Raw genomic sequence first — 144,179 nt, 5'->3', positions numbered from 1 at the left:
TGTACCGTGATAGCTTTTTAAGAAAACTTGAGAAACTTCCTGGTACGCTCTCCGAACGAGGCCTAGCTAACCGAGTAAGGGGGGCTAACAAGGGGGAACAAAACACGAGCAAAAAGACAAAAAGCGAAACAAAAACAAGAAAAAAGTATAGAAAAAGGAACAAAAACCATAAAGCCAAAAGACAGTGACTTTGATACCGGATCATTTGGATCAAACCTTTATATTAATTAAATAGTATACCCATACTGTTTTATAAGACCGATCGTTTCGATCAATCTAGCAATTTAAACCAGTGACTCTGAAAAGGTGCCCGAGTGGGGGCGTTGTTAAGGGTTTTCAGATAGATTGCAACCGGACCACTAGGAGACTTGACTGGAAATGGTGATCAGTCGAGGGGGAAAGTGGTTCACAAGGATCGAACCGGACCACTAGGAGACTTGACTGGAAAGGGTGATCAGTCGAGTGGGAAAGTGGCTCACAAGGATCGAACCGGACCACTAGGAGACTTGACTGGAAAAGGTGACCAGCCAAGTGGGAAAGTGGTGATGCTGTCAAGTGCAGAACAGAGACAACCAGCACAAGATCACTACAGGAGGACGCACAGGGGTGTTCTCAAGTTGGGCAACGGGTATCGTTAGAATCCACATTACATTATAGGAGATAAGTGTAAAATTGGATAAGCGGAGCCCCATTGTTTTGAGGAAGTTTTTGCACAAGCAGGCCTGGAAACAGGTCTACGGTTTTCTCTCGAGAGGTTTAGCACCCGGCGCTTAAGGGATTTTTCAGCTTAAGAGGGGGGCTAAAGAGGGGGGAGGTTAGAAGGGGGGCTGGTTAAGTTAGAGGTTAGCGGTTATAAATTGTAAAAAGGGGGGACATTAGAGTAACTAATTGCTCGGCATCGTCGACTTAGTTACATTAGATATTTACACGCGTTGGTTATAAGAAGCGGATATCCAAAATTAGAATCAGGTTAAGGTAGGTATCCTGGTCGGATCGGTAGGTGGGGAACGGACATAGACAGTTTTTGTGATACCCCATAAGATCGCTACCAGAGGGGAGGAAAACGCGTGGCAATCGGGTACCAGACATTTTTTCGGACAAGATTGACATCAGTCAACCTTGAATTTCAGGAGAATTCAACAATCTGGTTTTGAAATTTTTTCTAGTTTAAAATTTTACGTTTTGATGAAAATTTGTTGTTGGTATTTTAACGAACAGGTGATCACAAGATACCTGCGGAGAATTTAGAGTTTCAAATACAGGGGGGTCAGCATTTGGGTTTTGACCGGTAAGATAGGGATTTTGGGAAAATTTTTACAAGAGCTCAAGTGGTGGTAAAAGGTACAGTGGTTCGATAGTCCCTACAACAAAGAACAAGAGACCCGATATCCAGGCACTCAGTGACGAGTCTTGGGACAATACCGAAGAAGTCTTGGGACATTGCAGTCTGGGGACAGTCTTGGGGCAACACATTCTTGGGATAGTCTTGGGACAGTGCAGCATTGGGACAGTCTTGGACCAGAGCAGTCTTGGTACGAAACAGTCTTGGGACATCAGTCTTGGGACATTGGTCTTGGGACATTGGTCTTGGGACATTGGTCTTGGGACAGTGGTCTTGGGACAGTGGTCTTGGGACAGTAGTCTTGGGACATTGGTCTTGGGCCATTGGTCTTGAGACAGCGGTCTTGGGACAGTGGTCTTGGGACAGTGGTCTTGGGACAGTGGTCTTGGGACAGTGGTCTTGGGACAGTGGTCTTGGGACATTGGTCTTGGGACAGTGGTCTTGGGACATTAGTCTTGGGACAGTAGTCTTGGGCCATTGGTCTTGGGACATTAGTCTTGGGACACTAGTCTTGGGCCATTGGTCTTGGGACATTAGTCTTGTCTTGGGACACTAGTCTTGGGACGTTGGTATTGGGACGTTAGTCTTGGGACGTTGGTCTTGGGACACTAGTCTGGGGATACTAACAAGAAGCACTGGGACAACACTGAATAATAGGAAGGGGGCACTAAAAGAGTACTAAGTCAGGTTGAAATAACCAATTGTAAGATCATATTCCCTATCCTATCCTAAAACATAAAATTTTCAAGAGCTTAAGAAAAGTTGTTTTCAGCAAATCGTCGATTTCTTTTTAGAAAAATCTTTTTTTCAAAAGAGGTTTTAACTTTAGAGTAGAATTTTGTAGATAGTAATACTGTAAATAGTAACAATAAAAATAATGAGGCGAAGCAGGGTACCGGTAGCGGAAAAGAGGTCTACCGATGCGAAGACAAAGTACAACTCGTCGCTACGTAAAACAACATCAATGGGTCCGAAAGTAACAAAGAAGAATTTTTCAGTTAGTATGGTCAGCACGAGGTGTACCACGGAGAACAAAGCAAAAGAGGACACAGAAGAGGAACGAGTAGAACCCACCATCGAGATTGATCTAGAGACACCTGATCAAAGTGTGGATGAAGCAGGAAAGAAGACGACAGAGTCAACTCCAATGCCTAATGCGGAAGTACCTAACCCGAATCCCATAGAGTTCTCACCGATAGACAACGCAGAAGACACAACAGGCAACACGCAAGAAACAGTGAAGGATGAGTCTCAAAAGAGAACGTCTTTTACTGAAAGATTAGCAATGATGGTCGGAATGAGATCGAAGGATGCAGCAGTGGAGGAGACGAAAGTTGAGAAAAGCAAAACATTCGGAACAGTATCCACGAGAACGACAGAGACCGATCAGAACGAGGGTCACAGAAAAATGGGACCAGCGATCAACTACAGGACAACAACGGACCATGGAACGACAACTCTTGAGTTAAGCGACTTGATGGCGAAACTAGATCAGATAGATGAGAAACTGAAGCACAGCGAAGAGGATAGAAATGTGATAAAGAAGGAAATGAGACACAACAAACATGAGTACTTGGACAACTATTTCCATCTAGCGAGAGCGACGGAGGAAAAGCTTCAGAAGATGTCTGACAAAGTAGAAACCACTGATGAAGAGCGAGGGAAGAACATCAGAAAGGACATGCAGGAAATGAAGTAGCGATATGACGCAGTGAATTGCCAGTTAGGGAGTTTGGAAACGAGAATGAATTCGATGAGTAGGGAACAGGCTGAGAGCTCAAGTGCAATACAGACAAAGCTAGACTCTATTCTTAGGAATTCAACACAACCAGACAGGCCAGCTGCAGAGAGGACACAAGGTAATAGAGTGGACTTCGTGGAGCCACAAAGGAACAAACGACAGTCAACACCGTTACCAGCAACCCGGGAGGCCGCGATTACGGCACCGGTGGGGGCCAGGGCCATTATAAAGAATGGAACAGTGAATACAACCAGTGGTCCAGGGGATTCCACGACTCAAAACAACGTGGGACCGGATGCCATGACTTGGGCAAGCACCTGGGAAACGATGAACAGGACGCTAGAAGCCTTCGCCACGAGGAACACCGACTCGAGTGACAGAGGAGGCAACAAATCCAGGAAAACCTTCAAGAAACCGAAGGAGTTCAAAGATGATTCAGATGGATGCATTGACACTTGGGTAGAAGTCATGAGGTTGCACTTAGAACAAGACAACTTGAACGATGAGAGGCAAGCATGCTCAGCGATACTGAGCAATCTGGAAGGCACGGCATTGAAATGCGTGGTAGCGAAGAAAGAAGAGGAACTCGACACAGCGGACAAAATTTTTGAAATATTGTTAAATAGATTCGGCTCAGGCATGAAGGGTCATCAAGCGATGATGCGATTTGAGAAGATGAGACAAAGGGACGATGAATCGATTGACAGGTTCCTAGATGATCTTGAGAGCTTGAGAAGAAGGAGTGACCCGGAAGAATCTACCAATCGAAGGAACTTTAGTATCGCCTCAAAGTTCATTGATGGAGTGAAGAGTGATGACTTGAGAACGATGTTAGCAACGTACTACACATTGTCGAAAGACAGTGCACCAACTCCAGAAGAGATGAGGCAGAAGTCAAGAGAGTACATGCTGATGAAACCCAAGAAATACTCGTACTCAGACAACAGGAACACACAAGGGGGAAGTCAACCACAGAGGTCGTCGTGGTACAAGCCCAGAGACGACATGGACAAACGCAGGTCATGTGCTAACTGCGGGTCGGCGGATCATCATGTGGCGGATTGCACGACATAAAAACAGGGCATGAAGAGTTTGGGATATGCACCCGATGAAGAAGTTATGAGCCAGATGGAAGAACACGAGTTCTATAGTGGCTTGATCATCAAAATAGGTGCAAGATGCTTGTTCTGCAACCAGGAGGGGCACTTCAGGATGGACTGTCCGTTGTTTTGGGAAGCAGTCAAGAACCAGAGTCATCCAAAACACAAGTTGAGAAACTGTGCAGAACCAAAGAAACAGACAAGGTGAATTTGAGACGAAAAACCTAGAAAGACCAAATGCGGAGCTACCGACGAAAACAGTAAAAGCTGTAACACAATGTAAGAGTGCAGTAGAGGCCACGGCGAAGAGATTATGAGAAGGCGGCAGCGGAGGCCATCAACAAAGTGAAACAAGACCTAGCAGCGAAAGACATAGAACAACGAATGAAGAAAGAAATCCAAAGACAGAAGATGAACGAAGCATTAAGTTGCACACAGACAATACCAGAAGCTGCTGAGGGGTCGAAAAAAAATGGAAATTGCAACACGGTAAAAATGGTTACAGGAAAGCCATTTGGCATAACAAAGATTGGGGCAAGAATAATGTCAATAATCACTGTGGGTGGCCACGAACTAACGAGAAACTTGAGCGAACCAAGTGACCAGACAATAATGCACATTGATGTGTACGCAGATTACTTGAGTTGTATAAGCCCACAGACGACTTCGAGAGCGTTCAGAGCACTACTCAAGAGAGGGGGTAGCAAGTCGGTACGTGTTGATAACAGGTACACAGAAGCTTATGGTCCACATGAAGTGATGCTAAATATAGATGGAATCAACATCTATACCAAAACAATGATAACATGTGATGAAGACCTAATTGGGCAAATCTACGTGGGAAGAGAAGAGTTGAAAGTGAGATCGATCGGACACTGCGCCATGCTTGAAGAAGATGCGATGCACATCGGGACAGAGGCAGATGTGACAGGACACGTGCTAGACATAAGTGGTAAAAAGACTCAGTTACGTGGGCTACTTGATACGGGAGCAGTCTTGAGTGTCATACCAATCGAAACTTGGGAACGAATGGGCTTCAATAAAGATGATTTGATAGATTCGAGAATACGGTTGTCAGCTGCGAACAAAGGGGCCCTGCAGGTGTTGGGCAGAACGCCGATAATAGCCCTCAATCTGGGGGAACGTAACCTGTGGATGAGCTTCCTTGTGGTAGAAAACCTAGATGAGTCTGACCAATTTATTTTAGGCAGAGAGTTCATCAGGAACTTTGATGTAGCGATTGATCTAAACAACGCAATGTTCAGGATACGGAACCCGGATAGGAGGTACGCAATCAAACCGGTAAATTTAATCATGGCAAATGAAACCAAAGCACCGGTATTCTTGAGTAGGAGGGTGAGGCTAAAGGCGAATGAGGCGGTGATTGTAAGCTTACGAATGAAAAATTACAATGAACTAAGTGACAACAAGCAGGTATGCGTAGTCCCAAATCCAAATAGTCAAGTGCTGCTGTTTTAGGAAGATCCTTCTCGATTACGAAGAGCGGCCTCTGCGTGAGTGTCTTGTTGAATACCCTTGACATGCCAATCACGATACAGAGGGGGAGGAAACTGGGATATGCTTTACCTGTTAAAACTTGATATGAAATGACTGAAAACCATAAACAAAATGAAGTTGTTGATTGTCCCAATCATAGGGACAAAATTTGTATCTTGAGACGATTAAACAAAATAAAAGATTCATCAGGTCTTGTGAAGTCACTTAAGTCAAAGACGGACGATGGACTATCGAGCTGTTCGAATTTCCCGGAACGGCCCACATTAGACGAAATAGAGGGCGATAAACCGGTTCTACCGGATAGTGAACACTTAAGAGGCAAGTTCACGGACGAACAGCTCGAAGCCATCAAGGACGTACTAGAGCGGAACGAGGAAGTTTTTTCAAGACATAAGGCAGACATCGGGTGTTGTAATTTTGTTGAGCATGAAATAGAACTTGAGGAAAACGCAATACCGCACAAGGAGGGGGCGAGGCGCATGACCCCACACAAATCGGATGCGTGTAGAAAGGAGATTGAAACGCTACTAGAGTATGACATGATAGAACCATCCAAATCACCGTGGGCGTGTGGAGTAGTGATGGCCAAAGAGAAAGGCGACCAGTTGAGGTTTTGTTGTGACTTTCGATACCTGAACTCCGTCACGGTGAAGGATGCCTATCCCATACCTAGGATTGATGAGAGCCTCTCGAAGTTAGGTGATGCAAAAACTTTTACGACTCTTGATTTAGGCTCGGCTTTTTGGCAGGTACCTCTGAGGAAGCAGGACAGGGACAAGACAGGGTTTGCCTGCGAGTTGGGTCTGTTTCAATGGAAACGGATGCCGTTTGGACTTTGCAATGCCACAGCCACGTTTCAGCGGTTGATGGCACACGCGCTGATAGGCGTGACGAAGAAGTACGGCAATCTGGTAATGTGCTATGTGGATGACGTGGTAATAGCGACACCCACACTAGAGGACCACATTGAGAGACTCGACGAAGTATTTGCGTGTATGAGGAGTTCGGGGCTGAAGTGCAAACCATCAAAGTGCGAGATACTCAAGGACTCGATAAAATACTTGGGCAGGATGGTGGACAAACACGGCATCAGACCAGATCCAGACGCGGTGGAGGCAGTCCTAACTTGGAAATTGCCGAAAACGGAACACCAATTGATGCGCTTTCTGGGTTTTGCAAACTACTATAGGGAATTTGTCAAAGGCTACGCAGACAAGTTTATCCGATGCAACAGTTAATGAGGCACAAGGGTAAGAAGTTCACGTGGAATAACGCAGCAGAAAGTCATTCCAGAGAATAAAGAAAGAGTTGTGCGAGGCACCAGTACTAGGGATGCCAACAGAGAAGGGGATGTACGTACTGGATACGGACGCGTCTGTAGTAGCGATATCTGGAATTCTCCACCAAGAACAAGAGTGGAACGGGAAGACAGTCTTGAGACCGATAGCGTACGGGAGCAAAGTCCTAAGTGACACGGAAATGAAGTACGGAGCACCGAAGGCAGAGATGTTCGCGATGGTTACCTTTGTCGAGAAATATAGGGCATACCTAGGAAGAGAGCCATTCAAGTTGCGAGTCGACAACCGGGCACAAAGCTGGCTGAAAACGTACTCAATGGACCAAAGTTACATTGGGAGGTGGATAGTTCGCCTGGACGGATACAATATGATAATTGAGCACAGAACACGAGACAAACATCAAAATGCTGACAGCTTGAGCAAGAAGACGGAGTTCTACGAGAGACAAGAACAGAGGGAGGCAGATAGACCTGAAATCAAAGATGGCTTCTCCTTCATGGACAAGAAAACGTATGACAGTCTTCCTCTCACGAGATGGTTGGACAAATCAGGCAAACCGATAGAAGACCACCCCGAGTTACCAAAGGAAACCACGAAAAAAACAATCTTAAGAAAGAACCGAGGGATGCCTATAGGAATAATGCTTAAGTCAAAGTTCAAAGCAAAAGGCTACGATCTCAACCAAGTAGAAACGGGGGAAGCACAAATAGACGTGGACTTAAAGGGGTTACTCGAGAGACTAGCAGATGATAAGCCCGTGATTCAAGAAAACTGTAGAGAGGAACCTGAGCTCACGATACTGCGGAAGAACGGGACAGCTAGTGATAAAAATACCTCGAAGGTGACTAATCTAGATGGGAAGGAAGTGGTGCAGTCACTGGTTGAAAAGATCCCAGCTGAATTACTTGAACAGACTAGAGTCAGGAGAAAGAGAGTGGAATTCAAGGAAGAAGCTGAATACCTGGGACCAGGTCAAGAGTCCGGGGAGCGGTCCACGTCCACAGAAGAAGAAAACACTGAAGGAGAGAATTTGTACGGGGAGTGTGAAATGTGGGATGTGGATTCGGAAGCGAGCAGTGACAATCAAGATAGTCTCTGCATGATATTGGCAGAAGAAAAATTAGACACCAGGACAGGGAATTACAAACAGATCCGTCCTCAGGAACCTTCAACTTGGACGTGCAGGAAATACGAGGTGGTGAGGAACTTGAGAGGATTGCAGTTTCAAGGAAGCCATTCAGGGAACTATCATGCAATTCAAATGTGAGAACAAATCTGGTGCCAGAAGATGACGATGTCCACAACCCTGGGGAGATGAATGGGCAGATCATGGCGCTGAAGGAACATGTCAGAGCGAGATATAGGCTGTCGGACCTGGTAAGAGCCCAGAAAAATGACAAGATGACAAGCAATCTCTCCAAATGGATCCGAACGGGGTCTAAGGAGAAAGGGGAACTTGAGGAAGACAGCTACAAGATCCTGAGCCAGTTCTACAAAGAGAGGAAAGAGTTACTCTATCACACGGCTGATGGGGTTGTAGCATGCAAGAGAAAAGAAGAAGACAAGATATTACACAAGCACAACCTCATCATACTACCACAATTATATCAGACAGAGGTGGTGTTCAGATCACATGATCAAATGGGGCACCAGGGGATAGACGAAGTGCAACAAAGAATACTTCACAGGTTCGATTGGCCAGGATTGAGGAAAGCCTGTGAGAGGTGGGTGAATGCATGCCTGGCATGTTTGCAAGTGAAAGACCCTAGGAAGATGAAATTCCCACTCAAGTCGGTGGAAAGCTCGGAATTTAATGCAGTGGTGCAAATAGACCATCAGAAGATCTGTACGACGGACTCAGGGTATAACCAGATACTGGTTATAATTGATCACAAAGCTGGCAGAGGCGGTGCCGTGTCAAACAGCTTCAGCAGAGGAGACTTGTGACCACTTGATAACCCATTGGATATCAAGGTATGGTTGTCCAATGACTTTTCAGTCAGACAACGGCAAAGCCTTCGTGGGGGACTTGACTAAGGAATTAATGAAGAGGTCACACATAACTCAAGCACACTCAACTACCTACCACCCTCAGACAAACGGACTGGTAGAGAGACAGAATAGATTGTTGGTGAACATGCTGAGGGTATACTGCTCTAGATACATGACGGACTGGGATAAGTGTCTGCCTCAGGTCGTAGGGGCATACAACAGTACTCAACACTCAACGACGGGAATCAGCCCATTCATGATGTTGACAGGCAAAGAGAGAGCGATGCCCCTGACGTTCTTTTACCCGGAGTATGAAGGAAAGAGGACGTCGCCTCAAGCTTACGTGAAAGAGGCGATCAGGAGACAGCAGGAAATTAACGAGCTGTGCAGCAGGAACACTGCTCAGGCACAAATGAGACAGCGCAAGAAATATGATGAGAAAATATTACAGGCGAAGCCATATGAAGTGGGCCAGTATGTGTGGGTTTTCCAGAATGTGATACCGCCCAAAGGGACAAAGAAACTACTCAGGAAATGGAGAGGACCATTCATGATAACTGAAGTACATCAACAAGGACGGTTCCACCGCTTGAGTACTGGGCGAGCAGCACGTTATGAGAACCTGAAGCCTCATATCCCATCCCCAGAGGACTGGTGTGTACCAAAAGACATGGAGGGACTAGAGTACCTACTGGTGGAACCAGCATGTGAAGTGAACGAGAAAGGCACCGGAGATAAAAATGATGGCAATGAAAACTTGAGTTTGGATGACAATGAAAAAATAGACGCGGACTCTGAAGCGGAATCTTTTGTGGAGGAAGATTGGAACGATCCAGATCAAGGTGAGGTGCCGAAGTGGACAGAACCAGACTTGTCAATACCAGCAGGGACAAAGAGTGGCAATCGCAAACGCACAGGCATGAGGTACAACAGGTACGGGGACGATTTCCTGATCGACAAGATAAAGCCCGATGACCTAAGCAGAGAACTAACAAGTGTGGGCGAGCTAGCGGCAGATGGTGAATGGGAGATCATCGACGATAATGAACACTACCCACAGGAAGACTACTGGACGCCGGGGCGGGAGACGGATTTAGAACGGAGCGAGATAGAGAGGAGGGAGAATACGAACCTGAGGGTATTAGAATGGATGCGCGATGTCAAGAACGAAGGCGAGGAGGGACAGAGCATACAGCAAGTTGACATATTAGCAGGGAAGTACATGAAAACAGAGGATCCTCTTCTCGGCTGAACGGCAACAGACAGCCCGCTCGACATTCCGCCAGATAATTCAGAACCAGCGTCATCGACTGGGACGTCGATAAACATTTTTGTCCGAGGAGTGGGGGTAGGACTTACCCACACCGAAAATTTGATGATAAAGAAACTCAGAGAAGTGAAAGAAAAGTGCGGACTGGAGCTGGAAGGGGAGGAGGCCGAGCCTACCATAGGACGGAATTTCAAAACGAAGTTTGAAATACTAAACGAATACTCAGAGAATATCCTGATAACGGATAGTGACTTCATTCTGTCAGACAGGACGAGCGCAATCTGTATCACGGCGGACATGAGTTTCAAATCAAGACTGGAAGCAGACTACAAGAAAGAATACCAGAACGTGGAGTTTCTGTTTAGACAGAGACCGGGACTGGGAGGAATGGCCGCGCTTCCACCATCAGTAGCACAAGTCCCGGGCAAATATCTGTGCTTCCTAGTGACGAGGGTCAATGACAGAAACACGATCGACCCTGAACACGTGATGTTGGCACTAACGAGACTACGAGACTTCATGATTGAATGAGGGATAACGGAGGTCTCAATGCCGGTGTATGACCCAAACAGGGGGAAATTGAGCCCAAGGGAATTGTACGCTATCCTACACGTGGTCTTCGCAGAAACTGAGATAATGGTGCATCTTCACAAGAAATACTACTTGATCATCGCCTGAGTCGGGTACGCGGGGGTCTTGAGTGGGGCAGGAGGGGAGAATCTCGAGTTAGGTGTGGGGGTACAAGACAGGTAGAGAATTTTAGAGGTGATTGGCGTGACAATTAACATTTTAAATGATTGATGGTGCTCAAACATAAAATGAATCTGCATGTTATTAGAAAAAATCCAATTGAACTATTTTAAATAGGACGGAAAGGAAGGGGTTTTAACGATAATAGTAAGGGGGTTTTTAGGTTAGGAACACCACCTGCTAGTCTAAAAATGCAGTGTTATTTTCAGATTGATTTGGTAAAGTCAAATTGACTACTCAACTGTATTCAATTGAAGAAAGAGAACACAAGTTGAACGACACCTCAAGAACTAATACTCAAGTTGCTCAGGTTGAACTTAATACTCAAGTTGCTCAGGTAATACTCAAGTTGCTCAGGTAGAACTTAATACTCAAGATCATTTGGAAATTACGGAAATGGCAGATCGATTCTGGAAGTCCATGCCAACGGCTTTGAAAAAACCCACACTTGACGAATTATACAGACGTCTGAGGGACCTGGATTATACTCAAGTGGATGAGAGAATGGCAGTGATGTTGAACGCCATTCTCCAGTTGGAGGATGAGGTTGAGTGTCGGGAGTCCGCGACAGAAGCAGTTTTGATGGTGGGCTACACCACCGATGGGATATCTAACCAAGAACAAGCCAGGTGGCTGTCTTGGAACGTGGATGGAGCAATAAGGGGGTTCGATTTGGCAAGGAACCCTGGCTTGAGTAATAACACTGAGTATGGAGTAGGGGAATTCCCACTACCGGCCAGACCCTCAGCCAGATCCACGGGCCAGAGCACGAGCAAGACACCCTTGATGTCTCGGGCACAGCAGACGGGGGAAGCATATCCGGACGTCAGCATCATGAAGAGAGAGCTTGAGAGGACTCAGCGGGAGAGAAACAAGGCGAACCTCGACCGGGATCAAGCAGTGCTCGAGAGAGACCAGGCAAAAGTTGAGAGGGATCAAGCGCGAAGGGAACTAGACATGATGAGAGCTGAACAGCTACAGGCAGAAAGGGTGCGGGAGAATGCCGCCAATTGCGAGTAGCTGAAGTCAGAGCTTGAGAGGATCCAACAACGACAGCGCGAGCTCGACATGCAGAAGGGGGCTAGGCCCAAAGAGCGGGTGGTGACCAGCTCAAGGCCAGAGTCACGCATGGAGGTGGATGAGGCTCCTAGGTCGAAGGGACGATTCAACCTCGATCGTGCTGCTCAAGAACATATGAACGAAGGGCTGGAAGTGTGGATACCGTCGGAATCGGCGTCCTCCCTGCGTGGTCTAGAGACACAAGCAATATGCCCGTTGATGGAGGTCGCGCTGCCTGGATATACGCCAAGTTCGACCCCGGGTAGTAGTCAGGTGAGTGGTAGCTCGTCACGACTGAAAGAATTGCACGAGCGGCTACAACTAAGGAATCGCGAGAGTCCACCAAGAGTGGACCTGCCATCGACGTGGGGGGAACAACCTGTCAGGAGTGTGGTAATCTCGAGTTACAAAAAGAATACGGAAGGTAGATACCACAGGCACAATAGGTTGGACTGGAGCACGGCGCAGATGGACAGGAGAGATTGCTTCCATAACGCGGCTTGGGTGGAATACTTCACGCAGCCGCGTGTGCCCGAAGGAGCGGTCCACTTGTTCATAGGGGACAGCTTGCTGCGGGTATTGACCCGGATCCAGTCCCATTGGCAAACGGGAATCTTGAGCTTCGCTGGAGCCGCGACGCCGCAGATGTTAGCGACACTTGAGATGCTAGGTATGGCAAGAGTATATACGGTGACACTGATGATCGGGACGATTGACGTGTCTAGGGGGAAAGCAAGAAAGGTGATGAGGCTGCACGACAAGATGAGCTGCATTCTCGAGTAATTGCGAATTCAAATGGATCCGGCCATTCTTACGGTGTGCACCGTCCCTTACAACTTGAAAGCGGATCAACATGCAATGGAAATGAACACAAAGGTGCGGAACCTGGATGAAATAATCAGGCTAAGACACAAGAGAAGCGTCCTCCCCGTTGGGCTGTCGGACTTGGCCGAGCAAATGGAGCTATCCACTTTCACTGACGACGCGTCTGCGGATGGGATTCATTTTGATAGGCCCAGAGGGGTGGAGTGGTTGAATGACGTCTTCCAGAGGCACATAAACGCGTTGGAGACAGAGTTACTGGAGACGGCACAGGTCACGTTCGGACCACCCCCAAATCCACCTTTCTTCAACTCGAGAGCTTTACCCAGACGCTTGGGGGCGATGGCTGATTCTAGAGACAGTTCGAGAGTTAGCCGAACCAGGTGGCCGGGCGCTGCGCCCATAGAGGCTGATGAGGCAACGTCATCAACGCCCCAGGGATCGATAATATCCTCGGTGGTGGTGGCGGAGACGAAGAAGCCGGAGAGACCAGTGGAGACCAGCAGGTTGAAATATAAAGAGAAGGTCAAGGAGCTGGACCTGGGAGACCTCGAGTGCAGGCTAGAGTTAGCGAAAGCTTTGGGTCTTGAGCAGGTGTCGCACGAAGACTTGGGTAGACTCCAGTGTGTGGACTGGCTGAAGGCTCACGAGACACATTTCTCAAGAGCCAAAATAGCAGAGACGGCGGATCTGACTGGGATTCCCACAAAATCGGTGATGGGACCTATTAACTATAGACCTCTCAAGTCATTGGGGAGTCCGGGATTAGTGGTGGAGCCTCCCAAACACCGAACCAGCATTGCCAGGATTAGGGTGGCCACTCCAGCACAATTGAGGGTGGTGGACAAGCTGATGGATCCGAGGGAGATGGAATTACCAGACGCCGCGTATGAAGGCACGAAACTGGCCAACGATCCCAGATACGGGAAACCCTGCGGGAATACGCAGCTGGCCAAAACCATAGCTGTTTATGACAGGGCAGACCCAGCCGCAGCGAGGGTGGTCATCGTGGCGGGATCGGACTTTGAGGGAACGTCTCCCAAATTGTTTTGGCCGAAAACTCTGATATGCTCATTGCCGGGAGAGGAGCTGAACCAGATGTTAACCCTGGTGGTGGCGATAAAATCGGAGATGCCTTGCGTGCCTGAACTGCTGCTGTTTGCAGGGATGAACGATCACTTGCATGCGACGGGGTTTCTAGAACAGCTCAAGGGTGATGAACCTACGCCGAAGAAAATCTGGGAAGCCATCCAGACACTATTCGCAGCCATGAATGAAGTAAAAGGGAATGTTGCCTCACGATTTGGCTCCAAGACGAAAGTGGCGTTCACAACGTCCCCCGGCTACGCGAGCATGCCTCCCGCTCTACAATTTATGTATGCAATCTTGGTCTTGATAGCAGAAGGGAATGGATGGCGCATTTTGATGGCAGCTCCCAATCGGGAACTGGAACCCACAAACTTGAGACTTCGCAGGTCAGAACTCGCGGCGGCGTGGGCGGATGTGTCCCACGCGTTGAGGGGCTTTCACGAGTTGGCCGACATCCTCATCGTGCTGGACGAGGTCCTCTTGCTGGAGATATCTAACTTCGCGAGGCAACTCAAGCTCAGTCCAATTATAGGGAACGATCATCCAGTGGTGACTCACCTGACGGCCAGTCTGGGGTTTCGAAACATGGAAGTGACAATCACAAGCTCCACCAGTAAATCTAGAGGGCCGAGCAACGAGAAGAAGAATGTGGTCGCATCGGAGAAACAGCTGGAGTCGATGGTGTACCGACTGACACAAGAGGGAGGCAGGTGGCCCTTCCTGACACCAAGGCTGGAGAACGCCACGGAGAAAAAAAGAGAAGATGCTCCGCTTCTGGTGAAGCAGATCTGGGATTTTCTTGAGGAGCAGCTGGGAGTGGCTGAAAAGAGGGAAATGACGGTTGGCAGGTTCGTCACAGCAGCCAACGAAGTCACGATTGGAGGATTTTGGAGGGAGCACGCAAGGGGTGAGCTGAGGACGATGAGGGATCACGAAATTCTTGAGTTCTTGAGTCCTTGTTGGGGAAAAGAGTTCCTGGCCGAAGTGTATAGCGTGAAAGATACCATCTTTAAAGCCTTCATACAGGAAGTGTTGAATATGCCCATCAGTCTGTTGCTGGCACTGTTCTTGGTTTACCTAAGGTACCTGTTTAATATGGGCCCAGCCTACATGTTCAGTCGGGGCGTGGACACCCTCCGGACAGATGGATACTTGACATTGGTGCTTCTAACCCACGGGGAACTGGAGTCATTTCACCGACTGATGAAATACGGAGAGCCTCTGTCGATGGGGAGAGCACACTCGAGCATGGACACCTACTCGTATAAGTGTGCTGCCGGGCTAAAGACGCTGCTGGTACAGTACCTGCTGATGCAGAACCGGCACCTAACTGGAGAAGAAAAGAGCCCGAAGACAAGAGAAGAATGGAGGAAAGTGAATGGGGGCATGCCTCCATTGACGGACCTATGCCTGGCCATGAGATCGGACCCCATGGGGATGATCCGGGGGCTAAAGGAAGTCGTAACCTGTATCTATGGACCGGCAGTCACGTTCGCGTTTCCAGATCCTCTGGTGGAAGCTTATCGACACTCCGTGACCCACGTGAGCCTCATAAGCATACTGGATGGAACGACACTTAATTGGTGTCAACAGGAGGTGCTAAGGGCGAAAATGAGCAACACGGTGCTCTTCGGAAAGGTGAAGGATCCGGAATTGGTGGCATACAGTTTTCGAGGACAACTGCAGTGCAGGATGGGAGGCAAGCGCGAAGGCAACATCGAAACTTATCCCAAGTTCTGGAACCTAAACCCCCTGACAGCAAGTGGGCAAGAGATCTTGAGAATTCCCGCATGGAAGAAGAGCTTCGAGCTGGTGAAGAGGGAGTTGGAAGCGATATTGGAGAAGGAAGTACTGCCAGCAAGCATTCCCGAATTCCCGACAGTGAGGAGAATAACCCTGGGGATGAACAGCTCCCTGGTGGTCCCATCCCTTTTTGCAAGAGCAGCAACCGAAGAACAGCAGAAGGAGTTCATCGACGGCTGGGATCCTCTCTTCATCGGCTACACTGCAGCGATTTATTTTCACACCAGTGATGCGAAGATAAATTCATGGACAACTCAAGCCAAGAAAATGAGAGGGTCGATGCCCCCGAAGTTCGAGGTGCGAAATGCCTTTTAGAATACTTGAGCGGGCAGGTCTAGAGAACCAGTTGCCGGTGTGGGATGACGGCTAGATGATAGTGAATGAAGGGCATATCGCACTGAAAGCAGACGAGGTGCTGTTTGCCACAAGGAGATATCGGGCACCTTACGGACTAGAGCAGGTGGAAAGGAATCAGGAAGGAAAAAAGCTGGATGCAGCAGGCCCATTGCATGTGGCCCTGACAGAGTACAAAAAAACGGGTCCAGCTACGCCAGCACCCCTATCAGTGGATACCCCTGGGGATAAAAGGAGTGGTCCCGTAGAGGATCGACTCAGAAGGATTCTCGAGAGAAGAGAAGCAGAATCGGGGGAGGAGAGCATGGATGAGACTCTCAGCGAGGCAGGAGAGTATATGGAAGTGGGAAAAACCCCGGAGCTGAAGCCATCAGAGGAAGAGTTCACCACGCAAGAGCTGTTGAAAGATCTGAGTGGAGAAAATTGGGCAGACACTCCCACGCCACCTTTGACATCATCTCCTCGCAAGAACCTAGAGTTGCCACTGACGGGTGAGAATCCCAACATGGGAATGATCTTCTTGAGTGCGGACAAAAGGGAGAAAAACACCTTCGAGGGAAACAGAGATGCCTTCCTAGGTACCCTGGATGCGGATGCTTGGCGAAAGTTCTTGAGCGATTTTAATCGAGAAGTGGACGACGACACCACATTGGACGATTTCAAGGAGGAGCTGTGAGACACTGTTGTGTAGTTCGGAGAACCTATCCTGGTAGGGACAGGTCTGGAGGAGAAAGCTAGAGAAGAGCTGCTGAGCAAGATGGTCGAGTTGAGGAAGGCACCACGAAAGACCAGAGAAGACAAATGTAAAGACAGCTCTACTCCGAAACAAAAAACTGACGATAAAATAGTTGAATATGTAAGGGGGGATATGGTCGGAACTAGTAATATAATTAAAAGTACTAATATCCTTAAGGCTCGAGCAGGGGGGAGGCAAGAGTTGGAAGGGTTGGAGGGAGACAAGGAAGTCGATTCAGTGATGGTAACGACAACGCCCCCGAGTAAAGACGTGAGGTCTCGCAAGAGGAAGAGAGACGTGGAGGGATTGGGAAGTCCTTCGGCGGATGCGGTTCCGGAGAAGAACTTGAGAGAGACGGCCCCCATGGTTCTGGCACGACGGAAGACAGCAGCCTACAAGAGTAGCTACGAGCCGAGGAAACTGCTCGACGTAGAAAAGGAGATGGAGATCCCCACCAGTTCAGCAACGGAAGAAGACTTCAAACCTCAGAAGATAAAAATGAAGCGAGGTTCAACGAGCGTGCAGACCTGGGAGGTGGACGTCGGTAATGAATGAGTCTCAAATGAACACCAGGCTACCGGGAAGCAAGTGACTAGCGATCCTCTTGAGAAGAATAGAACGAGGAACACCGCCCGACCGTGGTGGGTGGCCCTGGAAACATTGCAGGAATTGGAAGACTGCCTGAAGAAGCTCGACAGTGGAGTATCACGCAAACGACGCAACTGGGCTACCCAGCAGAAGGCTGGTATCAATAAATTAGAATTGGGGAGCCAGCTGAGGAGAACTTGGCAGAGCTTGTTAAAGGATCATTTTGAAGAAGCGATGAGAACACCATCATCGGCATCGCCGTTGATGGCGAATCCCTTTATTAGGACAGCAGGACAACTGATGTTTGCGTGGAGCCTGTTGGGAATACAGTTAGAGACACTAACTTCGTACGACAAGTGGAAGCTGGGAGGCAAGAAACTGGAGGTATATCGAATGCTGATGCAGCACGTTGCTAGGGACAACTCAGGCTTGAGCCTGGCAAGGAGGAAGGATGCTACCTGCTTCTTGAGATGGACAATGTCGATGATGACTGACAGTACCATCCTAGCATGTCACCAGAGAGCAATTGGAAGCAAGACGCTGGAGAGGAGAGTCTCCACAGTAATCTTGAATGTGTACCAGAGTACCAGCTTGGAAGAAGTCGACGTCATACACGAGAAGATGATGGAACTTGAGCCTCTCCTAGAAGCCTCGGGAGAACGCAATCTTAGGAACATCGACCTCACACACGGGGATTGTCCATGCCACTGTCTGGCGCAGACAGTGTGGTACCCAGACCAAGCCAACCTCTGCCTGATCTGGGATGTAGAAGAAATCAGGTCGTTGAGACTACCCGAGCATCAACAAAAAGTGATCATCTTGATGGTAAGCACAATGCTGGCTCTACGATGGATGGAGGAAAACATAGCAAAGTATCGAGAATCGAAGACGCCAACAGCGGAGTCGATTCACGCGATAAATTACAGCAGGAGACTTGAGTTGTTCGAGACAGCACGCAAGGTGTTCGCCATACCAATGGAAGTCAGACACGTGTGGAGCCGCTTGAGATTCTTTCCTTGGTTTCGCGCGACGTTAACATCCTGGTTATATGTAGCAACGAAGGATCACATGAGGAAACACCAAAAGGAATATCGACAATTCCAGGCCGAGATAGGACCAGATGCCTTCAAGAGACCTCTGCTGACCCATCGAAATGCGATCACGACGGGGTGGAAAAGAGTGGGTAGAGTATCCAGAGACAACACTAGAGCGAGGGAGTCAATACTGGAGGAGGACCTGGCGAAGAATGTAAGCCTGAGTCTTCACAATTCCTTCTGCTTGAACCGGGAGTCGAAGGTGAAGAGCTTGCCAAATCAGGCGAAGAGATTGCAAGAGCAAAGGGAGTGGATGCGGTCCTATGAACAGCTGAAGGCTTGGGAGGAGATTGTGATCAGCTCCGATGACGAGGAGGCACTATTAGAACAGATCACAGTGTCAAAAATATCTGGATCGGGTACCTCGAGGGCGAAGAACACAAGGTGAGCCGGTGGCTCAAAAGGAAAACTCTAGAGTCTTGAGTCTTGAGAGGGAGGGGGCTTGAGGGTGAACTAGGATAAAATCTGGGTTCACGAAAAAGAAATTTTAACGAATAAGATATTGTTATTAATATGCTAGATCTATTATATGAATCAAAATGCTGCATGACAATTTCCTGATTGAATAGGACAAAAGAAATTTTAAATCACCAGCTTAAAAAGCGGGAATTCATAAGGTGCAGTTGTGTGCATATTTTGATTGCTGTTTAGCGATAGTGTGAAAATTTTATATGGTGGTAAATTTTGGAAGGTAGATAAACTTAAGTCTGCTGCAAACTTCTGTAAATGACCACTGGCACTGTATCTTGAGTGACACTCGGGCTTCTGGGGATTCACTGACAGAGACAGCACGCGATGAGGACATCGATCTCGAGTCCGCGGAGTATGTGACAGTCGGTCATGTCTGGAAGTTTGACCTTGAGAGACACGAAAATACATAATTTTGGAGTGAAATTTTAATTTTCAAAATTTCGAATGGAGCCTGTCATGCTCAGTTTTCTCGTACCAACTGAAAAAAAAAGTGAAAAATCAGAACATCCGAATTTACAATTGCGGGAAATAACTCAAGAAAAACAGCGGGAAATTGCTATTCGCAATTTCCAGATATAAAATAGGACACGAGTAGAGCTTTCTTATCCCGAAACAGGAGGAGAGACAATAAATAGAAGAAAGAGCGACTATTCGGAACAAACTAGAGTGAACCTTCAATGGAAAGGTGGACAGCTTGAGTGTCCCAATGGTTCATACCAAAACTCAAATTCTAGAGCCAGAACTTACTTCTGTTATAAAAACTGACCAGTATCAAACTTATTTAGTTATATTACCTAATTCTTGAGTTGCCTACCAATTTAGTTACTCCCTGTACTCGAGTACATCAACATGTGAGTCCCCAATTTAAATTTCTCGAGTGTGTTTTATGATTGTTATGTTGAGATAAGGCGAGTTGTAGGTTGATCCATCTGAAATGGATCAAAGTTCCACTGTCCAATAAAAAGTAACTTAACGGATTGTTCCGACCCTGTTTTTAACGGCGTTCGCGTATTTTGGGTATTTTGAGACCTAAGTATGGGGACGTTCTTATTTTCTAGAGTGGGGGGGATATTTTGGTAGTAGCCTTTAAGCTGTAACGGGTTCTAGTCTCATGTCGCAAGCGAACCGAATTGGCTCCGACCGTTCTTGAGGTAGAAAAACACAAGAAATAGTGTCCCTGACTCTTGAGCCAATGGTTATAGGGCCTATTTTACTTAAGCCTCATATGTGACCGAAGTAGGCGACTGTTACATGACTACAGCAGGAGGCTTGTATTGTTTGAGACTGCTTGTAAAGTATTCGCCGTACCCATTGAAGTGAGGCACGTGTGGAGTCGTATACGATTCTTCTCAGGGTTTCGGGCGATACTGACCTCTTGGCTATAAACTTCAACGAAGAATCCCATGGAGAAACACCAGAGGGGACACCGCCAATTCCTGGCCGAGATGGGGCCAGAAGCCTTCAAGAGACCTCTACTTACCACTTGTAATGGGATAACCACATGATGGAAAGATTTTATTTTTTAACCACTTAAGGGTCTTTTATGATGTTTTAACATCTGTAAACCTTTTTATATTAAATTTATAGTTCAGGTTAATTTAATCAAACTGACGATGGACATAGTTCTGAAAACGTTCGAATTCACATTTTACTTATTTTACATTCTTCGTTGTCCACTTTTGTATATTAAGAAATTTCTTCAGGTTGCGTATCGTATCATAGTAGTAGTAGTAGTAGTAGTAGTAGTGTAGGCTTTAGGATTTCTCCATGGGTTTTGAACCCTCGTTTATAAGTTCATAATTTTTCCCGGTGGGTTGCAGTTTCCACACCAGCAAAGAATTCTCCACATACACAAGTTGTTTTCTGCAAAATTTCTGTTGAAGAATTTCCAAAACGTGTTTGTTATAGATATTTTCAGGCTGTCATAATCTTGATTTTCGAAGTCCACAATTTGGCTAAAGTAGTTGTATAGCGTAATAGAACGTATATAATAATTTTCATTTGACTTTTTCAGTCTTGTTGCATGAACAGCAATCTCACCACGTGTTGCTTGTCTCGTTCGTGATTCGTTTTTATGAATAATTGTATTCAAATCAATGTCATGTTTATTTTTTAGTAGTGAAACTAAGTACAATATGTCGTGTAATTCAAAGTACATTGAGAGTGGAAGGAGCTTTAAAAATTTCAGTCTTTCAGTATAACTCATTTTGAAGTTATTTGTAATCCAAGATGTCGCTCGTTTTTGTACTCTTTCTAGTTGTCTTAATTCTGCTTTGTTCGGATACCATGTTTGCGATGCATAGCTTATGATTGGTACGATGTATCCGCAGTATAAGTTTAATTTTGACTTTAAAGATGTTTTTTTCGAGATATTTCGTTTGATTTTGTAAAAAGCTCCCATTGCTTTTGATATGCGATTTTCAGCATTTACTGACCACGAAAGGTTGTGACACATTAAAATACCTAAGTCTTTTTGGGTCTTTGCGGTATCAACATTTGTATTAAATAGTGTAACTTCCATTTTCCCTTTGAGGTTTAACAAATTACATTTATCTTCATTCAGCGGCATTTTATTTTCTTTGCACCATTTTTCAACATTTGCCGTGTCTTTTTGCAGATGAATTTCTTCAGTAGACAAGATCTTCATATCGTCACAATAGCCAAAACAATCTGAATTCTCAATGCATTTGGGAAAGTCGTTAATGAATATGATAAAAAGTAGAGGGCCAAGAATTGAGCCCTGTGGTACACCGCTAGTTACTTCTTTCAGAGTTGATGAACTTTTATTGATTTTCACAAACTGCATTCTATCTGTTAGATAGTCTTGTATTATGTCTTGTATTTGAATGCTTAGACCTATGTTCCGTAGTTTGGCGACTAGGATACTATGAGGAACTTTATCAAAGGCTTTAGAAAAATCTAGATAAAGGACTGAGAGTGTTTGAACATTTTTGTCATCGTAGAGTTCATATACTTTGCTCAAAAATTGTACCATTTGTAGTACTGCTGACCTTTTTTGCCGGAAGCCGTATTGTGCGTTTTCCAGGAAAGGTTGAACTTTGGGGTATATATTATCAAAGATAATTTTTTCGAAGACCTTCGAGGCGGAGCATAAGAGGCTAATTGGGCGGTAGCACTCGACTGACGCCTTGTTCTTTTCTTTAAAAATTGGGGCCACTTGACTTGTTTTCCAGTAGGTCGGGAAGAGCCGCTTGTTAATGAATGTGCGGAAGAGAAGATAGAGCGATTTTGACAGAGTTTCAGAAAGATTTTTTAGGATTATATTACCTATACCATCAAAACCTGACGCTTTATTTGTTAAAAGATTTTTGAGAATGTATTGGATTTTGGTTTCTTCAATGTGTATTTGTGTACAGATTTCTTCTGTAGGAGAACAGTTTGTATTTCGTGCGAGAGGGTTAGGAATTGATTCCTTTTGATATACACTGATGAAAAATTCGTTAAAAAATGTAGCTTTTTGGGTGTCATCTCTTGTGGATTTTTCCTTGTAGAACATTTTTTGGGGATATTTCCTGGAACTACTTATTTTGTTCAAGTATTTTTGCAGGTCACTGAATCGTCTACTGCTTGTTACTGTTTCTTCGTAAATTGCTTGATCTGCAGTCAATGCTATTTGAAGATTTTTTTCCAGTTTTTTGTGTTTTAGGATAATGCTTAAATTAGGTTTGTTTTGCCGATCGATACGCCGTTTTAAGGTTTGTACTCTTTTTAGCATGTGAGACGTACTTGGCTTCACCCATGGGGGGAGAGTTGATCTGTGTGATGTAACCTTGGGTACATTGTTCTTTATTTTGTCCCATAACCATGCATACCACTGACGAAGGAGCTCATTTACATTACTGTAACAATACGGTATGAAAGGTTTGTCTTTTATTTCTTGATTTATTATCTTCCAATCGGCTCTGTTAAACGCCAGACTTTCATCTTTGTTTATTTCTTTGATACTGGCTTCCATGTTAATTGTTGCAGAGTAAGCATAATGATCTGAGCAAGAAACTTTGTCGATGCTGTATGCGTTTGTTGCTGAATGGTCCGTGTGCCAGTTGAGTATTACTCCAGGGTTGTTTGTTAATAAAACATCAAGCTGCTTTTTTTTGGAGTCGAATAATTGTTCATAGTCAAGTTCAATGAGCTTTTTTAACACTGCATTTTCATATTTGTCCTTTGAGTGCATCATTTTCCAATGAGTGTATTCAAAATTTATATCTCCCGTAATCGACACTGCGTTACAGTTGTGTTGTATTTGTAATTTTGTTAGGTTTTCGAACAAACTGATGAAGTTTTGTTGTTTCCATTGGTATTTACTGTTTTTCGGGGGATTATAAACACAGCAGAGTATTTGATGATGCCCAGTTTCACCTGTTAGTTTGGCCACTATGCATTCTTCATTTTCTATTTGAGCATCAATTTCTTCGTAATGCACATTTTCTTTTATCGCCATGAGTACGCCTCCGTGATTGGTTTTTAAAGTGGAGTTTTTTCTATCTTTGCGAATTATATTAAAACCAGCCAAATGCAGAGCTTTATCTGGTATTTCCTTTACCAGCCATGTCTCTGTGAGACATAGTATATCGTAGTCTGTTTGTAAAATGGCATTGAAAGAGCTATTCTTCTGTTGATGTCTAAAATACTTCTGACATTTAGGCATAACATTTTTAAATACTTGGCAGTAGGTAGTCAATTGCTTTCTTCGACTTTTTTCCAATTTCCACTTTCTTCGTCATATTGGTAAAGGACAAGGTCCCTTAGCCTTAGGTTTTTAGCTGATACTCCAGTTTCTATCATTGTTCGTCTTTTCATAAGAAGTTTGTTCTCAATCAGAAATTCACTTGGGCTGAGCTCTTTTGACACAAAGACAGTTTTGTCGTAGTTTTTCAATTTTGCCAAGGACATTAGTATCAGTCGTTTTTGCCATTCATTTGAAACATTTACAACTATTGTGCGTGGCCTTTTTCCTTCTTCGTATTTTCCTAAACGTTTTAAATCTGTGATTTTTGCTTCAACTGTTAAGAACGCAAACAGTTTGTTCACCTCTTCCAAGTCGTGTTCGTGTCTATCTCTTGAAATTTTTGAGCCCAGTTCAAGCAGTCCTCTTATCCGGATTCCGTTATAGCTTGATTCTGGTTTGTTTAAGGCAGGTTGCTTTGGCTCATTTCTGTTTTGTGGTTTTTTGCTTGTTTCATCTATCTTTTGCTTAAGTGAATCTATCTCTTGTTTAAAAGTAGAGAATTGTTCGGCGATTTCATTTAGTTTTGTTTCAGCAATGGATGGACGGGTTTGCATCAAATCGTTGATCATCGACTCTTTCCTATTGTTTCCAACACAACAGTTACAGAGCAGGAGGACGTTCTGGCTGATCTCCGAAATTCCAAGGATGGCAGTTTCAGATATTCCAGTGCATGTTTTTGTCATGTGCATAACATCGCCACAGGCAATGCAATTAAAGATTTGACTTTTGTTTGTGATCGGCTTTTTGCATGTTTTACAAGATTTCTCAGATGCTTGCGAGACGCTAGCATTTCTGCGTCTTTCTTCTGAGCCCATATTGCTCAAAAAAATCTTCTCAGAACTGACACTCCAAGGTATAAAACCTCAGGAGAAAACCAGACTAGAGAAGACTTATTGAGTTTTTTTTGATTCCCTTGGACTGATACTCCAAGGTATAAAAACCTCAGGAGAGAATAGTCTCAAGAAAATCAGACTCACCAGAACTAGTGCGATGAGGATTGGGCTGCTTGTTTTTTCTTTGCTGCTGCTCTCTTTGATTTGGTGGGCCGTACTCTGGATTTTGATCTTTGCTGAAGTACTAGTGAACGAAGGTTGTGACGTTTCGAAAGTACTTTGTTGAGCAACTTCAGCTCAAGAGACGGAGGGGGGTGTAGTTTAGAGAGGGCAACAACTGTATCAATGTCGTTTTGTTTTTGTTTAGGAAGAAGTCGTTTTATCGCGTCGATGATAAGAGGTTTCGTCTTCCGTAACTTTTCAAAAATGTGAGGGGTACCGTCTCGACGAATGTATATGATCGCAGCTATTTGATGCTGAAAATTCGTGATGATTTCAGTTAACTGCTCCGGGGAACACTTCGTATTAAAGTTTTTGGGATGTTTTGTGATACTATTGTTTATCACGTCGTGCCAGAGAATGATTTCTCTGGATTTTAGGGAACCGTTTCTAAGTAACCACTGCAATTTCTTGAGTTTACTCACGTTGTTTGGGTTGAGGCTTAGTCCCGATTTTGCAAAAGTGAATCTTCGATACTTTACCCTTAGATCGTAGGGTAGGTAGTCAAGGGTCCTTCTGAGTGAGCTTGCTCCAACTACAATCATGTGATCCACCAACCTGTGTCCACCCACTAGTGTCCACGAGCGGTAGCAGAGGTAAATAATTTGAAGTAAATGCAGGGGACCACCACGGCTGTCCCAGTATATCAACAATTTATCTGAAACTATTTAATATGATGTTTTATGATGTTTTAACATCTGTAAACCTTTTTATATTAAATTTATAGTTCAGGTTAATTTAATCAAACTGACGATGGACATAGTTCTGAAAACGTTCGAATTCACATTTTACTTATTTTACATTCTTCGTTGTCCACTTTTGTATATTAAGAAATTTCTTCAGGTTGCGTATCGTATCATACGTTTCAGATACAATTTGTTTCATCTAACTGATTTCTGGGCTTTGAAAAAGGTTGTCCTGAAGTTCTTGTCCAAGCAGAGGCTGAACTACTTTTGCCTACTCCGAAGGTATGTGAGAAGTTTTTACTGCAGGAGTTTGTAAAGAGTGTCCGGAGAGGACTGATCCTGGTGACAATGTGAATTAAATTGGGGGAAAAAGGCCAAAGTCGATCGAAATGGGCAATTATACGGACTCTGAGTTTGTACTATCAACCTCAATCTGAAACTTTCTGGTAAAGTTTTGAAGTGTAGCTGGATGCTCTTTTAACGGCTTAAAGCTGATCTACTTGGAGAAATTGATGCAGTTTTGGTTACTCAAAACTGTGGACTCGACTATAAACTTAGTTTGTTGAATTTGCAATGCATATTGTATTCTTTTAACTTAAATATTGTATTTGGTATATAATTGTAATTTATTGTACTTATTGTAATTTTTCTTATAACGCAATGCATTCGAAGCTCACCAATGTACCGTTCTATTAGTGCTAGGTTTTATTGCGTTGGTACGAACCTGATGCCTGCAAGGATTATCGACAGAAAAATCTCTGTTGGTTTTTCTTGGGTTTATAACTCAGCTTGTAGGCATATTTTTGAAAGGGTCACCAAGTCGTATGTTCACCGACTATTTTTCAATTATTGTAAACTCCACCCTCCTCCTGTCCCGGTACTGCTCATGAGTGTTTTTTTTTCTGTTCTATGCAAATCTGGTATCGTTTTTCTGTGTATCTGGCGTCATTGTAAATTTGTTTCTGTTATTTCGTATGTATGGCATTTTATAAGCCCGCGGGTAAACGCCAAGCTCCTGAATTGTATTTTACCCCAGTATTTTACCCAGTTTATACGGCTGATCTCATCAATTTCCACAAATTTCAGTTTAACTACAATTTACTAAGGCTACTAATCTATGCTATATTTAAATCGTGTGACACGTGTCTTGTCTTGTTGAAGCGTTTTTTATGCAACAGTTAAGTGCAAAACGTATCTATGTGTGATTAAGCTATATCATATATTGCAATGCTTGGGAATTTTTTCTCGATTTTCCAGTGAATGAATGCTAGGCCTATTGAAAGACCAGAATGTAAGGCCATAGCTATGATGTCATTATCCACTTGATTAAAACTCAGGAGTTAGGCCAATTGGCATAGGCGAAGTCATCCGCAGAGTAATAAGTAGAATGATCATAAAGTGCTCAAAAAGTGAACTTTTGGTACTCGGATCGAATTACCAACTATGCCTTGGCCAACGAAGTGGCATCGAATATGCAATTCGTACGCATAATATGCAATACGAGAAAACAGATTCCGATGCAATATTACTGATAGTCGCGGAAAATGCATTTAACTCCCTAAACCGGAACCTGGATTTGAAAAAGATTGCAAAGATAAGCCCTTCTATACTAACCGCTATACAGAACTCATACTATAATCCATCCAAATTCTTCTTACATAAAAAAGTTGTCCTATCTAGAGAAGGAACCACACAAAGAGACCCATTTGTAATGGCGATGTACAGGCTAGCCACTTTACCTTTATTAAAACTAGTCAACGATAACAGCTTAACTCAGAAATGGTATGCAGACGATGGGAACGCAGTCGGAAATTTGTAAAGCCTGTGAACAGTTCTTGACAACATATAACACGGAAAATAGTTTGGATATCATATAAAGGCATCGTAATGAAAGCTCATTGTAAAAGATGAAAAACACAATGAGGCGATATAAGTATTCAAAAATACCGAAATCAAGATGAAGAAAGGGGCCACAGTACTTGGTTCTGTCATAGGATCGAAGACTGAATGTAAAACTTTCGAAGAAATTCAGTTGGAAGAACAACAAAATGAAAAAACTCGTCAAGACCGCGCAAACATCACCATATAAAAGTGTACTCCTGTTACACCAAAAGGGTACAAGAAAAATTATCGTTTTTAACTAAAACTACTACAATACCATATATAACATGCAGGCCTGTGAGAAGATACTGCAGGAAACTCTTATTCCAAATTTAATTGTAAAGATAATATTAGCCATCAACTTAGAGACATCGCTTCGTTTGCACTGAAAATGGGTGCGCTAGATATCAAGCTAACTTCTGACTATGAGAAATTTTTAGAATGGTGAATTAAAACATCGTCAGTCTAAGACACATACCACCCATGAACAGCTATATCTGAGCAACAAAAATCTATACAAAAGTTAAAACACTCGAAACTGAAAGATCAAACCAAAAGAGAACTAACATTTTGAACAAAATGAGTGACAGTAAAAAATACTGGTTAAACGCACTGTCACTTAGCAGATATAATTTCAACCTAAATGAATCCGAATTTCGGGTTGGAGTCTGTCCTATCCAGATATGGATGGGAACCAACCAACATTCCACTCACATGTGCTTGTGGTCAATATTTCGACCTTACCCACGCACTTCACTGTGCGAAGGGTGGATGCACCCACACGAGGCACGACGAAATCAGAAATACCTTTGCCAATCTCATGAGCGAGTTTTGCTATGATGTTGAAATCGAGCCGAAACTTCAGTCGTTGCAAGGCGAGAGCTTTGTCAACAATTCAACAACAACTGATGAAGACTCTCGACTAGATGTAAAAGCAATTGGATTGTGGCGCTCAAGGTTTAGCCGAACCTTCTTTGATTTCAAAGTGTTCAACCCGCGCGCAAAAACTTTACGAAGATTACTGAAAGACGCCTATAAAACCACGAATCACTAAAAAACTCAAAATACAAGTCAAGCTTCTGCCCGCTCCTTTTGGGCTGCTCTGGTGGTGCCGCACCAGCAGCTACTCGGACAATGCAGCGCATAGCTGAAAAACGTAGTGAAAAAAGGCATGAAAGCTTCTCAGAAACAATAATCTTTATAAGAACTAAGATAAACTTCGCGCTGCTTGACTTTATTTCTCAATATTGTTTATTGATGTAATTATATAAGTCAGGTAAGGGCCTTATCCAGCTTATGCATGACTGACCTAAACAGAATTCGATGCTTGGCTTCTCTTCTCGTTGCAAAATCATTAGCGGTGCAAGTGATTCAGTTCTAAGGCTTAGGATTTTCTGAGCAATTTTTGTAATTTTTTAAAGAAAAAAGCACAGGTTTATTTCCCGATTTGTCTATTTGTTTTTTTCCCGTTGCTTCAAACTTCGATCTTCTAACTGTCATAGAGCGAAAATTGAACAACTTTTTTTTTGGGTCAACAGGCGTCTTGCAAAGTATTGTCGACTCGGTTGCCGTTTAGTAAAAGGTAAATGACTGCGATTGCATATTTATTGAAGGTGATTGTCTCAAGTTTTTTTTGGTAAGTTGAAGATAATCAAGACCAATGTATGCAATTTTGGTAGATGTAGTTTTCCCAATTTGAAAAAAAAAACGTTTTCTTTGACTTGCGTCATGCGTCTCATTTTATGTATGCTGATTTACAATACCATGTTTGCTTGCTATTGCAAATGAGGCTAAGCTCCGTGTCGCCCGTGTGTAAAAGTGGTTACTCTTGGCTACACTGAAATTTTATTAACAAACTCTTTTTTCGAAGGTTCTTTTAAAGCGGCATCTTGTGTTATCGATTTAATCTTAATTTCATGTGCTCTGCTGATGCCTGAATTTGAAACATTAATCAATATCTGCCGGCATTAGAGGTTTTGAAAGAGTTCTTTGTTAAGAGAACCATGTTTTATACATGAAAAAAATCCAGTTGTTTTTTTGAAACAAAAGTTTCTATCCTTATAGCTGTAGAGATTAGAAACATCTATAGAGCGTTCATTGAAAAAAAAATAGTTCCGAAGTTCAAAAATCCAAGAAAAAGGCGTTAAATGAAATTTCAAGAATGTTGACAAAGCGTAAAAATTATACCAAACATTTTGGATTGACTTGTTAGGAATTGGATATTATAGTTGCGAGTGCAAGTGTTTTGACACCGATTTAAACTTAATTCCAGTAAACCACTTTGTCTCAACCTGAGCTTCTGCAAACTAAGCTTTCTCTTCAGCCTTTTAATGAAGAATGCTATAGGCTGTAGTGGTTTGCTTGTGTTTTTGGCATTTGTTGCGTTACTTATTTTTCAGTGCGAGTTTTTCTTCGCAAAATTCGTCTGTCTCAAGTTTGTCGGCGTTAATGTCGCATTGAAAATTGGGCAAACATGATGTTTTTGAATTTGAATGGATCTTGCTTTTTAAAGTGGAGACGCTTAGAGTGCTTCATAAACAAAGTCATTTTAATTTCAATTACATAGATAACATAGGCTACTGAAATAAAATTGACTTTATTTATGAAACACTCTGTGCGTCTCCACTTCAGAACAAGACTCCTTGCCATTTAAACATCATTCAAGATAAAATCAGCAAATATTTTCGGAACGTTTTTGAAAAATGAATGATTTTAGTTTCTATGTTTTTATCTCCTTTTTTGTCGATTAGTTATTCATGCTAAGTATGGTTTTCTCGCAACTAATTCGATGCATGGCTTCTCTTGTCGTTGCAAAGTTATTAAAGGTGCAAGTAATTCAGTTGTAAGGCTTGGATTTTTTAAGCAATTTTGTAAATTTTAAAAGAAAAAACACAGGTTTTTTTCCCGATTTGTCTTTTAGTTTTTTCCCGTTGCTTCAAACTTGATCTTCAAACTTTCATAAAGTGAAATTTCTGATAACGTTCTTTTCGGGTCAATTTTGGTAGATGTAATTTTCCGACATGCTTTCATCGACATCCGGTATGTTTTCATCGACATGCGTTATGCGTTCCATTTTATGTATGCTGCTTTACAATACCATGTTTGCTTGGTATCACAAGTGGAACTAAGCTCCGTGTCGCCTCTGTGTAATAGTAATTACTCTTGGCTTCACTTAATTACGAAATTTTTAACAGCCTTATTTTTGAAGGTTTTTACTGAGGCGGCATCATGTATTTTCGATTTGATTTTAATTTCGTGTGCTCTGCTGATGCCTGAATTTGAAACATTAATCAATATCTGCCGGCATTAGAGGTTTTGAATTTTGAAAAAGTTTTTTGTTAAGAACACTGTGGATGAAATTTCAATCATGTTGACAAAGCGTAAAAAAAATACCAAACATTTTGGATTGGTTTGTTAGGATACGATTATTAAGGTTGCAAGTGCAAGTGTTTTGAAATCGATTCAAATTTTATTCGCGTTAAACTTTGTCTCAAATTGAGCTTCTGTAAACTGAGCTTTCTCGTCAGCCTTTTAATGAATATTGGTATATGCTGTAGTGGTTTGCTGGACTTTTTGGCATTTATTGTATTACTGCATTTTCCATGTGGTTCTTTCAACGTAAAGTTCGTGTGTCTCAAGTTTGGGGGCAATTGCACACTTTCGGCCAACTGGGTCACGTTCGCGCAAACTTCGGCCTAAATCACATTTTCGGGCAATTGGTCACGTTCGGGTATTTTTCGGCTAATTGCACATTTCGGCCAATTGGGTCGTCCGGGAATATCGTCCGGGTCGGTGGACCAGAATGTCATGCACTTTCTTATCCTCTAAGACTCGGGACCGAAAAACCCTGCTTCAACATCTGTAAGATATCGGCAATTTTAAACAAAAAACATGAAATGAGTAATAGCTGAAGAAATGAGGTAAACCTTTTCCGTTTAACATGATATCAAAACGGTCGTGAGTCATAAATTTTCATTTAGAAATAGTTTGTTTTGAAAATTTATGAAGAGCCTATCATTGAAACGGGCGGAAATTGTAAATCTAGGGTTGACCTAAACATAAAACTTGTTAGAAAACCAATTCGAGATGATCGAGGTATGTTTGTATCTCTCCAGAACCAAGAGAAAGCCAGAAAATTTTACCCATGGAAATTTTACCAATGCAAATCGAGCTTTACCTTATTTGAAAGATGAATGAATTATTTTGAAAGATGAGTGATTTTAGTTTCTATGTCTTTTATCTCCTTTTTTGTCGGTTAGTTTTTCATGCTAAGTATGGTTTTCTCGCAAGTAATTCGATGCTTGGCTTCTTTTCACGTTGCAAAGTTATTAAAGGTGCAAGTAATTCAGTTGTAAGGCTTTGATTTTTTAAGCAATTTTTGTATTTTTTTAAAGAAAAAATACAGGTTTTTTTTCCCGATTTGTCTTTTAGTTTTTTCCCGTTGCTTCAAACTTGATCTTCAAACATTCATAAAATGAAATTTCGGATAACGTTCTTTTCGGGTCAATTTTGGTAGATGTAGTTTTCCGAATCGGAAAAAAAAATGTTTTCATCGACATGCGTTATGCGTTCCATTTTATGTATGCTGCTTTACAATACCATGTTTGCTTGGTATCACAAGTGGAACTAAGCTCCGTGTCGCCTCTGTGTAATAGTAATTACTCTTGGCTTCACTTAAATTACGAAATTTTTAACAGCCGTATTTTTGAAGGTTTTTACTGAGGCGGCATCATGTATTTTCGATTTGATTTTAATTTCGTGTGCTCTGCTGATGCCTGAATTTGAAACATTAATCAATATCTGCCGGCATTAGAGGTTTTGAATTTTGAAAAAGTTTTTTGTTAAGAACACTGTGGATGAAATTTCAATCATGTTGACAAAGCGTAAAAAAAATACCAAACATTTTGGATTGACTTGTTAGGATACGATTAAGGTTGCGAGTGCAAGTGTTTTGAAATCGATTTTCAAATTTTATTCGCGTTAAACTTTGTCCCAAGTTGAGCTTCTGTAAACTGAGCTTTCTCGTCAGCCTTTTAATGAATATTGGTATATGCTGTAGTGGTTTGCTGGACTTTTTGGCATTTATTGTATTACTGCATTTTCCATGTGGTTCTTTCAACGTAAAGATCGTGTCTCAAGTTTGGGGGCAATTGCACACTTTCGGCCAACTGGGTCACGTTCGCGCAAACTTCGGCCTAAATCACATTTTCGGCCAATTAGTCACGTTCGGGTATTTTTCGGCTAATTGCACATTTCGGCCAATTGGGTCGTCCGGGAATATCGTCCGGGTCGGTGGACCAGAATGTCATGCACTTTCTTATCCTCTAAGACTCGGGACCGAAAAACCCTGCTTCAACATCTGTAAGATATCGGCAATTTTAAACAAAAAAAACATGAAATGAGTAATAGCTGAAGAAATGAGGTAAACCTTTTCCGTTTAACATGATATCAAAACGGTCGTGAGTCATAAATTTTCATTTAGAAATAGTTTGTTTTGAAAATTTATGAAGAGCCTATCATTGAAACGGGCGGAAATTGTAAATCTAGGGTTGACCTAAACATTAAACTTGTTAGAAAACCAATTCGAGATGATCGAGGTATGTTTACATCTCTCCAGAACCAAGAGAAAGCCAGAAAATTTTACCCATGGAAATTTTACCAATGCAAATCGAGCTTTACCTTATTTGAAAGATGAATGAATTATTTTGAAAGATGAGTGATTTTAGTTTCTATGTCTTTTATCTCCTTTTTTGTCGGTTAGTTTTTCATGCTAAGTATGGTTTTCTCGCAAGTAATTCGATGCTTGGCTTCTTTTCACGTTGCAAAGTTATTAAAGGTGCAAGTAATTCAGTTGTAAGGCTTTGATTTTTTAAGCAATTTTTGTATTTTTTTAAAGAAAAAATACAGGTTTTTTTCCCGATTTGTCTTTTAGTTTTTTCCCGTTGCTTCAAACTTGATCTTCAAACATTCATAAAATGAATCGGAAAAAAAAATGTTTTCATCGACATGCGTTATGCGTTCCATTTTATGTAGGCTGCTTTACAATACCATGTTTGCTTGGTATCACAAGTGGAACTAAGCTCCGTGTCGCCTCTGTATAATAGTGATTACTCTTGGCTTCACTTGATTACAAAATTTTTAACAGCCTTTTTTTTAAGGTTGTTACTGAGGCGGTATCATGTATTTTCGATTTGATTTTAATTTCGTGTGATCTGCTGATGCCTGAATTTGAAACATTAATCAATATCTGCCGGCATTAGAGGTTTTAATTTTTGAAAGAGTTTTTTTTGTTAAGAGAATTGTGTTTTATACATAGAAAAGTCCAGAAATTTTTTTGAAACAAAAGTTTCTATCCTTATAGCTGTAGAGATTAGAAACCATCTATATAGCGTTCATTGAAAAATGTTACTTCCCAACTTCGAAGTTCCGAGAAATAGGCGTTGAATGAAATTTCAATTATGTTGACAAAGCGTAAAAAGAATACCAAACATTTTGGATTGACTTGTTAGGATACGATTATTAAAAGGTTGCGAGTGCAAGTGTTTTGAAATCGATTTAAATTTTATTCGCGTTAACCTTTGTCTCGAATTGAGCTTCTGTAAACTGAGCTTTCTCGTCAGCCTTTTAATGAAGAATGGTATATGCTGTAGTTGTTTGCTAGAGTTTTTTGGCATTTATTGTATTACTGCATTTTCCATGTGGTTCTTTCATAGCAAACTTCGTGTGTCTCAAATTTGGCGGCTTTATTGCCGCTTTGAAAAATGGGCAATCACGATTTTGTTCAATCTGTCTGAGTCTTGTATTTTTAAAAAGGAGACGCATAGAGTGTTTCATAAATAAAATCTTTTTATTTCAGTTACATATATAACAGATGCAATTGAAATTAAAATGACTTAAATTATGAAACACTGTGCGTCTCCACTTTAAAACAGCAAGACTGCATTCCGATTCAACGATATCCAGTTTGCCCATTTTTCAAAAGATGTTCAATAACATATTCATTTTGTGTTCTATTCGACAATTTCCAGAAAATACCATGTTTCTGATGTTATTAATACATTCCTGTGCGTGTTCGTGCATCTATGTCATGAACAGTTCTGCTTTTTTGAAATTTCTGGTTGCAATTTTTATAAAAAAACGTCGCGTTCTTCGAAAAATTAAATTCTTATTTTTTTTAGCATAATTTCATTTTTCTTTAAAACTCAGTGTGTCTGATATGTATTTTGTGTTCAAGTGCCGTGGTGTATTCCGAAGTGAGAGAACAATCAATTGTTGTGTGCTTTCGATTTTTTAAAAAGAGTTTTTTTAAAGTAATGTTTTTTTTTCAATTCTGAAAAAATAATGAACATCATTCTTAATATATAAGTTGTCCTAACTTCAGTATTTTAAGGTTTACGCTATTACTTCCAAATCTAGAATGAAAATTGAGCCTTCTGAGTTTTTAGCTAATGAAAAATGAATTGTTTTTAAAAGAAAAACCGTATATTTTTAATACCTAAATAGAATGCAAAAACTGTTGTATTCTCTGAAACTATTACCGAGTTTATTGAAGTTGCGAGTTCGAATTGAAGTTCTGGACTCGCAAACCTTGATGTTTCCAGAAATAGGTTTATATAAAAATGATCTCAAAAGATAAGAATAATTCCAAATCTTCTGGTTAATTTTTTTCGCACACTTTGTTGATTTGCATGCAGCAAAAGCTAAAAAAAATTTTCTGAAGTTATTCTAAAAAAATTACCAATAAGCATAAAGTTCCAAAAATAATAATAAGGAAACGGATGTGTATAGCAAGTGTATTGAAATCGGGTACATTCTTGGGACTGCAGTGGCCTGCAGTTAGATTTTAGCCAGGAGCCCAATTATTTGGAAATTGTCAGTTTTTTCTTTAGTATATTTTAGTTATCTGGCTACTTTTTGTCCGCTTATTTTTTTTTCGTCGATTTTTGTTTTTATAGAATAGTTTGAATAGTTTTTATAGAATAGTTTTTATAGAAAAATTTGAAGGTTTTTATAGAATAGTTTGAAATCTTAGTTTTTATAGAATAGTTTGCCTCTGTTTGAAACCTTGCGAGAAAAAATTCTGGTTACTTGGTGCACAAGAATACGTGACGAATAGCCAGGGTACGTTTCCAAACGTAAATTTAAACATGAAATTTTGGATATAGCTCTAGAAGTTTTGCATTTAGTATTGGTCTTCACTATATACCGGAACATATTTTCTTTTCTATTTTTCTTGGTTAATTCCAATTCGACACGTTTTTTTCTTTCTTTTGTTTATTTCAGTTTTTATTTAAGCATATGTTATTTGTTCGTTTTTTTTTGCGCGCGAGTTTTTTCCATTTGTTGGAAATCATTTTACGTTTTTGCAGTGACTGCCTTACACTACCGGTTTGTTTAACTACTGTCTCCTGGCAATAAAAATAAAAAATCTTTTGAAAATGCTTCTTTGTTTTTATTGTGCTTGTTTTAAATAGCCGATTTTGCACTTTCATTCCCATTATTATTTTTCGAATTTATGGCCTATTAAACTATAGATATTCAGAGGTTTCACTGTTTAGCCAATAGAGCTGAAACTGCTCACTTAGACCCGAAAAAAAATATACAAGTTATATTGCATTCTACTCGTTCCAATCAATTGATTCTCTAGCGTTTCTATTCAGTTGAATCATGTTTTAAAAACGGTGATTCAGTGCAATTTCTAGAAAATATCCGTTTTAATAGTTATCGTTGCAAAGTCAATTAATTCGTTTTTGTTTTGTATTCACTCCGATTTTACGAGCTATATAAAACTATTAAAAATTGGTAATAACGTCTGATCATGTTTCTCTTTTTGGTTTTCGCCTCTCCTTTTTTATAGTCATTCAATTCAACGAAGAACTATAGCTACCATAAGTACACAAATGCTCTGAAAAAGAAATGACCACACAGTAAGTAATGGTCAAATAATCACCAAGTTACTGCGAACAACTTTCGAATAGAGCAACAGCACAAAAACTAAGTCAAGCCTGCATTATTATTACATTGCTCACGATTCTGGCTGCTTGAATACTCCTTAAATCTAAATAGTCTACCAGTTTTACATTTTGGCTCGCATTTTGCTGTTTTTTTTTCCTCGTGGTTTTTGAAGATAAACCACGCGATATCTACAATTGTTTTGGAAATGAAGTTGCTGATTACTTCCTTAATTATATCTTCCTTCTTGATTTCCAAGCATGCGTCGACTACAAACCCTGCGATCAGTAAGTTCTTGATTCATTTCAGTTCAACTAACCCAGTTAGTGTCTTGTTTTCTGTTAATGCGAATGGATCTGAAGCAAAGAGCAGCGACCTCAGGCATTTCAATTCAAAAATATCATCTTTCACCGGCTATCTTTTAATGGCCAATTTTAAGGTCGAAGTTTTGCAATGCAACATTCTTCTAAAAATTGAAGTTCCAACAAAATGAACGTCGTCAAAATAGTTTGTCAGATGTTTTTTTAGTTTGATAATTTCATGTTGAATTCGGCCTTCTTAATTTTGCACAAATGCACATAATTCTTAAAAAAATAAAGGATTTCCTGTTATTTTTTCCGTAGAAAGAGCGATTTATTTAGGGTGATCAAAAGCTTTCAGACTGAAACACTAAGCTTTAAAAAATGAACAGAAATTGGCATCCAATTTTAATTCTATTAAAGTTTTGACAATATTTAAACTCTCATTTTCACTCATTCAAGCAGCTTATTTCACCTAATTCAATCGCCCTTACAAGGAAAAAAAAACAAAAAGTTAGTTCAAAAAATAAAAATATGTTCAAGCTTCTGCTCATCCTGTATAATTCAGTGTGAAAACTGAAAATATTCAGACCAGATTTTCTTTCATTTTATTTTCTTAAAATCTGAATCATGACGACCATTAGGGCTTCAAAGTGATATCTCCATACGAGCCTAACTAATCAATATCTATACGCAGGAGTATGAACAGCACAGACGCAGAAAAACACAGCACCCCTTAATGGTGACTATATGGCTACTACAACAATCACAAAATGATAACCAATTTGGCCTCACGTGCTTTTTCGAGGTGGAAAAAAACGGCCGAATTCAAAACATCCTACGTCATAGTTCTTTCCTTTCACTTGGTGAATTGGTCGGAACAAAAATCTTAGGCAGAGATGGACGTCAAAGAATAGTTTTGGAGATTTTCAAGAACATTTTAAGAAAAAACCGACTCTGAACCAGGAGTGCTTTTTGCGAAATTTACTTCCACGCCACTCAAAAGATCCGGCTCAGGATTTTTTTAACAATATAGTCTAAACGCCTCCCTTTGCCTGATAGTGCTCAGTGTTGGCAGAAAACACACTTGTTTTTTTCACGTGTTTTTTCCATTGTTCTTTTTGCGATTGCGATACGCAAGAGTGTTGTTCAAAAGTTCTAGAAAAAACCTGATTTAGAAACAAAACAATGATTTAAAAGTTTTTTGTTCAAAACTTCGTTTCTTTTTTAAAAAAAAAATATTTTTTTTTGTTAATCCTGATAGCGTCAATGTAAACTATTTTGAGGAGGCGAGTGAAGAAAGTGTTCAAAGTTTGGCTTAAGGCAAAAGGTATTCAAGAGTATTTAGTGTCATGAGGAAACTACTTCTCATGCTACTCTTATAAAATTGAAGTCATCCCCACTCGCCCCACAAAAAAACTACTATATTTCTATTTCTAGCTGTGGTGGCTAATTTAGATTTTTTCTTTTTTCAATGGCCCCAGCCCTGCACTCTGCAACATATGCTTTAGCGTAAAAGCGAGAATTTTTATTACTTTTATCGGTGCGGGTTAAAAAACTTAAAACTTTATAGCTCAATATTTTTTTTATATGGTAACAGTTTTGTTTTCGGCCCAATATGGGTCGACTCAAATTTTGTTGCCTTAGTTGCCGCTCGGTTATTGTTTCTCAATGCTTTTGCAGACTGTTAATGAGCATCAACTCCCTCCCCCATTGTGGTACATAGTAAAGAATAACCACTCCTACATAGAACTAATTCAATGGTTAAGCTAAGCATATTGTGATTTTGAAAATCTTCATCTATTTCTAGCCGATTGCATTTGTTTTTACAGAAAAAGATCCCAAATTTGTTCAATTAAGAAAGGACACTTGTCTCTTAAGCTTTTTTGTTTTTAAGCTCTGAATGAGTCAACAGACTCGACTCTGACTCTTACAATAACGGTCGACAGTGGAGATCCAGTTGTGGGTGATATCACAATTAGCCCTACTTCGATCCCAGCTGCGGACATTTCTGAATCAACCACAACCGATAACCAATTCACATTCAGTGGACTGCTACATGGGACATGCTATTCCATCTCTTACTTGACAACAACAACTAAACAAGCATGCACTAGTAAGTTGAGGACTCCACAATTTTAAGGAAAACGTCGTTTCTCGCAAGTTAAAAATATACAATCAACCACAACCATCAGCCACAAAGCATTTAAGCTGCTTTGTGCAGCGTTTAAGCTCGTCTGATGACCTATAAAACAATAGAATGGAAATTGGCAGGAAAACAAATCAGATAAAAATCGAAATGTCTTTAAAATCGCAATGCCTTTCAATAACAATATCATCATCAGCCATTTCTGTCACTGAAAATAATGGAATTTGGCTGTTTTTTTTTTGCTATTTTTCCCTCCACTCAAATAAGCATCAATTTTAAATAAGCATCAATAACGAGTGTGTTTACGAGTTGAATTATGAAGACCAAATATCTTGGGAATAGCTGAAATAGTGGACATGGCCATTTTTTCAGTAATCGGACCCTGTTAGCCATTGTTTTACAGCTGAAATATTGCAGATGGGGCTTTTTGTTTTAATGTATCGAGAGAATTAGCTGCTATTTTGAATGTGTCTATTGTAGAAGTGCAAGTCAGTCCTCAAGATGAAACAACATCCAGTGTGAATTTGAATGTGGATTCCAGTTCCGGTGACGTCACTGCAGCCACTGCTGTCTACACAGACAAAAATGGGACACCTCAAACCGTAGGTGGTACTGTAACAGGATCTGCTGTCTCGATTGCTGTGATTACTCTGGAAGGAGGAACCAAGTATACAGCAGAGATCAATGGAGTTACTGTTACTTATACGGGAGATAATCTTCCGACAAATCATTCGTGGGCTGCGGACAGTGTCGAATTCTGTTCGAGTCAGTATTTTGTTTCATTTAAAATTTCTGTGATAGGAATCGTGAATGAACTATAAATTTATTCCACGACTTTTTTGCGTGCATTACAGCGTAACTTAACTTCCACATCTAGCTATGTTTGTGATCACCAGAGTTGCGTGATGACCATGACACGACAGTAGTTACTGTCTCACATCACTTCTCAACTTATGTCAACTAAAATAATATCAAGGGAATGTAAATAGTAAAATTGAATGTAAATCGAGTAAAATATGAAGTGTTGCATTTCAGTCTTGCAAGACTGCGGAATAAAGACACTATATGTAATCAGTTCCACAAGAATAAGCTAAACAATGCTAAAAAATCAGTAGTGGGTTCAACTGTTTCAGAACCCAAGCCAGTTCAGACTGTGGCTCTAACTGCGGATACAACTCCGTCATTGGATTCGGTCAGTTTGACGGTGACATTGTTGGGTGCCCCTGTCAATGCAGATTCAGTGATGAAGATAAAGCCCACTTGTGGGACAACAGCAGAATCCGAACAAGACTGTTCTGCATCTCCCACCTGTACTGTGTCTCCCTTGAGTGTTGCGGGGTGTGAGTACACGATGGCTGTGCGGATGGTGTGTGAAGTGTCTGGTCACGATGCAGTTGATAGTGAGCTTGTAACCTTCAGCACATGCACAAGTTAGTAATTGCATATCAGAGTTGCCAATTACATTTGCATATGATGAATTACTAGTCTTTATTTCTGTGCATGGTAATTATACGCATTTTGCCTCTCCTCCTTGTGCAAGCTCAATTTATGCATTCAGGAAGAATTTGTTCGGTAGATTGAGGATTAGAATAGGCGCTAAAGAGCTCCGGATTCAACACAGGGCTGGCCCAAATTTAATTCGACCACTTTGGAATGTTTCAGAACCAGTTCCGCCGAACTTGGGTGCGATATCTGCAATAGAGACTGCCGCCTTCTCAATTGCTGGCATCTCTGTTGCGAGTGGATTTGCCTCCAAGTACTCGATTAGCATCAGGTGTAACCAAACAGCTACCCCTGATGCCGAAGTATGGGGAAACTCGAATATTACTGACGGCTCGGCAGCTATAGCTGTGGATAGTTTGGTTCCAGGATGCAAACACGAGATAACAATTGCTTCTTTCTGTGTGGTTGAAGGTGACCCTTCAAAGGATACAAAAAGCGAGGACAAGATCGTCTATCAGTGTACAAGTAAGAGTGTTTACTATTTTCTTAAGAAAAAGAATTATTGAAGAAGATTTAATTTATTGCTAGAACGATTTTGGAGCTTTTTTGTTCTGACCGCTTCACTGAAAGTGATGAAAAGGAGATACGAATTAGCCAGTGTTTTTCCTCAAATTTGACTATCCCGGAAAAACTCGGAGGTGGTCAAGTACAGTATCATATTAAAGCCCTATTGGTCGAGATCTGGATTCTAAAAGAAACCGACGAAATGGTTTTCTCCGTCTCGAGAAAAATTGGTCTTAACTTTGCCTTTGTACAGTATAATTAACATATTTTTGTATTGTTTAATCGGTGAGACAAATAATGGCTTCTTACGCTTACGATAATCAAACGTTATCAAACTGGAGTATAGACTTTTTTTCCAGCTAACAACTAATTTAACAAAGTCAGTTGAATCACTTGCTGACTTCTTTTCCCTTCTCGTAATATCTTCCAGGCTGCTTCCCCCTTGGCCTAGAGGTAAATCAGTTGCCTTTGTACCCTAAAATCTAGGGTTCGAGTCGTGGCCGAACCTTGTTTTTTTTCAGTATGAAGAAAATTGGGAAAAATTCAGAGAAACTTGAATTGTTGGTTTTTATTTTGTCCGCTCAAGTTTTTTCGGCCGAATTGACATAGGATTTTGCGTGTGATGTAGAAAATTTTCATTTTAATTTCAAATGCAAATGTTGTTCATTCTAATTTTAAGGGGGGGGGGGGGGTGCTTGAAAGATTAAAAAAACCATAATTTTTTCCCGGTTTTGTTGGTGTCTGTTCGAAGATTGTCGGCTTAGTTGCCACATCACTGATTTTTTGCTGTGAGCAACTTTTATTGTAGTTACAAGTTCAAGTGCTGTTCATTCTAGTTTCAAGGGGTAGTTGAAAATTTGAAAAAAGTCAAAAAATCTTTTTTTTTTGTTTATTTGGTTTCAGCTTAAAAGTTGTTGGCTTAGTTGCCACATCACTGATTTTTCTTGTGCTGGAAGCAACTTTCATTGTAGTTGCAATTGCAAGTGTTGTACATTGTTGTTTAAGGTGGGACTTAAACTTTTTTTTTCTAAAATCATAGTTTTTCCGGCTCAACTTGTGTAAACTTAAAGATTATCGGCTTTGTTTCGTTTCGTAAATTTTGTTCCGTTGTTCCTGATTGAAATTTCAAGTGTCTAAAGCATTTGTCGGGAATGAATTTCTATCGAGACATATGAAAGTTTATATGACCTAGTTTTTTTGAAAAATATTCATTTTTTTGCCTTTTTTATATTTATGATGTATCGCAAGTGGGGCGAAGATCCGCTCCGCCTCTGTGTATAATTCTACTGCACTTTTAACCTTTTCAGCCGTTATCACCGAAAAATATTGTTTTATTGAACCCACAACGCAACGCTTAAAAATAGTTTTTTTTAAAAAATTTTTTACATTAGTGAGCTAGCGAGCGTAAGCATAGCTTAATAGTATGACTCTTCTTTCTTTATTTCCATACTAACTCGCAAAAAAAAATATTCATATGCTCGCTCCAATTTCAAACTCTGAAAAACCTAAAAAAATCCAACTCAAACAGTTGAATGAACAAGAAATATTTCTCGGCAAGTAACTCCGCTTGAAGGATAATTTCTAAGTCGTTCATAGCATCAACAATTTACAATTTAAAATGTAAAGCAAGCTCTCAAAACACTGGTATTTCTCCTTGAGACAAATTGAGCTGTTTTTGGAGGTCAGACTTAATCATAATCAAGCCTGAACCGAGTTACTGAGAAAAAACGGTAAAAATTGGGGTATCACACCCTATGTCAGTATGTTATAACATGGGTAGGTGGGGGCTCGAACTCACGCAAACCAGTCGACCTTATTTCTAGCATTTGTCTTAGACCGCTTGGATGAACTTTCTTTGTTTCATGCCTTTATACGTTCACGCTCCACCACCAAAGACAGGAACTGGAATGAGGAACTGGAACGGTCGATCGGGTAAATTTGCTGTCTTCGGTCGGCCGGGTAGTTGTCCTAACGAGAACGGAACGTGCGCATCCGTGTCTTCGGAGGGTAAAAATTTCACGAGCAATCGTCTTCAATCGACCATACAAGATCAACCGTCTTGAGAACAACGTCAGATTGGGTGTTCCACCTCGCACGCTTGTTAAGTTAAGGGGCATACTCCCGTAGCCAACGTAACCATATAACGTCAGCGTACGACTGCGCTCCTACGTACATTTTCTTATGATTGAATTATTCCCCAGAAAAGAGCGAAGGAAAGCTTGCGGCGTACTGCCCAAGCAAAAAGTGACTGGGGGCTAAAGCTTCTAAATCACGCGAATCGGTAGTTAACGGAGTGATTGGTCTTGCAATCAAGACCTGCTCAACTAAGTAGAGTGTCGTTCTCAACACTTTTTCTGTTACCCGCCTACTGCCTAGTATATCGTGGAGCACAAGCTTAAAGCTACGACCGAGGAACTACCAAGAACCCCCATGGTGAGGTTCACTGAGTGTGTTAAATTCCAGGCTATACATTTTTGCTCAAAGACGGTTGGAGCCATGTGGTTCCAGTTCTTGATGTAGGCAACTGTTCCTTTTCCGTACCCACAAAGCTGGACCCGCAGCTTCGCCTCTGTGTTGAGCTAATGTTCCGTCTGAGAGATGGGACGGAATGTTGTATTAGGGTGTGTCTTTTTGCTCGAAAAGAGGTACAGTAGTTTTCTTGCAGGATATATTATGCAACTTTGAACTAACTAGTAGTAACCTGCTGGTAACTTCGCCCATGGACATAGGCGGATTCTATGGACAAAAAGAAGAAAACGAGGACCACACTTAGATCAATGAAACCTAGACGAGGCGACAAAATGAGAAGTCAGCTTGCAAAGACTGAAAGAGACCAACAATATGAAGTCAGCTTGCAAAGACACCAACAATATGTTCACACCGATGCCCCAGAAAATGTGATTCAACAAAATGAAAGTCCAGTCGAACTACCTGAGATCATCAATCCCATTACGCTGGTCAAAATTGCAACGCACAGCGAGGCCAGCGAAATTAATAAGAAATATACTGAAGCGCATAAATGGTCTCAACAGCTGGTGTGATTTCCAAATTCAAACCTCCTTCGTAAGCGTGCTACCTTTAGAAGAGGCGCTGACATAAGCACGAAAACCTTATCACTGGAAACGGTGTTTCCTCTTCTACGACTGGTCCACCGCTTAGCAGATGCGATATCACAATGGCTAGAATGTCTATCTATCAAACATCAGTGGTAATCGATCTTTGCAATTCAATCCGAAGCTCAAAACAGAGGTGTAGCTACAGTAAAAACAACCAGTACTATCAAGCAAAAAGAAAAACAACAAGGATAGTGACCATTCATAAAAAAATGGTCCATTCATTCAATTTGAAGCCCTTTTTGCGCGTGTGGCGATGAGAATACGAACATTTGATACGAACAGATCGTGTGAAGAGTCGGTAATTTAGGCATAATCGAGATCAGTTGTTTTCGCGTAAAAATGACAAACCCCGAAACTATGAAAAAAATCAAACTTGTTCAAAAAATATTCTATTTTTTGCAGAATAATTGTTTTGTTTTAAAACCTTTTTATTGCTAAAAAAGCGCTATTTTTTAGCTTCCAAAACAAGTACTCCTGGAAAAACACGAAGTTTTCTGCTGTTTACATTTTTCACTTGTAGTCTAATTCTTGTGATAAATTAATTAAATGGTTTCTTGTTAGATGTATCGACAAACCTGATTATAACTAGGTAGCTCTTGATTACGAGGGAGGGTCTGCTTCGTGAAAACCTATCTCAGCTCGTACAAGCAGAAAGGTAATGCTGACAAATCTCAACAAGTTTATGATTCACTTCGTGAATCTATTGACAACCTTGAAAAACTGTGGCGACACCCAACCACGAGCCCAAAAGAAGTAACCCCAATTTAATCAAAAAAGGTGATGAAACCTTGCATGAGTTAGCAGTGCTAACCATGACGTGAAACAGATCAAGAAACAAAATGAACTTACTAAACTTCTTATTCAGAAGTCAGTCCGAGACACAATCTGTCAGCTAAGGGTTGGCAGCCCACCAAAAGATATACATGGAGCCAACAGCGGTACCAAGGTCAACCAAGAAATTTCAAAGGTCGAAGAAGTGTACTTCTCACTGTTAACAGCGTTAAGGAATCCAAGAAATCAAGGAAGCCAAGGCGGTTACCCTGAAACCTTCTGAGAAATGTAGAGTGTATCTCTCTGCTGGTCTTTCACCTCAAAACTACAGCATTCTGTGGAACAACAAGTTTCGAAAAGAATAAGATGTGAACTGCTCAACAGAGATATCCAACCTGGTCGCATCCGCTTCAAAAACCTGAAATTTTTCTCGTACAGCAATGAAATTACAGATCTTTCAAGTGATGACCGAAACATGAGCACAAACTGACTAGACTCGACCGAACTCATTGTTTTCTGCTTCACTGCTCGTAGTCTTTTTAACTCAGGGATTCGACCCTCTGCCTACCTAAAGGGTCCCCCTTTGATACTTTTTAAGAAATCCAGTTTTGGCCGACCAACCGGCGCCAATATATACTAATTTTGAGTGGGGAGCGGGCGCCGAAAAAACGCGATTTTTTGTTCAACATTTTCCAAAAAGTGCCTAAAAACGCCTTTTTTGGGCTGTTTTTCAAATTTTTGCCTGCGGCGCAAAAAATTTGGCCAAAACAGGGACTAAATCGTGCTTAGGGAGAGCTCAAAAAATCAATTCGGTCGACCTAAAAAAAAGGTCGACAAAATTTTCGAAAATTTTTTGAAAATCCGCCCCCCCCCTCGAGAAAATCCTAGATCCGCCCCTGAATCCACCCAATGAGTCGAATTGTTTATGGAAGTCGCTGAAATGATTGAAGTCGTTGAAAATGTGGCAAATGGTTTGTGCATTCTCTTGATTGGAGATCTAAACTTAGCTGCTGCATCCTGGGAGAATATGTCCAGTCCACTGTTCAATGAACATGTGAGTTATAACCGAGGTGGTTATCTCGTAGAGTAATTTCGGATAGGGTACACCGTCTGCTCGTCACGCTATCTTATTTTCGGCCGGATAGATTCGTGCAACTTCTTAGTCTAATACCGATCCTAATCTTACTCTTATACTATCTAGTCTCAGGGTGTTTAACTAGTCTCTGCTAGGCTCAATAGATCTAGGGTATACTGGTTTAATGCGGCTGCTGAAGTCTTCTTGGAGAGTCAACTAATTTCTAAGTTAAATTCAAATCTCTCTGGTGCTGAAATTACAAGTAATTCCAGCACTTACAAATAAGTGGGTTGTTAGTTAGATGGATCATGATTGGTTAATATTAAATACTTAACAGTGGTAAAATATCTAATTTATCCAATCATAAAATGTAGTTTAGATCAGGTTCCACCCATCCGGGTTTTACAGAGTTTTTTAGAATAGTCTTTCTGCAATTCAAAAGATGGATGATGGACGTTGGTATTTGGCGAACATCATATTTCGTCTGGGTTCTCTTGTTAGAGAAGTTCCAGATTCAGTCGTTGTGTCTTCTCATGACAACGACTGGGTTTTCGCAACAAACTCAAATCTGATTTCAGAATGGTTTGCTATGACAGGTTTTTTCGTTTCATGTAGAGAACTTCTTTGTGTTTGACCTTGTCTGGGAATGGCGTGGAGATTGTGCGTGGAGGGGATGCCTGGTTACTCGGATCTGTACGTATACTTGAACATCGAGGTGGTCATTGGTCTAGTTCAATGAAGTCCTTTTCTGCGAAGTCAAGTCGTACTCTAAATCCTTTGAGTTGTGATTGTGGGCGGCATATTGATTGTGGTTGGCCATTCTTTTTCGAGTGTAGTGGGGTCATTTTGTCTTTGGATGTTCGTCTTTGGTGTTGTATGCTGATCTATATATACTGCAAGGTATAATTTACATTTTATAAAATTTTTATTAGTTTGGTGTTTTAATTATGATTTTGGTTAGTTGTTTTCACAAAAGCTTTTTGTTTTAGTTCGGTTATTTTGAAGAGTTACTCACCCTTGAGTACCTCTTATTAAAAATAGGAGTGTGGTCACAAAGCGTGGATGTAGCGCGGTGGGTTAGGCCGGCTATAGAGCATGCTCAGGACGTCCTCTCTGGTGGGTTAGGCCAGGAGTGGGAGTATGGTTTCGTGCGGTTTCTGTGAGAGGTCCTATTATGTGATAACGTTTTATGTTGGGTTTATTGTGGTTTTTCTTATGTTTCGTTGGTTGTGTCCTTTTTTCAAAAATCAAATTGTTTTTGGTATGGGGTTGTCTTTCGGCTTTTTTGTGTTTTATTGTTTCTTTCTTAGACTTTATAATAGTCTTCAAAAGAATAAATTATCCAGTTTTAAACTGGGTTAATCCGGTTTGGGTACCGTTGGTTTCCTTTTCTTAGTCATGCTGTTATTTTATGTGTTGTGGTGTTTAGTAAGCTGCATTGGTTAGTTTTGTTTAGTATATAATTCCTTTCCAACCGGGTTAAAGGAAAGTTTGAAACTTGTTATCGTGTGTTAGAGTTGTTGAGTGTGAAAGCTTGAAACTGAAATTCATTATTTAAACAATTCTTCGTGGGCGAGCTGTGCGAGTTTGGATAGAATTCTTGTGCGAGTGAATGAAAATATCAAAAGGTTAGTACTGCATTTGCGTTTTATTAATTTACTACATAGAATTTCAATTTTATTGCTTGTTTTGGGGAAAATTTAAGTTACAAATTTTCATCATTATTAGAATTACTGCTTTTAGGGAAATAATTTATAAATTAATTTATTACATTTGTATGAATTTTATTTAATTTAGCTGGTGCAAAAGATTATTAGAGTTTGGGACAATTTGAAGTTTTCTATTTTTTATTTTTCTTTTGTGTATTTTGCAGATGATCGTGAGATGAAGACTAAAAATCTAAATAAAACATGGATAAAGAATGGTTAGTGTTTTATTTTAAATTTATTAGTATATGTATAGTTTATACTTACCTGTTAGTCGTCGGGGAAAAAACCGTGGGGGAAGATGTCGTGGATTATGTCGGAATTTGTTAGTAACTTTGCTATTATGCGAATGATGTTTTTAGTTTGAAGCAGTGGCCAAAGCAATTGAAGTGCTTTAATGGTTTTTAGTTCTTCAGTGCCAACTGCAAAATCATAAGGTGTGTTTTGGATGAGATTATATAATTTGTGGTTATATTTAGTGTTGTGGATGAATTCTAATATGGGGATTTCTATAGGTTGAACAAATTCATGTGGGATAAGGAAGGGTCGGGATTCTTCTGCGTTGAAGGTCTTGGTGATGGGACAAAAAATATACATTTGGGTTATGGGATCATAATTTCGAAGAATACCATGAAGGTTAGTATCTTTAATGCAATATGTGAAGTTAAGAAAGAATGGTGAGGTGTATTTGGAATTGATGAATTGGAAACGGTGGTGTGGTTGTCTGGAGGGAGTGTGTAGGTCGAAGTGATTTTGTATAAAACGATAATATGTATATGTGTGAGTTTGTTTAGTGCGCAACATAATATCGTGTGAGCAGTGCAAATCTCTTTCATGTGGTGCAAGGAAATGAAAGGTTAGTGAAAATATTTGGAAGCGTTCTTTAAAACTTTCGTAGGCTTGCGTGTCTGTTAGTGCTTCTGAGATGATGTGGTCAAATTTGCGATCAAAGATATTGAGGGTAAATACATATGGTGTTTTAATGAAAAATTTTTCTGTGATTTGTGGGTTAGCGAAGCGGTCATCGTCTAAGAATTGATCTTGGTTAGTTCGGATGATATTATGATCGTAATATTCTAGCGTATATTCGTTAGCTCGGGGTGCAGTGTATGTTTTTAGTGATTTTTTATATCCAATGTAAGTAAATTGTCTGTGTGTTAGTGGTGTAGTTAGTCGATATAGCATATCTTGATTTCGTTCTATATCGATGTGAGTATTAGATAAAGGTAGGCAAAGGGGGTTAGTAAAATGATAATATGATGTCCAATGAAGTGTAGGCATTAAAACTTGTTCATCTACAAAGCTACGTGTATCGTTAGTATCTGTAGGGGTGTTCAAAGTATATTGTGGAAATGAAGGTAAGGTGATTGCTAAAAATTCTTTCGTGTTAGTGTGATTTGGATGATTTATATATTCACGTGCTGTTCCTGGTTTTGTTGGAAATGGATGGTTTGGGAATTTTCTTTTGAAAGTGCGGTAAGCTCTATTAGTGCTAAAAGATGATTCGGTGGATGTAGATGATGGTGCTAATGATGCGGTATAAGCTGAAGAGGGTGTAGGGGTAGGTGGGTTTGATGATTCTATTGTGGATGAAATCTGATTTATAGTGGGGTTTTCAAGGTGGAAGGGTTGTTGTTGTAAGGTGATAAAATTATCTAGTTCCTGGGAGATTTGGGGAGTATCTGGAGAATTGGATGATCGGTCTGAATGAAATGAGGAGTAGGTTGGGGTAACTTGTGAAGCATAGGATGGTGTAGAAATGGATGGGAGTGGTTGAAAAGGGGGTTTCGAAAAAACTGAGGGATTGGTTTGAAAATTATTGGATGGAGATGGTTCAGAGTCTGCAAATTCGTCAGGGGTTTCAATATCTGGGTTATTGAGTTGTGAGATGGAGTATAAAACTGAGATGTGTGAATTAGTGTCTGAATTCATGCCTGATGTTATATTACTGGTTGGGAAATCGGGTGGTGGGAAGGCAAAAAGTGGAATTATTGTAATTGGAGTGTTGAGGTTGGTTGGGTGTGAATTTGAGCGGTGTAGGGATCCAAGTTGTCGGCTCATCGTGGGCTAACAAAATTATTATTTTGAGACTGAAAAGCGGTGGTATGGGGTTGTTCTATAATTTGTTCATATTTATTTTCATCTAGGGGATGGTGTGTCATTATATGTTGAATGGGACTTTGTGATATGGTTGGTCTAGAATTTGGATTATTTGTTAATGCTAAATTTCGAAAATTTCGTGGGACTAGTGATAATGGATGGTTATGTGGTAGTGGTGGTAACTGTGGTGCTGTAGGCGTAATGTCTACATTATTATGTTCTTCGTCGTATGTGTTCTGTCTTGTTGCTATTTTTGTGTTGTATTCCTTTATTTGTGCATCTAAAAGAATTTTGTTTATGGATGATGAAAAAATTCCAAAAAATCCTGCAAATAGTATGCGTGCTACACTTGCTTGTCTATTTACTTGTGTGTGTATAGCGCATGTATTATAGATTCCTTTTAAAAGCGAAAAAAGAAATCTTATAAAGTTAAACATTGCGTATAAAATAGTCAATTTTTCTAAGATGTAGTAGGGCCATCCTAGAAAATCGAGAATTTCATTTTTTAGTGTAACAAAGCTAAAAATATTTATACGTGAAATATCTTGTGGTCGGTATTTTTCACCGTTTAGATATATATAGTCTTTAATGTCTTTAAAATATCCGCTATAGTCTTGTGTATAAATATCTGCAAATCCTGCTGTTTCGGCAAGTTTGCGTAAGTTTTGGTCAATTGATTGTCTTTGTATTGTGTCCATTTGTGTTAATAATTCTTGGAATTGTTGTGTTCTAATGTGATGTTGTATATCGGATTTTGAATATATTCCAATTGATTGTAAGTCGATATTTGGGTTTCGAACAATAGCTCTAATGCTTTCAGGTGAAAATTTTTTGAGTGATTGCATTAATGTGGGATATGGAGTAAGAAGATAATATTTATCTTCATCAGGGTTCAGTTGAACTACATTGTGGCTATTTTCTGATCCACATGGGACTGCGGTATCCCAGAAATAGGTTCGTCTTGAAAGTGTGTCAACGAAATGTACTTTATTCTTATAAAAGATAGGGATTCTTTTATAGCATCGTTTATCTTCAAAAACATATAGTGGTGATACTTTTGTGGTACAGGTATAAAACCATAAAATGTTTCCTTCATAATCTAAAAAATTTGATCTATTTCCTGATAGTGAATATCCTGCGTAGGGTATTTTTAATACTGCTAGTGCAAGTGATTGTAGGATTTGTGTCCTTTCTAGTTCGCATAGCTGGTGAAGTGTTTCTAATTCAGATAGTGACATTTCTTGAAAAATTCGGCTAATTGTATAGTCTAATTTCATATCTAGGTGAATATCATAGTGGATGTTACCGAAATATGTACTATTCATTAGTGATAATTCTTGTAAACGTGTGCTTCTAGTGTCATGGGGCTTTAGATGTCCACCAGGTTGATTTTTACTCTTTTGAAAATTAACTGGTATATATGATGTTCCTTCGTTTATAGGGTGACTTGTGGCGTATGGGTCGATTTTTACTTTTCCAGTGGTCATGTCGAATCCTTTTTCGTATTCAACTAATATCTCGGAGTATTGTGTTTTGTGAAGTGGATTTCTGTATTTACATGCAAGTTCTGTTTCTTGATATATTTGAAAACGTGTCAATTTATTTTCTATATTGTGTATGTTTCTAAAATTAGAACTTTGTCTTCGTGACGGATGGACTTGGTCGTATGGAATTGATTGTATGAAATATTTTTCGTGAAATTTTATCATACGAGCGTGTATTTTTGCTACTTGAAATGTTGTACATGTGTCTTCAGGGAACCAAACAATTGTTGCTTGTGTTCGTGTTGTAGGGTCACAATAGCCTTGGTCGTTTTTACAAGGTAATCTAATTCCTTGATAGAGCATTGTGTTGTCTGATAAATCGCGTGTGAGTTGTATTTTTTCGAGTTGTATTTTCCAATCAAAAAACATGATTTCTTGATATCCTTTATTTTTTGTGTCTGCTTTGCAGTTTGATGGGTCATTTATACCAATGTGTGGTATCCAGTGTTTATCGTGTATATCATAAGTTAATCTTCCGTGTGCGCCGTTGTATGGGTATTTTTCATCTAATTTTATATGTCCTTGATATCTTTCAAGTTTTGCTTGATGTACAGAATCTGCAAAAACTTGGAAATATACTAATTTTCTATCAGTGTTTTTATTTCTTGTGATATTGAGTCTTAGTAACTCGTTTCTACAATCTTCGGGATTGAGATGTAGAAGTCGTTCGATATTACTTTGGTAGAATGATTCGTGGTCAAGTCGGTTTTTATTTCCATTTGAGACTTGTGAACAATGTACTTTCTTTTCGGAAAATGTCGCTGTGAATTTATATCCTTTAACTGTTGTTGCTCGGGCTTTTGAATAAAGTGTCGCTATTACATTTGTTGTTTCTATAGCTTGTGGTTCTGTTTCGCATTGTGATACTTGATTTATTGCATATTTGTGTAATGTTTTTTGTTCGTTTTCGTCACAATCGTAATGTGTTACTAATAAATCTTGGGGTCCTGTGCGGGGGGAAGGGTTTATGTTTTCATTTGAGGTTATTAGAAAAAGGAGTTGGAGAAAAATTAAAATTTTTAGAGTATACATGTGTATGACAATCCTGAATATGGGTTATAAAATGTGATGTAACCAATTGTCTTTTTGGTATATCTGTCGTATTTGTATATTACTTCAGTTGTTATAAATGGTGGTGGTAGGGATTGAGCTGTTATATTTGGTGGATTTAATGGATAGGGATGTTGAGTAATGTTGTTTAATTTAACCGTGATTTCAAATTTTAATTGTAGACTATTCTGTTGGAGTATTTGGATGTTATGAGCACGAATGTCTTCGTGAATGTCTTGTCTATATTGTAGTCTATTTAGTGCCCAACTGTGGAGTCGGTTACTTTCTAGGTGTTGTCCAAATAATGGTGGAGGTGCTGTGAATGTATTCCAGTCTAGTCTTAAAGGAATATTTGTTGATGATTGTTCTCGATATCTAGCGTCGAGGTTATTTGGGAAATTTAAGTTAAAAGGTGGTGGTGAAATCTGGCTTATTGATGGTGTTGATGGTAGTGATAATGTTTCTGGTAGTGATGAGGATGTTGTTGTATCCGTAGAAATGTCTATTGGATCATTGATTAAATTTGGTTCACCTTGTGTGAATGAATGTGTTGTCCAGTATGGTAGTCGTGATGTTTGGTTTGTAGGGTTAAAGGGATTTTCACGTACTTGTTCAGATGTTGGTGTTGAACCTAAGTAATCTGATGGTAGGCTTGAGGTGCTACGTTGTGAAAGAAGCGTAGGGGTTTCTGGTAATATACCAATGGGATTTTCTGGTGTACTTTGTGATGGGGATTGAGGTATATCAAAATGAACTCGGGGAGTTTGAAAATTTCTGTTTCGTCGAGGGTGTATAATTTGTCTATTTATTTCGACTGTTTTTTGGTTTTGACTAGGATTTCTTATTCTACTTAATTCTTGTGGTAGTGTTGGGTATAAGTTATATGTTGGTTCGCTTAGAGGTGCTTGTCGTTGAACTGGTTCTAGTGGTTCTGATAAGCGAGCGTGTCGTTCTTCAAAGGTATATGGGTTATCTTGAAAAGAAATTCGTGTAGATGTTTGAGGGTTTTGGGTAGTTGAAGATGGTGTCGGGTTTTCTTGGGATGATGTCGGTGAAGACTGACTATGTGATTGTTGGTTAGCAATTTTTGATGGTTTTTGATCTATTCTTTTAGTGGAAAAATTTATGTTTATTGTAGTATTCTTCTAGAAAAAGTATTAGGAGGATTGTTGCTAGGGCGAATGTGATAATTGCTTTCTTTATACATTTGCATATTGTCAAGATGAGGGATGATAGAAATGTTATAAAAATTACAAATAGTAAAAAAAATACCTGTTCTACTAAAAATGGTTCGTATCATTTAGAAAAGTTTTGTGAATCGTACCTGTGGATATAATCAATAGCTTTTGAAAGCTGGAGGTATAGTTCAGATATGGAATAGAAAATTAAAAAAATATTACAAAAAATGATTAAGATTATTAGAAAAGATTCAAAGATATCAAAAAGAAATATGATGAAAGGTTTAAATATTGTGAAAAAGTTTGCGAAAATGTTTAGAATTATGGTAACTGGTCGAGAGAAGAGCATTTAAGAAATGGCTTCTCGATCGAATATTTTTTGTTGTTTGAGGCAATTTTCAAGTGTGGTCGAGTTATTTATTGGTTTTTTGACAAGTGGGTCGAGTTTTGTGAAAAATTGTTGGGGGCAAATTTTATGGTGATCGGGAGTTCTTCTTTGTCTTTATTTTCATTTGTCAAATGATCTGGGGTATTTTTGAGATTTTTATACTTTAGGCTAATTAAAATGGTCGTTCTTTTACTTTAGGCTAATTTAACATATTTGTTTGGGGGGTATTTGAGGTCTAGGTTAAGGAAATATTGTTGATCTTTGGTTTATTAGATAAGGGAGGGTCATGATAATATGGTGATATTTATTTTAGTTGTCAAGTTGGAATGGTTTGCTTATTTTTGACCTGGAGGTCGCAAAGTTATAGTTATAGATATGCCTAGAGTTTAATATCGTTCGTCTAGTTGATCTGTGTTAGAGTTAGAGAAGTTGACGGATTGGATGAATCCTATTGGCTAATTATGAACTAGAATCGTTGCGTGTTTGTCAGCATGTTATTTTGAAAAAATGAAAGTTCAAAATATTTCAGAGGTGCAAAAATTATTAAATCTAAACTTAAAGCTGTTTTTGAAATTCGACTTTCTTTAAGATTTTAGATTGTGGAATGAATGTTTTATAGTTTTTACGTGGTTGATTTCTAAGTCGTGATGACTCTCTATGTTCTGATTTGTCGATTTGTTCTTGAGGTATTATTTTTTCTGTCAATTTTCTATTCTTTCTTTCTTTTTGATCTAGTTTTTTTGTTGTGGTTGATTTTTTATTTTGGTTTTCGAGATGAACGTCATGTTGTTCCTTTGTTTCATTTTCTGTATGTGGGTTATTTTGAATAACTTTTAAACCTGTGAAAGAATATAATTGAGTTAGTTCGCGTAGTGCGTACTCTTTTGGGTAATAAGGTAATAGGTTGTTTCGGTGTTGGACAATTTCTTTTTTGTCTGAGTCGGTAATTTTATATGTGACATCTGTGGGTTTGGCAATTAATTGGTATGGTCCTTTACGAAGGGGTTGTAATTTTTTTAGAGATTCCTTTTTGAGTGTTAAAATTGGGTATTAAAACAAATGTTCCAATTTTTAAATCGGAGGCTGGTGTGAAGCGTGAATTTATTTGTTCATTAATGTTTTGTCTTTGTAACAACTTTTTTGTTACTTTTTGGTAAATTTCATTGTGTTTTTATCTCTATTTAAAATCCATTCGGTGTGTGTACCGGAGGCTAATTTAAGAATTTGTGGGTGATGAAAATGATCTTCATCGTGTGTGTGTAAAGGTAGGTTATAACAAATTGTTCTTTATTCGGTTGACAATGACTTTGTGCATTTTTATGAGAATTTGCTGTAAACATAATCGGTTTGCGTGGCTTTTGATTAAAAACCATTTCATATGGTGACATTCCTAGAGTTGTCGTGATTTGTGAATTATATGCTAAGGGAAATAGTTTTACATCTGCTGACCATTCGGTATATCTTGTATCATTTCCATTGATGATACATCTAAGATATTCTTGTAGTGAACGGTTCATACCTTCGACTAAGCCGTTTGTCCAAGGTGCGTGGGATGTACGTGGTTTGTGTTTGATGTTATATAGATGACATAGTGTGATAATTTCATTATTTATGACTTCTGTACCGTTATCTGTAACTAGAATTTCTGGTAGTCCGAATTTGGCTATCCAGTGTTCATATAGTGTTGTGTAAGCATAATAAGCGTTACAATGTGGTACTGGGTTAAGTGCTACATAATGTGTAAACGCGTCAACAATTACCATAATGTAGGAATTTCCTTCGGATGAGGGTGAAATTGGTCCTTTTGTATCAAATGAAATACGGTGGTTAAAGTACAAACTTTGTCCTTTAAAATCTTGTTTTTGTGCTATTTGTTTTTGATTTGGATAAGGTTTATTTAGCTGACATACTATACAATCATTGCATAGTACTTTTATCCAAATTGGTGCATTTGGAAAATAAAAGTTTTGTATGAAATTTGAATATGTTTTCTCTGATCCAGAGTGTCCTTTAATGTTTTGTGTATGCGAAATATTAAAAGCTATAAAAATCATACTTAGAGGGAGACAGGGAACTGTAGATTCATTTAATTTGTATTCTAGAAGGTCTGTGTTTTCATTAATTGTTGTATTATTGAATTTTCGAAAATATCGGAGGAGTGTTTTATTTCCTAAAATAGTTGTATCTGCCTTGACGGGTTTAGTTTTATATTTGTGCCATGATTTTAGTTGTATAATTACTGGGTCAAGATTTTGATATTGCTTCAAAGTATTAATTGTAATTTTATCTGTTGGGAGGAGAAAAATGTTTTCTATTTCCAATTTAGATAAAGGAATTGTATCAAGTGGGCCATGGAGGTCAAATACTTGATTTATTGTGTATTTTGAATCGTTTGTTTGTGGTCCTGATAAATTTATTTTATCAGTTAGATTTTCTTTTTCAATTATTGGAAAAAGGTCTTTTTTATTCGAGTGTTGTTTTACTCTTTTTTGTTGGGTGTTATTTTTTATCCATTGTGAGTATGGAATTGGTTTGAAAGTTGATGTTCCAAGTAGATCAACTTCGTAGTGATTATTTTGGCAATCTAAATAGAGTGGGAAGTGTTGTAGATTGTTTATCTGTGATTGTTCAACGTCAGTTTTTACTGCATATTTGCATTCTAGTCGGGGTGATGTTTCGTTTTCTGCAAGGTAGAATTTTATATTTTTAGGTATTTCAACTGTAGTTTTACGTGTAAGTAATTCAGGTGGTGTATTTCGACTTAATGTGTCTGGTAATGCAAGATTTTTTCCTGCTGTCCAAACTATATGTAAGTTTGGGAATTTCATTAGAATTAGTTGAAATCTATAAACTCGGTGATTTGGATTAGATTTTTGTGTAAAGAGAAAAATGATTGGTTTGTGATCTGTGAAAAGAACTGTTGGATGTTTTGATCCAAGTATCAGAAATTCATATTCTGTTAGTGTATATATTATAGCTGTACACTCTCTCATTAGAGTTGAGAGTCGTAGCTCTGCTTGAGTGAATAATCGAGAATTTGCTGATATAAGATTCATTTTGTTTGTGCCATTGTGTGATTGTAATAATGCTGCGCCGATGCCAAAATTCGAACTATCGCACATTGCATAGAATGGTTGATTTGGATCTGGAATTGTATTTGAAATTTGTTCAGTTAGGAGTTTTTTAATTTCTTCAAATCGTGCTTGATGTTCTGTGTTCCATTCAAAATTATTTTGTTGTCTAAGTATATTATAAAATGGTCTTAGGTATAATTGCATTTTATAGACATATTTACTTAAAAAATTTAACATTCCAAGGAATTCTTGGATTTTCTTTTTGTTTGTTGGTGGTTGGAGTTTTTGAATAGCATCAATGCGTGATTTTAATGGAGTGATTGTTTTTCTTTCTATATTATGTCCTAATAATTTAACTCGTGTTAAAAAGAAGTGTGATTTATCGGGGGCGGCCTTCAGATTTTCGTTCTGAAGTATTTTGTGATAATGTTCTAAAACTTTAAACATTTCTTCTTTTGTCTGTGATTGCATAAAAACATCGTCTAAATAGGTGATTGCGTTTTTCTTGAGTATTAGTGGTCTAAAAATTTTGCTCATAAAAGCTGAAAATGCTGCTGGTCCTATGGATATTCCATAGAATAGGCGGTTGAATTCATACTGTTGGTTTCCAATAACAAATTGTGTTAAACGTCGCGATTGTTCATCTAATGGCATTTGATTATATGCACTGTTCATATCTGCGGTTGTAAAGTATTTTCCGTTTATTTTTGTTAAAATAACTTGTATTGGTTCAATAGGCCAATTGCACTTTGATTCATCTATGAGTGAGTTGAGGTATCTAGCGTCGAGAACGATTTTTAATGATTCTCCTTTGGCTAGAATGATAACAGGGTTGATAAATGTGTTACCTTTTGGTTGTTCTTCTTTATTTACTGGTGATATAATGTTGTATTGTTCTAAAATGTCGAGTAATCTGTTCACTTTATCGTGTAAGTGAATTGGTACTTTACTTGCTCTTTGTTTTTTGAAAACTGCGTCTGGTTTTAATGGGAGATGTAGTGATGAACTGATTTTGCCAACATCAAATTTAGATGTTGCATAGACTGATGAATATTTTATTAGCTGTATGGCTAATTTATCAAATTCGTCTTGTGTTATTTGTGAATGTTGAAAGTTAAACATTGTTAAAAACTTCTGTTGAGATTCTGTGTAGTTACTTATGTTGAATGTAGGTTTGAAATATGGAGTTTTTGTGAAATAGTCTGTATTTCTTTTTTCATTACTTATTATATTATTTATGGATAATTCTTCATTAAGAATTGTGGATTGACAAATATCTAATAATTGGAGTATATTATTTACGCGGTATGCTTTTTCGTGTACTGGTGATATCGTAGCGTTGGTTTCGCAATAGCCTAAAAGTCCTAAAGGTAGTGTTACTTGATAGCTTGATAGGGTGTATTGTTGTATACATGTAGAGAAATAATATCTGAATTCGAGTTTTTCAAATATTTTATGGATGAAATTGTGATTTTGAAAAACTTATGGATAGGTTTGAATTCAAAATCTGACATATAGAGTTGTTGTTTGTTTTGTTTTTTATCATATTGGTGAACTTGTTTTATTGAAAAATTATATATATTTCCTGATAGTGGTTTCAGGTGTTTTCTTTGTTGATTATATATCGGATAAAATTTTGAAAAGAATGGTGGTTGTTTATTTAATCTTTGAAAAAATGTTAGGGATGTATCTTTTGTTTTTGTGTATTTATCTTTGATTAGTATTTTACTATTCAAAATGTTGATTGTTGGTATATATTTAGAGATAAATGGTATTCCAATGATATTGTGTTTAATATCAGTGATATGGAATATTTGTTTAATTGGTTTATTTAAAATTTTATTTTGTTCTATTGTTCTTGTGGGGAGAAGAAATAATTGAATTTTTCCATAGTTTACTAATGTTGATCCTTGTGCTGTTGCTAGTTTACTGGATGTTTCAAGGGGCGTTAGTTTTGGGTGTAGTGATTTTATCTCATTCCATGTGGGAATGTTTATTATGTTTGATTCTGCTCCTGAATCAATTAAAAAATCAATTTCAAGATCTGGTGGTTGAAATTCTTTGCTTCTTGGACTTTCTAAAAGAAATGGTATTGTCCAAATTTTTTCTTTGGGTTGTTCTTTTTGTATATTTTGATAGATGTGATTTGTATTCAAGCATTTTGTTTTGTCTTTTTCATTGGATTGGTTTGTAGTTTTAATTTCGTTAGTTTCTTGTGCCGTTTGTGTAGAATGGATGGGTTCAATATAATAATTGTGAAGGAGTTCTAATTGATTTTCGTATATATGTGATGAAAATGGTTGTTCATATATGATAGGTTCATAGTCGTTTTCGACTGCTATCATATTGATGGAGATAGCGTTTTCTGTATCACTTTCTGAATCTGATGATTCACAGTTTATTTGATTCAGTTGTAGTTCATTCTTTCCTGTGTCATCAATACCTGGGGGGTCTGATGTCGTTTCTGGGTTTGATTGTACTTGATTAATATTTCTTTGATGTTTAGGTGTACTACTTCTGTGGCGATTGTTAGAATTATTATAATGGTTATTATTCCTGTGTGGTGATTGGGAATAATTTCTATAACGATTATTACAACTTGAATGTCGATTTTGTGAATTATTTCGTGATCTGTTTTGATAATTATTGTTTGGTCTCTTGTAGTTTGATCTATTATATGAGTTATTCCTTGATCGATTGTTCGGGTAATTCTGGTTTCGATTGTTTGAATAACTTCTATTCCGATTATTGGAATAGTTTCTATTTCTATTGTACGATGAGTTTCGTGATTGATTGTTTGGATAGTAATTATTTCTTGATTGGGAATTAGATCTAGAAACAAATTGTGTTGTATTTGAATTTGATCTGGAGTAGTTATTTCGACTATTTGGTCTATTGTAATGATTTTGTGACGAATTTTGTGTATTTCTTCGTTCTGGTGATCTTCCTCTATAACTTGAGTTATATGGTGATTGATTTCTCGTGTAATTGGTATTGTTCGGAAGTGGTTTTCCTGAACTGTTGTTGCTGTATACATTTTTGTTTGGTAGATTTTGATCTTTCTTCATGTATTGATAGAATGATTTATTTGGTTCTCTACATTTTTGAGGTTTGTTTTGATTGTCCTGTTGTTTTTGTCTACATTCGGAAATACTATGTCCGTATCGTCGGCAATAATTACACCATTTTTTGAAAGATGGTTTGCCTTTAAAGTTTGGGTGTTTTTCATAAATAATGAGTTTTTCAGTGATTTTTTCAACGAGGTCTGTATCTGAATCCTGTATATTATTGATATTTGTGGTATTTGTTTCAATTCGATTAACATATTGTAATTTCAGATTTTCTGTTTCTTCAAGTTTCATTGTTATTTCTGCTTGCTCTAGCTTGTCTACTAGTTTTCGAAAATCTAAATCGGGCTCTCGAATTGAGGAGGGATGGGATGCTCTCTTTTTTATAGCTATTTTCCTTAATTGAGGTGTTAAGGTCATCATTAAGATTTCTGTCATTTTTGTGTTTTTATAATCGTGTGTATTTAATGAATATGCTTTTCGAACTAGTGTTTCGATACGTACTGCTAATTGTTTGATGGTTTCATTTGGTAATCTGCGAATTTCATTACATAAAACTCTTTGTTGTTGTTTGTTTCTTTCGGAGTGAAACATTTTTGAAAATTCTTGTGTAAATCTCTTCCAATTTGATTTTATTTCTATAGGCAATACTGAAAACCATTTTTGGGCTGCGCCGTCTAGGGTTGTTTGTATCAACGCTGTGCATCGATGTATCCAGTTTTGATGTAGTGGCGTATTAATTGGTTCAGGTCCTATATTTAAAATTAAATTTGCTGTTACTGCATTTAAATAATCTTCTACAGAATATTCAGGGTCTGTTCCTGTGAATACCTTTAATGGTTTGTTTTGATGTTATTGATGATCCACCCATAAGGTATGGATTCATTGTCATTTGTAATGATTCTGCTGCATTTGGCATTTGTGAAAAATTAGAAAGTTGATTTTTTGTTATTTCGTGTTGTTGAAGATAATATGGAAGTGGTATTTCATTTTGCATTTGTGTTGGTTGATATGAGTGTGTAATCATTGGGTTTTGTGGCTGAATTGGTTGAAAAGATTGTGTATTAATTGGGTTTTGCATTTGTATTGGTTGTTGATTTTGTGTATCTATCTGGTGTGGAGAAAAATTTCTATGATGTGTATATGGTTTCTGCATTCCTTGTCCGTGATATTCTTGGGTATATGGTGCAAATATATCTGGTTGTAAATGATCATCATCAGAGGATAGGTAATCCGTTTGATGAGGTGCTTGTTTTTTATTTTTATTCTGTTGAAAGAATGGGTAATTTTCACTATAATCCTGTGGAGGATGTGGATTAGCTTGAAAATTTACTGAATTGGTTGTTGCCATTGGATTATTCCAATATCGAGATCTGATTTGATTTTCATTATTATTTCGTGGAGGATAGTTTGTTTTTGATGAATGTGTGTAATTATAATTATGTTCTGCAAAATTGTTTCTTGTGAATGTTCTGCGTGTTTTTGACGGTAGTGTCATGGGTCTATATGTTTGGTAATCCATTTGTGAATATTTTGGAGCAACCGAAGGTTTAACGGTTGATTGTAAGGTTACCTGTGCTAGTGAAGTGTTTGTATTTCTTGGTGTTGTTAAATTTGGACGTATTGGTGAAATACTTTGTTGTGTAGTTGTTGTTGTTTGGACAATTTCTTCATTTATGAAGTGTGATGGTGTCTGAATATCTTGTGGAGTGAGATTTCTAGTTCCATTAAGGTTTTCATTGTGTATGACGGTCGAATTTAAACTGTTATTTCGAGTATCAGGTAAAAATGTATTGTAGTTTAATGGTGTTGCGTCAATGGTTAATGGTACTACTCTTACATAATCTCTTATATAAGATATTGTACTTATTGCTTGGCTTGCAATTGATTGTGGGATATTTATAAATGCATAATGAGACCATTCGGGGTCCCAAACGTAGTCTGACTGTTCTGTGATGGCGGTATCATCGTTTGAATTTTGAGGTCTAAAATTTTTTCTTGCTTGCGAAATTAAATCTAGATTATGTGTGAAATAATCTATTATAAACCATGCCAAGATTTTTTGTAAGTCATGTTTTGTATGTTGTGAAACATCATCTTTAGTGAAATTTTCTTTAATTATATTTAGGAAAGATGAAAGTAGTGTGATTTCATGTCGTACCCTTATATGTTTGGATGTCTCTGTCGGTGAGACATTTGAGATTGGTATTTCGTTTTCTAATATTGAGATATAACTATATATTATGGCAAAAACTTCATTAGTAAATATGGAGTTTGCTCTTTGTGAGTTATGATATTGTATGCTTTTTATATATTCTGAGAATACTTTTGAAAATTTTAAATCAAGGTCGTCTGTTTGAATTACATATTTGCGGTGATTCGGGTTTGGTGAGGTTAATTCTATGGTGTAGATTCCGTAGTGTTGTGTCAAATTACATTTATCTTTCAGATAGTGATCAATAATTTGTCTTTTGATCTTTACATCGGGGAACTCTGCTGTACATGGGCTGATTCCGGGTTCAAATAAATTTAGTAGTAAATTCTTGCATAGTATATGCTGTCCTCTATCAGTGGGTGCATCTACGATAAAGGGGAAGATATCATCATCATCTGGACTTTCTTCACCTGGGGTGTGTGTTGAGCTCATTTTTTCGTTTGATGACTGTTAATATGTAATTATCAATGTGTCTAATTGGTTGATTCCAATTGTATAAATGTACTGGTTTGTGTTTATATTGCTTTTTTATTCTTCTTTTTCCTCTTTTTGATGAATTCGATGTTGTTTCTGAGTCGGAAAAATATAATTGATCGTGAATGGGGCAATTTTTATCTATAGATTCTTTTAATTTACAGAGTTCGTCTAAATTGCTGGCTTCTGATTCTGAAAATGCGTTTCTATTTTTGGAAAATCTTTTTCGTGTTATTTGTCTTTGTTTAGTTATTATTTTTCTTTTTAGTGTTTGTCGTTTTGTTCTAATATATCCAACTGTTTGTGTGTGGGGTGTGATTACAAGGTCGTATTTTTTGTTATCAATTTCACAGTTGTGCAAAACGATTGTTTGTTTGTTTCCTAGATTTTTAAATGACATAAGGTTTAGGATGACGGATGCAAAAAGTTGTTAGATGATTTCTATTTTCTTAAATTGTTAGTCCTTACGATTTTTTGGTTAGCTTAACCTGGGTCTATTTGTTCAGGGTTGGAGAGAAAAGTATATCTATTCCGAAGAATGATTTTTACTTTCTCGTGGCTAGTATAAGCTAAGGTGTTAACTTACTTAATCTTACTTAGGGGTAGTGATTGTGTTCAAGGGTTGGAGAATAGTAAATCGATCCACAAGGTTCAGGTATAATTAGAACGCGAGTAGTTCGTTAGGTACTATTTTAAACTTACTAAGTCTATGATTTATCCTGGGTCTTGATAAGAGGAGGGTTCAAGTGAAGGATGAATAACCGAAGTTTTTCACTGTTTATCCTAATTTGAATGGTTAGTTTTGTTGAAAAATTTCTATTAGTCTTGGGTTTTTTGAAAGGGTTGGATAGTGAATCGACGTTTGAGGTCGTTAGACACTAGCTAAGTGGGTGGGGGAGAACAAAATTGTTCTATTTGATCCAAGGATAGGCCTTGATGATCAAGTTTAAATTTTAACTGAGTAGAAAATGAATTAAGATCCAAGGATAAGCCTTGATGATCTGATTTGAAAATTAAGTGAATTTAAGTTTAAATGGTTTAAATTTATTTAAGGAAAAGATTTAGTGTTTTAATGATATTAGTGAGTTTATGATTGCTGTTATGTTTTAGGTGATGAAGCTGAGACAATTGGGAGATTTATGATTACTAACAGTTTATTGTCATGCTACTAATTTTTATTTTGATTTTCAATAAATATTTTCCAAATATGTTTTTTATATAATACTGCAGAATTTTAGAAAAACGATCTGAGATCTTTTTATCAATCGTTATTGTATATTAATATTTTGTTTAGCGCCTGAAATGATCATGAAGATTGACTTCAAGATTTAAGTTTGCAAATGAAAATCTAAATTCATTGCTAATAAGATTCTAAATATAAAAGTTTGTGTTGGCTTTTGCCGTACTATCATATAACTATTTGGTAAGTTTCTATTTTGTCGTATGTCGTCTCTGGTTCGAGGTCTCCTTCCAATTCCGGGTAGTTCTCTTATCGTTCGGAATATTGGCTTTGATCTATTGAGTCGTAGAGACATTTCGATTAAATTATTGTCGTGTAACATTTTAAAAATGTTTTGTCTAATTTCTAATCTATTTTTGGTTAATTCTAAGCTACTAAGGTCTTGTTCGAGACTTATGGTCGCACCAGATGAGTTATAACCGAGGTGGTTATCTCATAGAGTAATTTCGGATAGGGTACACCGTCTGCTCGTCACGCTATCTTATTTTCGGCCGGATAGATTCGTGCAACTTCTTAGTCTAATACCGATCCTAATCTTACTCTTATACTATCTAGTCTCAGGGTGTTTAACTAGTCTCTGCTAGGCTCAATAGATCTAGGGTATACTGGTTTATTGCGGCTGCTGAAGTCTTCTTGGAGAGTCAACTAATTTCTAAGTTAAATTCAAATCTCTCTGGTGCTGAAATTACAAGTAATTCCAGCACTTACAAATAAGTGGGTTGTTAGTTAGATGGATCATGATTGGTTAATATTAAATACTTTACAGTGGTAAAATATCTAATTTATCCAATCATAAAATGTAGTTTAGATCAGGTTCCACATGCCTGCCTCCATATCTTCCTTAAAAAGAACTTATCGCAGCTAAGTACATTCAATACGACACAAAGCCATAACTTGTGTGTCGATCTCACGAACAAACCAGAAAACATAATTTCTGTCCTCCTTGCCGCGTATCCACAGCTGAATGGAAGAAACTTATCCGACCACAATCTGCAGTCTGTTGAGATAAACACCTCCCTCTGTTTTTCTGAAGCACCTGTTCAAAAGCGTCGAAGTTTCAAAAAGGCAGACTTCCGGGGAATTTCAAATGCAATCGACGCTCCGTCTTTCGACCTGTGTTGCTGGACAAATCCCAGTCTGATTGTGCAATTGTGTAACGCGTAGATTGAGCCAGCATTGGGCAAGTTTGTGCAATCAAAGACTTAACATGCATCTGAATTAGCTCCATGCTTTTGGCCTGAATTTTCCCACTTTTTAAAGAAACCCAGAACTCCTGAACGATATTTGAAGCAGACTGCTAGATACTCTGAAAAAGTAATCGAGGCAAGAAACGAAAGCCAAGGATGATTTAGGATTGTATGAAACCAAAGTTTTTGGAAACAGTGACACTCAGCAGTGTTTAAACATCTCAGGAGAGTGAGTTCATCTCAGCTTCTCCCAGCAGTACGAAGAAACGGCCCTGTCTCAGCTAGAACCCCCCAGTAAAACATCGAACATGCTCAACATATATTTCAAATCAGATTACAACTCAATCAGTCAACCCGATGGTTCAATTTGGTTCAATTCCCATTTCTGCTTTCTTCTACTCTGCTCTAGGAGACTTTGGCACAAATCACGAGAAATTCGTATCAATTTTCATTCCACTGGACGTCACTAAAGCTACAGGACCAGATGGTTTTTCCCCATTTCTGCTTTCTTCTACTTTGCTCTAGGAAATTTGGACACGAGTCACGAAAAATTCATTTCAATTTTAAGTCGGCTAGACCTCCTCAAAGCGACAGGACCAGATGGTTTTTCCACACAAAACATGTTGTTCATTTTTAGCCCCATCGCTTTCGCATATATTTATCAAAGGACAAAATTTGTAACTACGGACCGGTAGCGCTCGTTCCATGCTCCAGCATATTACTCAAGCAATGCATATTTGATCGATTGTTGGATATTATTAATCCTCAGCTCTTTGATTATCAATTTGGTTTTCAGAAAAGACGATTATCTGTAATTCAACTATTTGTGTCGCTGAAAAAACTATACGAAATTAAGAAGAAATTGTCATCTCATGCTTCTTATCTAGACTTTCGGAAAGCTTCTCGGATGTCAATGGTTGGTTTCTGAGAATAATCCATGAGAACCTGAATGACAGAAAGCAACATGCTCTTGTCGAGGAATGCATATCCAGCGCATGCAAAATTAAGGCAATTTCCCAGAGGAACCCGAATTAGATTCTCTACTCCTGTATTATATTAACGACCTGCCAGGGTTTTTAAATGTATCCGCACCTTGGTCTTTCTGTTTGCTGATGTCAGGAAACTAATTTAATTGGTTCGCCAGCTTGACGAATGCTTTCCTAACTTAGAATCATGGGCTTTGAATGACAAAATCTCCACTCCTCCAAAAGCTCTTAGGCGAACCCATAGAAGTAATCCTATCTCATCGTGATCTCTGACTCATATTCTGTGCCTCCTTGTCCACGGAATGAAAAAGTTCGCGAATCACAAAAGCATACCAAACGTTTTACTTCATTGCTCCATTATACAGCGAAACTCAACTTTTACAAAGCTCCGTCTTGGCAATGCTTTGCTACACTTCTCCGTATTGGTTCGCTTCCAGAGGCGACATGAGACGCATCGAACGTTTGCAGAGCATAATTACTAAGTGGTTTGAGCCTTATATCTCCTACTTCAAATATCTCTTCATCAAACTTGAAATATTACCCATTCCGTAAACAGGTACAATAAATGAATGTCAGGTATCATATTTGAGCCCTTAAAGTTTTGATTCCAGTTCCATCGTCGAGGATGTTGCAGTTACATTTTCTTACTATGCTTAAGTACAACGAAGCGTGGTTGATTAGAAATTTATTAATCATTACGGAGTTATATAGTTTGTATGCATAATTTAAATGCTTTGCATCGTCAGTAATTCTTTGCGGAAGCTGGTTTTCGTGCAGTATCACGCCGCCGTAAATTGCTTAAGTTATAAAATACGATAAATATTTCCTTAGCTTAAATTTTTTTGCGATAGTGTTTGGAACACCAGCAGTTTTTTCATGTTCTTTTTTTCTTTTCGACATATTATAACTTCGTCGAACACGTTGATTTTCTAAGGATGAAGTGAATTTCCACTTATTTTAGTCTTGTGTTTTTGTTAAACATCAAATATCTGGTACCCATATCTGCTATCAGGAAATGCGCAAAGCATGTTACATATCTTTTTCATCTATTTAACTGCTGTTAACAGGTTATTTTAATTTTCATCCTAATTTACTAGATTTTACAACTAGATTGTTTTTTTTTCCAGAACCAGCCATCATTGACACTGGAAGCATTGATGTTGACATTTCACCGGTCAGAATCACTATTACCGGAGTCACAAGCACAAGTAACGGTGTGTACGATACTTATGGGATTAAATCCATTGATGGTAGTGATCAAACGGATCCTTTGAGTACCGAGGCAACTGGCTTGACCGCTGGAACATGTTACAATTTTGGGATTGTTTTACTCTGCGGAACTCTAGAGGGCGATGTTGCTACAGCACCATTGTGTTCTGGTATACCCCTGACTGTGGGGTCCCAAACTACAACTGGCGCAACTCTTACATGGCCTATGGATGGTCAATCGCTCACTGCGAATAGTGTATCGGTAACAACCTACTCGATAACAGTCGATTCCAGCAGTGCACAAGCAGGAACTGCCTCGGTTGACTTCGCAATGACAGATTTGAACCCACCAGGTTCTGTTCACAACGTTTCGGCGTCCGTAATTCTTGACAACGGGCAGACATTACAATCTGATGCTGTGAATTTCTGTCTGAAACCAGAGATGGCGAGTGTAACAGCAGAAGAAACATCCGCTACTTTGGATTCAATTGCACTGACTGCTCTTGCAGTAACATCTGGCGACTCTTCAGGATTTGAAGTAGAGCTATCGGGTTGTAGTTTGGCGGCAACACAGTCTGTGGACGACCTAGCTTCCGCTTCTGTTCAGTTCACCTCTCTGATTAGTCCTGGCTGTCTTCATAACGTCACCATTAAAAGCTATTGTGAAACAGGAGAGGCTAAAGTATACGGCGATGATTTGGTCTTCAAACAATGCACAGGTGAGCTAACGTGTTCAACTTCGTTCAGTCTTTGATTGTGACTTAACATAAATATGATTAATTGTCAAGTCGAAAGTTAATATTTGAGTTAACATTTGAGTCAGGTTTTTTCAGCATTTTCAAATGAAGGCTTCGTTTTTGTTCAGTGGACATGCTTTGAAAATCCAGTCGTAATTTTTGATGCGTGAGCGTTTTTGTTCACCTGTGTGATTTCGACTTGGTTTGACTTTAATGGTTTTTTCCCAGAACCCGATAAAGTAACTGCAGTAACAGTGGCAGCCGACTCCATCACGACCAATTCAATCAATCTGATGATAACTAAGCCGACTGGTAATCCCAATTCAGTCATAGCTGTAGAACCCATTTGTGAAAGTACAGCCGAAGATGAACAGTACCCAATGTGTACTGGAACTGAGGATGAAGTTGTCTGTGTAATTGATAGCTTGCTAAGAGCTGGCTGCAGTTACACTTTCAAAGTTCGAATGATATGTGGAAAAGATGAAGCTGCGCCATCGAACAGAATCTACAGTGCCGAAGTCAACCTCACTTCATGCATAAGTAAGAATGGACAGATGTGGATATTGTTAACCCTAGCCAATGCCCCCCCCCCCCCAATCTCTCGTCAATTTTTTTTGGCGCATATTGTAAGCAATGGTCTAGATGGTTGTTTTCTAAGACGAACTTTGTTCGAAATCGGTTGCATTTGATGCAGGGGCGGATCTAGGGTTTTTTACAGGGGCGGATCTCGAATATTTTGACGACTTTTTTTTAGGTAGACCAAATTGACTTTCTGATCTCTCCTAAAGCACTAAAAAGACTCTGTTTTGGCCAAATTTTTGGGCACCTTTTGAGAAATTTTGACAAAAAAATTGCATTTTTTGGCGCGCGCTCCCCTTCAAAAAATAGTATATATTGGCGCCAAAGGCGCCTTTAGAAAAATTTTAGGGTCGGTCGGCCAAAAATGGATTTCTTAAAAAGTACCAAAGGGGTGTCAACCTCCACAGCTGATGACCCCCTATAGGGATTCGAACCCCTATTCACAGATGTGTCAACCTCCAGAGCTGATGAGTTTTAATTTCGAAAAGACTCTGCCAAAACTTCAAATGAAGTTCGCATTTACCAATTCCCATTGGCTTTGATGTAAATATGGTTCACAGTTTGTTTGGACTTTTTTTAGGTAGACCAAATTGACTTTCTGATCTCTCCTAAAGCACTAAAAAGACTCTGTTTTGGCCAAATTTTTGGGCACCTTTTGAGAAATTTTGACAAAAAAATTGCATTTTTTGGCGTGCGCTCCCCTTCAAAAAATAGTATATATTGGCGCCAAAGGCGCCTTTAGAAAAATTTTAGGGTCGGTCGACCAAAAATGGATTTCTTAAAAAGTACCAAAGGGGTGTCAACCTCCACAGCTGATGACCCCCTATAGGGATTCGAACCCCTATTCACAGATGTGTCAACCTCCAGAGCTGATGAGTTTTAATTTCGAAAAGACTCTGCCAAAACTTCAAATGAAGTTGCATTTACCAATTCCCATTGGCTTTGATGTAAATATGGTTCAAAGTTTGTTTGGATAAAGATATGCTAGTGTTAATACATAGCGTGGTAGAGTGTTTGCCTGGGTTTTTGAAGTGAACGGAAGGCTCTGTAGTAGCTGTAATGTTATGTGGCTTTTCTATTTTAAAGCACCTTCACCAGGTATTTCTAATCATTTTTGGTTTCTGTTTGGATTGTAGATCTTGTCTTCTTCCCTTTATTAACCATCTGAAATTGTTATCCCATAGCTCAGTCTAAACTACTCTCTGAACTGCAATCTTCAATTTAGATTTTTAAAAATACTTGCGTAACAGTTTTTTCTGATAATGATGGCAGAATTGAAAATTTCTTGGTCTCATCGCAACGCTTCCTTTGACCCTGAAATGTTGCGTGAAATACCGATTAAGCACAAAACAGGCGGGAAACTAAAAAACGCTGCGGGTCTTTTGACTCATTCCGCCCATATTCGTTAAAGTAAAAGAAATTGAATCTGATAGGCTGAAATTGAATACGTGTCCAAAACATGGCTTGAACACGCTGTATTTTGCATAAAACGTTTATGTGTGAATTGGATATGCTCTTCGTATAAAATTTGATATTTGCGAGGGCGATGCTATGGAAATTCAAAAATAACCCGACCAAACTGATTATCCTCACAAATTACGCTCTATTCTTTTCTGATGCATTTTTGCAAAGCAACTTTTTCTCTTTTCTCAATCATTCTTCTCAAATTTCCAACTAATTAGGAGTAATGATACCAGCGAACTTTCTGAAATAGTAAAGGGGTGCTAGATTGGTCCATAACAATCTGTTCACTCACTTGGTTCGTTTTCTGTTTTCTTTTTGAATAAGATTTTCTAATCTTTGTTCTCTTCAGCCTCCGTTCTAATCCTGTCATAGGTTGTTGCAAATACTGACTCCCTGAAACAACTAATCTGTATCCCCCCTACTACAAGTTAGTTGGTGCAAAAGCCAAACTTAAGTGATACCATGTTCAAAATTCGAATGGCTCCGTTGATTATTCTTGAAAAAAACCGTCTTCAATGCTTCTCGTAAAATATGCCGATGAGGAAAAGTTAGATTTTTTGCATTAAGCAAGGAAGAAAGTGTTTCAAATATCGGAAATTGGAATTTTGTTGTTAACTGCTTTGCAAGTAGAACTAAATGTGATGACAGCGCGAAATATTATTGAGGGGCGAAACCGTCTTCTCAATTGTGTTCGGTGTTCCCATTCTTGTTTTAGTCCCGAACGAGGTGCAGCCGAAGACGAATTTCACTTTTGACACCACCAGCATAACTCTGACAGGAATCCATCAGTTGGATAGCTCTGGAATGTTCGAAGATTTCTGGTTTGTAAATCCAGATATTCCAAGCGAATACGTGAAAACAGTGTCTGGACTTGAGCCTGGATCTTGTCACACGATTGAAGTTGTTTTGCAATGTGGAGTTTTATATGGGTCGCCTATTGGCCACAAGTACTGCACGCAGCATGAAGTTGAAATTCAAGATGGCTCTGAAACTTTAGAAGGTGTGACACTAATTGCTCCGATAGATGCAGGGAGCTCAGGAGTCACTGTCACGTCCTACACTTACTCGGTCGATGACGTTGAAAGTGATCCTAAAGCAGCTCCTCTAAATGAAGCATGGATAATCACTGGTATTACACCTCCGGGAAGTGTACATAATATCTCGACTACTGTTCGCTTTTCAACCAATGAGGATTCCGAATCTGCAACCATTGATTTTTGTCTGAAACCGGAAGTAGCTACTATACCAGATGACCAAACAACAGTGGGAATAAATGATTTCACGCTCACAAACATGTCAGTGGCTAATGGCAAATTCACAGGCCATAAAGTGGTTGTTTCTGGTGCTGCACCATGTGAGTTAACTGCTGTGAATAACATTGTGCTGACAGGAGGTAATGTTAGTTTTGCTGGTTTGATCCCTGGATGTATTTATGACGTGGTCGCGACTAGTTTTTGCCAACCTGACGGAACAGGCGACGACGCGGGCAAGGTAGAAGGGGCGCCACTCTCAGAAAAGCAATGCACAAGTAGGTTTCATTGAATGATTTTGATACAGATTGCTACAATGACCTGCTTAAATGTGCGAATGTATTTGTTTCATTTAGTTAAAAAGATTATTTTAGTCTTCGCGTTTGTTGGCTGCACCTCAAAAAATTATTTGGCAAAAAAAATCCAATTGTTGCCTTTTTTTACTCTTGTTTGTATGTGTAGATTCAGACACTCAAAACATTTTTCTTCCAGGACCCGAAAATTTGGATGCAACCGACTTGAACTTTACGAGTGATCCCACCAATTTAGTGGATTTTGGAAATATTAAGGTCACTGCAGGTCAAGCCTCTGTGAGAATTTCGATGACTTCGCCAGGATATGTCTGTACTAACAAATCAGCAGTCATCCCAGGTGTAACTGCGGAAGCTCCGTTTTCAACTGGCCAAATTACAGGTTTGATCAGAGGCTGTCCTTATGATGTAACGATTCAGCCGTTTTGCGAAACAGATGCGAGCTCAGAGGAATCAATCGAGTACAATTCGGCAAGTCACGTGGATCGTCAACTATGCACTATTCCTGATGTTATAAGTGGAATGAATGTTTCTGACCCGACCGTGACCGATACGCTGGAAGTGAAGAGTGTGTCAGTTACTGACGGTTCTTCGTTTGTAGACTTACAAGTGAATGCGTGGTGTGAGGCGGATAACAGTGTCAGCAGACCTGGTCTGGAATTTGACTCGGACCTTTTTAATATAACTGGTTTGAGTCCAGGGTGTCCATATGTTGTGGGCGTGAGTTTGAGATGTTACTTCGGCAGTGATGCCTCCTCGGCAAAAGTGGGAGCTCAGGCAAATTTCACCTTCTGCACAAGTAAGTGCCAGTTAAATTGTTACATAAAATACGGCTGTGATCTGCAAACCAGTGAATAATTTGATTACGTAATACGAACTTGGAATAATAATTACGTAATACGAACCTGGAAAATAAAAACTTTCGAAGCCCACAATGCAACTGCACATTCGTGTGAATTAAATTTGCTTTTTGGTGCTACTTTTTAATGCATTGACAGAAGTTCGGACGGATTTCAACAATCATTGAGAATATAAAACGAAAAATTCAGCATTAGTTATAGAAATTTTAAGTATAAACATATTTTTTTGATGTTGTCTGAGATTTTTTCAAAATTGAAATGAATTTACCACTGATATGTTTAAGAACCAGTTCCGCCGAACTTGGGTGCGATATCTGCAATAGAGACTGCCGCCTTCTCAATTGCTGGCATCTCTGTTGCGAGTGGATTTGCCTCCAAGTACTCGATTAGCATCAGGTGTAACCAAACAGCTACCCCTGATGCCGAAGTATGGGGAAACTCGACTATTACTGACGGCTCGGCAGCTATAGCTGTGGATAGTTTGGTTCCAGGATGCAAACACGAGATAAAAATTGCTTCTTTCTGTGTGGTTGAAGGTGACACTCCAAACGAAACAAAAAGCGAGGACGAGATCGTCTATCAGTGTACCAGTAAGATAGTTTACTATTTTCTTAAGAAAAAGAATAATTGAAGAAGACTTAATTTATTGCTAGAACGATTTTGGAGCTTTTTTGTTCTGACCGCGTCTCTGAAATTTGCGAAAAGGAGCTATAGATTAGCCAGTGTGTTCCCCATATTTGACCATCCCGAAAAAAGCTCGTAAGTGTTCAAGTGCAATATCATTTTAAGCCCTATTGGTCGTGATTTGGATTCCAAAGAAAACACGAAATGGTTGTCTCAGTGTCGAGAAAAATTGGTCTTATCTTTTCTTAATCTTTGTTCACATTCTAATTTACACTTTTCGTATTCTTTAATCAGTGAGAAAATTGATGGTTTTCTATATAACTCTAATTTTTAGCCATAATCATCGAAATCGGCAGAATAGTATCTAATTGAAGCCACAACGCAACGCCTAGATAAACATTTTTCTATATTTTTTCGAATCTTCCTCGTTTTTGCTGAGCTTACTTAGTTTATTGTGTCGGAACAGTGTGTGCTGATTACCCGGCAACTGGCTACCAGGTTGGGTTGTATTTTTTTGCTTCTATGAGTTTTGAAGTTCCGCAAGTTGTTTCTTTCGAAAGATTGAACGCAAGCATTGTGACACTTGCATCGTTTCTAATTGAATTGAGGCAATAGTCAATGAAATTAAGTCAGACTTTTATATAGGTTTGTATGTTATATAGGTGGCTTTTATATAGGTTTTATATAGGTTCCGGCTCAAATTTACTTTAACGCAGCTTGACTTAAGATTCCTTTTTGAATTCAGTTCATTTCCTTTGTTCAAAGGAAAGTAAACTCCACTATTGAACAAAAAAAGTCTAAAGGCCACCAGAAACTTGATCGACTTCTAGTTGTGGAAGTGGAATTTAGTTTTCAGATTTCACAGCAGAATCAAAAATTTACCTATTGATACAGTTTTCTCAATTTAGGTAGATCAATCTAACTCAAAAAAGTGTTAATCATAAATTGTTCTAGAAATTCAAAGAGCTTTAAGAGGACATCTATCTTTTTGAATTTTTTTGTTTACTTGTGTTTTTGTTTACTTGTGTTGTTGTTTACTTGTTTTCATTTAGCTAATTTCCAACTGTCTCTTGGCTATGATTTCAGAGTACAATTTTTTTTGATCACGTCCAAATTTATATTCTGGCGGGTTTGACTTATGATTTGCATTTAGGACGACTATTCCGAATTCCTTCGCTGAATGGAAGGCACAGTACGCTCTCTGGAATAGTAAAGGCACAAAAATTGTAGCTTCAAATAGCATTTAAAAAGCTTCAAAAGTGACACTAAACTTGGTCTGATTAAAAGACAAGTATAGTCGGTTTGATCAATCTGTTTAGAACCTTTGGCCTTCACTGCAGCGGTAATAGGAGAATTGGTGGAACCTACCTTACTGGAGATAGTCCAAGTAGGAAATGAGGCAGACACTTATTGGTCCACATACACAGTACAAGTCATTTCTTCAGAAGAAGTGTCTGACTTCGAGATACTTCTGGAATCGAACACCGATGCGACCCTCAATGTCTCTGGTTTGACGCCGGCGACAATGTACAATTTCACAATCACGCCTTACTGCGATCAAATAGCGGGAGACGAGTTTGCGATCAAAAATATTGTAACAGGTTAGTTATCAGCAAGATAACTGCACCTGTGGTCGAATTTTGGTAAGGTCCCCTTGCAGTTTTTGGAGCGACGTGCGAGTGGATATGGGCTCCGCTTTTTTTGAAAGGTCACATGATGTTGGAAGGTCACTGGTTCAATCCCACCATGATCCGTTCTTATTGCTTGATAGTGAAGCAACAGTTCTCAGCCCAGAAAATATTGCATGAAGGTCTTTATAAAGGGGAACAATAGCGATTCGGCGTTATAGGCAAAATAGCTCGCATGTTTTCCCTTTCCCTACAGGGTAAATGGTTTTATTTTAGTACTTTTTCATATATTTTTTTATAAAGCTTTGAAAAAAAAACGCCAGAGTGGGCATCCTGTTAAGTTAGAATTTTAAAAATAGCCTGGTGATTTCGATGATCTTACTGCGGTTTGATAACTCTCAAAGCGAGTTTTGATTAGAGCCACTTCCATTGAACTTCACGATATCGACCGAAACTTCTTCCTCGTGTGAAATAACAGTAGAGCTTCCTACGGATGGAACGGCAACTTTCTACCAGTATGCGTTCTCCATCTCAAACCAAAGCGCCCTTACCACATTCGGGGACCTGGACAGCAGTAGAACTAGAACATTCGAATCACTATCGGCTGCAACTGACTACACCATCTATGCTAAAGTGAAGTATAATCACACTGGGACGGACAGGGAGCCTATTGATAGCGAAGTGTCTTCGATGGTCTGCAAAACCAGTAAGTATAATAGTAGTGAAAAGAAGTTGGAATTGAAGCAATTCATTTAAAAGTGCATTTTGAACCAAACTACTCCCCTCACGCTAGAAAAAAACGCTTTTTGTCCAAAAAATCCCAACCCCAGTTGAGCTTACTAGAATCCTCCCTCCCCGTTCATTATCGAAATATACATCGACCCCTGCGAAATACGTACTGCACAATGTATGTATACTAGGACACTAAGAGGGGACCATTTAAGTATCTCGAATAGAAGACGAGACGAGACGAGACGGGACATTCATAAACTGGTAATGCACTGATGATGAAAAAAGTGCACCAAAATATCTCCGTGCAAAACTCAATGATAGATATCTGTTTTTTTTTGCGTGTGTGTGTGTTCTGTGTTTTATAAGCCTAGTATAATATAAGTACGACATCTGCAAGATATTGGAACCTGATCTAAACTACATTTTATGATTGGATAAATTAGATATTTTACCAATGTAAAGTATTTAATATTAACCAATCATGATCCATCTAACTAACAATCCACTTATTTGTAAGTGCTGAAATTACTTGTAATTTCAGCACCAGAGAGATTTGAATTTAACTTAGAAATTAGTTGAACTCTCCCGAGTACTTCAGCAGCCGCAATAAACCAGTATACCCTAGATCTATTGAGCCTAGCAGAGACTAGTTAAACAACCTGAGACTAGATAGTATAAGAGTAAGATTAGGATCGGTATTAGACTAAGAAGTTGCACGAATCTATCCGGCCGAAAATAAGATAGCGTGACGAGCAGACGGTGTACCCTATCCGAAATTACTCTATGAGTTATACCCATCGAATATAACTCATCTGGTGCGACCATAAGTCTCGAACAAGACCTTAATAGCTTAGCATTAACCAATAATAGATTAGAATTTAGACAAAACATTTACAAAATGTTATACGACAATAATTTAATCGAAATGTCTCTACGACTCAATAGATCAGAGCCAATATTCCGAACGATAACAGAACTACCCGGAATTGGAAGAAGACCTCGAACCAGAGACGACATACGACAAAGCAGAAACTTACCATATAGTTATATGATAGTTCGGCAAAAGCCAGAACAAACTTTTGTATTTAGAATACTACTAGCAATGAATTTAGATTTTCATTTGCAAACATAAAATTTTGAAGTCAATCTTCAAAATCATTTCAGGCGCTAAACAAAATTATTAATATACAATAACGATTGATAAAAAGATCTCAGATCGTTTTCCAAAATTCTGCAGTAATATACAAAACATGTTTGAAAAATATTTATTGAAAAATCAAAATAAAAATTAGTAGCATGACAATAAATGATTAGTAATTATAAATCATCCTGTTGTTCCAGCTTCATCGCCTAAACATAACAGCAATCATAAGCTCACTAATATCATAAAAATACTAAATCTATTCTTTACACAAATTTAAAACATTTTAAACTTAAATTCACTTAATTTTAAAATCAGATCATCAAGGCTTATCCTTGGATCTTAAATCATTTTCTATTTAATTAAATTTAAAACTTGATCATCAAGGCCTATCCTTGGATCAAAAAGAACAACTTTGTTCTCCCCCACCCACTAAACGAGTGTCTAACGACCTCAAACGTCGATTCACTATCCAACCCTTTCTAAAAACCCAGGACTAATAGAAATTTTTGAACAAAACTAATCATTCAAATTAGGATAAACAGTGAAGAACTTCGGTTATTCATCCTTCACTTGATCCCCCCTCTTACCAGACCCAGGATAAATCTTAGACTTAGTAAGTTTAAAATAGTATCTAACGAACTACTCGCGTTCTAATTATACCTGAACCCTGTGGATCGATTTACTATTCTCCAACCCTGAACACAATCACTACCCTTAAGTAAGATTAAGTAAGTTAACACCTTAGCTTATACTAGCCACGAGAAAGTATAAAATCATTCTTCGGAATCGATATACTTTTCTCCCCAACCCTGAACAAATAGACCCAGGTTAGGCTAACAAAAAAATCGTAAGGACTAACAGTTTAAGCAAATAGAAATCATTTAACAACCTTTTGCATCCGTCATCCTAAACCTTATGTCATTTAAAAACCTAGGAAATAAACAAACAATCGTTTTACACAATTGTGAAATAAATAACAAAAAATACGACCTTGTAATCACACCTCATCGCAAACAGTTGGATACATTAGAACAAAACGACAAACATTAAAGAGAAAAATAATAACGAAACAAAGACAAATAACACGAAAAAGATTTTCAAAAAATCGAAACGCATTTTCAGAATCAGAAACCAACAGTTTAGACGAACTTTATAAACTAAAAGAATCAATAGATAAAAATTGCCCAATTCACGATCAATTATATTTCTCTGACTCAGAAACAACTTCAAATTCATCAAAAAGAGGAAAAAGAAGAATAAAAAAGCAGTATAAACACAAACCAGTACATTTATACAATTGGAATCAACCAATTAGACACATTGATAATTACATATTAACAGTCATCGAACGAAAAAATGAGCTCAACGCACACTCCAGGTGAAGAAAGTCCAGATGATGATGATATTTTCCCCTTTATCGTAGATGCAACCACTGATAGAGGACAGCATATATTCTGCAAAAATTTACTCTTAAATTTGTTTGAACCCGGAATCAGTCCATGTAAAACAGAGTTCCCAGATGTAAAAATCAAAAGACAAATTATCGATCACTATCTAAAAGATATATGTAACCTAACACAACAATACGGAATCTACTCCATAGAATTCAGCTCACCAAACCAGAATCACAGTAAATATATAATTCAAACAGACGACCTTGATTTAGAATTCTCAAAAGTATTCTCAGAATATATAAAAAGCATCCAATATCATAACTCACAAAGAGCAAACTCCATATTCACCAATGAAGTTTTTGCGATAATATATAGTTATATCTCGATATTAGAAAACGAAATCCAGATACCAAATGTCTCACCGACAGAAACATCTAAACATATAAGAGTACGACATGAAATCACACTACTCTCTAGTTTTCTAAATATAATTAAAGAAAATTTCACGAAAGATGAAGTTTCACAACATACAAAACACGACTTACAAAAAATCTTGGCATGGTTCATAATAGATTATTTCACACATAATATTGATTTAATCTCACAAGCAAGAAAAAATTTTAGACCCCAAAACTCAAACGGTGATACTGCCATCACAGAACAATCAGACTATGTTTGGGACCCCGAATGGTCTCATCCCGCATTCATAAACTTCCCACAATCAATCTCAAGTCAAGCAATAAGTACGATATCTTATGTAAGAGATTATGTACGAGTAATACCATTAACCATTGATGCAACACCATTAAACTATAATACATTTTTACCCGATATGCAAAATAATAGTTTAAACTCTACAGTCATACACAATGAAAACCTCAATGGAACTAGGAATCTTACTCAACAAGATATCCAGACACCATCACACTTCATAAATGAAGAAATCGTACACACAACAACTACACAACAAAGTATTTCACCAATACGTCCAAACTTAACAACACCAAGAAATACAAATTCTTCACAAACACAGGTAACATTACAATCAACCGTTAAACCTTCGGTTGCTCCAAAATATTCACACATGGATGACCAAACATACAGACCCATGACAATACCGCCAAAAACACGCAAAACGTTCACTAGAAACAACTTTGCAGACCATAATTATAATTACACACATCCATCAAAAACAAATTATCAACCACGAAAAAATTTTAGTAATTATTCAAGATCTCGAAACTGGGATAACCCAATGGCACCACCTAATTCAGTAAATTTCCAAACAAATTTACATCCTCCACAGGATCGTAGTGAAAACTATCCATTTTTTCAACAAAATAAAAATAAAAAACAAACATCTTATCAAATGGATTACTTATCCTCAGATGATGATTTCTTACAACCAGATATATTTACACCCTATAATCAAGAATATCGTGGACAAGGAATACAGAAACCACATACATATCATAGAATTTTTTCTCCACAACCAATAGATACACAAACTCAACAACCAATTCAACAACAAAACCCAATTAATAAATCTTTTCAACCAATTCAGCAACAAAACCCAATGATTGCAAACTCGTACCAACCAGCACAAATGCAAAATGAAATACCACTCCCATATTATCTTCAACAACACGAAATAACAAGAAATCAACTTTCAAATTTTTCTCAAATGCCAAATGCAGCAGAATCATTACAAATGACGATGAATCCATACCTTATGGGTGGATCATCAATAACATCAAATAAACCTTTAATGGTATTCACAGGAACAGACCCTGAATATTCTGTAGAAGACTATTTAAATGCAGTCAGCAAATTTGATTTTAAATATAGGACCTGAACCAATTAATACGCCACTACATCAAAACTGGATACATCGACGCACAGCGTTAATACAAACAACTCTAGATGGCGCAGCCCAAAAATGGTTTTCAGTATTGCCTATAGAAATAAAATCAAATTGGAAAAGATTTACACAAGAATTTTCAAAAATGTTTGACTCCGAAAGAAACAAACAACAACACAGAGTTTTATGTAATGAAATTCGCAGATTACCAAACGAAACCATCAAGCAATTAGCAGTACGAATCGAAACACTAGTTCGAAAAGCATATTCATTAAATACACATGACTATAAAAACACAAAGATGACAGAAATCTTAATGATGACCTTAACACCACAATTAAGGAAAATAGCAATAAAAAAGAGAGCATCCCATCCTTCGTCAATTCGAGAACCCGATTTAGATTTTCGAAAACTAGTAGACAAACTAGAACAAGCAGAAATCACAATGAAATTCGAAGAAACGGAAAATCTGAAATAACAATACGTTAACAGAATTGAAACAGCTTCCACAAATATAAACAATATACAGGAATCAGATACAGATCTCGTTGAAAAAATCACTGAAATACTCAATATTTACGAAAAACACCCAAACTTTAAAGGCAAACCATCTTTCAAAAAATGGTGTAATTATTGCCGACGATACGGACATAGTATTTCTGAATGTAGACAAAAACAGCAAGACAATCAAAATAAACCTCAAAAATATAAAGAACCAAATAAATCATTCTATCAATACATGAAAAAAGATCAAAATCTACCGAACAAAACAGTCTACAGCAACAACAGTTCAGGAAAACCACTCCCGAACAATACAAATTATACAAGAAATCAATCACCATATAACTCAAGTTATAGAGGAAGATCACCAGAACGAAGAAACACGCATAATTCATCACAAAATCACTACAATAGACCAAATAGTCGAAATAACTACTCCAGATCACATTCAAATACACAACGATTTGTTTCTAGATCTAATTCCCAATCAAGAAATAATTATTATCCAAACAATCAATCACGAAATTCATCATACAATAGGAATAGAAACTACTCAAATAATCGGAATAGAAGTTATTCAAACAACCGAAACCAGAATTACCCGAACAATCAATCAAGGAATAACTCATATAATAGATCGAACTATAACAGACCAAACAATAATTACCAAAACAGATCGCGAAATAATTCACAAAATCGACACTCAAGTTATAATAATCGTTATAGAAATTATTCCCAATCACCACACCGGAATAATAATAACTATAATAATTCTAATAATCGCCACAGAAGTAGTACACCTAAACATCAAAGACATATTAATCAAGTACAATCTAATCCAGAAACAACATCAGACCCTCCAGGTATTGATGACACAGTAACTGATACGTTACAACTCAACCAAATAAACTGTGGATCATCAGATTCAGAAAGCGATGCAGAAAACACTCTCTCCATCAACATGATAAAAGTCGAAAATGACTATGAACCTGTTATATATGAAGAACCTTTTTCATCACACATATATGAGAATCAATCAGAACTCCTTCACAATTATTATATTGAACCCGTCCATTCCACACCGACGACACAAAAAACTAATGAAATTAACACTACAAACCAACCCAATGAGAAAGAAAAAACAAAATGCTTGAATACAAATCACATCTATCAAAACATACAAAAAGAACAACTCAAAGAAAAAATTTGGACAATACCATTTCTTTTGGAAAGTCCAAAAAGCAAAGAATTTCAACCACCAGATCTTGAAATTGATTTTTTAATTGATTCAGGAGCAGAATCAAATATAATAAACATTCCCACATGGAATGAAATAAAAACCTTACACCCAAAGCTAACACCTCTTGAAACCTCCAGCAAACTAGCAACAGCACAAGGATCAACATTAATAAACTACGGAAAAATTCAATTATTTCTTCTCCCCACAAGAACAATGGAGCAAAACAAAATTTTAACCAAACCATTTAAACAAATATTCCATATCACTGATATTAAACATAATATCATTGGAATACCATTTATCTCTAAATATATACCAACAATCAACATCTTGAATAGTAAAATATTAATCAAAGATAAATATACAAAAACAAAAGACACATCCCTAACATTTTTTCAAAGATTAAATAAACAACCACCATTTTTTTCAAAATTTTACCCAATATATAACCAACAAAGAAAACACTTGAAACCACTATCAGGAAACATCTATAATTTTTCAATCAAACAAGTTCACCAATATGATAAAAAAACAAAACAAACAAAAATTTTATATGTCAGATTTTGAATTCAAACCTATTCATAAGTTTTTCAAAATCACAATCTCATCAATAAAATATTTGAAAAACTCGAATTCAGATATTATTTCCTTACATGTATACAACAATACACCTTACCAAGTAACATTACCTTTAGGAGTTTTAGGCTATTGCGAAACTAACGCTACAATATTACCAATACACGAAAAAGCATATCGTGTAAAAAATATACTCCAATTACTAGATATTTGCCAATCCACAATCCTTAATGAAGAATTATCTATAAATAATATAATAAGTAACGAAAACAGAAATACGGATTATTTCACAAAAACCCAATATTTCAAACCTACATTCAACATAAGTAACTACACAGAGAATCAACAGAAATTTTTAACAATGTTTAATTTCCAACATTCACAAATAACACAAGACGAATTTGAAAAACTAGCAAAACAGCTAATTAAATATTCATCAGTCTATGCAACATCCAAATTTGATGTTGGCAAAATCAGCTCATCACTACATCTCCCATTAAAACCAGACGCAGTTTTCAAAAACAAAGAGCAAGTAAAGTACCAATTCACTTACACGATAAAGTGAACAGATTACTCGACATTTTAGAACAATACAACATTATATCACCAGTAAACAAAGAGGAACAACCAAAAGGCAACACATTTATCAACCCTGTTATCATTCTAGCCAAAGGAGAATCGTTAAAAATTGTTCTCGATGCTAGATACCTCAACTCACTCATAGATGAATCAAAGTGTAATTGGCCCATTGAACCAATACAAGTTATTTTAACAAAAATAAACGGAAAATACTTTACCACCGCCGATATGAATAGTGCATATAATCAATTGCCATTAGATGAACTAAACCTATCAAAGCAGATTCAACTATTCTAGGAAACAAAACACTCCTCCGATATTTTCGAAAATTCAACAATACAACAATTAACGAAAACACAGACCTTCTAGAATACAAACTAAATGAATCTACAGCCCCCTGTCTCCCTTTAAGTATGATTCTTATAGCTTTTAATATTTCACATACACAAAATATTAAAGGACACTCTGGATCAGAAAAAACATATTCAAATTTTATACAAAACTTTTATTTCCCAAATGCACCAATTTGGATAAAAGTACTATGCAATGACTGTATAGTATGTCAACTAAATAAACCTTACCCAAATCAAAAACAAATAGCACAAAAACAAGATTTTAAAGGACAAAGTTTGTACTTTAATCATCGTATCTCATTTGATACCAAAGGACCAATTTCACCCTCATCCGAAGGAAACTCCTACATTATGGTAATTGTTGACGCATTTACACATTATGTAGCACTTAACCCAGTACCACATTGTAACGCTTATTACGCTTACACAACACTCTATGAACACTGGATAGCAAAATTCGGACTACCAGAAATTTTAGTTACAGACAATGGTACAGAATTCATAAATAATGAAATCATCACACTATGTCATTTATATAACATTAAACACAAACCACGTACATCTCACGCACCTTGGACAAACGGCTTAGTCGAAGGTATGAACCGTTCATTACAAGAATATCTCAGATGTATCATCAATGGAAATGATACAAGATATACCGAATGGTCAGCAGATGTAAAACTATTTCCCTTAGCATATAATTCACAAATCACGACAACTTTAGGAATGTCACCATATGAAATGGTTTTTAACCAAAAGCCACGCAAACCAATAATGTTTACAGCAAACTCTCATAAAAACGCACAAGGTTATTGTCAACCAAATAAAGACTCAATTTGTTATAACCTACCATTACATACACACGATGAAGATCATTTTCATCACCCACAAATTCTTAAATTAGCCTCCGGTACACACACCGAATGGATTTTAAACAGAGATAAAAAACACAATGAAATTTACCAAAAGGTAACAAAAAAGTTGTTACAAAGGCAAAATATTAATGAACAAATAAATTCACGCTTTACACCAGCCTCCGATTTAAAAATTGGAACATTTGTTTTAATACCCAATTTTAATACTCAAAAAGGAATTTCAAAAAAGTTACAACCCCTTTGTAAAGGACCATACCAAATAATTGCAAAACCCACTGATGTCACATATAAAATCACCGACTCAGATAAAAAAGAAATCGTTCAACACCGAAATAACCTATTACCTTATTATCCAAAAGAATACGCACTCCGCGAACTAACTCAATTATATTCTTTTACAGGTTTAAAAGTTATTCAAAATAACCCACATACGGACAACATAACAAAGGAACAAAATGATATTCACCTCGGAAATCAAAATACAAAATCAAACACCACAAAAAACAATACAAAAAATCTCGATCAAAATACATCTCAAAAAGAAAGAAAAAATAGAAAAATGACAGAACAAATAATACCCCAAAAACAAATCGACAAATCAGAACATAGAGAGTCTTCACGACTTAGAAATCAACCACGTAAAAATTATAAAGTATTCATCCCACAATCTAAAATATTAAAGAAAGTTGAATTTCAAAAACAACCTTAAATTCTACATTTAAAAATCTTTGCACCTCTGAAACATTTCACACTTTCATTTTTCAAGATAACATGCTGATAAACACGCAGCGATTCTAGTTCAAAATTAGCCAATAGGATTCATCCAATCCGTCACCTTCTATAACTTTAACACAAACCAACTAGACGAAAAATATTAAACTCCAGGCATATCTATAACTATAACTCTACGACCTCCAGGTCAAAAATAAGCAAACCACTCCAACTTGACAACTAAAATAAATATCACCATAATATCATAACCCTCCCTTATCTAATAAACCAAAGATCAACAATATTTCCCCAACTCAGCCCTCAAATACCCCCCAAACAAATATGTTAAATTAGCCTAAAGTAAAAGAACGACCATTTTATTTAGCCTAAAGTATAAAACTCTCAAAAATACCCCAGATCATTTGACAAATGAAAATAAAGACAAAGAAGACCTCCCGATCACCATAAAAATTGCCCCCAACAATTTTTTACAAAACTCAACCCACTTGTCAAAAAACTAATAAATAATCCGACCACACTTGAAAATTGCCCCAAACAACAAAAAATATTCGATCACGAAGCCATTTCTTAAATGCTCTTCTATCAAACAGTCACTAAAATTATCACAAACCTCAAACAATTTTTTACGATACTTGAAACTTTCATAATATTTCTTTTTGATATCCTTGAATTTTTTCTAATACTCTTAATCATTTTTTGTAATATTTTTTTAATTTTCTACACTATATTCGAACTATTTCTCCAACTTTCAAAAACCCTTGATTATATCCACAGGTACGATTTATAAAATTGTCTAAATGATACGAACTATTTTCAGTAGAACTGATATTTTTCTACTATTTGTAATTTTCATAACATTTCTATCATCCCTCATTTTGACTATATGCAAATGTATAAAGAAAGCAATCATCACATTCGCTCTAGCAACAATCCTCCTAATTCTTTTCTTAGAAGAATACTTTAATAAACATTAACTTTTTCACTAAAAGAATAGACCAAAAAGCTATCAAAAATTGCTACCCAAAAGTCACCAAGTCAGTCTTCACCGACATCATCCCAAGATAACCCAACAACACCTTCAACTACCAATAATCCTCAAACATCTACACGAATTTCCTTTCAAGATAACCCATACACTTTTGAAGAACGACACGCTCGTTTATCAGAACCACTAGAACCAGTTCAACGACAAGCACCTCTAAGCGAACCAACATATAACTTATACCCAACACTACCACAAGAATTAAGTAGAATAAGAAATCCTAGTCAAAACCAAAATACAGTCGAAATAAATAGACAAATTATACATCCTCGACGAAACAGGAATTTTCAAACTCCCCGAGTTCATTTTGATATACCTCAATCCCCATCACAAAACACTCCAGAAAACCCCATTGGTATATTACCAGAAACCCCTACGCTTCTTTCACAACGTAGCACCTCAAGCCTACCATCAGATTACTTAGGTTCAACACCAACATCTGAACAAATACGTGAAAATCCCTTTAACCCCCCAAACCAGGCATCACGACTACCATATTGGACAACACATTCATTTACACAAGGTGAATTAAATTTAGTCAATGATCCAATAGATATTTCTACGGATACAACAACATCCTCATCACTACCAGAAACATTATCACTACCATCAACACCATCAATAAGCCAGATTTCACCACCACCTTTTAACTTAAATTTTCCAAATAATCTCGACGCCAGATATCGAGAACAATCATCAACAAATATCCCTTTAAGACTAGATTGGAATACATTTACAGCCCCTCCACCATTATTTGGACAACATCTAGAAAGTAATCGCCTCCACAACTGGGCACTTAATAGATTACAATACCGACAAGACATTCACGACGATATCCGTGATCACAATATCCAAATACTCCAACAAAACAGTTTACAATTAAAGTTTGAAATCACAGTTAAATTAAACAACATTACTCAACATCCCTACCCATTAAACCCACCAAACATAACAGCTCAATCACTACCACCACCATTTATAACCACTGAAGTAATATATAAATACGACAGATATACCAAAAAAACAATTGGTTACATCACATTTTATAACCCATACTCAGGATTATCATACACATGTATATTCTAAAATTATTAATTTTTCTCCAACTCCTTTTTCTAGTAATCTCAAATCAAAACATAAACCCTTCTCCCCGCACAGGACCCCAAGATTTATTAGTAACACATTACGATTGTGAAGAAAACGAACAAAAAACACTACACAAGTATGCAATAAATCAAGTATCACAGTGCGAAACAGAACCCCAAGCCATAGAAACTACAAATGGCATAGCAACACTTTATTCAAAAGCCCGAGCAACTACAGTTATAGGATATAAATTCACAGCAACATTTTCTGAAAAGAAAGTACATTGTTCACAAGTCTCAAACGGAAATAAAAACCGACTTGACCATGAATCATTCTACCAGAGTAATATAGAACGACTTTTACATCTCAATCCCGAAGATTGTAAAAACGAGTTACTCCGACTAAACATCACAAAAAATAAAAACACAGATAGAAATTTAGTATATTTCCAAGTTTTTTCAGATTCTGTACATCAAGCAGAACTTGAAAGATATCAAGGACATATAAAATTAGATGAAAAATACCCATACAACGGCGCACACGGACGATTAACCTATGACATGCACGATAAACACTGGATACCACACATTGGTATAAATGACCCATCAAACTGCAAAGCAGACACAAAAAATAAAGGATACCAAGAAATAATGTTTTTCGATTGGAAAATACAACTCGAAAAAATACAACTCACACGAGATTTATCAGACAACACAATGATTTATCAAGGAATTAGATTACCTTGTAAAAACGACCAAGGTTATTGCGACCCTACAACCAGAACACAAGCAACAATTGTTTGGTTCCCCGAAGACACATGTACAACATTTCAAGTAGCAAAAATACACGCTCGTATGATAAAATTTCACGAAAAATATTTTATACAATCAATACCATATGAAAAAGTAAATCCATTACGAAAAATAAGTTCTAATTTTCGAAACATTCATAATATAGAAAATAAATTAACACGTTTTCAAATATATCAAGAAACAGAACTTAATGCAATCACTCAAAAAATTTTCACCAGAAAGCATTCGCGCTATCGCTCGAAACCCAAATATAGACTTACAATCAATAGGAATATACTCAAAATCAGATATTCAACATCACATTAGAACACAACAATTCCAGGAATTATTAACACAAATGGACACAATACAAAGACAATCAATTGACCAAAACTTACGCAAACTTGCCGAAACCGCAGGATTTGCAGACATCTATACGCAAGACTATAGCGGATATTTTAAAGACATTAAAGATTATATATATCTAAACGGTGAAAAATACCGTCCCCAAGATATATCACCTATCAATATTTTTAGCTTTGTTACACTCAAGAATGAAATTCTTGATTTTCTAGGATGGCCCTACTACATCTTAGAAAAACTAACTATTTTATACGCAATGTTTAACTTTATTGGATTTCTTTTTTCACTCTTAAAAGGAATCTATAACACATGTGCTATACACACACAAGTCAATAGACAAGCAAGTGTAGCACGCATACTATTTGCAGGATTTTTTGGAATATTTTCTACATCTATAAACAAAATTCTTTTAGACGCACAAATAAAAGAATATAACACAAAAATAGCAACAAGACAGAACACATACGACGAAGAACATAACAATGCAGACACAACACCAACAGCACCACAGTTACCACCCCTACCACATAACCATCCATTATCCCTAATCCCACGTAATTTTCGAAATTTAGCCATAACACATAATAATTTTAGACCAACCATATCACAAAGTCCCATCCAACATATAATGCCACACCACTCACAAGATGAAAATACTTATGAACAAATTATAGAACAACCCCATACCACCGCTTTTCAGTCTCAAAATAATAATTTTTTTAGCCCACGATGAGCCGACAACTTGGATCCCTACACCGATCAAATTCCCACCCAACCAACCTCACCACTCCAATCCCAATAATACCACTTTTTGCTTTTCCGCCACCCGATTTCCCATCCAGTAATGTAACATCCGGCATGAATTCCGATACTAATTCACACATCTCAGTTTTATACTCCATCTCACAACTCAATAACCCGAATATTGAAACCCCCGATGAATTTGCCGACTCTGAACCATCTCCATCAAATAATTTTCACACCAATCCCTTAAATTTTTCCCAACCCCCTTTTCAACCCATACTACCAAATAACCCTGACCCAACCAATTCTACACCCTCTTATGCTTCCCAAGTCACTCCAACCTACTCCTCACTTCACTCAAACCAATCATCTCATTCTTCAGACACCCCCCGAATCTCCCCAGAACTAGATAATTTCATTACCCTACAACAGCAATCCTATCACCTTGACACCCCAACCATAAACCAAATCTCATCCACAATAGATTCATCCAACCCTCCTACCCCTACACCCTCTTCAATTTATACTGATTCATTAGCACCATCATCCACAACTACTGTATCTTCACTCAGCACTAATAGAGCTTACCGCACTTTTAAAAGGAAGTTCCCCAACCATCCTTTCCCAGCGAAACCAGGAACAGCCCGTGAATATATCAACCATCCACAACACACTAACACAAAAGAATTTTTAGCTATCACCTTACCCTCATTTCCACAATACACCTTAAACACCCCTCATGACACTAACGAGACACGTAACTTTGTAGACGAATACGTTTTAATGCCTACCCTTCCTTGGACCTCATATTATCATTTTACAAATCCCCTTTGCTTACCTTTATCTAACACTCATATCGATATAGAACGAAATAAGGACATGCTATATCGACTCACTACACCACTAACACCTAGACAATTTACTTACATTGGATACAAAAAATCACTAAAAACACACACTGCACCCCGAGCTAATGAATATACACTAGAATATTACGATCATAACATCATCAGAACTAACCAAGATCAATTCTTAGACGACGATCGCTTCGCTAACCCACAAATCACCGAGAAATTTTTCATTAAAACACCATATGTATTTACACTAAATATCTTCGATCGCAAGTTTGACCACATTATCTCAGAAGCACTAACAGACACGCAAGCCTACGAAAGTTTTAAAGAACGCTTCCAAATATTTTCACTAACCTTTCGTTTCCTTGCACCACATGAAAGAGATTTGCACTGCTCACACGATATTATGTTGCGCACTAAACAAACACACACATATACTTATTATCGTTTCATCCAAAATCACTTTGACCTACCCACTCCCTCCAGACAACCACACCATCGTTTTCAATTCATCAATTCCAAATACACCTCACCATTCTTTCTTAACTTCACATATTGCATTAAAGATACTAACCTTCATGGTATTCTTCGAAATTATGATCCCATAACCCAAATGTATATCTTTTGTCCCATCACCAAGACCTTCAACGCAGAAGAATCCCGACCCTTCCTCATCCCACACGAGTTTGTACAACCTATAGAAATCCCCATTTTAGAATTCATCCATAACACTAAATTCAACCACAAATTATATAATCTAATCCAAAACACACCTTATGAATTTGCAGTTGGCACTGAAGAACTAACCACCATTAAGGCACTTCAATTGCTTTGGCCACTGCTTCAAACTAAAAATATCATCCGCATATTAGCCAAACTACTAACAACTTCAGATCTCATCCACGACATTTTCCCCCACGGTTTCTTCCCCGACGACTAACAGGTAAGTATGAATTATACATATTACTAATTAATTCAAACATTAGAAACTCACCATTCTTTATCCATGTTTTCTTTAGAATTTTAGCCTTCATCCTAGATCATCTGAAAAATTCACAAAAGAAAAATAAAAAATAGCAAACTTCTTCAAAACTGTTTAAGACCCTATTAAATTTTTGCACCAACAATTAAATAAATATAATACCAATGCAGTAAATTAATTTATAAATTTTTCCCCCACCAGCAGTAAATCTAATAATGATGAAAATTTGTAACTTAATTTCCCCCAACAACTAGCAGTAAAATTAAAATTCTATGTAGTAAATTCATAAGAAGCAAAAGCAGTACTAACCTTTTGATATTTTCATTCACTCGCATAAAAATTCTATCCAAACTCGCACAGCTCGCCCACGAAGAATTGTTTAAAGTAATGAATTTCAGTTCCAAGCTTTCACACTCGATAACTCTAACACAAGATAACATGTTTCAAACTTTACTTTAACCCGGTTGGAAAGGAATTATATACTAAACAAAACTAACCAATGCAGCTTACTAAACACCACAACACATAGCATAACAGCATGACTAAGAAAAGGAAACCAACGGTACCCAAACCGGATTAACCCAGTTTAAAACTGGATAATTTATTCTTTTGAAGACTATTATAAAGTCTAAGAAAGAAATAATAAAACACAAAAAAGTCGAAAGACAAACCCATACCACAAACAATTTGATTTTTGAAAAAAGGACACAACCAACAAAACATAAGAAAAACCACAACAAACCCAACATAAAACGTTGTCACATAACAGGACCTCTCACAAAAACCGCATGCAATCATACTCCCACTCCTGGCCTAACCCACCAGGAAGGACGTCCTGAGCATGCTCTATAGCCGGCCTAACCCACCGTGCTACATCCACGCTTTGTGACCACACTCCTATTTTTAATAAGAGCTACTCAAGGGTGAGTAACTCTTCAAAATAACTGAACTAAAACAAAAAGATTTTGTGAAAACAACTAACTAAAATCATAATTAAAAAATATTAAACTAATAAAAGTTTTATAAAATGTAAATTACATTATGAAATACATAGATCAGAATACAACACCAAGGACGAACATCCAAAGACAAAACGACCCTACTACACTCGAGAAAGAATGGCCAACTACAATCAATATGCCGCCCACAATCACAACTCAAAGGATTTAGAGTACGACTTGACTTCGCAGAAAAGGACTTCATTGAACTAGACCAATGACCACCTCGATGTTCAAGTATACGTACAGATCCGAGTAACCAGGCATCCCCTCCACGCACAATCTCCACGCCATTCCCAGACAAGGTCAAACACAAAGAAGTTCTCACCAATGAAACAGAAAAACCTGACATAGCCAACCATTCTGAAATCAGATTTGAGTTTGTTGCGAAAACCCAGTCGTTGTCTTGAGAAGACACAATGATTGAATCTGGGACTTCTCTAATAAGAAAACCCAGAAGAAATAAGATGTTCGCCAAATACCAACGTCCATCATCCATCTTTCGAATTGCAGAAAAACTATTCTAAAAAACTCTGTAAAACCCGGATGGGTGGAACCTGATCTAAACTACATTTTATGATTGGATAAATTAGATATTTTACCAATGTAAAGTATTTAATATTAACCAATCATGATCCATCTAACTAACAATCCACTTATTTGTAAGTGCTGAAATTACTTGTAATTTCAGCACCAGAGAGATTTGAATTTAACTTAGAAATTAGTTGAACTCTCCCGAGTACTTCAGCAGCCGCAATAAACCAGTATACCCTAGATCTATTGAGCCTAGCAGAGACTAGTTAAACAACCTGAGACTAGATAGTATAAGAGTAAGATTAGGATCGGTATTAGACTAAGAAGTTGCACGAATCTATCCGGCCGAAAATAAGATAGCGTGACGAGCAGACGGTGTACCCTATCCGAAATTACTCTATGAGTTATACCCATCGAATATAACTCAATATGAATTAAAGCTGAGAGCAAGGACTCCGAAAGACTCCACTGGTAACTACCGTTTATTCAGAGACTGCAGCTCAGAAAGCTCTCCTAGTACTACACTGCCGCTTAATTGGTTCAAAATAGCCCCGAACTTTACCTCAATGTAATTCCAAACCATATAATGCTTTTCGCCGTTCAGTCAACTTCTTGAAATTTACTAAGAACTAGTTTTCATGGTCAACACAATGTTTTTCAGGTTCAGAACTAAATATGCAGAACTTAATTATGCAAATTTGCTATCACTTATTCAATTAGCACGTGTGTAGTGTGATTATATCACCAAACATCCATATTTCTCTTTGTTTGCTAACAGTCTATTCGATTTTTAAAAGTAGGAGCTGTAGATTGGCTGAGCTCCAATATTTATATTAATGCTAAAATATGAGAAAGACGCCGTTTTCTGTTCTTGTTCACTTTTGCTCTTAAATTCACATGGTCAAACAATTAGGACAAAAAATGTTGGCAGCTTTTTTGGTTTAATTTTCGTTTTGTAACTGATTTATTTTGTGTTTAAGGTCCTCTGTCATTCAGTGAAGTTGAAATCCCAGAGGCAGACATCGGATCAGTATCACTCAAAATAAAAGCAACTTACCCAAGTGAGGAGACCCTAGAGGAAAGCACAATTGTGGAGATCAGGGCATTTGTTGTGGACCCAGCTGACCTTTCAGCTGATGTTGAGGCGTCGTATGAGGCGCCCACTTCATGTCTACTTGAGACTGTTGGCGGAAATGAAGTGTGTTCGAAGGTGTATGAGAGAGTGGTGAATGGACTGACCCCCGGCACTAATTACTCCTTCCGAGTCTACGCTTTCTATGGCAGTACATTGGCCACACAATACACCAATGTTACAGCTGGCAAAGCTACATGTGAGTCTATTTGTGCTATGAATAGTTTCATCGGAAAAATAGTAGTTTTCTTGGGCAGAATAATTGGTTGAATGCATATATCTTGGGTCAAGCTATCTGCTTGGTATACCAAAGAAATGCAAAAGCGAAAAGTCTTTGGCAAACCTCAAATAGAGAAAAAGAAAAAAAGAGGCCAAATAGTTTCTTGATTTTTTGATATGCTAAAAATGAAGTTTTTCATACTATTGACCCATGCAGCTTAACATCATAGTTGATCAAAAATAGATGGTCGTTGTGTATAACTTTTGTCTATTTTTTTATCTTTTTATAGACGGTTGTATGGAAATCGGAGACGATGAGTGTGAGTTGCCAGATGGTAGTGCGGATTTGCCAGAGAACTACAGGTGTGTTGCCGGATATGCCACCAACCTCACGTCTGGACGATGCGCAGGTAAACACTCACAGCAGTTTAAATAGACTTGACACAGTCATGTGACAAAAAAGGAAGTTTACTAGCTTGTGAGTTAAGTATGGAGGCCTATCTCATAGAGTAATTTTGGATAGGGTACACCGTCTGCTCGTCACGCTATCTTATTTTCGGCCGGATAGATTCGTGCAACTTCTTAGTCTAATACCGATCCTAATCTTACTCTTATATCTACTAGTCTCAGGGTGTTTAACTAGTCTCTGCTAGGCTCAATAGATCTAGAGTATACTGGTATTTTTGCGGCTGCTGAAGTACTCGGGAGAGGCAACTAATTTCAAAACTAATTTAACTTTCAAACTAATTTCAAAGTTAAATTCAAATCTCTCTGGTGCTGAAATTACAAGTAATTTCAGCACTTACAAATAAGTGGTTTGTTAGTTGGATGGATTGTGATTGGTTAATATTAAATATTTTACAGTGGTAAAATATCTAATTTATAAATAATAAAAAGTAGTTGAGATCAGGTTCCACGCATCGGGGGTTTGCAGAGTTTTTGAGTTCTATCTCTTTCTTCTGCAATTGAAGGATGGATGATGAACGTTGGTATGTGGGTATGTGGCGAACATCATTTTCTTTTTCTTGTTCCTTGGAGAAGAGAGGTCCAGGAAACTAGAGTCGTCGACATAGTTTCTCTTCAAGAGAAACGTTCCAGAACGCTGGATTGATGGACAGGAAGTTATCTTCTTGTCGTTCGACAACGAATGCGATCCCCAATGAAATCGTTTAGATTCCAGAATCCAAAATGCTTTGCTATGTCAGTTTTGTTTGCATTTGTGGAGAACTGTTTTGTGATCAGCCTCATCTGGGAATGGCGTGAAATTCGTGTTTGGAAGGGATGCCTTGTTACTCGGATCTGTACGTATACTTGAACATCGAGGTGGTCATTGGTCTGGTTCAATGAAGTCCTTTGCTGCGAAGTCAAGTCGTACTCTAAATCCTTTGAGTCGTGATTGTGGGCGGCATGTCGGTTGTGGTTGGTAGCCATTCTTTTTGTTCAAGTTGTGATGGGATCGTCTAGTCTTTGGATGCTCGTTCTTGTGGTTGTGTGTGATCTATGTACTGCATATTATGATTTACTTTTTATAGATTTTAGTTAATTGTTTTTTAGTTATGATCTTGGTTAGTTGTTTTCACAAAAGCGTTTTATTTTAGTTCAGTTATTTTGAAGAGTTACTCACCCTTGAGTACCTCTTATTAAAAATAGAAGTGTGGTCACAAAGCGTGGTTGTAGCGCGGTGGGTTAGGCCGGCTATAGAGCATGCTCAGGACGTCCTTCTCTTGTGGGTTAGGCCAGGAGTGGGAGTATGATTTTATGCTGTTTCTTTGAGGGGTCCTGTTTTGTGTTAACTTTATATGCTGGTTTTTTCCGGGCTTTCTTATGTTACTTATGGTTGTGTCCTTTTTTTCAAAAATCGAATTGTTTTTGGGTTGGGTTTGTCTTTCGACTTTTTTGTGTTTTGTTATTTCTTTCGTTGACTTTATAATAGTCTTCAAAAGAATAAATTATCCAGTTTTAAACTGGGTTAATCCGGTTTGGGTACCGTTGGTGTTCTTTTCTTATTCATGCTGTTATTTTATGATTTGTGGTGTTTAGTCATTTGCATTGGTTAGTTTGGTGTAGTGTATAACTCCATTCCAACCGGGTTAAAGAAAAGTTGGAAACTTGTTATCGTTAGTTGGAGTTGTTGTTATTGAAAGCTTGAAACACAAAATCATTATTTTAAATAATACTTTCTGGGCGATTTGTGCGAGTATGGATAAAATTCTTTTGCGAATAAATAAAAAGGTTAGTACTGCTTGCTCAATTCATAAATTTACTGCTTGAATTTGAATTTTACTACTTTCGGGGAAATTTGAAGTTATAAATTTTCATTGTATTCATATTTACTGCTTTCTTGGGGGAAGAATTTATAAATTAATTTACTACATTTGGTATGAATTTTACGACATTATATAGTGCAAAAATTTTAGTATATCAAAATAGTTTTAGCAAATGAGTTTTATATGAATTGTATTCTAATTTAACAAGTTTATATTTTTATTTTCTTTTTCCGTTTTTGTAGATGATGGTGATGAGAAGACTAGAAAAAGAAGTTTAAGATTATAGAAAATGGTTAGTAGATTTTATATTTATTAGTTAAAGTAATTTAATTATACTTACCTTAGTCTTCGGGGAAAAAGCCATGTGGGAAGAGTGCTTGGATTAATTCAGATGTTGTCAATAATTTAGCTAGTATGCGGATGATGTTTTTAGTTTATAGCAGTGGCCAAAGCAAATCAAGTGCTTTGATGATATTTAGTTCTTCGGTGCCTACTGCGAATTCATGAGGTGTGTTTTGTATTAGATTGTAAATTTTATGATTATATTTAGTATTATGGATAAACTCTAAAATGGGAGTTTCAATTGGTTGTGGGAATTCATGCGGGATGAGGAAGGGTCTGGATTCTTCGTCCTGGAAGGTCTTCGTGATGGGGCATAATAGATACATTTGGTGAACGGGATCGTAGTTACGGAGGTTAGTATTTTTGATACAATAAGTAAAATTAAGAAAAAATGGTGACGTGTATTTTGAGTTAATAAATTGAAAACGATGGTGGGGCTGTCGAGATGGTGTGTGTAAGTCAAAGTGATTTTGTATGAAACGATAGTTTGTATAAGTGTGTGTCTGTTTAGTGCGTAACATAATATCGTGGGAGCAGTGCAAATCGCGTTCTTGTGGTGAAAGAAAGTGGAAGGTTAGTGTAAATAATTGAAATTTGTCTTGAAAACTTTGGTATGCTTGCATGTCAATGAGGGCTTCGGAGATTATGTGGTCATGTTTTTTTATCAAAAATGTTAAGTTTGAATAAGTATGATGTTTTGATGAAAATTTTTTCGGTTAGTTGCGGGTTAGCAAAGCGGTCGTCGTCTAAAAGTTGGTCTTGGTTAGGGCGTATGATGTTGTGATCATAATATTCGATAGTGAAATCGTTAGCTCGGGGTGCGGTGAATGATTTGGGTAATTTTTTAAATCCAACGTATGTGAATTGTCGTGGTGTTAGGGCTGTTGTTAGTCTATATAAAATATTTTTGCATTTTTCATTATCGATTTGTGTATTATAAAGGGGTAGAAAAAGAGGGTTAGTATAGTGGTAGTATGATGTCCAGTGTAGTGTTGGCATTAAAGCGTGCTCATCAACAAAATTTCTAGTGTCGTTATTAGTGGTGGGGGTATTTAAAGTGTATTGAGGAAATGATGGTAAGTTTGTTTGGAGAAAGGTTTTATGTTGTGGATGGTTAATATATTCTTTAGCTGTTCCGGGTTTAGTTGTGAATGGGTGATTTGGAATTTGCGTTTAAAAGTGCGGTAAGCTCGGTTAGTGCTAGTGGATATTTCAGTGGATGTGGATGATTGAGCTAATGATGGGGTATAGTCCGATAGCGGTGTAGGTGTTGGTGGGCCGGATGATGTGGTTATGGATGATAGATGAAGGATGGTAAGAGTATGGGAGTAGGCAATTTGTTGTTGTAGGGTAATATAGTTATCTATTTCTGAGGAGATTTGTGGAGTATCTGGGGAGTTATTGTTCGATCTTTCAGAAAGGGATGGGGTATATGTTAGGGTGACTTGGGATGCATAAGAGGCAGTGGAAAGGGATGGTAGTGGTTGACTGGTATGGATGGGTTGAAAAGGGGGTAATGAAAAATTTGAAGGGCTGGTTTGGGTATAGATGGAAGGAGATGGTTCAGAGTTTGCAAATTCATCGGGAGTTTCGAGGTCTGAGTTATTAAATTGTGAAATAGTTTGAAAAACTGAAATATCTGAGTTAGTGTCTGAACTCGTGCTGGATGGTATATTAATAATTGGAAAATCAGGTTGGGGGAAAGCGAAAAGTGGTATAATTGAGATTGGGTTTTGGAGATTGGCTGGGTGGGAATTTGAGCGGTGGAGGGCTCGAACTTGTCGGCTCATCGTGGGCTAAAAAAATGATTGCTGAGATTGAAAAGTGGTGGTGTGGGGTTGTTCTATAATTTTTTCGTATGTATTATTGTTTTTTGAATGATTTGTCGTTAAATGCTGAATGAGGCTTTGTGCTGAACTTGGTCGAAAATTTGGGTTATTTGTGATTGCTAAATTTCGAAAATTTCTGGGAACTAAAGATAAGGGATGATTTTGTGGTAGGGTTGGTATTTGTGGTGCTGTAGGTGCTGTATCTACATTTTTGTGTTCTTCGTCGTATGTATTTGGTCTTGCGGCTAATTTTGTGTTATATTCTTTTATTTGTGCGTCTAAAAGTATTTTATTAATGGATGAGGAGAGTATTCCAAAAAATCCTGCAAAGAATATACGTGCTACACTTGCTTGACGGTTGACTTGTATGTGTATAGCGCATGTATTATAGATTCCTTTTAGTAGTGAGAAAATAAATCCTATAAAATTAAGCATAGCGTATAAGATAGTCAATCTTTCTAAGATGTAATAGGGCCATCCTAGAAAAACGAGTATTTCATTTCTTAATGTTACAAAACTAAAAATATTTATGGGTGAAATATCTTGTGGTCTGTATTTTTCACCGTTTAAATATATATAATCTTTAATGTCTTTAAAATATCCGCTGTAGTCTTGTGTATAAAGGTCTGCAAATCCTGCGGTTTCTGCAAGTTTTCTTAAATTTTGATCAATTGATTGTCGTTGTATGGTATCCATTTGTGTAAGTAATTCTTGGAATTGTTGTGTTCTAATATGGTGTTGTATATCAGATTTAGAATAAATTCCAATTGATTGTATTTCTATATTTGGGTTTCGAGCAATGGCTCGGATGGTTTCTGTTGAAAACTTTTTGAGTGATAGCATTAATGTAGTATATGGTGTTAGTAGGTTTTACTTATCTTCGTCAGGGTTTAATTGTACGACATTGTGGCTATTTTCTGATCCACATGGGACTGCGGTATCCCAAAAATATGTTCGTCTTGAAAGTGTATCGACAAAATGTACTTTATTTTTGTAGAATATGGGTATTCTTTTGTAACAACGTTTATCTTCAAAAACGTATAATGGTGATACTTTTTTGGTGCATGTATAAAACCATAAATTATTTCCTTCGTAATCAAAAAAATTTGATCTGTTTCCTGATAAAAATATCCTGCGTAGGGTATTTTTAATACTGCTAATGCGAGTGATTGTAAGATTTGCGTTCTTTCCAATTCGCATAGTTGATATAGTGTTTCTAATTCAGAAAGTTACATTTCTTGAAAAATTCTACTAATCGTGTAGTCTAATTTCATGTCTAAATGAATGTCATAGTGTATGCTTCCAAAGTGGATGGTATTCATAAGAGATAACTCTTGTAGTCGTGTACTTTTATTGTCAATTGGTGTTAGTTTTCCACCGGGTTGACCATTATATTTACGAAAATTTACTGGGGTGCAGGGATTGACTTCATTTAATTAATGGGCTGTTGCGTGTGGGTTTATTTTGACTTTTCCAGTGGTCATGTCGAAACCTTGTTTGTATTCGACAAGACTTTCTGAATTTTGTGTTTTGTAGAGTGGTTTTGCATATTTACATGCAAATTCTGCTTCTTGATAGATTTGAAAACGTGTTAGCTTGTTTTCTATATTGTGTGGATTTTTGAAATCATTGCTTACTTTTTCAAGTGGGTGCTCGTGTTTGTATGGAATTTATTCGATGAAATATTTTTCATGAAATTTTATCATTTGTGCGTGTATTTTTGCTACTTGAAATGTTGTGCATGTTTCTTCGGGAAACCAAATGATTGTTGCTTGGGTTCTCGTTGTGGGATCACAATATCCTTGATCATTTTTACAAGATAATCGAATTCCTTGATAGATCAATGTGTTATCTGATAGATCTCGTGTGGGTTGTATTTTTTCAAGTTGTATTTTCTAATCAAAAAACATTATTTCTTGGTATCCTTTATTTTTTGTATCTGCTTTGCAGTTTGAAGGGTTATTTATTCCAATGTGTGGTATCCAATGTTTATCGTTTATATCATAAATTAATCGTCCGTGTGCGCCATTGTATGGGTATTTTTCGTCTTGATATGTCCTTGATAGCGTTCAAGTTCTGCTTGATGTACAAAATCGGTGAAGACATGGAAATTTACAATTTTTCTCTCTGAGTGTTTGATTTTTGTTAGGTTTAATCTGTGTAATTCGGTTTTACAATCATCGGGGTTGAGATGTAAAAGTCTTTCTATATTGCCTTTGGTAAAACGATTCGTGATCAAGTCTGTTTTTATTTCCGTTAGCGACTTGTGAGCAATGTACTTTCTTTTCGGAAAATGTTGCTGTAAATTTATATCCTGTGACTGTCGTTGCTCGGGCTTTTGAATATAATGTTGCTATTACGTTTTTAGTTTCTATGGCTTGTGGTTCTGTTTCGCATTGTGTTACTTGATTTATTGCATTATTGTGTAATGTTTTTTGTTCGTTTTCTTCACAATCATAGTGTGTTACTAATAAATCTTGAGGTCCTGTGCGAGGAGATGGATTTGTGTTTTAGTCGGAAAATATAAGAAAAAAGATGTGTTGAAATGTTAATATCTTTAAAATATACATGTGTATGATAGTCCAGAATATGGGTTATAAAATATCATATATCCCATTGTGTTTTTTGTATATCTATCGTATTTATATATTTCTTCCGTTGTTATAAATGGTGGTGGTAATGTTCGAGCTGTTATAATTGGGGGGCTTAATGGATAAGGGTGTTGTACAATATTATTAAGTTTAGCTGTTATTTCGAACTTTAGTTGAAGACTGTTTTGTTGTAATATTTGAACGTTGTGTTCTCGGATATCTTCGTGAATATCTTGTCTATATTGTAATCTGTTAAGTGCCCAACTGTGTAGTCGGTGGCTTTCGTTATGTTGTCCAAATAAAGGAGGAGGTGCTACAAATGTGTTTCAATCTAATCCTAGAGGTATATTTGTAGATTGTTCACTGTATCGAGTATCAATATCGTGTGAAATGTTTAATGGAAAAAATGATGGTGAAATTTGACTTATTGATGGTGTCGAGGGAAGTGATAATGTTTCTGGTAGGGATGATAATGTTGTATCTGATGAAGTATCTATTGGGTCATTTACTAAGTTTGGTTCTCCTTGTGTGTGTGATTGTGTTATCCAATAGGGTAATCGTTCGTTTGGATTAGGTGGGTTAAAAGGATTTTCACGTATTTGTGCTGATGTTGGTGTTGATCCTAGATTTTCTGATTGAATATTAGGTGTACTTTGTTGTGGAGTTAGCGTTGGGGTATCTGGTAGTGTTATACTAGAGTTTTCTGAGCTTGATGGTGTTGGAGATTGAGGTATGCTAAAAGTGATTCTAGGAGTTTGAAAATTTCTATTTCGTCTGGGATGTATTATTTGTCTATTTACTTCAATTGTATTTTGATTTTGACTGATGTGTCGAATTCGATTTGAATCTTGTTGTAATGTGGGGTACAAGTTATATGTTGGTTCACTTAGTGATGCTTGTCTCTGAACTGGTTCAAGAGGTTCAGATAAGCGGGCGTGTCGTTCAAAAGTGTACGGGTTATCTTGAAATGAAATTCGTGTGGATGTTTGGGGGTTTTGGGTAGTTGTAGGTACTTTTGGGTTTTCTTGTGGAGATGTCGGTGAAGACGGATTTGGTGCTGGTTGGTTAGCAATTTTGGAAATGTGTTCTGTATATATAAGAATTTTAGTGAGAAGATTTATGTTTGTTATAGTATTCTTCAATGAATAAGATCAAAAGAATTGTAGCTAAGGCGAATGTGACTATTGCCTTTTTACACATTTGCATATTGTCATGATTAGGGATGATAAAAGTGTGAGGAAAATTATGAATAGTAAAAAAATATCTGTTCTACTAAAAATTGTTCGTATCATTTAAATAGATTTTAAATTATCGTACCTGTAGATGTGGTCAATGAGTAGGGAAAGATGGGAATATATTGCGAATAGGGTGTAGAAAATTAGAATTAGGTTACAAAAATTATTAAGATTATTATAAAAACTTCAAAAGTGTCAATGAAAAATATTATCAAAAGTTTAGAAATTAGAAAAAGGTTTATGAAAAAGTTCGAGATTAAATTTTTTATAGTGGCAACTGTTGAGAAGAAAAGCATTTAAGAAAATGATTCGTTCGTCGAATATTTTTTGAATTTCTGGGGCTAAATTCAAGTGTGGTCGGATTATGTATTGGTTTTTTGACAAGTGGGTTGAGTTACTTGAAAAATTGTTGGGGGTTTATTATATGGTGCTCGGGGGGTCTTCTTTGCTTTATTTTTATTTGGTGGGTAATCTGTGGTATTTTTGAGATATTTGTACTTTAGGCCAAATGATCATGATTCTTTTCTACTTTAGGCTAATTTGCCATTTTTGGTTGGAGGGTTTTTGAGGGCGAAGTTGGGAAAATATTGTTGATCTTTGGATTATTAGATAGGGGAGGGTTGTAGTATTATTGTGGTCTTTATTTTAGTTGTCAAATTTCAGCAAGTTGCTTATTTTTGACCTGGAGGTTGTAAAGTTATAGTTACAGATATGCCTGGAGATCAATGTCTGTCGGCTAATAGGTTGGTGTTAGAGATATGGAAGGCGATTGAGTTGAGTGAATCTTATTTGTTGAATTTGAACTAGAATTACTGCGTGTTTCAGCTTGTTATTTGGAAAATATGGAAGTTCAAATTGTGTGAGATGTGTATGAGGTATGAATTCTGTGAAGAAGAGAAAGGTTCATTTGTGAAATTCAACTTTCTTTAATATTTTAGATTGTGGGATGAATGTTTTGTAATTTTTCCGTGGTTGATTTCTAAGTCGTGATGATTCTCTATGTGTAGATTTGTCTTTTTGTTCTTGTGGCAAGATTTTTTCTATCATTTTTCTATTTTTTCTTTTTTTTTCCTAATTTATCTGAGTTTAGTGTTTTTGCGTCTTTGTGATTTTTGTCTTGTTTTTGAATTTGTGTTTGTTGATTATCATTAGTTTCGTTAATTTCTGGTTCTATTTGTGTGTTATTTTGAATAACTTTTAAACCGGTGAAAGAATATAGTTGGGTTAATTCGCGTAAGGCGTATTCTTTCGGATAATAAGGTAGTAAATTGTTTCTATGTTGAACAATTTCCTTCTTTGTGGGGTCTATGAGTTTATATGTTACTTCAGTGGGCTTAGCAATTATTTGGTAGGGTCGTTTTTGAAGTGGTTGTAACGTTTTAGAGATTCCTTTTTGTGTTTGGAAATTTGGTATCAAAACAAATGTTCCAATTTTTAAATCGGTAGCTGACGTAAAACGTAAATTTATTTGGTTATTGATGTTTTGCCGTTGTAGCAATTTCTTTGTGACTTTTTGGTAGATTTCATTTTTGTCTCTGTTTGAAATCCATTCGGTGTGTGTACCGGAGGCTAGTTTGAGAATTTGTGGGTGATGAAAATGATCTTCATCATGTGTGTGTAATGGTAGGTTATAGCATATTCAATCTTTATTTGGTTTGCAATGTCCTTAAGCATTTTTGTGTGCATTTGCGGTGAACATAATTGGTTTTATTGGTTTTTGGTTAAAAACCATTCCATATGGTGACATTCCTAAAGTTGTTGTTATTTGTCAATTGTATGATAATGGGAATAATTTTACATCTGTTGACCATTCTGTGTATCGTGTATCATTTCAATTTTTGATACATCTAAGGTATTCTTGTAATGAACGGTTCATACCTTCGACTAATCCATTTGTCCCAGGTGCATGAGATGTACGTGGTTTATGTTTAATATTGTATAGGTGACATAATGTGATGATTTCATTGTTATCGAACTCTGTACCGTTGTCTGTTACTAAAACTTCTGGTAGTCCAAATTTAGCTATCCAGTGTTCGTAGAGTGTTTCCTAAGCGTAATAAGCGTTACAATGTGGTACTGGGTTGAGTGCTACATAGTGCGTAAGTGCATCAACATTGACCATAATGTAGGAGTTTCCTTCTGAGGATGGGGAAAATTGGTCCTTTTGTGTCGAATGATATTCTGTGATTGAAGTATAAACTTTGTCCTTTAAAATCTTGTTTTTTTTTGCTATTTGTTTTTGATTTGGTTAAGGTTTGTTCAATTGACATATTATACAATCATTGCATAATACTTTTATCCAAATTGGGGCGTTTGGAAAATAAAATTTTTGTGTAAAATTTGAATATGTCTTTTCTGATCCGGAGTGTCCTTTTGTATTCTGTGTATGGGAAATGTTGAATGCTATTAGTATCATACTTAAAGAGAGACAGGGAACTTTAGAATCATCTAATTGATATTCTAAAAGATCTGTATTTTCGTTTATCGTTGTGTTATTAAATTTTCGAAAATATCGGAGAAGTGTCTTATTTCCTAAAATTGTGGTATCAGTTTTTGCTGGTTTTGTTTTTATATTTGTGCCATGATTTGAGTTGTCGAATTATTGGGTCTAAATTTTGGTATCGTTTTAAAAGTTCAAGTGTAATTTTTTCTGTTGGTGGGAGAAAAATATTGTCAATTTCTAGTTTTGATAGGGGAATTGTGTCAAGTGGGTCATGAAGGATAGAAACTTGATTTATCGTATATTTTGTGTCTTTTGTCTGGGGTCCTGATAAATTTATTTTATCAGTTAATTTTTCTTTTTCAATTAGTGAAAAAAGGTCTTTTTTCTGCGATTGTTGTTTGACTTTTTTTTGCTGAGTATTATTTTTTATCCATTATGAGTGAGGAATTGGTTTAAACGTGGATGTACCTAATAAATCAACTTCATAGTGATTATTTTGGCAATCTAGATAGAGTGGGAAGTGTTGTAAATTATTTATTTGTGATTGATCAATATCAGTTTTTACTGCGTATTTACATTCTAATCGGGGTGATGTTTCGTCTTTTGCGAGATAAAATTTAATATTTTTCGGTATTTTGACTGTAGTTTTTCGTGTAAGTAGTTCTGGTGGTGTATTTCTACTTAATGTGTCTGGTAATGCAAGGTTTTTTCCTGCTGTCCAAACTATGTGTAAATTTGGGAATTTCATTAGAATTAATTGAAATCTATAAAATCTATGATTTGGATATGACTTTTGTGTAAAAAGAAATTTAATTGGTTTATGATCTATGAATAAAACTGTTGGATGTTTTGATCCAAGTATCAGAAATGCATATTCTGTAAGTGTGTAAATTATAGCTGTACACTCTCTCATTAGAGTGGAGAGTCGTTATTCGGCTTGTGTAAATAGTCGTGAATTTGCTGATATTAGGTTCTTTTTATTTGTTCCACTATGTGATTGTAGTAATGCTGCGCCGATGCCAAAATTTGAAGCATCGCATATTGCGTAAAATGGTTGATTTGGATCTGGAATTGTGTTTGATATTTGTTCTGTTAAGAGTTTTTTAACTTCTTCAAATCGTGTTTGATGTTCAGTGGTCCATTCAAAATTATTCTGTTGTCTAAGGATGTTATAGAAGGGTCTTAAGTATAATTGCATTTTATAAACGTATTTACTTAAGAAATTTAACATTCCGAGGAATTCTTGAATTTCTTTTTATTTGTTGGTGGTTGAAGTTTTTGAATTGCGTCAATGCGTGATTTTAATGGAGTAATAGTGTTTCGTTCGATATTATGTCCTAAAAATTTTACTCGTGTTAAAAAGAAATGTGATTTGTCTGGGGCTGCTTTCAGATTTTTGTTCTGAAGGATTTTATGATATTGTTCTAAAACTGTAAACATTTCGTCTTTGGTTTGTGATTGCATAAAGACATCGTCTAAATATGTGATTGCGTTTTTCTTTAGAATTAGTGGTCTACAAATTTTACTCATGAAAGCTGAAAAAGCTGCTGGTCCTATGGATATTCCATAGAATAATCGATTAAATTCGTATTGTTGGTTTCCAATAACGAATTGCGTTAAACGTCGTGACTGTTCGTCTAATGGCATTTGGTTATAAGCACTGTTCATATCTGCGGTTGTGAAGTTTTTTCCATTAATTTTTGTTAAAATTACTTGTATTGGTTCAATAGGCCAATTGCATTTTGATTCATCAATTAGTGAATTGAGATATCTAGCGTCTAAAACTATTTTTAGTGATTCACTTTTTGCTAGGATGATAACAGGGTTGATAAATGTGTTACCTTTTGGTTGTTCTTCTTTATTTACTGGTGATATAATTTCGTATTGTTGTAAAATGTTTAGTAATCTGTTGACTTTGTCATGTAAGTGAATTGGTACTTTACTTGCTCTTTGTTTTTTGAAAACTGCGTTTGGTTTTAATGGAAGGTGTAGAGATGAACTAACTTTACCGACGTCAAATTTGGATGTTGCGTAGACTGATGAATATTTGATTAATTGCTTGGCTAATTTATCAAATTCTTATTGTGTTATTTGTGAATGTTGAAAATTAAACATAGTTAAAAACTTCTGTTGTTCTTCTGTATAATTTGTTATATTGAATGTGGGTTTGAAATATGGAGTTTTTGTGAAATAATCTTTATTTCTTTTTTCGTTGCTTATTATATTATTTATAGATAATTCTTCATCGAGAATTGTGGTTTGGCAAATTTCTAGTAATTGTAATATATTATTGACTCTGTATGCTATTTCTTTTACAGGTTAAGTTGTAGCGTTTGTTTCACAATATCCTAATAATCCTAGGGGCAGTGTTATTGTATTTGGCGTATTCTTATACACGTGTAGTGAAATAATATCAGAATTAGTATTTCTTTCATATTTTATTGATGAAATTGTGATTTTGAAAAATTTGTGAATAGGTCTAAATTCGAAATCTGACATAGAGAGTTGTTGTCGATTTTGATTTTTGTCACATTGATGAACTTGTTTTATTGAGAAATTATAGATAGATCGTAATAGTGGTTTGAGGTGTTTTCGTTCCTGATTATAAATAGGGTAAAATTTGGAGAAAAATGGTGGTTGTTCTTTTTGTATATTTTGGTATATGTGATTTGTGGTTGAACTTTGTACTTTGTCTTTGTCAGGTTGAATTACCGTGTTGATTTTGTTTACTTACTGGGTGGTTTGTGTATTATTTTTAATTGGTCCCATGTAAGAATTATTTAGAAGTTCTAATTGATTTTCGTATATATGTGAACTAAAGGGTTGTTCATATGTGATAGATTCATAATCGTTTTCGACAGATATCATATTTACTAAAATATTATTATCTGTATCACTTTCACTGTCTGTTGATTCACAATTAATGTGATTTAATTGTATTTCGGTATTTTCTGTGTTATCGATACCTGGGGGGTCTGAAGTTATTTCTTCATTTGTTTGTACTTGGTTAATTTGTCTTTGATGTTTTGGTGTTTTACTTCTATATCGATGTTGAGAATCGGGGTAACGATTATTATTCCTATGAGGTGATTGGGAATAATTTCTACATCTATTGTTGTAACTTGAGTTTCGACTTTGTGAAATATTTCTTGATCTGTTTTGGTAATTATCATTTGATCTTTGATAATTTGATCTATTATATGAGTTATTCCGTGATCTGTTGTTTGGATAATTATGATTTCGATTGTTTGAGTAACTTCTATTCCTATTGTTTGAATAGTTCCTATTTCTATTGTACAATGAGTGTCGTGATCGGTTGTTGGAATAGTGTCTATTTCTTGAGTTTGAATGGGAACTGGATGCAGAAGCAAATTGTGTTGTGTTTGAACTCGATCGTGGATAGTTGTTTCGACTATTCGATCGACTATATCTTTTTTGTGAGGAATTTCGTGAATTTCTTTGTTCGGGTGATCTACCTCTATAACTAGAGTTATATGGTGATTGATTTCTAGAATAATTTTGGTTGCTTGGAAGTGGTTTTCCAGAGCCATTATTGCTGTATATATTCTTGTTTGGTAGATTTTGATCTTTTTTCATGTATTGATAAAATGACTTAGTTGGCTCTTTTTGCTTTGGAGGTTTATTTTGATTGTCTTGCTGTTTTTGTCTACATTCAGAAATACTGTGTCCGTATCGTCGGCAATAATTACACCAGTTTTTGAAAGATGGTTTGCCTTTGTAATTTGGGTTCTTTTCATAGATGTTTAAAATTTCAGTGATTTTTTCAGATAGGTCTATATCTGATTCTTGTATGTTGTTAATGTGTGTAGTCTTTGTTTCAATACGATTAACATACTGTAATTTTAAATTCTCGGTTTCTTCGAGTTTCATTGTGATTTCTGCTTGTTCTAGTTTATCGACTAGTTTTTTGAAATCTAGATCTGGTTCTCGAATTGAGGAAGGATGAGATGCTCTTTTCTTTATAGCAATTTTCCTTAATTGTGGTGTTAAGGTCATCCTTAAGATTTCTGTCATTTTTGTATTCTTATAATCATGTGTATTAGGTGAATATGCTTTTCGAACTAGTGTTTCGATTCGAACTGCTAATAGTATTATTGTTTCATTTGGTATTCTGCGAATTTCATTGCATAAAACTCTTTGATGTTGTTTGTTTCTTTCAGAATCAAACATTTTTGAAAATTCTTGTGCGAATCTTTTCCAATATGATTTTATTTCTATAGGTAGTACTGAAAACCATTTTTGTGCTGCGCCATCTAATGTTGTTTGTATTAACGCTGTGCGTCTATGTATCCAATTTTGATGGAGTGGTGTATTTATTGGTTCAGGTCCTATATTCAAAATTAAATTTGCTGTGACTGCGTTTAAGTAATCTTCTACTGAGTATTCAGGGTCTGTTCCTGTGAATACCATCAATGGTTTATTAGATGTTATTGACGATTCTCCCATGAGATATGGATTCATCGTCATTTGGAGTGATTCTGCGGCATTTGGTATTTGCGAAAAATTTGTCAATTGATTTTTTGTAATTTCATGTTGTTGTAGATAATATGGTAATGGTATTTCTTTCTGCATTTGATTTGGTTGATACGAGTGCTTAGTCATTGGGTTTTGTGGTTGTATTGGTTGAAAAGATTGTGTATTAATTAATTTTGGTATTTGTATTGGTTGTTGATTTTGAATATCTGTTGGGTTTTGAGGAAAAATTCTCTTATATTGAGATGATTGAGGTTGTCGCGGTCTTTGTGTGCGATATTCCTGTGTATATGGTGCAAAAATATCTGGTTGTAAATAATCATCATCATCAGATGATAGATAACTCGTATAATGAGGTGTTTGCTTTTTGTTTTTATTTTGTTGAAAAAATGGATAATTTTCACTATGATCCTGTGGAGGATCTGAATTAGTTTGAAAATTTACTGAGTTGGTTGTTGTCATTGGTTTCTCCTAATAGTGAGAACATACATGATTATTATTTTTTCGTGGAGGGTAGTTTGCTTTTGATGAATGTGCGTAATTATAATTGTGTTCTACAAAATTACTTCTTTTGAATGTCTTTCGTGGTTTTGATGGTTTTGTCATTGGTCTAAATGTTCAATAATCCATTTGTGAATATTTAGGAGCAACCGAGGGTTTTACGGTTGATTGCATAGTTGCTTGTGGTAATGTTGCATTGTTATTTTTTGGTGTTGTAAGACTCGGGTGTATCGGTGAGATACTTTGTTGCGTAGTTGTTACTGTTGTGTGGACTATTTCTTCATTTATGAAGTGTGATGGTGTTTGAATATCTTGTTGTGTAAGATTTCTAGTTCCATTGAGATTTTCATGATGTATAACTGTTGAATTTTAACTATTATTTTGTGTGTCGGGTAAAAATGTATTATATTTTAAAAGTGTTGCATCAATTGTTAATGGTATTATTTTTGTATAATCTGGGTGAAGAGACATTGTATCTATTGCTTGACCTGAGATGTCGACTGGGATGTTTATAAATAATGGGTGAGACCAATCAGGGTCCCAAACATAATCTGATTGTTCTGCAATGACAGTGTCGTCATTGTTACTTTGGGGTCGAAAGTTTTTTCTTGCTTGTGCAATTAAGTCTATGTTGTGTGTAAAATAATCAATTGTAAACCATGCTAGTATTTTTTCCAAATCATGTTTGGTATTTTGTAATCATCATTACTGTAAAAATTTTCACGAATTCCGTTGAAAAATGTAGAAAATGCAGTGATTTCTTTTCTGACTTTTGTATGTTTTGACGTCTGGATTGGTGATGTACTTTGAGCTTCTGTTGTTTCTATTATAGATAAATATGTATATATTATAGCAAAAACTTCATTTGTGAATATTGAATTTGCTCTTTGTGAGTTATGATATTGTAGACTTTTGATGTATTCTGTGAATACGTTTGAAAATTCTAAATCAAGATCATCTGTTTGAATAACATATTTATTATATCCTATTCTTGGTGTACTGATTTCTATCGTGTAGATACCGTATTGTTGTGTTATTTTAAATATATCTTTGAGATAATGTTCTATTATTTGTCTCTTGATTTTTACATCTGGGAATTCTGTTTTACATGGACTGATTCCTGGTTCAAATAAATTTATGAGTAAATTTCTGCAAAATTTTGTTTCTCCTCTATCATTTAGTGAATTTATAATAAAGGGGAAAACATATTCTTCATCGGGGCTTTCGTCACTTTGAGTGTTGCTCATCTTTTCGTTTGATAACTGTTAATATATAATTATTAATGTGTCTAATTGGTTGACTCCAGTTGTAAAGATGTACTGGTTTGTGTTTGTGCTTCTTTTTTTTCTGTTTTTTCCTTTTTTCGATGAAATTGTATTTGTTTCTGAATCGGAAAAATATACTGGGTCCTGGATTGGATAAGTTTGATTTATTGAGTCTTCTACTTTGTATAGTGCATCGAGACTACTGACTTCTGGTTCGGAGAATGCATTTCGGTGTTTTGAAAATCTCTTTCGTGTTATTTGTCTTTGCTTACTTAGAATTTTTCTTTTTAGTGTTTGTCGTTTTGTGTGAATGTATTCAACTGTTTGTGTATGCGGGCTTATAACAAGATCGTGTTTTTGATTTTCGATTTCACAATTGTGTATGACGATTGTTTGTTTATTTCCTAGATTTTTCAATGTGATAAGATTAAGGATGATGAATGCAAGGTTGTTTTTAGTGATTTTAATTTTCTAGACTGTTAGTCCTTCAGGGTTGGAGAGAGAAGTATATCGATTCCGAAGAATGATTTTTACTTTCTCGTGGCTAGTATAAGCTAAGGTGTTAACTTACTTAATCTTACTTAGGGGTAGTGATTGTGTTCACAAGGGTTGGAGAATAGTAAATCGATCCACAAGGTTCAGGTATAATTAGAACGCAAGTAGTTCGTTAGGTACTAATTTAAACTTACTAAGTCTAAGATCTATCATGGGTCGTATAAGAGGAGGGGTCAAGTGAAGGATGAATAACCGAAGTTCTTCACTGTTTAGCCTAATTTGAATGGTTAGTATTCGAAAAATTTCTATTAGTCCTGGGTCTTTTGAAAAGTTTGGATAGTGAATCGACGTTTGATGTCGTTAGACACTTGATAAGTAGGTGGGGGAGAAAAAAATTGTTCTGTTTGATCCAAGGATAAGCCTTGATGATCAGAATTAAAATTAAGGATAGAAAATTTATTTAGATCCAAGGGAAGCCTTGATGATCTGGTTTAAAATTTATCTAATTTTAAGTTTGAAAAATATAAAATTTAAGATTTGAAATAACAATTTGTGATTTTTAGTTTTGATGATATTAGTTGATTTAGGATTGCTGTTATGTTTAGGTGATGAAGCTGGAACAGAAAGATGATTGATGTTTACTAACAATTTTTTGTCATGCTACTAATTTTTATTTTTATTTTAAATATATTATTTTCTCAAATATGTTTTATATAGTACTGCAGAGGAAGAAACGATTAGAGATGTTTTTATCAATCGTTATTGAACAATAGTAATTTATTTAGCGCCTGGTAGATGCATTGAAGATTTTTCTTCAAGGATTTTATGTTTGCGAATGAAAATCTAAATTCATTGCCATTAAAATTCTAAATATAAAAGTTTGTGTTGGCTTTTGCCGTACGATCATGAAACTAAATGGTAAATTTCTTCGTAGTCGTATGTCGTCTCTTGTTTGAGGTCTGTTTCCAATACCTGGTTGTTCTCGTATTGTACGGAATAGCGGCTCTGATCTATTGAGTCGTAGAGACCATTCAATTAAATTATTGTCGTATAACATTTTGAAAATGTTTTTGTCTATTTCTAATCTGTTTTTGGTTAGTTCTAAGCTTATTTGTTTTAAGGGTCTTGTTCGAGACTTATGGTCGCACCAGATGAGTTAAGTATGGAGGCCTATCTCATAGAGTAGTTTCGGATAGGGTACACCGTCTGCTCGTCACGCTATCTTATTTTTGGCCGGATAGATTCGTGCAACTTCTTAGTCTAATACCGATCCTAATCTTACTCTTATATCTACTAGTCTCAGGGTGTTTAACTAGTCTCTGCTAGGCTCAATAGATCTAGAGTATACTGGTATTATTGCGGCTGCTGAAGTACTCGGGAGAGGCAACTAATTTCTAAGTTAAATTCAAATCTCTCTGGTGCTGAAATTACAAGTAATTTCAGCACTTACAAATAAGTGGTTTGTTAGTTAGATGGATTGTGATTGGTTAATATTAAATATTTTACAGTGGTAAAATATCTAATTTATAATTAATAAAATGTAGTTTAGATCAGGTTCTACTTGAGTTTTATTTAATCTGATGATAGATGGTAAAATATAGAAGACGGCGTTTTTAGGCACTTTTTGGAAATTTTTGACCAAAAAATGGCGTTTTTTTGCGCGCGCTCCCCCCTCAAAATTAGTATATATTGGCACCGAAGGCGCCTTTAGAACAATTTTAGGGTCCGTCAACAAAAAGGGATACCTGAAAATAGTACTAAGGGGGACCCTTTGGGTCGGCAGGGGGTCGACTCCCTGAGGGGAGGGGGCGTCCGCGCCCCCTCCACCCTAAATCCGCTACTGGTATTGGGAATTTTCACTAAAAATGGTAGGAAAAGTTCCAAGTTTTTTAAAATAAAATAATCTTCCCCCTCCTCGCCAAAATCCTAGATGGCCTCTGAACCGATCAGCAGCTAAGTTTGTTTTCTGTTCAGATACATGTGCGGACGGAGGAACTAGACCGAACAACAAACAAGACACATGTGTTGCAAGTTGTGCATTCGGCAGCACCCACTGCACTTGTGGGGACAAATTCGACCTGCTCACTTGTCTGTGCCACGCCGGAACACTGCTCCACCCCGCAACAGCACAGTGCAGCCGCAACTGTGACCCCGGACAGGCGCATTGCAGAGTATCCGATGGCAGTTTGTGTGCTGCCGAGGGTGGGGGCTGTTTCTGTGAGAACAACTACTTCATTCAAGTGAAAGGGGACGAGATTGGATGCACAGGTAGAAAGAAACTAAACAAAAGATGGAGTCTTAATTATCCTTAATATAGTAAGTTGCGAGAAGTTGCATCAGACAGAAATCATTTAAACGAGCAATCTGCCAATTTTGACCATTTTTTGCATGCAAATTTAAGGTTTTAGGTGACATTGAGACGTACTTTCTGTGTGAAAAATTAGCTTAAGCATGCAAAAATTGTCTTGATTAGTTTTTTTTGTACCCGGCTTTCACACCAAATTGCTCTTTCTAAAAGCGTTAAAATATCCTCTTTATATCATAAACTGCATTGCTCGAGTTTTTTTTTAAAATCTCGATTGGTGTCATGCTTTTTTTTCGAGCACAAATTGAGTGTTGAGGAGTTTTTGAGTTGAATTGAAATTATTATCTATTTGAGACGACTCTATTTCTTCCTAACAATGCTATCACGTTTTTAATAAGCTCAAATAGCAACTAACTTATACGTGTATCTTCGGCTTTGTTAACATACTGGGTTCGATCCGCCCACTGTTACAAGTTGGAGTCTTGCGACATTTTGCAAATGTTTCATCTTTTAAACGGCATGTCATATGAGACTTGTGTTTTCATTTAACGCAGCTTTTTCTGTTTGAATTGGACTTAATCTGATGTAAAATAAGACTGAAGACACATTTGCATTTGACAATTTTTATTAAAAAGAACATCTGGTGCGACCGGTGAAGTGGATCAATGGATAGAATCTGGGAACTTAAATAGACCAGGCTTACTTTTCAGCCACTAGGCCGCAATGTTTCTCTGATAAAATGCGGAACCATTTTTGCCACTATTTTGATGGTCGTTTTGTTCTGTTGAATATATTTTTTGTTTTGTTTTTTTTATGTAACATTCCATGTTTAATGTGATTGAGTATGACGCATATGGTTTTGGTGTAGCGTAACAAGAGATGCGCTTGACGTTTTTCTAAAGCTCTCAAAATGTAGCTCAGTAAAGCTATACACGTCTCCTAAGATCCTACTTAGTGGTTATGCTTGAGAGGTAATGGATGAGATGATAAAAAAAAACATTCGAATACATAGCTTACTCTAGTCTTCTTTATTGCTGGGACCCTGAGCCCTACTTCTTGGGCTCAGAGCCCCATACTTCTTGAGCCCTTGCAACACAAATCAACTTTTTCATTAAGAAATTGCAGTCTGCATTCAATAACTGAAAATTCAGGCCAAGTTCAAAGATCAAGACTAGTTCAATGTTGATCCCCGGAACTGGAAAATGCCTTTTTTTCCGAAAAATCCAAACCCTCCGCACCCAGTATTTTTTGACACTCCTGAAATTAAGTACTGCAAAGTGCTGTTCCGATCTTTAGTTTCCAAAAGGCTCAACCGCCTGCAAAAAAAAACGATCGTTTTTTAAACCATTTTTGAGGCCACCCTTAAACGACCCAACGTTATATGTCAAATGTCTGTTTAGCGTACCGCGAACTCTTTTAATTAGATTCGACATGTTACAAAGTGAGAAAGCTGAGTCTGATTTAAAACTATTGCCAAATGATAAAATATCGATGTCCTTTAGCAACTTAATCGGTTGATAGAATTGGTGCTTTTCAGCGCAATTAAATTTTTGACAAGATTTAATCATGATGACATGAGTGAATAATGATTTCGGACGTCATAATTTGAACATCAATATCAGAAAAAGATTTTTGCCAATAAGCCTAGCCGTGTCACTTTTTGGTAAAGGCCGCCCTACGTTTTAAGGCATCGGCTCAAAAGGGTTCCCGATGTCTGAGATACTTGATTCGATTTTTTTGGCAATAAAACACAAATTTAAGAAACCCTTTTGAAAAAAAAAACGGAAAAAACGGTCTATAAAATTTTGGGGTCAGGCAAATTTCAGTTTTTGGTCGATTTATGGTTTGCAAAAAAAGTTTCAAAAAAAGTGTTTTTGGGCATTAATTTATTGTTTTGGAAAGCCCTTTCCGTGTAGTTTCCGAATATGTATCACTTGTTGAGTTAAAATAATATTCAAAATCTTAGGGCGGTTTAAGTCTATCGTAATTTTAGTGCTAGGCTCGAATTTTTTTCATGTCTGTCTCTCATCGAAAAATAATACAATTTTTGAAAACTCAACGGTTTTAGTGGTTTCTCGAGCTAAATTAACCGACTGGACTATAAAAAAGTTTTTAGGGCTAACTTTCCATCCCTGAATGAAAAATCTGCAATAAAGTGTAGTTACTCTGACAACCCGACTTTGATCGAGGTGATTCAGCTTCGAAAGAATTGAAAAATAAGTTTTTAAATAAAAATGATTTCTAGGCCCTTTTTTGAACTAGGAACACGATGGTGAAGTTGCTTTTTCGATTAAAAATTTTTTTGGGGGCTATTTTCCACGTTTTCAGTTTTTAGCCAGATAGATGTCACTTTTTGGCAGAGGAAATTAAACTTAGATTTTTTTATTTAGCCTGAAAATATTTTCAACGCTGAGTTTTTTGAAAATCAGACACGCCTCAGGTCTACCCACTGGCCTATTTGCTATAATGCGATTTCTAGAACTTGAGAAATTCAAATTTGAGCCGAGGTGAAATTTTTGGGTCTGGGGCCATTTCGGCTCTTTTGGCTCACTTTTGATTTTCTCATCACCCATTTGACATATACTGATGAAATTGTAGATGTGAACTCTCCATGAGTTGTTTAGTATACCCTAATAAAAAAAAAATTGAAAAAAGTTTTTCGGGTAATTTTTCGATCTTCAATTTTTTAATGGAAACTGATACAATCCAACATGCTTTCAATGAGATGAAACTTCATTGATCCATTTAATCTGGACATAAACCAGTTAAACGGGTCCTCATATATGTCCATTACACTTAAGAAGGGTTTTTATAAAACATTTTAAGTATATGTTTTTTTATTCTCCACGTCTAACCAATTAAAAGAGATTTGCAATGACTCGTTGTTCGTCATATGACACCTCTTAAAAATTGGGTAAAGTTAAGCTGAGCAGTTTTTTTCGACGTTAGGACTTTTTTTACTCAATTTTGATTTTTTCTTCAAATCAAGTTTTGGCTAGAAGTTTGCTTTTGGTATGCCGGAAAAATGCACGTTTCTGAATTGTTCTGATGAAGACTGTTTCATAGTTAGGAGAAGCTTTTTAGCAACGCTTTTGTTGCTATAATGCGATTGTTACAAGATAAGAAGTTCAAAAATGAGCCGGAGGAAAGTTTTCGGTGTAATGGCTTTTTTACATCGAGGTTGTTTTTTTTTCGTCAACCATTGGAAACAAATTAAGTAAATTGTGCATGTACACTCTCCATAGTGTCGAAAACATATTCTGATTGTATTTTGTTCGGTCAAAAAACATTTTAAGATTTTTACCAGATTTATTTTTCTCAAGAACACTGATAGTTTCGAATATGTCGATCAAGGCGAGAAAACTTCACTGACGGCATCAATCTGGATAATAAATTGTTTAATCTAAACACAATTAAAGCCCGATAAAGTTTGGAAAACTTTTCGACAAGTTTTCAGCTGGAAAACTGTTCGTGGCTCAATCAAGTGATATGAAATTTGAAAAAAAAATCTCAAATGTTTGAAAAATCCATTTTTCGAAATAAGTTTTTCGCTTCTCAAATTCAGCCCCGGCTAACAAAATTTGAATGAATATTCATTGCTAATAAGTGAAATCCTCTTTGTTGTATCTCTCACACTTGGTTTGAGATGCTAGTGATCATTTTAAGGTTGTTTTTGTTCTGTTGGTGTTGACAATTTAGAGGATTTTTTTTTCAATTTTAGGTTTTAGGGTTCAAATATAACTTATTTGTTTTTCCTTAAAATTTTCCCTCTTTTTATTCATTTTTAGTCAATTTGCTGGTTCATAATGCTATTAACTCTAGTTTTTTGTGTTTATTCAAAGATTTTACAAACTTTTTGCTGCTCTTTGGCGTTTTTTGGACTTACTCATTGTTTTCAGAAAAGTTTCAGCTAATTTCCGAAAAAATGAGGCTGAGAAAGTCAGGCGTTTTTATACATCCCAATTTTAGAGTTGGGCGTCAAATCCTCAGTTCTTTGTTTTTCGCTATAGTTTTCAGTCAATTCCCATCTTGAGAAAGGTTTAATTCGTAACAGTTTGTTTTATTTCAGTTTACTATTGATTTTTTGGTTATTATGTTGTTTTTGAACCCATGGGTCTTTTTTGGGTTGCGCACTTTTTGGCCTGTTTTTCTCCCATTTTCTAATTTTAAGTCAACTTTCAAAGTCAAAACTCTGTAAATTCTGGTTTTTTGTGTTTAGTCAATGAAGTAAAAACCTTTTATGTGGTTTTTGGTATTTTCGGGATTTTAGTAGGGGTTTTCAGACGAATTTCAGCTATTTTCCGAAAAGGAGACCCTTGTCACTTTTTGGTGTTTTCCCCAAGTTCCAAAAAGTGACATGGGGTATGTCACTTTTTGGCTTCGTAAAATTGACCATAAAATGACATAATACCTTGTCATTTTTGGGGTCACTGTTTGGCTACATAAATTTCTCTGCTCATGTCTCTTTCTGCAGACACGCTAGCCAAAAGTGACCGGGCTAGGACCCTAATTCAAATTGGCTTGTAAGCATTTGTTGTGTTTTTAGAATCGTCTGGTTCGTTTTGTGACCCCCTTAGAGGAGACACCATCTTCTCCCCCTCTTCTGGAAGTGAAGAGGACAACCACTGCAACTGCTTCTCCCCCTCCCAGACCTCATCCTGCGCATGTAAGACTGGGTATCTATCGGACACCATGGACAACACAAGGTGAGAAGCATGGGCTCAATAACAAAGTTCATTCAACATGGCTTGTTTTGTTTCCATCACAGAGGAATCTTTGATTTTGCCATTGGAGTCAGCGAAAAAGTCTGAACTCAAATCGTATTTATGCAAGCCAGTCACTTAGTAAAAACACTTGAGGCAAAAAAATGGTCGCAGGCGACTATTGATAGCCTTTTAAGATTCGACAATACGCTACGCAGCATTTTACCATAATAAATAGAAAAACTATGTGAAATAAACTATGTTAGCGTGCACAGAAACCAATTAGTCATGCCTTATCGGGTGTTGATTTCGATATGGATTGGATTGTTTCACAGAACTACTAAGCAATGAATCCTGATTAATTTGGTTTGTGAAGAGTTGCCATTGTGAAGAGTTGCCATACTATTTTTTACTTTCTAGCGTTATCTGTGATATTTTAAAAAGTAATGAACGTTGTGAGTACTGTCATGTAGGTCTTGGTGATTTTTTTGTTTTTTTTTTTTCAGGAAAAAGTCTTAAAGTGTTTATTCAAGCTCAAATTTACTTTTGCGCTTTTTGTGAAAGTTCACGAAAAACGTGATCGACTTCGTTTAAAGAGTGAAATTTAATTTTCAGATTTCCCAGCGGAATTAAAAATTTACCTATTGATTCAGTTTTCTCAAGTTGGATTGATTTTATCAAAAAAGTGTCAATCATAAGTTGTTCGTGAACTTCAAAGAGCTTTAAGGGCATATATTTTTTTCTTTAAAATTCAAAATTGAAGTTTCTTCAAAAACAAGTCAGTTTTTTTTCTGTTTCCTTGCGTTCATTACTCATTTCCAACTGTCAGATGGCTATGTTTGCTTTTGTATGCGAATTGCAACATCGCCACGCCACTGTCTTTTGTATGCGAATTGCAACATCGCCACGCCACTATCTCAAGTATGGCGCAGCTCCGCTTCGCCTGTGAGTAAAAAGTTTGATTAGGTGTGTGGATATAGTGTGTAATCGAAATATGCTGTCTGCGGATGGGAGAGAAGGGGTTTGCAAGTGTCCGGATGAGGATAACGTCACCAGCTGCAGATGCGTGGCCGGATACGGGCCAGACGACAATGCACAGTGTTCCAGTGAGTTCACGCCACGTAGTTATGTTATGTTTCATATCAAATATCAAAACAGATCATTTGGAGCTCCTTTTTAACCCCTGCCCCTCAGCCAAGAAAGATTAAATATTCAAAGATCAAGTGAATTTGAATTTTTCAACCTAAAAACTGCGGTACAAAGTTTTAGACACTTTGAAAAACGTGAATAGATTTTCATACGCCTCCGAGAGCATTTGCGGTATAAGTATGAGTTCTTGCCAATGGCTGTTTAAAATCAAATAACAACTTTTTGGTTTTTTCATTGAGAAATTTGTTCCGATCATTGAAGATGAAGGAACTTTGTCTTCGGCTTTTGTGTCATGGTATGCAAAATCGGGTACCACGAAGACGATTATGTGAGCTTGTTTGACATGCCAAATTGAAGATTTTTCTGCCGTAATTCTGAATGCAATGAAAACTTTCGAAAAAGTATTTTCGGTGGCGAGAAAACGGCGCGAAAGTTTGTCTCCCAACACTCAAAATAAATAATCCAAGAAAAATTCAATTTAGTTTTTTGTCTTAATTTTTCATGCAAATATAACTGTGATCGCAACTTTTTGTGCTACTTGCTCAGCATCCGATTTTTTTTTATTACTATAAGAAAAGAGGATTTGGCCTTGTACTCAATTTGAACCTGATAATATTGTCAAATTCTCTCGAAAAATTAATTCTTTGTTTCAGCTAACTGTAATGGAACATCTAACAGCACCAATTGCATAGTATCAAACTCGTCGCCCCAAACCCAATGTTCAGAAGACACTCCTGAAAATGAGACGTGTGTTTGTAAAGCAGGATTCGTAGTGAACTATGATAGTGTAAACAAGAAGAATGTTTGTGTGCGTGGTTGTTTCTCTACTGTGATTGCTCACTTCATAGGCACTGAGGCGCTGTACGCTGACGCGGACAAGTGCACATGTCAGGATGAGTTCGATGCCACTACATGTGACTGTCTGGCTGGATATGTGATGAATGATGGAGTGTGCACAAGTGAGTTGAGATGTGGAGTTATATCTGGTTTCATTAAGCGTTTTTTGAAGTATTAAGTGTTTCTTCTTTAAAGAAGTTTTTATGGACAATTTGAAATTTTTCCTTACTTAGGTAGTGTGATTGTTCTGTTGTTTAAATCAGACTTCTGATGTTTTTTCATTTGCAAGAGCAAGATATTTTCAATTGCGGGAATTTGATTTTTTCCCGTAATTATCTTTTCTTTACACTTGCGAAGCGATGTGTTATAGTACGAACTTTCTTTTTTTTCCAATCTAAGTCGCAAATATTGTTGCGACTTTTGTTGCGACCTATAGCAACAATATTTGCTTCATCAAATTGACAATAAGATGTTTTCATATTTTGTTGCACATTTGATATTTAGTTGCACCTTTACAGGTTATTGATAACATGTGCTTTGACATTCGAATAGTTATAAGTTTACGCATTTGGCGCATTTTTACACAAGCAATGCTTGTGTCATAGTATGAACTATCTTTTTTCCAACCTAAGTCGCAAATTTTGTTGCGACGCAAACATTGTTGCGATAAAATGTGTTCATTTTAAAAGTGTTCATTTTGATCAATAACCAGCTATTAAGTACAGCCAATGCTATGGAATTTAACACAGACTGTTAGTGTTCCGACTTTCATAACGAAAGTAACCGATTTGTGCGCGGGGTGGTTTTTCCCCGGACAAATTTCGACTTTTTAACTAGCCATTTTTGACGGATTCAAAAAGTATTGTTGTACTGAGCTAAAATTTGGAAATAAATTTCACCTGTGATCAATTTTCGTAAAGTTACGCGGGTTTAAAAATTGGTATTTGGGACAATTAACGCGCGATATATTTCGCTCGCGCTATTAACGCATAAGCGAAGATTCAATCCGTCTTAGAAATCGTTCCTAATTGTTTGAAAGAAGCTTATTTGCCATAATTGATTTGTTAAATTTGAGGCTTATTTCTACTTTTTGTTATGTCACTTGATAGAGCTGCTTTTTGGTCGTGTTCTCGCAAGTGTTTGCAGCTTCGCCTCTGTGTAGAATTCTGTAAAAAACTGACTTGCTTTTTTTGCTTAAATGGGTTCGGCTGATTATGTATTAACTTAGTCATGTTATATTTAGTCGTTGTAGAATCGTTTCTGCTTTTTTTTTCATTTCAGGAGGGGTGGAGTGTATGAAAAGGGGTACGTTAGATTTAAAGGGTTCAAAACTTATTATGGCAGGAAAAAGTTGTATGGCAATTTTGTATTGGGCTCAACGAGCGTCTACCCAATTACTGTCGACTAAACTGCCGCTCGATAAATAATTCTGTGAATGGGTACTTAACGCTTGCTATTGGGTTTCTCGACTGGGTTCTCCTGAAATGCAGTCAAAGCAAACCTATGAAATTTTTATAGATGTAGTTTTTTTAACATTCTCATTGCTTCTTTTTTAGTAGTGCTAGTAAACAGCTTCAGTTACCCAAAAATGAGTAAAATATACCAACAAAATTTCGTTAAAAAATGACGTTAAAAATTTTGTTGAAAATTTCGTAGGAAGCTATTATATGAAATTAAATGATTAAATAAGTGGCAAATTTATCATGGTTCAAGCAACGCAAAAGCAGCATCGGCACCTCAAATACTAGTACAAGGTCTCTGCACATCATAGTGTGACGTAGAAGGCAAAAGGATAGCTAGCCGTAGTAGCTTCTCAAATTTTGTGAGCAGGTCCATATTGGAACCTGATCTAAACTACATTTTATGATTGGATAAATTAGATATTTTACCAATGTAAAGTAGTTAATATTAACCAATCATGATCCATCTAACTAACAATCCACTTATTTGTAAGTGCTGAAATTACTTGTAATTTCAGCACCAGAGAGATTTGAATTTAACTTAGAAATTAGTTGAACTCTCCCGAGTACTTCAGCAGCCGCAATAAACCAGTATACCCTAGATCTATTGAGCCTAGCAGAGACTAGTTAAACAACCTGAGACTAGATAGTATAAGAGTAAGATTAGGATCGGTATTAGACTAAGAAGTTGCACGAATCTATCCGGCCGAAAATAAGATAGCGTGACGAGCAGACGGTGTACCCTATCCGAAATTACATCGGTCCTAACTCATCTGGTGCGACCATAAGTCTCGAACAAGACCTTAATAGCTTAGCATTAACCAATAATAGATTAGAATTTAGACAAAACATTTACAAAATGTTAAGTTTAATAAAAACAAATTTTTGTATTTAGAATACTACTAGCAATGAATTTAGATTTTCATTTGCAAACATAAAATTTTGAAGTCAATCTTCAAAATCATTTCAGGCGCTAAACAAAATTATTAATATACAATAACGATTGATAAAAAGATCTCAGATCGTTTTCCTAAATTCTGCAGTAATATACAAAACATGTTTGAAAAATATTTATTGAAAAATCAAAATAAAAATTAGTAGCATGACAATAAATGGTTAGTAATTATAAATCATCCTGTTGTTCCAGCTTCATCGCCTAAACATAACAGCAATCATAAGCTCACTAATATCATAAAAATACTAAATCTATTCTTTACACAAATTTAAAACATTTTAAACTTAAATTCACTTAATTTTAAGATCAGATCATCAAGGCTTATCCTTGGATCTTAAATAATTTTCTATTTAATTAAATTTAAAACTTGATCATCAAGGCCTATCCTTGGATCAAAAAGAACAACTTTGTTCTCCCCCACCCACTTAACTAGTGTCTAACGACCTCAAACGTCGATTCACTATCCAACCCTTTCTAAAAACCCAGAAGAAATAAGATCTTCGCCAAATACCAACGTCCATCATCCATCTTTTGAATTGCAGAAAGACTATTCTAAAAAACTCTGTAAAACCCGGATGGATGGAACCTGATCTAAACTACATTTTATGATTGGATAAATTAGATATTTTACCAATGTAAAGTATTTAATATTAACCAATCATGATCCATCTAACTAACAATCCACTTATTTGTAAGTGCTGAAATTACTTGTAATTTCAGCACCAGAGAGATTTGAATTTAACTTAGAAATTAGTTGAACTCTCCCGAGTACTTCAGCAGCCGCAATAAACCAGTATACCCTAGATCTATTGAGCCTAGCAGAGACTAGTTAAACAACCTGAGACTAGATAGTATAAGAGTAAGATTAGGATCGGTATTAGACTAAGAAGTTGCACGAATCTATCCGGCCGAAAATAAGATAGCGTGACGAGCAGACGGTGTACCCTATCCGAAATTACTCTATGAGTTATACCCATCGGTCCTAACTCAATATTAATCGACGCTGGACACATGATAGAAATTGTTTACACAGTCAACTACTCTGTAAAAGTAAGACGACTTTATCAAAGTTTTGTGCATTATTCGGTTTTAATTGCCAGACATGTGTGCTTCGAAGTTTCCGGTAAAATTCAGACCTAGTTAAATCAAACTCGATATATTGATAGGAAAATGGTAGTGAAAGTTCTAAAAGCTTTTTTTCTTAACACTCTTTGGTTGTTTCAAAATAATAGTTTCGAAGGAATTAGCCTATTTGGGTCTGCAGTTCATCAATTTTGTGCCTTGCTTACCAAAAGATTTCACATTTTTTACGGAACGTGCTTGCGAGCATAGTGCAATACGGTCATTTTTTCCAACTCGAATCGCTCATTTTAGTGCGAGGCTTATAGCATAATTTATAGATATAGTAGCTTTTCGTGGTTTTTGTAACCCTTTAACCCTTAAAGTAAAAACAACATACTTCAGGCATCTGCCATCATTTTTTGTGAAATCATGGCGGTTTTAAATGAGACATTTGATCAATTTTTTAGAGTAAACTTAGTGCTTTTTTGCTTTTATCATGATGCTCAACTCGTAAGCGTGATTTATTCTCTAACTCGATTAAATCTTCTTTCCAAATTGAAATGAAGCAAGCTAATTGGCTTCAATAATTCTCATCAGACATTAGCTATTATACTCAAATTATTGTTCCTTGTGACGGATTGTTTGTCCTGGGTGTTTTTTTTTCAATTTTTTCACAAACGTTTGGCATTATAATTAGTCATTCTGATTTTTTAAAATTAATTTCACTGCTCTCATAATTTCACTTGCCATTTTTCTGTCTGTGATTACAATTTTTTTTGCCTTCGAACAGTTAAAAGTTGCCTGACGTTTTATTATTGTCTAGAAGAGGAAGTGAGAAAGAATACAGTATTCGGGTGCTTTTTTTCTTGTAAGACAAAATCATATGGCGCGAATGAATTCATATTCGCGAAGATGGGCTTAAGTGATGTACTGTTTTAGAGCCATTTCACTCATGATTTTAGGAAAACCGGTTTCAAAGTTTTTCCTTCTTAGTCGAATTTAAAGCAAGTAAAGTCAGCGAATAGAGCAATAGGCTGTTGAATAAACTGTGAAAACTACGTTTTTAAGCGGTGAAAAGTAATTTTGGAACAAAATCTGGAAAAAAATTAATTAATTAAGATCATTTATCCACGAGGGATAGGACCAACATACGAGCTGTACAGCTCATCACGGCGAACCGCTGTTGTGCCCCTGCTTAAGAACTACATGCAATTTTTTTTGGTTATTTTTTTGGGCTGGGTAATGTTGCCTCACCCTCAAGCAACGAGCACGGATCATGGTGGGCCTCGAACATCCGACCTTTCGATTGAGAGGCGGAGACGTAACCACTTCACCACTGCTCCCCTGAAGTTGAAAATTGAAAACTATTGAAAATAGTTTTGAAAATAGTTGAAAATTGAAAAAAATTGAAAACTAATTCGCTTTTTACTATTAATCATTTAGCAAACGTAAATGCTGTCAATCATACTAATTTCTAAGCTAACTTATAGCTCACCTCCCCATTCACTGACTGAAAAACAACAGTGCCTCTTGCTTATATCTATACTAATCGAGTTAAATGGAACATCAGTCGAGATAATTCATAAAAGTGAGTTCATAAAATTTGAATCGTTTTCATACCTGGTTTTAGTAATGTTTTTGTTCTCTTTGCTATATTGATTTTGCTTGTTTTCTGAATGGCGGTCTCCCTTCACAAAAACAATTTTTTTTCCAACCTTACTCGCACAAACAAGTGTTTTTGAGGCTGTTCAAATCCTAAAATCAGCTATTTCTTTTTAAGGCTAATTTTATTTCCTGATTTTTTTTAGCGAGCTTAGTGTAATAGAATGCATCTTTTTTTAATTTCGAGAAAAACCGGTTTGAAGTTTCCTTTTTAGTCTACCTTTGAGTCAATAAAGCAATCGAGTAACGTTTATTTAATGAAAAATGTTCAATAGGAAAATTAAAGGAAAACTAGTTATTGAAAAATTATGTAAGGCAACATTAAATTGAATTCAAAGAAGTGTTTTGTAAAAACTGAAAAAAATTGTACCAAGTTTGTTCGAAACATTTTGTTTCATTTTTTATTTTATTATTCATTTTCGAAAGACAGTTGTAGCAAGTTAAGGACAATATCTATGTTCTAACCGTTCTAACGGCCAAAAGTTGAAAAAATGGAAACATATTTTCTTATAAGTTTTTTTAAAAAAAATAGTCGGAACTATCTGTGCCACTATCTGTGCTATTGTTATTAATTTTGTTTTGTAATAGGGGAGTGTGCGGCGGCAGTGGGGGCCAATTGTATCACAGACATTGCGACTAGAGCCAACTGCAGCCAGAGACAGAGTGGATCTACTGCAGAGTGTTTCTGTGCCCCTGGATTCCAGCCAGTGGTCAGAGGCCCCTTCATCGACTGTGAAGGTGAGATAATAGCAAACAAGAGAAATAACACTTGCGAACTTTAAGTAGAGTTAGCTAATGTTTGAGAACGTGTGAGTTAGCTCTAGTGAATTGATTCCTTCTCTTTGAGTGAGTATACTTGGGAGCACTGCGAGTTCGTGTGAATTGTCAACCGTCGAAACTTCTTCAAGCGTTTATTTGGTCAGCCAGATCAGTTTAAAATGTTTAAAACAACATTATTTTTGCAAAATAGTCCGGACCAGATGAAACTAAAGGGAAATGAGCAAAATGCTATTTTAGAATTATTTTGGAAGCTTTTGACCAATGTAACTTGCTTTTTTTTTATGCTCACGCTCTATTCAAGTGTAGTGAGTAGTGGCATAGTATGAAAAAGTAAGGGATGTTCAGTCAAAATGATGTCGCGAAATAGTAGAAAAGACAGGAACGTTGTGATAGTGGAAAGGTAGGAAAAGACAAAAAATGCAGCCTCCTCCTCCTCCTCCTTCCTAAGTATGTCTCTGCAATAGAACTAATTAATCCATTTAATTGTTTATGTTATGTCTTTAGTTCTTCCGTCCGACACGTGTAACCCCAGTCTCTCCACAGTCGGCTGTTCCTGCTCTGACTTCCACTCAATATCCACGTGCAGCTGCTCCTCTGGCTATGCCACCGATCCAGACACCCCCAACACGTGTGTGAAGGCTGTCCAGATCACAGTGAAAGTGACATTCGATGTAGTGTTCGATTCGAGGTTACTGGAAACAGATTCACAGACATACAGAGAAGAGAAGGCGCGATATGAACTACTGGTTAGTTGCCTTAGTAAGGGTATTGATTGTGCAGAAATTAATAAATGGTCACAATAAATGCTGGGAAATTTTCATGGACCACTCGTAGACAAATTTATTATATTAAACATTCTAGCTTGGTTTAGCTGAAAAAGAATAAAGGCTCAAGTTTAAGTCACTTATATGCAAACCCGGCTAATCAAAAGTTAAGGAGACATCTGAACAACTAAAATAGTTAAAAATAGATTTTATTGAGCACATTAGTAATAGTTTCTGTGCGATACTTGTACCTATCGAAAAACTGATCATTTTCATTTTGACGATGTGATTAATAACTGAGGTGTATGTGTTCATTGCAGCTGTTCAACATTCTCAGAGTGGACAATGACCGATTGGTGCGTGTAATTGTGACCGGTTTCAGTCAGGGCTCAACCAAGGTGGACTCCATAGTTGTACAAAAGGCAAGTTTCACTCTTCTCCTTTACTTATTGGTACTGATAGTAAATTTTCACGTGAATACATAATTTGAAACAAATGGTAGGAGATTATCAGGTCTTGCGACCTCTTTCTAATCCCCGATACGCTTCCCTGTCTATTTTTGACGATCCATTACTTGAACAACATTGGTACAAAGTATGTGAGGTCCAGCTCTCACTGGCCTCCAGCTTCAGGTCTACCACACAGCCTGGCCGATTTTGGTTGCAACAGTTGTAGCACGTGAAAGTTCTAGACGCAAAAAACGGCCTTTAGTCGCAGAAAAGATCTTCGCTCAGCAAGAACAACTCCTGTCTGGAAGGTGGGGAAATAAGAAAAACCGAACATCTTAGACTGGCTGGATAGATTTCGATGGATCCTCTGCGAACCGCAGAAACTAGAATTTTTCTCAAACCGTTAGCTCCATTAGAAAGGAGCGCGCGCGTAGTATTGTAGGATCAGTCCACCTTCTTTTTCAACCAAAGTAGCACAATTTAAGACAAAGTTTTGAGCAAATGTTATGTGATATTTAAACATCATGATCTCGTTGTATCCGCTTTACTAAAGTGCGTTTGTTGCTGCTCAACCTATGATCATAAAATAAAAGTTATAAGCCGAATATCCAGAGTTCAAATTGGTAGTTTTGAGTTTAATTTTAGGCTATCAGAGATTTGCATTGTGAAGTTGATATTCGTCCGTGGCACAATTTGTTTTTCTTGCATTTTTGAGTCCTTCTATCTTTTTTCGCTGGTTTTTTGAGATGCAGTCTTACTTCAGTGCCAAAAGTTTCAATCTTAAAAGATTTTGAAAAGTTTCAAGAATTCAAAGAATACGAAATCAAAATTTTTAAACTTCCAAATTTCAAAGAAAGCTTTTCAAGTTTCTTTTTCTGCTATATCTTTTATTTATTAAAAATCACTAAAATTCCTTAAAGTATTTTTGCTTCCTTGAGTTCATTAACGTATTTCCAAATGCCTGTCGGCTTTAATTTTCCTTGATTAGCCAGAGATCCAACACGTTTAGCTAATTTAAACGGTGACTTATTTTCAAGAGTTTAATTGGCTAATGGGAACCAAAAGGTTATTTTTGGAAGTAAATTGGACTATAAGAGTGAGCTCGGAAACACATTGGAAAAGACAGAGCTGGTAATGTTCCTGTTGAAATTAAACGACCGCTCGCGAATTAGTGTAAACAACTGCCGAGTGGGAAATTGAAGTGTGAAGTAAAGTTGAAATGTGATTGAGCAGGTGAGTGATGCTGAGGGGACAGCTGAGTCAGAGAGGCAGTTGGCAGCCAGGACAGATGAGACGCTGAACAATCCACAGACTCAACAGGACAACCGCATCCTCACAGTCTCAGTTGAAAGTGAGTAGTCGAATTAGCATTGACCACGACAAACTCTTTAACACTACTTGTCACAAAAGAAATAAACAAGAAGTCTGAAACGGACCAGAAGGTCTCATGACTATCTCTCACGCAAATGTTTGTTTCATGGTTGTAAATGCGGTTTCAATACAATCACTAATAGTAAATTAGCTTGAAAACATTTTTTTAATATTATTATTATTGAACGAAAATTTCAATTCTCATCGTTTATTTCATTTTCTAACGTTCTTAAATTTGTAGTCTTATTCGCTGTTGCGGCAAAAATGATCCAATTAATCGATTGAAAGTGATTTGAATGTTTATGATTAAGACACGTGTTGTAGACTAATTACTGCACGCTATTTACGCAAGCTTATCTTGTATTATAGTATGAACTCTCTTTTTTCCAACTGTTGCGACAAAATGAGTTCATTCTGAAAGTGTTCATTTTGATCCAGGTATTAAGTACAGCCAATGCTAAGGATATTAGCAGAGACTATTATCTTACAAATAGCACTTTAGCTTCTAGGCATCATGGATCTGTAACGTAGAGGTAGGGAAGGAGACCAGCACCGAAATAAGAGGGTTCCAATCTGGGCAGGGTCTGTTGTTTTTAATGAACTTTTTCGTATATACTAGTTAAAATACGTCCGCTCTATAAATTGAGGTCCGTTATTTGGTAAATTTTTTTTTAAAAATTGTTTGGTGCTGCTAATTCGTCTTAATTGGCTTGCGTCACTTAGCATTTATCTAGAATCATAATTGGCGTGCATCACGTAAGAAATTAAGTAGAGAAAGTTTTACTCATTCAGTTTTCCCAGAAGCGTTATCAATCATTTTTTTAAGATGAAAAAATTGATACCGCTGAGCTTAAAAAGTTAACTTGTCTGTTTGCTTTACTTGATATTCAAGTTTTGGGTGCAACAATAAAACAGGGAATTGTTACAGAACAGGAAAAAATAGCATTTAATGCAGAAGTCGCTTGTTCCATGAGCGTTTATTGCACGATTGGAGCTGAAAAAAATCTAAAACTGCCCCCTATGTTTTGTTGGCAATAAAGGTTCTGATTTGAAATTCAGTTTGGTTCCAATGGCTCCTCGAAAGTTCGAAGCCTTGTTTTTTGTCAGATTCGGTTTTTAGTGTAATATTTTTGCAATATGCATACTAGGTTTTTTTTGTTCAGCCGTAGAAAATCCCAATGTCGCGGACAGTCAGGACGGGGACGATGGTCATGACACCCTGGAGACATACTTGCTGGTGTTGATCATTCTGGTGGCAGTGGTGTTGTTCTTTCTCCTCATCATCCTCATCGTCTATGTCTGTCTCAAAAATCAGCAGAAATCCCATACCATACATGGAAATGAGGTGACATAGACAAGTAGAACCCAACATGGATTGTGACTATTTAGGACTCTATTAGGCCTACTGATTTTGTTTCCTAAATTTTTATTACCTTCTCTTTAAATTTCAAATCTTTCTTCGTGGTATGAACAAAATAACCTAAATTTTGATTTCGATTAGTCTTTATTTAAAAAAAAAACGTTCGGTTTTTGCAGTTTCAAAGTTTTTGCGACATTTGGAAGCATCTGCGTCACATCATTACAGAAATATCTACAAATAGTGTGGAAAACATACACCGGAATTGCAGATTTAAAATTTATGCTTTCAAATTTTGCCATTAGTTAACAGTTTACAGGAGGTGAATGGAACTTCAGATACACAATTACTATTCTCCTCCTTCTGTTTCAGGACGAGTTCGACAATATGTACGCTCTCAGAAGTGTTGAGGTTAGATCAACCAGTTGCCAATTTGGATACTCATTTTATAATTCCCTGAATAAACTTTCTCTTGGTCTTTTTAGGCGGACAGAAGTGAAAATGGACAACAGCGGGAGACGAAGCGCAATGGGAGAAGATTTGAGACAAATGAAGGATACAACAGGACCAACAGCGAGGTTATTAAGCTCTCTTGTAATCCATTTAGGTTTCAATATTTGAAACATTATCAACGAAGTCATTCAAGTTTGAAATAATCGTTTGAGGATTATTTGGACAACTTAAACGCAATATTACGTGACCGTTGACGAAACAATCGATTTCCGATTTTTGAATTGAAAAAAAAAAGAATGTTCCGTAGGTGTATGAGGGTCAACGAGAGAGCAGGTTAGATTCCTCTAACGGAGCAGCACAGTCCCCTCCCCAACAGCAGCAGCAGCAGCAGCAGCAGCAGCAAAACAGACGCGGCTCGGGGGCAGCCAAAACACCTGCGCCAGTAACCCCTCAGCAGAAGAATGCAGGACCAGTGGGTAAGTGAAGTGGGTCTCAATTTCAACAACTTTTCCGATTTTCTGTTTTGGTTTTTGCGCACTCCATACAAAAATAATATATTAGTTGTTCTTCAAGTGTTATTGAACATAATGAAAATAAATGGCCCCTTTAAAATAAACCAAGGAATCATTCGTTCTGTGGGCATCGGTTGATGTTTGGAACGCTCACTGCTATCATCTACTAATTTTAAAACATGATTTCTTCTTTTTCTCACCAACAAGCTAGCAAAAAAGGAAATGTTAAGTTCACACTGTTTAAGCTGCTCTGTAGTTGAATCAGGTTTGTCAAGTGTCTGAAATCTTGCTGCTATATTTATGACAACTCACTCTATCGCGTATTTTTCTCTTTGTTGAGAACTAAGTTTTGGCTTCATCTTTCTAACATTCATTCATATTTCTATTGAGGGTTTGTACTTTATTTTCTGGCTTATTGACCAAAAGCAGGCATTTCGAAATTAAATGAAAAACATCGTCTTTTGTTTATGCAGCATCTCTTAGGCGTCTTTCGATACTGAACTTTTAACTAAGATACTTTTTTTCCCATAAAGTTATTAATCACAAATATGGGATATTAATTACTGCAATTAAACTAAGACGGAAATCAAATAACATTTCGGTGCGAGGAGTTTTTTTCCACAGTGGAGCATATAACTGGCTATGTTACGGCGTGGTTACCAACACAAAAGTAGCTTGGAAATTTCGTTTTTTAAATTCGGTGTCTTTGTTTTAGTGTCGGCGGAAAGGTACCTGTGAAAAACGAATCTGAACCTGAAAATGAAGATGCAAAAAATTGACCTAATGAGAACAAATAACTCTGAATTGTGAAATGAGCTGATTAAATGTATACTATTTCTGGTTAATTTTCAATGCTAACTGAACCAATATTTCGAAAAATGTAATATTAACAATCATCATTTTAGAGCAGATTCAAAACATATCAGATGGAATGGGACTCTATTTTGTAATACTTCATGTTTAGATAGAAAAAAGTTATGGAAGACTTGGTGATAACACTAAAGTAGGTGGAAAATTTCAAAAACTTAACTTCGGGAATCAACATGAAATTATTTTGAAAATTAACAAAGAAAATTAACAAGTGAAAATTAACAAAGATGAAAACAGTCGTAAAATTAGGGTTTTGAATTGCGAGAAAAAGTATCACCTATTCTTAACGTTAACAATTTTGAATGAAGAAAATGATAATCTTAATTAGACTGAGTAAAACTAAGAGTTTAAATAAGTGGATTCAATTGCTGTAAATTTGCATATAGTTTTTGCTTTAAAATATATCACTTGAAATAAAATTTTAGTTAAATGATCAAAGTTTACAGGTAAGTTTAGCTATTAAATACTTCTTCGAAAAACTGAATTTTAGTCAGGCGTATTGCTTTGAATTGTTAAATTGTATAATTATTGTTTAGTTGCGGAAAGATCAACCAATTATTGAGCACTGTAGAGCAAAATTTTTGTTATTATCGATTCAGACAAAAATCAGCGATGAAATTTGTCAAGTTTGGTTTCGGGGCATAAGTTGTCCTAAATACAATATTCTTTACACAACCAAAGCTTGGGTGATAGTATGAAATTCCTTTTTGTCAACCTAAGTCGCAAATATTAGTTTTAGTTTTGAAAGTATTCTTTTATTGCAGTATGTGCATAAGATCAGCAAAACTGCTCGTATCAGAGCGAAGCCCTGAATGTTCCGACTGCCTTTCAAGGTCTATGAAGCAGTAATAGCATGAAAAAAATAGATGAAAAAAACATAAAATGAAAAAAATTTTGTAAAAAAGTTTTAGATATTTTGTGAAAATCATCCCCACATGCAATATAAAGTACAAAGTGACAATTTTTGCTTCCAGTAACACATCAAATATGGCAGATAAGCTTCTTTCAACCAATTTGTAACGATTTCTAAGACGGATTAAATCCCCGCTTAAGCGTTAATAGCGCTAAATATATCGCGCGTTAATTGTCTCAAATTGGCCGAAATACCAATCTTGAAACCCTAATAACTTTACCAAAATTGATCACCCGTGAAATATCTTTTCAATTTTAAGCTCAAGACAACGTTACCTTCTGAATGATATAAAAAATTTTGTCAAAAATGGCTAGTTAAAAAGTCGAAATTTGTCTGAAGAAGAAAACCCACCCCGAGCCCAAATATTCTTGTACTTTCAACCAGCTATTAAGTACAACTAATGGTAAGGATTGCTACTGCCAATGCTAAGGAATCTAATGAAGACTCTTAAATAGGTCTTTGTGATTTTTTCAGGAAAAGGCCTGAAAAGTTAGTTCAACTTTTAATTTAAATTTTTCGAGGTTTGACATTTAATTTATTTTCAAGTTAAGTTCATTTTCGTTCTTAAAACCAAAGCAAACTCCACTATCGAACAGCAAAAGTTAAAAGGTCACAAAAAATTTGTTTGACTTCTAGTTTCTACAGTGGATTTTAATGTTCAAGTTCCCTGTGGAATTAAAATTTTAAATATTGATCAAGTTTTCTCAAATTGGGTTAGTGTTATCAAATAAACACCTATAATAAATTGTTCTTGAAATTCAAAGTGCGTTGATGGAATGCTTATATGTATTTTTAAAATATGTAAATTGAACATTTTCAAATCCCCAAACTTTTCAAATTTATGTTTCCCTGCGTTCATTGCTTTCTGCCAACTGTCATTTGGTTGTTTTTTTTTTTCAATTTTTTTGACTAGACCACAATTGGAGTTACTCGATTTTTATGCTTAATAAATTATACTTTCAGTGTTATTTTACTGTTGAGTTTTTCTAAGTTTTTTTGCAAATTTAAAAGTCATTGTGCAGCGTTAAGTTTATAAATTTTACAACAAAGCATAGATTCTTGTTTTAAACTTTCAACCAGAAAAATGACCCAGTAATTGTTATTCTTTGATTTTGACAATTTTTCTGAAATTCTTTCGCTCTCACAACAAAAGTCCTCCCATCTTAAAGTTTTTAGGAGATAGTTTGCGATTGAAATTTTTTGGAATTGAGTGTTATCATCCACAATTCGACCCTGTTCGACCCATGTTATAAACATGTTGGACTATTTCGATCGAGTCATGAGTCGAACACATCGGCGCGGGCGGTACAAGGATTAAAAACAGGTTGCCCGATGAGTTGAACTTGCCGTCAATGAAGTTGCGAGAACAGATGAGCAAAAATGGGCCTAAATTGAACTCTCTGATAAAGAAGAAGCTCAGTCTGAATCCAAATCTTAGCCACTTTTTGTATCAACTCACGGGCTCTAAGACGAGAAAAAACGCATGCAAGCAGAATTCTCTGGGACCAACTCGAGCAACGATGCTACACCCAAAAAACCGACTAATTTAGAGTATAGTTCAATCCAGACTTTTAATCAAGTTCCTAGCTTGATTTCTAACGTTTATCGAGATATAAAATTTCATTTGCAAACTTCATCGAGATTTCTGACACTTGTCTGAGATCTCGTCATGAGCGGATTTTTTTCGGGAAAATCCCAACTATCTTCAGAAATTTGACCCCTGCCGACCCAAAGGGTGACCCCTTTGAACTTTTTTCAGATATCCATTTTCAGCTGACGGATCGCACAAATTTTCTAAAGGCGCCTTTTGCGCCCATATATACTAATTTTGAGGGGGGAACTCGCGACAAAAAAGTGCGAGCTTTTGTCAAGTTTTTCCAAAAGTTCCTAATAAGCTTTTTTGGCCGTTTTTCCAAAACTTTGCCTGCGGCGTAGAAAATTAGGCCAAAATAGGGACTTGTTAGTGCTTTGGGAGAACTCAAAAAATCAACTTATCGAAATTTACATCTGGTGAGAGAAATTGTCAGATTCTTCTAGCTTAACTTATCGAGATTTCTAGCGTGAGTTAGATCAGGCGACAGGAATTCTCAGAGATTTCTAGCCTAATTTATTGAGATTTCTAACTTGAATTAGATCTTGTGACAGAAATTCTCGGAATTTTCTAGCCTAACTCGATGAGATTTCTAACTTGACTTAGATCTCGTGACAAGATTTTTCAGAGATTGCTAGCCTACTTCATCGAGACTTCTAACTTGATTTGGGTCTCGTGACTGGAATTTTCGGAGTTTTCTAGATTAACTTAATGAGATTTTTAACTTGAATTAGATCTGGTGACAGAAAATCTCTGAGATTTCTAGCTTAAGTTGTCGAGATTTCTAACTTGATTTATATCTGGCGAGAGGAATTCTCAGAATCTTCCAGCTTAACTTATCGAGACTTCTAACTTGACTTACATCTCGTGACAGGATTTTTCAGAGATTTCTAGCTTATCTCAACGAGATTGCTTACGTGACTTACATCTGACGACAGAAATTATCAGTGTCTTCTTGCTTAACTTATCAAGATTTCTAGCTTGACTTAGATCTGGCGATAGGAATTCTCAGAGATTTCTAGCCTAACTTATTGAGATTCTAACTTGAATTAGATCTTGTGACAGAAATTCTCGGAAATTTCTAGCTTAACTCGATGAGATTTCTAACTTGACTTACATATCGTGACAAGATTTTTTCCAGAGATTTCAAGCTTAACTTATCAAGATATCTAACATGAAATAGATTTCGTGATAGGAATTTTCAGAGATTTCAAGCTTAACTTATCAAGATATCTAACGTGACTTAGATATCGCGACAAAAGTTTTCAGTGATTGCTAGCCTACTTCATCGAGACTTCAAACTTGATTTAGATATGGTGACAGGAATTCTCAGAGATTGCTAGCCGAACTCATCGAGATTACTAACTTGTTTTAGATCTCGTCACAGGAACTTTCAGAGAGTTCTAGCCTAACTTGATGCGAGTTTTAACTTGACTTATATCTGGTGACAGGAAAATTCAGAGACTTCTAGCTTAAATTATCGAGATTTCCAACTTGACTTGATCTTGTGACAGGAATTTCCAGAGATTTCTAGCTTAACTCAATGAGACCTCTTACGTGACTTACATCTGGTGACAGAAATTATCAGAGTCTTCTAGCTTAAGTTGCCGAGATTTCTAACTTGACTTAGATCTGGTGACAAGAATTTTCAGAGATTGCTAGCCTACTTTATCGAGACTTCTAACTTGATTTAGATTTGGTGACAGGAAAACTCAGAGATTTCTAGCTTAAATTATCGAGATTTCTAAACTGACTTAGATTTCGTGACAGGATTTTTTCCAGAGATTTCAAGCTTAACTTATCAAGATATCTAACATGACATAGATCTCGTGAGAGGAATTTTCAGAGATTTCTAGCATAACGTATTGAAATTTTTTCTTGACTTATCAAGATATCAAGATATCAACTTATCAAGATATCTAACTTCACTTAGATCTCGTGACAAGAATTTTCAGAGATTGCTAGCCTACTTCATCGAGACTTCTAACTTGATTTAGGTCTCGTGACTGAAATTTTCGGAGTTTTCTAGCTTAACTTAATGAGATTTTCAACTTGAATTAGATCTAGTGACAGAAAATCTCAGAGATTTCTAGCTTAAATTGTCGAGATTTCTAACTAGAGTTATATCTGGTGAGATAAATTCTCAGAATCTTCCAGCTTAACTTATCGAGTCTTCTAACTTGACCTACATCTCGTGACAGGAATTTTCAGAGATTTCTAGCTTAACTCAACGAGATTGTTTACGTGACTTATATCTGGTGACAGAAATTATCAGAGTCTTCTAGCTTAACTTATCAAGACTTCTAGCTTGACTTAGATCTGGCGACAGGAGTTCTCAGCGATTTCTAGCCTAACTTATTGAGATTTCTAACTTGAATTAGATCTTGTGACAGAAATTCTCGGAATTTTCTAGCTTAACTCGATGAGACTACTAACTTGACTTACATCTCGTGATAAGATTTTTTCCAGATATTTCAAGCTTAACTTATCAAGATATCTAACATGACATAGATCTCGTGATAGGAATTTTCAGAGATTTCAAGCTTAACTTATCAAGTTATCTAACTTGACTTAGATCTCGTGACAAGAATTCTCAGAGATTGCTAGCCGAACTCATCGAGATTACTAACTTGATTTAGATCTCGTGACAGGAACTTTCAGAGAGTTCTAGCTTAACTTGATGCGAGTTTTAACTTGACTTATAACTGGTGACAGGAAAAATCAGAGACTTGTAGCTTAAATCATCGAGTTCCCATACTTGAAATAGATCTCGAAGCAGGATTTTCTCCAGAGATTTTAAGCCTAACTTATCAAGATATCTAACATGACATAGATCTCGTGGCAGGAATTTTCAGAGATTTCTAGCTTAACTCACCGAGACATCTAACTTGATTTATACAGTGACAAGAAAATTCAGAGATTGCCAGCCGAATTCATGGAGACTACTAACTTGATTTAGATTTCATGGCAGGAACTTTCAGAGATTTTTAGCTTAACTTAATGAGAATTTTGACTCGACTTAGATCTGGTGTCAGGAAAACTCAGATATTTCTAGCTTAAATTATCGAGATTTCCAACTTGACTTGATCTTGTGACACGAGTTCTAGCTTAACTCTAGCTTACGTGACTTGAATCTGTTGACAGAAATTATCAGAGTCTTCTGGCTTAAGTTGCCGAGATTTCTAACTTGACTTAGATCTGGTGACAGGAATTCTCAGAGGTTTCTAGCTTAACTTGATAATATTTCTAACTTGACTTAGAACTCGTGACAAGAAATTTCAGAGATTGCTAGCCTACTTCATCGAGACTTCTAACTTGATTTAGGTCTCGTGACTGAAATTTTCAGAGATTTCTAGCTTAACTTAATGAGATTTTTAACTTGAATTAGATCTGGTGACAGAAAATCTCAGAGATTTCTAGCTTAAATTGTCGAGATTTCTAACTTGAATTATATTTGGTGAGATAAATTCTCAGAATCTTCCAGCTTAACTTATCGAGACTTCTAATTTGACTTAAGTCTCGTGACAGGAATTTTCAGAGATTTCTAGCTTAACTCAACGAGATTTTTTTTACGTGACTTACATCTGGTGACAGAAATTGTCAGATTCTTCTAGCTTAACTTATCGAGATTTTTAGCTTGACTTAGATCTGGCGACAGGAAATCTCAAAGATTTCTAGCCTAACTTATTGAGATTTCTAACTTGAATTAGATCTTGTGACAGGAATTCTGGGAATTTTTTAGCTTAACTCGATGAGATTTCTAACTTGACTTAGATCTCGTGACAAGAATTTTCAGAGATTGCTAGCCTGCTTCATCGAGACTTCTAACTTGATTTAGGTCTCGTGACTGGAATTTTCGGAGTTTTCTAGCTTAACTTAATGAGATTTTAACTTGAATTAGATCTGGTGACAGAAAATCTTAGAGATTTCTAGCTTAAATTGTCGAGATTTCTAACTTGAATTATATCTGGTGAGAGAAATTCTAAGAATTTTCCAGCTTAACTTATCGAGACTTGTAACTTGACTTACATCTCGTGACAGGAATTTTCAGAGATTTCTAGCTTAACTCAACGAGATTTTTTTACGTGACTTACATCTGGTGACAGAAATTGTCAGATTCTTCTAGCTTAACTTATCGAGATTTTTAGCTTGACTTAGATCTGGCGACAGGAAATCTCAAAGATTTCTAGCCTAACTTATTGAGATTTCTAACTTGAATTAGATGTTGTGACAGGAATTCTCGGAATTTTTTAGCTTAACTCGATGAGATTTCTAACTTGACTTAGATCTCGTGACAAGAATTTTCAGAGATTGCTAGCCTACTTCATCGAGACTTCTAACTTGATTTAGGTCTCGTGACTGGAATTTTCGGAGTTTTCTAGCTTAACTTAACGAGATTGTTTACGTGACTTACATCTGGTGACAGAAATTATCAGAGTCATCTAGCTTAACTTATCAAGATTTCTAGCTTGACTTAGATCTGGCGACAGGAATTCTCAGAGATTTCTAGCCTAACTTAATGAGATTTTAACTTGAATTAGATCTGGTGACAGAAAATCTTAGAGATTTCTAGCTTAAATTGTCGAGATTTCTAACTTGAATTATATCTGATGAGAGAAATTCTAAGAATTTTCCAGCTTAACTTATCGAGACTTCTAACTTGACTTACATCTCGTGACAGGAATTTTCAGAGATTTATAGCTTAACTTAACGAGATTGTTTACGTGACTTACATCTGGTGACAGAAATTATCAGAGTCATCTAGCTTAACTTATCAAGATTTCTAGCTTGACTTAGATCTGGCGACAGGAATTCTCAGAGATTTCTAGCCTAACTTATTGAGATTCTAACTTGAATTAGATCTTGTGACAAGATTTTTCAGAGATTGCTAGCCTACTTCATCGAGACTTCTAACTTGATTTAGGTCTCGTGACTGAAATTTTCGGAGTTTTCTAGATTAACTTAATGAGATTTTTAACTTGAATCAGATCTGGTGACAGAAAATCTCAGAGATGTCTAGCTTAAATTGTCGAGATTTCTATTTAGAGTTATATCTGGTGACAGGATATCGTGACAAGAAACTTCAGAGAATGCCAGCCGAATTCATCGAGACTACTAGCTTCATTTAGATCTCATGAGAGGAACTTTCAGAGATTTCTAGCTTAACTTAATGAGAATTTTAACTTGATTTATATCTGGCGAGAGAAATTCTCAGAATCTTCCAGCTTAACTTATCGAGACTTCTAACTTGACTTACATCTCGTGACAGGATTTTTCAGAGATTTCTAGCTTATCTCAACGAGATTGCTTACGTGACTTACATCTGACGACAGAAATTATCAGTGTCTTCTTGCTTAACTTATCAAGATTTCTAGCTTGACTTAGATCTGGCGACAGGAATTCTCAGAGATTTCTAGCCTAACTTATTGAGATTCTAACTTGAATTAGATCTTGTGACAGAAATTCTCGGAATTTTCTAGCTTAACTCGATGAATTTTCTAACTTGACTTACATCTCGTGACAAGATTTTTCCAGAGATTTCAAGCTTAACTTATCAAGATATCTAACATGACATAGATCTCGTGATAGGAATTTTCAGAGATTTCAAGCTTAACTTATCAAGTTATCTAACTTGACTTAGATCTCGTGACAAGAATTTTCAGAGATTGCTAGCCTACTTCATCGAGACTTCAAACTTGATTTAGATATGTTGACAGGAATTCTCAGAGACTGCTAGCCGAACTCATCGAGATTACTAACTTGATTTAGATCTCGTGACAGGAATTTTCAGAGAGTTCTAGCTTAACTTGATGCGAGTTTTAACTTGACTTATATCTGGTGACAGGAAAAATCAGAGACTTCTAGCTTAAATTATCGAGATCCCATACTTGAAATAGATCTCGTGGCAGGATTTTTTCCAGAGATTTCAAGCTTAACTTATCAAGATATCTAACAAGACATAGATCTCGTGATAGGAATTTTCAGAGATTTCAAGCTTAACTTATCAAGATATCTAACTTGACTTAGATCTCGTGACAAGAATTTTCAGAGATTGCTAGCCTGCTTCATCGATACTTCAAACATGATTTAGATATGGTGACAGGAATTCTCAGAGATTGCTAGCCGAACTCATCGAGATTACTAACTTGATTTAGATCTCGTGACAGGAACTTTCAGAGAGTTCTAGCTTAACTCAACGAGATTGTTTACGTGACTTACATCTGGTGACAGAAATTATCAGAGTCTTCTTGCTTGACTTAGATCTGGCGACATGAATTCTCAGAGATTTCTAGCCTAACTTATTGAGATTTTTAACATGAATTAGATCTCGTGACAAGATTTTTTCCAGAGATTTCAAGCTTAAATTTTCAAGATATCTAACATGACATAAATCTCGTTATAGGAATTTTCAGAGATTTCAAGCTTAACTTATCAAGATATCTAACTTGACTTAAATCTCGTGACAAGAATCTTCAGAGATTGCTAGCCTACTTCACCGAGACTTCAAACTTGATTTAGATATGGTGACAGGAATTCTCAGAGACTGCTAGCCGAACTCATTGATATTACTAACTTGATTTTGATCTCGTGACAGTAACTTTCAGAGAGTTCTAGCTTAACTTGATGCGAGATTTAACTTGACTTATATCTGGTGACAGGAAAAATCAGAGACTTCTAGCTTAAATTATCGAGATCCCATACTTGAAATAGAGCTCGTGGCAGGATTTTCTCCAGAGATTTCAAGCCTAACTTATCAAGATATCTAACATGACATATATCTCGTGGCAGGAATTTTCAGAGATTTCTAGCTTAACTCACCGAGACTTCTAACTTGACTTAGATACCGTGACAAGAAAAATCAGAGATTGCCAGCCGAATTCATGGAGACTACTAACTTGATGTAGATTTCATGGCAGGATTTTTCAGAGATTTCTAGCTTGACTTAAGGAGAATTTGACTTGACTTAGATCTGGTGACAGGAAAACTCAGATATTTCTAGCTTAAATTATCGAGATTTCCAACTTGACTTGATCTTGTGACAGGATTTTTTCCAGATATTTCAAGCTTAACTTATCAAGATATCTAACATGACTTAGATCTCGTGACAGGAATTTTCAGAGATTTCTAGCTTAACTCATCGAGATTTCTTGCGTGTCTTACATCTGGTGACAGAAATTATCAGCGTCTTCTAGCTTAAGTAACCGAGATTTCTAACTTGACTTAGAACTGGTGACAGGAATTCTCAGAGATTTCTAGCTTAACTAATCGAGATTTTTAACTTGACTTACATCTCGTGACAGGATTTTTTCTAGAGATTTCAAGCTTAATTTATCGAGTTTTATACTTGATTTATATCTCGTGACAAGAATTTTCAGAGATTGCTAGCCTACTTCATCGAGACTTCAAACATGATTTAGATATAGTGACAGGAATTCTCAGAGATTGCTAGCCAAACTCATCGGGATTACTAACTTGATTTAGATCTCATAACAGGAACTTTCAGAGAGTTCTAGCTTAACTTGATGCGAGTTTTAAATTTACTTATATCTGGTGACAGGAAAAATCAGAGACTTCTAGCTTAAATTAACGAGATCCCATACTTGAAATAGATCTCGTGGCAGAATTTAAGAAATTATCAGCGTCTTCTAGCTTAAGTAACCGAGATTTCTAACTTGACTTAGAACTGGTGACAGGATTCTTTCCAGAGATATCAAGCTTAACTTATCAAGATATCTAATATGACATAGATCTCGCGATAGGAATTTTCAGAGCTTTCTAGCTCAACTTATCGAGATTTCTAACTTGACTTAGATCTCCTGACAAGAATATTGAGAGATTTCTAGCTAAACTCAATGAGATTTTTCGCGTGAATTTCATCTGGTGACAGAACTGATCAGAGTCTTTTAGCCTAACTTATCGAGATTTCGAACTTGATTTAGTTATGGTGACAGGAATTCTCAGAGGTTGCTAGCTTAATTTATCGAGTTTTATACTTGATTTATATCTCGTGACAGGAACTTTCAGAGAGTTCTAGCTTTACTCACCGATACTTCTAACTTGACTTAGATACCATGACAAAAAATTTCAGAGATTGCCAGCCGAATTCATGGAGACTACCAACTTGATTTAGATTTCATGGCCGGAACTATCAGAGATTTCTAGCTTAACTTAATGAGATTTTTAACTTGACTTAGATCTGGTGTCAGGAATTCTCAGAGATTTCTAGCTTAACTTATCGAGATTTCTAACTTGACTTACATCTCGTGACAGGATTCTTTCCAGAGATTTCAAGCTTAAGTTATCAAAATATCTTACATGGCATAGATCTCGTGATAGGAATTTTCAGAGTTTTCTTGCTCAACTTATCGAGATTTCTAACTTGACTTAGATCTCCTGACAAGAATATTGAAAGATTTTTTAGCTAAACTCAATGAGATTTTTTGCATGACTTTCATCTGGTGACAGAAATTATCAGAGTCTTCTAGCTTAACTTATTGAGATTTCGAACTTGATTTAAATATGATGACAGGAATTCTCAGAGGTTGCTAGCTTAAATTATCGAGTTTGGTAACTTGATTTATATCTCGTGACAGGAACTTTCAGAGAGTTCTAGCTTAACTCACCGAGACTTCTAACTTGACTTAGATACCGTGACAAGAACTTTCAGAGATTGCCAGCCGAATTCATGGAGATTACTAACTTTATTTAGATTTCATGGCAGGAACTTTTGGAGATTTCTAGCTTAACTTAATGAGATTTTTAACTTGACTTAGATCTGGTGTCAGGAATTCTCAGAGATTTCTAGCTTAACTTATCGAGATTTCTAACTTGACTTACATCTCGTGACAGGATTCTTTCCAGAGATTTCAAGCTTAACTTATCAAGATATATAACATGACATAGATCTCGTGATAGGAATTTTCAGAGTTTTCTAGCTCAACTTATCGAGATTTCTAACTTGACTTAGATCTCCTGACAAGAATATTGAGATTTTTTAAGCTAAACTCAATGAGATTTTTTGCATGACTTTCATCTGGTGACAGAAATTATCAGAGTCTTCTAGCTTAACTTATTGAGATTTCGAACTTGATTTAGATATGATGACAGGAATTCTCAGAGGTTGCTAGCTTAAATTATTGAGTTTGGTAACTTGATTTATATCTCGTGACAGGAACTTTCAGAGAGTTCTAGCTTAACTCACCGAGACTTCTAACTTGACTTAGATACCGTGACAAGAACTTTCAGAGATTGCCAGCCGAATTCATGGAGACTACTAACTTTATTTAGATTTCATGGCAGGAACTTTTGGAGATTTCTAGCTTAACTTAATGAAAATTTTAACTTGACTTAAATCTGGTGTCAGTAAACTCGGATATTTCTAGCTTAAATTATCGAGATTTCCAACTTGACTTAAATGTTGTGACAGGATTTTTTCGAGAGATTTTAAGCTTAACTTATCAAGATATCTAACTTGACTTAGATCTCGTGACAAGAATTTTCAGAAATTGCTAGCCCATTTCATCGAGATAACTAACTTGATTTAGATCTGGTGACAGGAACTTTCAGAGAGTTCTAGCTTAACTCACCGAGACTTCTAACTTGACTTAGATACCGTGACAAGAACTTTCAGAGATCGCCAGCCGAATTCATGGAGACTACTAACTTTATTTAGATTTCATGGCAGGAACTTTTGGAGATTTCTAGCTTAACTTAATGAAAATTTTAACTTGACTTAAATCTGGTGTCAGTAAACTCGGATATTTCTAGCTTAAATTATCGAGATTTCCAACTTGACTTAAATGTTGTGACAGGATTTTTTCAAGAGATTTTAAGCTTAACTTATCAAGATATCTAACATGACTTAGATCTCGTGACAGGAATTTTCAGAGATTTCTAGCTTAACTTATCGAGATTTTTTCTTGACTTAGACCTCCTGACAAGAATATTGAGAGATTTCTAGCTAAACTCAATGAGATTTTTTGCGTGACTTACATGTGGTGATAGAAATTATCAGAGTCTTCTAGCTTAAGTTACCGAGATTTCTAACTTGACTTAGAACTGGTGATAGGAATTCTCAGAGATTTCTAGCTTAACTTATCGAGATTTCTAACTTGACTTACATATCGTGACAGGATTCTTTCCAGAGATTTCAAG

The 144,179-nt window shown here is 36.9% G+C and overlaps 1 protein-coding gene across 2 annotated transcripts; it reads left to right on the top strand.

Annotated features, from left to right (window-relative positions):
* Positions 1-35,754: 35,754 nt before the first annotated feature.
* Positions 35,755-131,680, top strand: LOC134853401 (uncharacterized). Of its 2 annotated transcripts, XM_063869395.1 has the most exons (28): positions 35,755-36,635; positions 38,545-38,763; positions 39,277-39,561; positions 39,930-40,226; positions 40,459-40,764; positions 67,103-67,903; positions 68,150-68,461; positions 70,680-71,492; positions 71,707-72,324; positions 72,670-72,975; positions 74,329-74,610; positions 75,056-75,343; positions 92,999-93,349; positions 93,660-93,779; positions 112,806-113,099; positions 117,683-117,842; positions 118,806-118,945; positions 119,642-119,947; positions 125,553-125,702; positions 126,249-126,490; positions 126,829-126,930; positions 128,191-128,308; positions 129,492-129,673; positions 130,058-130,096; positions 130,171-130,263; positions 130,446-130,614; positions 130,896-130,915; positions 131,366-131,680. In XM_063869395.1, exons 1-27 carry the CDS (start codon positions 36,557-36,559, stop codon positions 130,904-130,906), a joined length of 7,083 nt encoding a protein of 2,360 aa, XP_063725465.1. In that variant the 5' UTR covers positions 35,755-36,556; the 3' UTR covers positions 130,907-130,915; positions 131,366-131,680. The 2 variants fall into 2 exon arrangements, with proteins under 2 accessions (XP_063725465.1, XP_063725464.1); XM_063869394.1 differs by lacking the exon at positions 130,896-130,915.
* Positions 131,681-144,179: the final 12,499 nt, after the last annotated feature.

Source organism: Symsagittifera roscoffensis, chromosome 8 (assembly GCF_963678635.1).
Source record: "Symsagittifera roscoffensis chromosome 8, txSymRosc1.1, whole genome shotgun sequence".
In the NCBI taxonomy this organism is placed as follows: domain Eukaryota; kingdom Metazoa; phylum Xenacoelomorpha; order Acoela; family Convolutidae; genus Symsagittifera; species Symsagittifera roscoffensis.
The sequence above is the reverse complement of the archived record's forward strand: the minus strand, read 5'-3'. Positions and strand labels throughout refer to the sequence as shown.

Coding starts and splice junctions, on each gene's coding strand:
- LOC134853401 (XM_063869394.1), top strand. CDS start 36,557: ATGAAGTTGCTGATTACTTCCTTAATTATATCTTCCTTCTTGATTTCC. Junction 38,764..39,276: donor AACTAAACAAGCATGCACTA/GTAAGTTGAGGA, acceptor TGTCTATTGTAG/AAGTGCAAGTCAGTCCTCAA. Junction 40,765..67,102: donor GATCGTCTATCAGTGTACAA/GTAAGAGTGTTT, acceptor TTTTTTTTCCAG/AACCAGCCATCATTGACACT.